Source organism: Lygodium microphyllum, chromosome 5 (genome assembly GCF_053477565.2).
Source record: "Lygodium microphyllum isolate KBCC chromosome 5, Lygodium_microphyllum_v1.1.10, whole genome shotgun sequence".
NCBI classification, from domain to species: domain Eukaryota; kingdom Viridiplantae; phylum Streptophyta; class Polypodiopsida; order Schizaeales; family Lygodiaceae; genus Lygodium; species Lygodium microphyllum.
The window spans coordinates 173,055,694-173,199,872 of NC_141139.1; positions in this window are offsets into that span (position 1 = coordinate 173,055,694).

The window sequence follows — 144,179 nt, forward strand, 5'->3', positions numbered from 1 at the left end:
TCTACTTTATGTCAGCACAGAGGATCAGGTAGCCAACATATTCACGAAGGCATTGGGCGCGCAGAGAAGCTGCACAAGTTCAAAGACCTGCTTGGTGTGCATAAATTGGGATTGAGCTCGAGGGGGAGTGTTGAGATATCGAGCTCCACTCGTGATATGCCAGGGTGACCATTGTGCATTTATGTCACCGACTTGTCAGTTGCAGATGCGGTTGGTACACCGCCCATGAATAATAGCTAGATGACAGCTATCCTTATCTACTCTAGTTCGTGGCTCAGTTAGTATGCCACCTTAGTTAGTTGAGTTTGGTTTGAGACCCATATATAGGGTTCTTCTATTTCTTTGTATGAGAGTTCTTTTGGCTTACACAACTAAGAAGAGAAAAACTGTTTTCAGCCTCCACCTCTGTGTGTATTCCCCCATTGTGCAAGCAAGAAATCTACAAGTGAGACTCCTTCCTTCTCTCCCACAATCTTGAAAACCTAGTCATCTTGAAGCCTATGGATCTCACACTACAGGCCACTATTCATCATGACGTCCTCTAGGAAAATCTTCCTTAACTTCAGGTGCATCTCTATGGCACATCATGCTGCAACATTGGCCATCATATGCTTCAGCATTGAAAGCACCACCACTCAATTCCTATAAAGCATTGTACTTGCACTCTTTTTCTAATGCAATGATAGTATTCTTTTCTTTCCAGTAAAGTCTCCACGTCACTGTCCACACACAAGATTGTGTTTATGAGTCCAAGTCTCAATTTTGGAACCTAATTCAGTTTCTTCTTCCTCTTTCAACCTCCATAGCTTTCGCATTTGCCATGCTCTAGATCTCCCATATTTTAACATAGACAACCACCTTATAGAAAAGGGGAGCTCCATTAGCTCTTCTAGCACCCAATGATTCAAGGCCAGCTATCCCTAGGATGGACATCAACCCCACACGGATACCTAGACCACCTCGACCCTTGATGACCCATCCACTGAGTGACGCTCTAGCGCATTATGTCAACAATCCAAGTGAGGAAGAGGCATACATAAACTCTTATGTCTCCTATGACAAAGAGGTTAATCCCATTCCAATGGATTTTAGAACAATACTAGTGATGGTGTCAGATCGGGGAAGCGGTAGAGGCCTAGGAGATCAAAACCAAGAACCTATCGCATACTAGATGTGCAATTGTGTGGACCATTTTTGTAACATGCCCGTCTTTGGCTACCTAAGCACTCTTTCGCAGTCCATTGAGAAACGAATATAAGCGTCGTTGGTTGGCACTCCCATGGAATGTTCCAGGGTTTTTTTCTTAGGGTCTTTTGAGTCTGCCTCGCAACGAAACGTTTGTGGTCGAACCCACTAGGATCGACTTGAAATCTGGGTTCCTTGGTGTTAAGGTCTCCTGACTACATTCTATCGTTGGGTCCTAGATATCCTACTTTACACAGGGATACCCAAGATGAAACAGATCCATACTGCACTTGGTTCAAAGAGAATGGGAAATGAGAGGGATACACCACTCAACCTCTTTGCCCATAAGACATACTCCCATTCCAATCCCCTAAAACGGCATGAATTGGGTTCTAATCTAATATTACCTAAAGGTTTTTTGTGAGAAGCCTCCTAGCTCTCTGGGACCACCCTTCCGTAGGATGGACCCGTTAGGGGTTCTGACCACCCGCTTCCCTCAAAGGGCGTTCTTTAGTTACCTAATTAGGTCCTATCACATTTATGTGGGACATTTAAAAATAGCTTCCTTAATTAAGCATTTTGAGAAATAGGGTTCATTTGCGTAACTTATGGCACTGACACAAAAATAGTTCAGACAAGTTCTTTGGAAGTAAACTTTATATTATCATCTTAACTGAAATACAAGTCCTGTCCAAAAGGGATGGGTTCTGTGATCTGTGAGGATGCGTCTTATCTCCTCCAAGTATTCACCCTTGCACTAGTAACACGGCCTCAAGATTCTATCCTAAGTCATGTAGATTATTTGAGTAGGACTTGGAGGCAAGGAATTTATAGCTAGATTCCCTTGGCATCCAAGCATCCTCCTACATTCAAACTAATCTATGGAGAGACTTCTTGTGGCAGGTTCGGTCCATGTTCCCGTCCACGGTTATTTGGAACCCCCTTAGCTAGGGTTGAAGGCTAGCTGGGGGTAGCTTGGCCCACCCTCCTTAAATTCAATTTGATTCATTATTCAATTTCCCATTGTGAGCTTGGGTCATTCATTCCTTTCACAGACATTGAACCTAGATTTACAAGCACAAACAAATAGTGAAGGTGGGTGCTCTCAAGACATCTGTTAAGATGGAGTCCTCATCTTTGATGCTAACATCACCTTTCTTGATCATTCCTGCCTTGATGCCATTTTCCATTATTTCCCGGGGGATGGGGAATACCCTTGCTTGACCTCACTACTATGTGTTAGGGTAGGGAAATTTCACTATAGTTTTAAATGAGGGCTTCTTGTGTTACTATCCTTTGATCCCCGCTATCTTAAGATCTTAGTCTAGGGTTTTGTTGGGTCAATTGGTAATCATCTTTTCCTACCTTAGAACTCTATCGGGTTCTAGGTTCACCCTAGGGTCTCCTCGTCTTCAAGATAATGGATACTTATATTTACTCTTTTTTTCAAGACAACGTAAACCAAGTCTACTTACCATTCCGAGATAGCTACGAGCATCAAATGTAGCTAGGCGAGCAGCCATTCTCCTTGTGGGTACTACATTCAAGCTTCCTTGTGTTAGTTTCAGGATGTTTCATATTCTAGAAATGATGTACCTAAGCGTGTTTTGGGCTCATCGTGGTTGGCTATTGAGGTAGAGACCAATGAGCGTGTTGGCTTCAAGTCAAAATATGGTCATAAGGACAAGCCAATTTACCTTGCAACTAAGGTCCTAGGTGGGTCCGAGCTAAACCTTGGCTTCACTTCTTGGCCAAGACCTTATTTACTAAACTATTCCTTTCAAACAAGCTCAACAATTCACGTGCACATCCTAATCTACCTTTTTAGATGCATACCCCATTATGTGGTGCAATTGAATCTATTCATGATGCCATGTAAGTCCCAATGCAAGTCTCCCCTAAGTTGTAAATGCAATGTGAGGTCCCTATTCATAGAAATCCCTTCTAGTACATTTATGCAACTCAAAAGGCATGACTTAATTACTCAAATGCAAGTGTACATACATCCATTGAAAATGCAAGTTAATTCTCTACGATGGTCTATGGAGTATAATTGACCTAGATGGAATATTTATGTACCCTGACCATCTATGATCTCCATGATTATTAAACCCATTTTCGGCTACCTTTCAAAATATGAAAACTACCCAATGCAAGGCATGACTTTATTTCTAATAATGCCTATGCTTAAATATTCAATTTCAATTTGTAACATGGTAGCAGTACCACCTGGTTTTGGAGAGTTGAGTTAGCATTTCTGCCTGATAAACCATTCGTGTTGATAGTGGCATCTTTTCCCGATCCTTCCTCCGTAGTCGCGGCTTTTTCAGTCTCATGGGAGAGCTTATGCTTTGGGGCCATTGTGGAGTTGGAGGCGGCCTTCGCTTCCTTCAAATGACTCCTTGGTGCCGGAGTTACCTACGCCTTGTCTTGCCTTTCATGGACTCCTTGTCAATATGAGAAAATTGATGGAGAGGTTATGAGGCTCGCGATGGGGGAAAGACGGTACTCGAGCCTTTGCCCAAGGAAGAGGTTTGTTCTTGAGCCTCTTCTCCCTCTCTCTCTTACTCTCCTTCACTACCTCTCCCTCTTTTCTCTTTCTCACAAGATGGCCGCAAGAAAGGGGACGAGTAGTGTATCCATGTGGTAGGGAAGGGGAAGATTTACAAGGAAGGAAGGGCAATAGGTAGGGAGGAAAGAAAGAGGGGAAAATTATCCACCCTCTCAGGGAGGGGGGGTTTTATAAGGGTGAGGTGGGTAAAGATGGGGGGAGGGGGGGGGGGGTTCTTGTTAATATTGTTGGCCTCCTTTACTGCCGTGTCACCCCAATTGTGATCTCCTCCTCTACCCCCTGTCGAATGCAAGTCACCTCTACTTTCACCTTCGTTATTTCTGAGTTCATCTACTCCATTCCGTTATTATCAATATGGCCTCCTCAACCTCAGATTGACTCCCCTTTTCCTCTTGTAGTTCAACTCCCCCTCCCACCACCCACTGACGGTGGTGACGGGGGGGAGAAAGGTTAGTAAATTTTTTTGTTCATTTTTATTTAGTGAATAAATGGGGGAGGAAATGATGGCGATGACAACAGAATCCAAAAGGGGAGGGCGATTGTCATTTTGGAGGCGGAACGGCGGCGTGTTACATCCTTCCCCCTTTAAGGATTCGAGATGTCCTCATCTTGAAAGGAATTGGGGGTGTTCTTGGTTGAGAATACTCTCGTCAATCCATGTGGCATCTTCTTTTGGATAGTCCTTCCACTGGATGAGGTACTCTTTGAGGGTTCTACTCCTCAATCTCTTTTCTCGGGTGTCTAGGATTCTATTTGACCAGAGCTCAAGGACTCCTTGGCTTGGCATTACAACTTGTTGATCATTGAGTACATGGCTAGGATTGGATACATATTTCTTTAGTAGGCTAACATGAAATACATTATGAAACCTTTACGTTCTCAGGGAGTTGGAGTTTGTAGGCATTGGGCCCTAGACACTTGAGGATCCTGTAGGGTCCGCAATACCTTGGACTTAGTTTCTTAAATTCTCCCAGTGATAAGGATCTCTTCTTGGGGCGTACCTGAATAAAGACCATATCACCTTCTTTGAAGAGTCGCTCCTATCGATCTGCATAGGCTTTCTGCCTATCCTTGGCAACTCTAATGTCTTGTTTGATAGCCTTGACCTACTCCTCCATCTCCTCAAGCATTTTTTTGGAAGCTTCTACCCTCAAGGTAGGATGTGAAAAGTTTATGGAGTACAGCAACCATGCCCATTCAATGCTTGAAAAGGTGTCATTTGAATGATTTGATGGTAAGAAGCATTATAGGCGAACTCTACCAATGGTAGATATTGGATCCATTTCTTGGGTTCGCGATAGCAATATGCCCTAACGATATCTTCAATGACTTGGTTGACCCTCTTTGTTTGGCCATCAGTTTGAGGGTGATAGGCTATACTGAAATAGAGTTGAGTCCCAATGGACTCGAATATCCCTCTCGAAAAGTGAGATGTGAAGAGAGAATCGCGGACATTAATGATCCTTCTAGGTAACCCATGGAGTCTAAATATTTCCTTGATGAATAACCTAGCAATGTCTACTAAAGCTTTATAGTTTGTCTTGGCTGGAATGAGTTATGCAACCTTAGTGAGCATGTCTACTATAACCATAATTGAGTTGTATCTTCCTTGGACTGAAGGTAATCCAACAACAAAGTTCATGCTAATAAATTCCCACTTCATCTGGGGAATGTCAAGAGGTTTCAACTTCCCAGCATCTTGACATGCTTTGTTTTAATGCATTGGTAAGACAAACATTCTATGACACATTTGAGCACATCTCCCTTAAGCCTTTCCCAATGGTAGCTCTTCTTGACTGTGTTAAGGGTCTTGACATATCCGGGATGGCCTGAAAAGGGGGAATCATGTGCTTCCCAAAGTATTCCCTGTTTGATTTTTCTATTTGAGGGTATGCATAATCTTGTCCTAAAGTAGACAAGCCCCTCATTGACAGAAAATTCTTGATATTTGGCCTTAAGTTTGGGGTTTTGGTCCTTTCCCAAGATCTCCTTCATCATCTTTAGATATTTTGGGTCATGGCTAGCTTCCTCCTTTGCTAGTTAAATGATAGGGTTGCTAGGCATTGATAGCATAGTTGCCAATGATTTTGCCATCGAGGGTTCCTCCATAATAAGAGAGTTGAGGAATGCTTTGTGACTTAAGGCATCAGCAACTACATGCTCCTTGCCAGGTTGATATATGATCTCATAATCATATTCCTGCAGAACTTCAATCCAACGTCATTGCCTCATATTGAGGTTGGTCTGGGTGAATATCCATTTAAGGCTCTTATGGTATGTGACCAAAGAGAACTTGTTGCTAAGAAAATAGTGTCGCCAAAGCTTGAGAGCATGAATTACTGCTAATAGCTCTAGGTCATGGGTAGAATAATTCCTTTCATGGGTTTTTAGCTACGCTTCTTTGAAGAATATGCTATAGGGTGATCTCCTTGCATTAGTACATAGCCTAGTGCAAGTGAATTGGCATTTGTGACAACTTCAAATTCCTTGCTCAAGTCAAGGAGCTTTAGAATCGGTGGTGTCATCACCAAGCTATATTTGAGTTGATCAAAATTTGATTGTTCAGTGGGCATCCATGCTACGGCAACCTACTTCTTTAGCAAATTTGTAAGGGGGGTTGCAATTAAGGCGTAGTCCTGAAGATCATGTACCAACCTATTAATCCAAGAAAGATGCACACTTCTTTAATAGTAGTTGGAGGCCACTCTTGGACATCCTTGACCTTTGTAGGATCTATAGAGATTTCTGTCAAGATTGTGGGAGAGAAGGAAGGAGTCTTACTTGTAGCTTTCTTGCTTGCACAATGGGGGAATACACACAAAGGTGGAGGCTGAAAACAGTTTTCCTCTTCTTAGTTGTGTAAGCCAAAAGAACTCTAATACAAGGAAATAGAAGAACCCTATATATGGGTCTCAAAACAAACTCAACTAACTAAGCTGGCATACTAACTGAGCCACAAACTAGAGTAGATAAGGATAGCTATCATGTAGCTATTATTCATGGGCGGTGTACCAACCGCATCTACAACTGACAAGTCGGTGACATAAATGCACAACGGTCACCCTGGCATATCACGAGTGGAGCTCGATATCTCAACACTCCCCCTCGAGCTCAATCCCAATTCCTGCACACCAAGTAGGTCTCTGAACTTGCGCAGCTTCTCTATGCCCAATGCCTTCATAAATATGTCAGCTAGCTGATCCTCTGTGCTGACATAAACTAGATCAATAAGACCTAGTAAAACCCTCTCCCGCAGATAGTGATAATCCACCTCAATGTGCTTTGTTCTAGCATGATAGACTGGGTTATTTGCCAAGTGTATACTACTCATGTTGTCACAATAAATGACAACTGGCCCATCTCTAGGCTGATGCATATCATAAAGTAGCTTATGCAACCAAGCTACCTCACATGCAGCCATTGCTGCACCCCTGTACTTAGTTTCTGTGCTGGACAAGGCAATTGTAGGCTGTTTCTTGCTGCTCCAAGTGACTGTAGCACTCCCAAAAGAGAACACATATCCACTGGTAGATCGTCTATCAAAAATACAACCAGCCCAATCAGCATCAGTGTATCCATGCAGCTGTATCTGAACCCCAGTCTCATAAAATAGTCCATACTGCAATGTGGACTTCACATACCTGAGTATGCGTCTAGCCGCATCCAAATGCGGTTTCCTTGGAGCCTCCATAAACTGACTTACCAATCCAATAGCATAGCTCAAATCTGGCCTGGTAATAGTCATATAAATCAAACTTCCTACTATGCGTCTATACATAGTAGGGTCTTCCAGAAGCTCACCTGCATCTGCGCTCAGCTTCACATTCTGCTCCAAAGGAACTGAAATAGGCTTACAACCTATCATCCCATATTTGGACAGCATGTCCAATCCATACTGCCTCTGCAAGAGCTGTATCCCACTTGGTGATCTAATCACCTCAATGCCCAAGAAATAATGTAGCTCTCCCAAATCCTTCATCTTAAACTTTTGCTTCAATAGCATTTTCACATGAAGGATATCTTCATCACTGTCACCTGTCATAATCAAATCATCAACATAAATGACAAGTAGCATAATACCTTTCTCTGTTTTTCTCACATAAAGTGAGAAATCTGCCTTGGAAATCTGAAAGCCAATAGTGACAAGATACTGTCCTATCTTGTCAGACCATGCTCTAGGTACTTGCTTCAAGCCATACAAGGCTTTCTTCAACCTGCAAATAAACTCAAGATGAACAGCATGCACATAACCTGGTGGCTGCTCCATATAGACCTCTTCTTGCAAATCACCATGCAAGAAGGCATTCTTTACATCCATCTGATGTAAAGACCATCCCTTTGATGCAGCCATAGCAATGACTGCTCTTACGGTTGCCATCTTTGCAACCGGACTGAATGTTTCTTCATAGTCAATGCCATATGTTTGTGCATACCCCTTGACTACTAATCTTGCCTTGTATCTGTTCACAGAACCATCTGCATTGTGCTTCACCTTATAAACCCACTTACAGCCAATTGCATTCTTACCTTTAGGCAAAGGTACCAATTCCCATGTAGCATTTGCTTCCAAGGCATCCATTTCTTCATCCATGGCTTTCTCCCATTTTTCTTTTCCCATGGCTTGCTCAAAAGAAGTGGGTTCTGGTTCCTGTATCACTTTGACCATATATGCATAGTAAATGGCTGTAAATCCATCATATTTCAGTCTATCCACAGGATACCTAGCTCTCGTAGACCTGCGCAAAATAGGTTCACTCCCAGGTGCTCTCAAAACATCCCTGGTCTTCCTTACTCCAGGTGTAACAATAGAAGGAATACCCAACTCACCATCAATGCTCTGTTCTGAGCCACTGGATTCACCATCCACATAAGAGTGACCTGCATTCACATCAAACATGGGCTGATCAACCTTCTCTTTTCCTTTTTGTGATACTTGCATACCACTATCTGCATTGCTTTGAGAAGATTCTCCTGATCTCAATCTGCCTATCCATGGTGAAGAATGTGAACCACTGCTAGAGGACGCTCCAGGTCCACTAATATTTTGTGACTGCTGCTGTGAATTCTGTGCAGCATTACCATTTTGTGCATCTACATCATCTATTACATTTACTGGTTTATACCAACTACTCATCTCATCAAAAACAACATCTCTGCTCACTGTAAACTTACGAGTAGAAGGGTTATAGCATCTATACCCTTTTTGCTCTGCAGAGAGTAAGCAATAAAGATGCACTTCTCAGCTTTTGGATCCAACTTGGATCTCAACTCATCTAGCAAATGTACATAGGCAATGCAACCAAAAATTTTCAAATGAGAAATATCTGGTTTCCTACCAGTATACCTCTCCTCTGGAGTCATCCCATGTATTGCTGCAGTGGGAAACCTGTTCATTATATAGACTGCTGTAGCAACTGTTTCAGTCCTGGCAGGTCTTTTTCATTGAGCATGGCACGAGATACCTCTCCAATATGCATGTTTTTCCTTTCTGCAACTCCATTTTGTTGTGGGGTATGACTGCATGAATATTGCTGCTTTATGCCATGCTCCTGCAGGAACCTTGCAAACTCATTTGAGAGGTACTCTCCCCCTCCATCTGACCTTAGGCATTTTATTTGTAGGCCTGTTTCTTTTTCAACCATAGCTTTAAGAGTTTTGAAATGCCCAAAAACTTCACTTTTCTTTTTCATAAAATACACCCAAACTTTTCTACTATAGTCGTCAATAAAACTGACAAAATAATGACAGCCTCCAAGAGATGCAGCTTTAGTAGTCCACACATCAAAGTGGATTAATTCCAATGGCTTCTTACTCTCTTGAACATGTCTAGGAAATGGTTTCCTTGCCTGTTTTCCAAACTGACAGGCTTCACATACCTTATGCGTTTCTGCAACCTTGAATTTAGGCAATCCTGCAACAATATTTTGGGCCTGCATTGATTTAAGTCGCTGTACATTAACATGACCAATGCGTTTATGCCAGATAGCAATATCTGCAACTACATCGGTCCCATGTGCAAACATTGCTGCACTCAATTCAGACATGTCTGCATCCAATGTAAACATTCTGCCGTTCTTCTTTCCTTTTGCTATCAAGCGACCTTTATTTTTCATATCCTCAACAAAGCATCCATGAGGATTAAATCTGACCTGCAAGCCCTGCTCAACCATTTGACCAACAGAAACCAAATTCTTGGTGATATTCGGGACATGAAATACATCGGACAGGTATTTCTTTTTCTCATCCTGCATAGACAAATGAATTTTTCCAATCTGCACAATAGGATGTGCAGTATCATCACCAGTCTCCACAAATCCTGGTTTTTCCATTTTCCTTGCATCCTCCATCCATTCTGCATGACCTGTCATGTGGTTTGATGCACCTGAGTCAACATACCACACATCGTTGCTTTCTTCTGCACTTGTCACAGAATTGTTCATGTGCTGCACCATAAACAAATGCTCATTTCTGTCATCACCCTGTCTACTAGAAGATGCATAATTCCCTTGTTGCAATTTTCCATTCATGATGTCATTCTGCTTTTTATAGCAGTCTTTAGCCATATGACCCATTTTACCACAGTAGTAGCATTCAACGTTGCTGTTTACATTTTGGCCTCTTTGCCATCCACCACGACCTCTTTGGCTCCCCCTGCCTCTAGAGTTACCACGTCCTCCTCCATAGGACTGGTTTTCTTGAGTTTGCTGCATATTCTGATTTCTATCACGGCCTCCAAATCGGCCTCCTCTACCTCTGCCTCTACCTCTTCCAGCATTTGAGTAGAAGACAGCTTCTTTTGAAGTTCCTCCTGAAGAAGATGCACCACCATTTCTCCGCTCCTCAGAAATTAGAAGAGCAATCAACTCCTCAAAATTAGGAAATCTTTCACGGACGGAAATGGATGTTCGGAACTGTGCATAATCCTTTCCTAGACCATTCAAGGTCACAGAAACTAAATCATCATCTTCCACTAGCGACCCAATGGAAGCAAGTGCATCTGCAATCTTCTTCACCTTCATGTGGTAGTCATTGATGCTCATATTTTCTCTTTGCACATTATGTAACTCTTGCTTGAGCTGCATTTTCCTGGCTTGAGTATTTGTGCTATACATTTTTGACAAAGTATCCCATGCTTCCTTTGGCGTACTTGCATCCTAAATATGCACAATCATAGAGTCTGAAATGCTGATAGACAGCCAATACATAACTTTCCTGGCTCTCTCATGCCATGCTTTAAATGCCTGCATTTGCTGTTGATTGGGAACATCAGGAAGAACTGGTTCTTCATTTCCTGCAACAAATTTCCAATATCCTTTTCCCATAAGGAAATTCGTCATTCTAAACTTCCATGCTTGGAAGTTGTTCTTGTCAAGCTTTTCAGTGACAATCTGTGAAAGAGAATCAGATGCCATTATAGAACACTGCAAAAATTCTGTCACTGCAAAGAACACAACTTCAGTCTCACAAGGGCTAATCTGCAAAACTGACGAAAGTGGTATTTGACTACACAGTCACTTCCTAGTGACGATTTTGCATCAACAGGCAACGGGGATAATTCTGTAACTTCCAATGTCTCTGCGCACAGGTATACGATGCAATTTCTACAGTAACTTTTCACCGACCTGTAGAACAGTGGCTGCACAGCATAAAACTGGGCCTTTTCCTGAGTGCATGCAAAAAACTTCCGCCTCCAAAACAGGCCCCGAAATGGCCTCAAATCAAAAAAACAGAGTCGCCAAGGGCTAAAGCCCTTGCCCGCAGCATATACTGCCCTCTTGCTTCACCGCGAAGGGCGTCTCAACCTGAGACAATGCCCTCTTGCAATTTCCGGCTGTGCTACCTGCAGAGATCTTCTCCCAAAACAGAAAATGAAAGCAACACTGCTCCTCTTACCAGAACACTGCGAGCTTGGCTTGCTTTCTTGAGCTCCTTACCACAAACAAGGCTCTGATACCATGTCAAGATTGTGGGAGAGAAGGAAGTAGTCTCACTTGTAGCTTTCTTGCTTGCACAATGGGGGAATACACACAAAGGTGGAGGCTGAAAACAGTTTTCCTCTTCTTAGTTGTGTAAGCCAAAAGAACTCTAATACAAGGAAATAGAAGAACCCTATATATGGGTCTCAAACCAATCTCAACTAACTAAGGTGGCATACTAACTGAGCCACGAACTAGAGTAGATAAGGATAGCTATCATGTAGCTATTATTCATGGGCGGTGTACCAACCGCATCTGCAAACTGACAAGTCAGTGACATAAATGCACAACGGTCACCCTGGCATATCACGAGTGGAGCTCGATATCTCAACAATTTCCTCATTTGACATAATAAATCCAAGGTATTCAATCTGCCTCTTGAGGAAGGCACAATTTTTCTTCTTAGCATAAAGCTTATGAGTTCTCATGGTTTCAAGGACAATGCAAACTTGGGATTCATGATCCCCCTCTTCCTTGGAATAAACCAAGGTATCATCAAAGAAGACAAGCACAAAATCATCAAGATATGGTCTAAAAATGTCATGCATTAGCCTGTTAAAGGTGGCAGGGGCATTAGTCAATCCAAAAGGCATTACTGTGAATTCGAAATGACCATATCTTGTGTTGAATGTTGTCTTAGGAATATCTTCTTCTTTGATGCAAATCTGGTAGTATCATGAACTTAAGTCAATCTTGGAGAAGAGTTTTGCTCCCTGTAATCAATCATGTAGCTCATCTATCCTTGGGATAGGATATTTATTTTTTATGGTTACTTGGTTCAGACCTCTATGATCAATGCAAAGGCAAAGTGTACCATCCTTCTTCTTTTGGAATAGGATTGGAGCTCTCCAAGGAGAGCTACTAGGCCGTATGTACCCTTGGTCCAATAGCTATTTGAGTTGTTCCTTTAATTCAATAACTTCAAGAATGGACATCTTGTAGGGCCTTTTTGCAACTAGTGCAGCTCCTGGTGTTAGCTTAATTTCATGATCCACCTCCCTTGGTGGTGGTAATTTAGTCAATTCTTCTGAAAACACATCCACATACTCTTTTAGCCAAGATGGTTCTTCATTGGTGTCCTCTACATGTTTTGGTTTGTTTAGCTTGATCAGGTAGATGGGTAATCCTTTCCTTATCCCCTGAACTATTTGCATTGCCTTAGCTAGCTGGATCTTTGGTTTACCTGATTCTCCATGTGTTGTCACCTGCTCACCTTTAGGATTACAAAAGGAGACTTGTCCCTTTCCACAATGAATGTGAGCATAATTGGGGATTAGCCAATCCATCCCGAGTAGGCACTCATGAACTCCTAGACTCGTTACCCTGAGTTTAACATATATGGGCTTGTTTCTGAGTAGGATTTCCACCTTATTAGTTTGTTTAGTGCAAGTGATTTCTTTCCCATTTTCTAATTCAACAATCAGGATAGGTGGAACTACAGTGTCTATTCCTAACCTTCTTGCACAAGCTGGTGAAATGAAGGAATGGGTGCTGCCACAGTCAATCAAGGTTTTGAATTTCTTACCTTGGTAATCTGATGGTGTTTGGATTATTGAGAACTGATGGTTTGGCCCCCTTTTTGTGGAGAGCGGGATGAACGGATGCCCTCTCAATATCATCTTCCATGGATGGGTCTTCTTCTTCGTTGATTCCCTTGGTGGAGATATTGGAAGTTTTTGCCCTTCCCATTGCTGCACGACCACGGCCACGGGTAGCTCCAGTTTGGCCACTGAATCTTCCTTGGTGATGCTCTCCACCAAGTTTGGGGCATTCCCTTTTGAAGTGTCCAGGTTCATTAAAGTGGAAACATCGCATGCTTTGATTACTTCTTTGAGTGGGGACAAAGTCACTAATTGCATTTGCCCTTGACTTCTTCCATTGGCCTTGACTTTGTCCTTGAGCCCTCTTGAATTGAGCTTTCAACATTCCTGGATTCTGGTCCTTGTAAGACCATGGTTAATTATTCCTGGGCTTTGATTGGACTTCTTGGGCAATAGGTCCCTCTCTTATCAATGCGTCTTGCAAAACTGAAGGACACATTGATTCCAACTGAGTGTTCAATGGTGGGTTCACAACCCATCACAAAACTTTGAAACTTGTTGGGGAATGCTCATGGTGGGAGCGTATTTCAGCAAGGAGACAAATATCGAGTAGTACGCCTCTAGTGAGAGGCCCAATTGTTTCAATTTGAAGAACTCATTCATCTTATGAGTTCTGTATGTAGGTGGCATGTATCTTCCCTGCACAGCTTCCTTTAGCTTGTCCTAGGTTATTGTGCTTTCGGAGACTACTTGGTCCTTACACCATTGCTTCCACCAGAGCCTAGCTTCTCTGGTAAGTTTGAGCTTGGCAATCATGGCTTGGTTCATAGGTGTTGTTCCTACTGCACTGAAGTAATCTTTCATGGATTCAACCCATACTTTAGCATTAGCTTCAATAGTCTTCCCCTTTCTGTCAAATTTTGGTGGTTTAATCTGTTTGAGGAGAAACTTCTTCTCTATGCATTAAAACCTTCATGTTAAGATGACATTTACATTTCTCTACACATCCTGAATCAATGAGCAAAACTATTTTTCATTGATACTATACAACAATTCCAAATGAACATAAAATTCTTATTTGTCCATAAAGAAGCATAATACTCGAGTAAAATTATTCAGGAATAGATTCACATTGGCTGGGATGATTTTTTTCAATAGATACATCATCGCCAAGTTAATAATTCCCTATTGAATTCAACTATAGAGACAACATAGAAATATGGATTGGGAGAATGGACTCTCAAGAAGCGATAAGTCGTGGGAACTTTGGGAAGTCCCCGTTTTTTATAGCCATGATGTTCGTTTCACCCCATTACTTTAATTCTGTCAGCTGGCAAGACTTTGACCACCTCATCATAGATGTAGCGATTTTGTTCTACTTGTTGGGATTTGATGTGTAGGATGGAATTTACACGAGCCTCATGGAAGATGAAAAACTTGATGACCTTCAATTCCTCCAATCATTTTAGTCTCTTTAGGTTGTTTTGAAGATAGGCAAGTCAATTGGCATCTATATAGCAATATCCCATGCTCCAAGTCCAATGCCTTTCCACATACAATGGTGAAGGGTTGTAAAGTCAATCCAGGATCCTCATCATGTCGGATCGTTGGCCATAACTTGAAGAGTTCATAGCTATCTTGAACATGATGTGAAATACGAGGAACCTTCTCCATGCCTTCTAAGTTTGGAAGCGGCAACTGTCCACAAGTGAGTGAAAAGAAAAAAAGAAAAGAATTATTTCTTAGTGAAAACATTGCTTCACTCTCCTTGGTAATCCTGTCTGGATTGTTCTATTCATTGGTTGGCTCTGATACCAACTGTAATGTACGCCTCTTTGGTTACCTAAGCACACTTTGGTGGTCCGTCAAGAAACAAATATAAGCATCGTCAATCGGCACTCCCATGGAATGTTACGGGGTTTTTCGCTTAAGGTCTCTTGATTCTGCCTTGCAATGGAACGTTTGTAGGAAACCCACTAGGATTGACCTGAAATCTGGGTTCCTAGGGGTTAAGGTCTCCTGACTGCATTCTATCATCGGGTCCTAGACATCCTACTTTACGCAGGGATACCCAAGCTGAAACAGATCCATACCGCACTTGGTTCAAAGAGAATGGGAAATGAGAGGGATGCACCACTCAACCTCTCTGCCCATAAGGCATAGTCCCATTCCAGTCCCCTAAAATGGCATGAATCGGATTCTAATCTAATATTACCTAAAGATCATTCCTCTATAGAAGCTTGTGAGAAGCCTCCTAGCTCTCTGAGACCACTCCTCTGTAGGATGGACCCATCAGGGGTTCCACCCACCCACTTCCCTCAATGGGCGTTCTTTAGTTACCTAATTAGGTCCTATCACATTTATGTGGGACATTTAAAAAAAACTTTCTTAATTAATCCTTTTAAGAAATAGGGTTCGTTTGCATCACTTATGGCACTGACACAAAAACAATTTAGAGAAGTTCTTTGGAAGTAAACTTTATATTATCATCTTAACTAAAATACAAGTCTTGTCCAAAAGGGATGGATTCCATGATCCATGAGAATGCATCTCATTTCCTCCAAGTATCCATCCTTGCGCTAGTAATAGGGCCTTGAGATTCTATCCCGAGTCACGTAGATTGTTTGAGTAGGACTCGGAGGCAAGGAATTTACAGCCAGAGTCCCCCCTGGCATCCAAGCATCCTCCTACATTCAAACTAACCTATGGAGAGACCTCTCATGGCGGTTTCGGTCCACGTTCCCATCACGGTTATTTGGAACCCCCTTGGCTAGGATTGCGGCTAGCTGGGGGTAGCTTGGCCCACCCTCCTTGAATTCAACTTGATTCATTATTCAATTTCCTGTTGTGAGCTTGGGTCATTCATTCCTTTCACAGACATTGAACCTAGATTTACAAGCACAAACAAATAGTGAAGGAGAGTGCTCTCAAGACATCTACTAAGGTGGAGTCCTCATCTTTGATGCTAACATCGCCTTTCTTGATCATTTTTTCTTTTTATATTTACTCTCTCTCTCTCTCTCTCTCTCATTCTCTCTTTCTTTTCCTTTCTTCTTCTTCATTTCTCATTTCCTCACTTTCTCCCTCAATACATCTCATTCTCAAGAAAAAAAAACAAAAGAAAAGAAGAAAGCATAAGAACAAACTAAGAGAAGGCAATGTACCTACTGCATAGGCTCAAGGATAGATTCTTCGTCTCCTCTTGATGGCATCTCCTCTTTCTCTTTCGTGCACTTCTCCCTCTTCTTTGCATACGGTGGTGGCATTGAGAAGCTCTCCTTCTCTCTCTTTCTCTCTTTCTCTCTTTCAAAGCTAGGATCCCTTTTGCTCTCTCTCACACTCTTTGCGAAAAAATATTGTGCTCGGGTTTTCACCACTTTTTTTTCTTAGAGTGGCGTCGCTATTGGCATTGCTATTTGTGTTGCTATTTGCATCATATTTTACTGCAAATAGCGATGCTACTATTTTGCATCGAAAACAAATGTTGCTATAACCCCATTCCCTTGAAGTGCATTGTAACAAGCAGGATATATACAACCTAAGGGTTAGGTACCTAGTCACACTAACCAGTATATAAGGTTTAAGAGTCCTAGATTAGAAAAATAAGTTATTATCAAGAGCATACTCTTCACCTTTATCTTCAAATTTCATGGCTTCCTTCTCCCTTCTCCTCTCTTTTGTGCCTTCCTCTCTCCTCTTCTAGTCTTCTTTCCTCTTCTTCATGCTCTCTTTCTCTCTCTTCAACTCCTCTCCTCTCTCCTCTTAGCTTCATTCATTACAAGTGGTATCAATGCTTCAAGCTTTAGTTTTTTTCTTATTTTCCCTTTCTTTCTTTTCAAATCCCAAAAATCTTAGTTACTCAACTTACAGGTACAAGTACAACATGAAGGACTACAGTTAACCTCAGCTTTTTGGAGTAAGTAGGAGCTATGGTTGGAGACTCAGACATATCTAGAGGTAAAATTGTTAAAAATAGCAAGTCGTCACTTCTTTTCATGCAAATTTTAGGGGTTCTAGGCCAGGTTTAGAGCTCCAAGAGTTGGAAGAGGGCAAAACCCTAGTTACTTTTTGCTTCAGACCTCCTTTTCTCTCTCCTCTCAATTGGAAGACAAGCTGCCATAGCCACACAATAGAGAAGAAACCTTCTTTTTCCCTGGACTACCATCCATGGCAGTGCCCATCTGAAGCCCTAAGAGCCTTCCACACTTGCCCCTAACCAAGGGCAATACCCTTATGGAGGGTCACATCCATGAAGAGATCCTAGGGAATTACCTGCAAATTGCACTGCATTTTGCGTTATTGTTTCCTACTCTGCTACCCTCCCCTGACTCAAATCTCACACCTCCTGTGCCTTTCCCATGGCATTGATAGCTCCCCCTTGCTCCGCTTGACCATGTTTGGGACTTCTTGCTTAGTATTTTAATCCCCCCCTCTATCAAGGCTCAGTTTGATGATGTACCCTGCCATGAACATCCATTGAAGCTCCATCCTAGCCCTTAGTTTAGCCCACAACATTTGGAAGCTGAGATTTCATAAGATCCTTCAACCCCTTTTGCTTTCCCTACCCAGATTGAAGACGTGAAGCTCAGCATGCAGAGATTTCTTGTAGATAGCCATGAAAGTTTTATTTGAAGTTTTCCACCTTTGAAGTCCAAGCTCAGGAACAAGCACATGAGCCTCCTCATCAGTGGAAGCATTCAAATGCTGGATTCTTCTTCCATGAGAATGCTCCAACCAACTGGGCTTGATCGATAGAGAAAACAAGCATCATGATGAGCTATGCTTCAATAGTCTCCCCAAGCACTGAAGAGGCATGTCAATCTGATCTTAATATCTCAAGTTTATCCACTTGCTAATCTTAATTCCCTTGTTGGAGAGATTAAATATTGCATAGGCTTAGTAGTTCAATCCCTCTTATATGCATGCATCATTGTTAAAGATGCGAGATCTAGAGCATGACAAAGGCAGTAGCTATGGAGGATGGAAGATAAAGACACAACTCATGTTGACATGACAATGTGGACAAGTGTTACACAAGTGAATTAGGTGTCAAGATTGAGACTTGAACTCAAGTACATCATTATATAGAGTTCCTTGGTAGCACTTAACATCCACTATGCATATGGGATTTTGTCTCTCTTCCTAGAATGGACTGCATCTTCCTAGACTAGCTGTCCTATACAAAGGGACTAGAGTAGGTGTGATTGCAAGTATCTCAACACCCCTCCTCAATCACAACCAAAAGTACAAAGTGTGTAGAGGCTTTAGTAAAAGCAACACTTGAAAAGTGTGCACACTTGCAAAGTTTGGGCACACCATAAACATAGAAAAACACCATAGGCTGTCGTAGAAAAGGCTAAGTGTAGGTACCACAAACATGATGGACATCTAGAGGCTGTAGCACGGGCCTTACAAAGTGTACAAAGGTTGTAGTACGAGAATAACTGAGGAGTTTTACAAGTTTATGTTTGAGACATTAGGACTAGGAAACAAAAAACTAAAAAAGTCTATCTGAATAGAAGGACTGATGAGGTTTGTCCTTCTCCTGGTGGTCTTCTTCCTCTTCTTCCTTTGCTCCATTTCTTCTTCTTCTTTGACTGCAACTAGATATGCCTTTTGGGACCTCTTTCTTGCGTGGAAGAACTTCTTGGTGTGTCCGATCCTTCTGGAGAAGTCATTGAAGAGCTGATCCTTCTTGCCTTTGTACATGTTGCCAACATATAATGCATGCTCATCTCTAGAGGTACTTGGTTCTGCCTTAGTTTTTAGCTTATTTTCCTCTTCTAATAGTGATGCCTGGATATCAACAAGTTCAAGATTTGGCATGTTGATTAAAGTTGTTGATACATTATTATATTCAGGATGCAAACTCTTAAGTAGAACACCAATGCAAACATCTTCTTCCATTTTAATGTTGATTCCTGCAAGTTGGGTTAGAAGTCCTTCCATGTAATTTAGATGTGTGGCAAGTGATGTGATGGACTTCATTTCAAGTGTGAAAAACTCAATCAGGAGACTATACTTTGATGATTTACTGTGCACCGAACAAGGTGTCAAGTCTCTTCCATGTATCCTATGAGGTCTCACAATTATCCACATGGTGGATATAGCTATTGTCTAGCTCCATTTTGATAATGGCCTGGGCTTTGTCATCATTCTTTTACCAAGTAGCTACAAGGTAGGCATCCCAAGGTTTCTTCTCTTTGCCATTTGTGATGGCCCCAGAGACCCTTCTTCATCAAGATAAGCTTGATGTGGGTTTGCTAGGTGTGAAACCCAACTCCCTTGAACCGAGCTGTCGGTGAGTCTTTTCCCATGCTCGAGAGCTAGAGCAGCAGCAAATTAGTTCCAAGATTCTCAGATTTTACAAGTGAAAGAGCAGATTACAATGTGTCAAGCGACACAAGTAATGGTAGTGTGAAAACACACTATGTCTGACTTGATGTTGAGCTTGAATCTTCTTGTTCGGGTCTTTGATCCTTTATTGATCTTTCCAAGTCCTTCTCCTCCTTGATTTGATGCTGGCGAAGTAGATTAGAGTGGCAGTGGGTTGCTCTAGGTGGTAGAAGAGAGAAAATGATGAGATTTTTTAGCTTTGATGAAAATGGCTATGGCTGACAGTTTTCCGATTTGCGCATCAGTGGTATCAGATCAAAGCTGAGATCAAGAGCTTTCAATTGCATGCCATCTCGTGTGCAGGCAAAGCTCCTAGAACAAACGGGCTCTATGTTGTCTTGCAATGAACTAACAACACAGGCATGTTCCTGGCAATGAAGAACCCCCTCCCACACAAAGTCATGAGTTTACAGAGAGAAGCAGAAAAGAAGTTATAAAGTTTGAGTTTTATATAAGCTTGATAAGATTAAAAGAGGTACAAAGCTCATAAAAATTTATGATTCCTAGGCGGGAATGTGTCTTTAGTGACGACCTCAACGGCGATATACTCTGACAATAGGTGGATCAAATGGACTACTTAAGATTTAAAGCTTAAGTCAATTAAGCCATCCAACAAGGCTTAATCATCCAAATCACAAATCTACTTTCTCAAGTGGCTGTTCACATTATCTTTTACATCGAATTGGTTTTGAAGCTTCTTCAAATTCTGTTCATACTCCTAGTGTTGTTGAACTAGATTCGGCAAGAGCACTATCATGCGCAGGCCTAAGAAGATCACATTTGTGCTTGAACAAGGCCATCCCAATTGTCAGAATCGCAAAAGAAAATTCATGACAGTAGCATAACGTAAGCCACCTATGAAATTTTGAAGTGCCTACTCATATGCTAATTCCTCCTTTTTTTAAAAAAAATACATTTAAAAATCCATAAAAAGCAGGCCTTGTAAACCCAAATTTGAGCTAATTACATCCTTCTAACGAGATTTTGAGTGTGTGAGGTTCTTTGAGATTTTTGTAGGATGTTGGATCATAACATGGATGATTTTATGGGCGAAGGCGATTTGCTAGACCCAACTATGGAATAGAAATTGGATCTAATCATGATGCAGCTTCAAGAAGAGCAAAGGGAATGTCAAAACTTGCAAGCACAATTGGCTGCACTTCAACAATCTACTTTTGAGCAAGATGGAGCACAACTTGAGAATGTCATTCGACGTACTGTTGATGTGACGTTTGATGCACAGGCCCTTATGAAAGAGACCAAGATAAGTAAAATAAATTCTAAATTCATCCTTCTAACAACATTTTGAGTGTGTGAGGTTTTTTGAGATTTTTGTAGGATGTCGGATCATAACATGGATGATTTTATAGGCGAAGGCGATTTGCCAGAGCCAACTATGGAATAGAAATTGGATCCATTCATGATGAAGCTTCAAGAAGAGCAAAGGGAATTTCAAAACTTGCAAGCACAATTGGCTGCAGTTCAATAATCTAATTTTGAGCAAGACGGAGCACAACTTGAGAATGTCATTCAACGTACTGTTGATGCAACACTCTATGCATAGGCTCTTACGAAATAGGCCAAGATAATTAAAATAAATTCTAAATTCTGCACTTTTAATGGGTAACATGATGGCAAAATTGTTCTTGCTTTCATTAGTCAGTTTGACAACTATTTTCATGAAGAGCAATATTCTGAAAAAGATAAAATTAAATGCTTAAACTTAACTGCGTCACTAACCATTTAGCAGATAGAGCATCATTATGGTGGACTGTTGTCTGCAAGAGTGTTGATTGTCCCTCTACTTGGGACACCTTTCAAAAGAGACACTAGACAAAGTATTCTTTTATTGTGATAAAACAAAGTGGAATGATGATGATCTCAAAGACTTAAAAAACCAATTGAACCTTTTTAAAAAGGCAATGACAGAAGCTTGGGGTAATCACCACTTCACTCACTATATGGTAAGAAGTTTGCATATGTATGTCTCTTTATTGTCTAACTCATATAGGGTTTTCTAATTGAATTTATTACTTGTTAATAACATGGCCCTTACAGGCAAACACGGGCACTTCTCTTTATCCTAACAACCTCCCCCCCAAAGGCAATGTGCCCAAAGGTAGAGGAAAAGAATAAGCTAAGTCTAAGTATGTACAAATGATGCTAGGAGGCATATTCCACGGTGGATTTTGTGAGGTTTTTTGGTGGATTCCGTATTCCGAGCTCATCCATTATCAGTATGATCCTTAATTGCATTATGTAGCCACTTCCATTGATTGTATCTAATAGTTGAGCCACCATTCCTAGAGTTTATCTTACAAAGTCTCCCATGAAATCAGAAACATTCTAGCCTTCACTCCACCAATAGATGGATTTTTGGGGACACAATTGGCATCCTTAGACTTTTGAAGATTTGGTTCAATAACAACATTACCACCATGCAAACCAATTGAAGATTAAACCTTTTCAATATTTGTTATAGCATGTGTTCTAGTTGATAATGGCTTCAGTTTCCATGCAAATCCTATATAAAGATGAACAAGATTTTCAATTATCCTATAAAGTGCATGAAGTGTAAAGATATGGGCATTCACTAAAGGAATATCTAGGACTGGCTTAAACTGTGGATCCTTGTTCTGCCTAGAGAGTGCTCTATTCCAATTTCTAGAGTCCAATTCTATGGTTGGGGACATGCAATATAGGCAAGGAGATCTAGAATTGGCTCCCTTTGATACATTGTATATACATTTAAATGTCTTTAAGTCACCAGCTATATGCCACTCAATCTTATAGTTCCTAAATCCTTCAACAAATAGCTCTTATCCTGCTTGTTGTCTCTTAATAACATCAGGTATTGGTGTTTGATAAAAACCCAATACAATATATCAAAATCCATTGTATCTACTTTAAATACTCCTAGTGACTGGCTCTCACCCAGCACACAAGAAAGCATAAAACCAGGGTACCGAGCAGCAAAGTATATGCTTGGAGCTTTGCTCCTCACCATGAAACCTGCAAACACGCCTCTCTTGCCATGAATACACACACACAAAAGACTCAAGACACACCCTCACCAATCAAGAAACAAGATCAGGAGGCTCCTCCTCTTCCTCTACACACTCAAGATCCATAGTTGCAGCAACAAAGGAAGAGCAAGAAGAAGGATGAACAAAGAGAGTTTGGAAAAGAGGGAAGAGAGAAGTTAAAGAGGCACCACAATCTGCCGTGCTCCAACCTCCTCAACCACTTTTTCCCAAGAACCCCAATTGCACCCTTTTGAACCTTTATTAAATCAAATATTTTGACCATACAAAAACAAAGGTTGAAGCCGTTATGTGTTGCATGCATTCTAGGCAAGATTCCTAAGGTTTTTAAAATAAAGGAACATATGCAATGGCTTTTATAGCTCCAAGCCAAGCATTTACAATGGTAAAAATATATATCAATGAAGTACAACTTAGATACAATATCACAAACATTTTTGATAAAGTGAATAACTTGTCGATGTAGAGCCCAAATCTTTTAGCCTTTTTGATGACAAAATTGGAGGCTATCATTCCTCCCACACTTAAATTGGTGAGCTCCCGCGAACCAAAGAACCATAATAAACTTCCATTGTAAGCTTCAAGAAAAACTTCATATCCTTCTTCTCATTTCTTCACACTTCCATGGATCATTTGTCCACTTCTTGAACAACCACTATCTCTTCACATCAATATTTTTTCTTAATTCCAAACACCCATCACTAACTAATACACTGATAAGGATGAATACCACAACACTTTGATTTTGGTAGACACACTATCTCCATGAAGAAGAAACATTGAAAATCCACCAATTTGACACCAAAAAGGTGAAAACTCGCAAAAGATCTTCAATAAGTACTGCCACTTCATCAGATTAATCTTTAATGTTCTCCCACCCGTGTGACTCAACGCTTGGCTTATTCAAAGAAAAGACAGAAATAGAACATTGGGTGCTTGATTTTCTTTAATGTATTGCATATGAACTCCTGCCTGCCATAGAGTGGTTAACCTTAGGGTTTTAAGGTTTTGATAAAAGCAAAAAAAATTATCTGATCTTCTTTTTGGTTACCGTCTCGTGCAGACGCCGCCTGTGGATGAGGTCGTGAGGAAAAATAAGAGTCACTACAAATTTGGGCCGTTGTTTCTCTGCTTTGGCGAAAGACTATCGTTGCTGCTTCCTCTCCTTCTTCATTCACTTCTTCATTCATTACACAAGCCATGACATCTAGTGCCATATCTCTCCTCCAAGTTGGCTCAGCTGGCCTCGAAGATCACAAATCTCTTCTGGCGGCACTGGTCAAGCATGCTTGACCTTATTCTTCAGCAACTCCAGTCAAGATGAGGGGATTCGATTGTACATGGCTTCAGCGCTATCCATCTTCATATCAGAGATGCTGATGTAGAAGATTTCTGACATTGGTTGTTTCCTCAGAGTGAATGAATATGTCCCCAAACTCCCCCATGGCCTCCAAGAATTATGCTATTTCCTCCTCCTGCTCTTCTTCTGCTTCTTACATTAATAATCCAGGACTGACTTCGTCCTCTTGCAGCTCCTCCGCTCTCTTCTTTGACTCTGTCACTCTAATCCATTGACCCAGCATCAAATCAAGGAGGGGAAGGACTTGAGAAGATTGAAGAACGACCGAACGATCCCGAACAAGAAGAATCAAGCTCAACATCAACACTGACATAGTGTGTTTTCACACTGTCACTAACTGTGTCTCTTGACACACTGCATTCTGCTCTTCTACTGATAAAATCTCAGAATTCTGGTGTTGATTTGCTGCTAATCGTGCAACCTCAACATGGGAAAAGACTCTCCAAATGCTCGATTCAAAGGAGTTGGGTTTCACACCTAGCAAACCCACATCAAGCTCATCTTGATGAAAAAGGGTCTCTGGGCCATCACAAATAGCAAAGAGAAGAAACCTCAGGACGCGGACCTTGCAATTACTTGGCAAAATAATGATGATAGAGCCCAGGCCATTATCAAACTGGAGCTAGACGACAGTTATATCCATCATGTGGATAACTGTGAGACCTCACAGGATACATGGAAAAGACTTGACACCCTGTTCAGTGCACAATCTAAATCATCAAAGTATGGTCTCCTGATTGAGTTCTTCAGGCTTGAAATGAAGTCTAGCACATCACTTGCCACACATCTCAATTACATGGAAGGACTCCTAACCCAACTTGCAGGAATCAACATTAAAATGGATGAAGATGTTTGCATCGGTGTTCTACTTAAGAGTTTGCCTCCTGAATATAATAATGTATCAACAACGTTAATCAACATGCCAAATCCTGAACTTGTTGATATCCAGGCATCACTGTTAGAAGAAGAAAAGAAACTTAAAAGCAAAGAAGAGCCCAGCACTTCAAAGGATGAACAAATGTTATATGTAAACAATAGATACAAAGGTAAAAAAGGATGAACAAATGTTATATGTAAACAACAGATACAAAGGTAAAAAGGAACCGCTCTTTTGTGACTTCTGCAAAAGGACCGGACACACTGAGAAGTTCTGTCATGCTAGAAAGAGGTCCCAAAAGGCCTATCTTGCAGCTGTGAAAGAAGAAGAAGATCGTGGACCAAAAGATGAAGATGAAGATGAAGATGAAGACCTCCAGGATTGGAAGGACAAGACTCATCAGTCCTTCTACTCTCATAACTCTGATAGACTATTTTAAAAGCCTTGTATTTACTTGCCCTAATGCTTCCTGCCATAAGCTTTGTAAACTCCTTATGTAACTTGGCATTACAGTCCCTGTACACTTTGTGAGGCCCCTGTTACAGCCTCTGGATGTCCATCATGTTTTGGTGCCCACACTTAGCCTTTTCTGCAATAGCCTCTGGTGTCTACCATGTTTATGGTGTGCCCACACTTTGCAGGTGGTTCTCATTACAGCCTCTGCACACTTTGTGCCTTTCTAGTTGTGATTGAGGAGGGGTGTTGAGATTCAGCAATCACACTCACTAAACAGCCTCTTTATATGGAGCTTGAGGGCCAAGGACATGCAGGTTTACCTATCCCATATGCACAGTGGTGCCTACTGCAGTTTCCTACTTTCCTATAAAGCATTGTACTTGCTTCCTTTTCTTAATGCAATGAGAGTACTCTTTTCTTTTGAGTGAAGTGTCAATGTCATTGTCCACATACACAAGATTGTGTTTATGAGTCCAAGTCTCAATCTTGGAACCTAATTCACTTGTGTAACAAACAGTGTCTTTTCCATCATGAGTCCACACTTCTCCTTCCATCCTCCATAGCTTCTGCCTTTGCCATGCTCTAGATCCCGCATTGCTCACAGGCGCTAGCTACCCCTCGCGAACCACCAAACCCTAACCAAGGGGGTTATGAATCGGCGTCAGGAATGTGGATCGAACCTGCCACGAGAGATCTCTCCATTGAAATTACTTGGTGTAGGAGGATGCTTGGGTGCTAGTGGGGGGCTCTGGCCATAAATCCCAATGCCTCCGGGCCCTACACAAGTGTTCTACATGACTCCAGATGGGATCTTGAGGCCTTTATACTAGTTACAAAGCAGAATCTTGGGAGGATAAACCTTCAGGTTTTTATTCCTAGAAGACGGAAGGATTTTTCTGCGGAGGCAGAAAGGAACACTTGATTCTCCTGTATGGGTGGGAGACAAACATTAATATGAAGATAAGTTAAGGAAGTGTTTGATCTTGTTTTATCTTGCTTTCATGTCAGTGCCCTAAATTACATAAAGGAACTTGTGATTAACGGGTTAATTAAGGAAGCTACTTTTATATGTCAACATAATGTGGTAGGTAATTAGATAACTAAAACAACCCCCAAGGGAAGCGTGGTGGATGTGACCAAGGGGTCTATCCTACAAAAGGGTGGTCTCAGTTAGCCGAGAGCTTTCCTCAAAGGAAATGTTAACGAGAAATGTTAGGAAAAATTTGGTCTATGACCTTAGACAATGTTGGCTAGGAATCTCGACTTTAGGTCAATCCTAGTGGGAATGGCCGGATAAGTTTAGTTGCGGGGCAGACTCAAGAGACCCTAGTTGGCAAACCCCGTGTCATTCCTTGGGAGTGTCGGGCAGTGTCTTTTAGATATATCTCTCAAGGGAGTGCTAAGACGTGTCCCGTGATTTGATGAGCGGGCACATGACATATTCCAAGTACTTGTGATTGATGGTAAATTCATGACAAGGGTCTGTGATGACAAGTTGCCATGGGAATAAAGGAATGTTCTTATATTAGGCTGATTGCCTTGTTTGTGCTTGTTTCTTAATTGGATTAATTAAGGAAGGACATTTTCACGGGTAGACCATCTCTAAGGTCACACCACATTTCAACCTGAGAGGGCACTACTCGATTCACGGGCTGAAGGTCGAGTGGTGAAAAGGCCAACCACGGATGTTGTGTCTCACTCCTAGGATGCCTAGGGTCAGTGGAGCTCTGGACACCCCTGTTAGAAATCATGCTCACCGTCAGTGTGTCTTCATCTATGACCGACATCCATGACAGCTAGTGTATACAGCTGTCTACATGTGACTACATTAAATAAGTCGGGTTAGTAGTCAGTTAGTGACCTGACTAGAGTTAGTCCGTCTAGTCTACATTTACACTAGGTCACTTTATCTTGTAGAGAGTGTGTGTTTTTCAGTTTTTAGTGTGTGGAAATGAAGGAATGAGCTTGAGAGCCTGAAGGCTCATGGATATGGTGTTTTCCCTATCTCTCTCTCCTCTTTGAACATGGTATCAGAGCATTGCCAAGTTGAGCTCTCTGGAGCAAGAGGAAGTCAAGAAGACTTGAAGAAGCTGAAGAACAAGGTCTTTTGAAAAGAGGAACAGGCTGCCATTACTCTGTCAAGGTGTGCATTTGCTCATCTTGGACTCCATGCTTTATCATTGTGGTTGAGGTCTTCCTGGGAGCCTTGGTGGGCATCCTTGAGCATCTGCAAGTGGTCATTGAGCCTCATGATGAGGAGGACCAGCTGGAAACAAGGCCAGGAATTCTGCGTGATCTGCGCCTGCTGATCTGAGTGGACAGCAACATGTCAATCTTCAGTGGGGCACCTGGACAAGGTTGAAATGTGGACAAGGCACTTGGACAAGGCTGGAGTGACAGACACAGACCTGTAATCATTTCTGAACTGCTGTAAACATGAATGGACAACATGCATTTAGTCATTACTGACACACAGGAGCCTTATACTACACTCAAAAGGCATCTTTGGAGCACAAGAATGTGTCAAAGCATGTATACATTGGATCAAATGTCTTGGAGATGAGATCTTTTTCTCAGAATACTCAGATCTGAAAATCATTGACAGGCTGAAAACTGTCATACACAGTCAATGACAAGTATTGTGCATTACTGAAGCAATACAGGTCATCTTGGGGGTTCCATCATCTATATGAACTGGCCTATACATGCTGAATGCATGGAGAATTGAACCAAGCAATGAGCATCATTGAAAACTGAATTTTGAAGCTCAAGTAAATGCAGTTACACTGTCGTGGTTAATTACAAATAGCTCATTAGGTTTATGCCATTGGTCAATGAAGACAGGTTGTCTATGCCTACTTAGATGCTCATGTATTGAACTTGCCACTACAAAGTAAATGTATGACATGGTCAAGAGACATTTTGGAGTTGCTTGCAGCTTGGTATGCTGAATTTTGGTTGACTGCAACCTGCAACTGAATTTGGAACATGTATGACATGATTAGCACTCAGTTTTGGACTTGAAATCGCTGCTGGTTACTCACAGTTTATAGTTTTCAGACTGCATGTATGTACCTTGGGAGTGAGGTTACAGAAGCTTAAGCTGAAGCAAACACATAGCTTATGTATTGACAGTTATATCTACAGTTGAGACCACTTGTTTGTGGGTTGTCTTGGGGTGTCAGTGGGCTGAAATACCCTGGTTTTTTTCTGCAATTTAGTGCAGAAAACTGTCATAAACTGTTACGGATTGAACTTAGTCAGTCATACTTATTGGACTGCAGGGAGTCAGGCACTTGATAGACAGTCTATTGCATCATGGCTAATGCACATGGGACTGACAATACCACTCAGATAGTTGGAGAGAAGTTGGATAATAAGAACTTTACATTATGGAAATTCAGAATGAAAAACTTTCTGGTTGGCAGAGGTTATTGGGATTTATGTACAGGAGATGAAGTTGCTCCTGAGTTGCCTACACACAATCCAACAAATGAACAGAAAAGAGCCTACAGGCTATGGAATGAAAGAGCATGCAAGGTGCTGCATTGGTTTTCCTTATGTATATCTGATGCTATGGTAATTCAAATCACTGGATGTGAGACTCCGAAGGATGCTTGGGACATACTGATGAAAAATTATGGAACCATGACACATGCAAGAAAGATCCAGTTGAAACAGCAGCTCAACAACATGTCTAGGAATGGCAAGAGCATCCAGATGTATACCACGAAGATTAAGACCATAGCTGATCAACTTGCTACTATTGGCTCAAGTGTATCAAAAGATGATATGATTGCTGTTGCTTTGAATGGCTTAGGCAAAGAGTAAATGAGGAAGTCAAACTTGGTTTGAATACAGGTTCTAGTGCATCTCAGAGTAGAGACATTGTGTTGTACTCTAGCCAGCGTGGCAGAGGATCTAGAGGTCGTGGTTCATTTCGAGGTCGTGGTGACACTCGTAATACTTATGGACAGCAGCAGTAGCAAAGTAATTGGCATGGTGCAAATACACAAGGCCAGCGTGGATCTGGTGGGTTTAGAGGCAGGGGGAGATCACCCCGAGGTAGAGGTGGTGGTTCTAGTTCATGGCACTCGTCTGATCAGTCCAACAGGGACAAGGACTGCCATTATTGTGGCCGGTATGGGCATATTGCAAAGGATTGTTACAAGAAGCAAGGAGATATGAAGGCAAAGGGCAGACAGCATGGGCACTATGCATCTTCCAGTGGTTCTCATGATGAGTCAGTTTTGATAGACTCTTTGCCATGCAGCATGTATCTAAAAATGTATCGAGACATGATAGAGATGACAGATGGTACATTGACTCTGGAGCGTCAAACCACATGACCCCGCATGGAGAGTGGTTTGATGAGATGGTTGCAGGTACACATGGTCATGTATGTACTGGGGATGACACCCAACATGACATACAGCATAAAGGGATTGTTCCTCTTATGATGCCTGATGGCAAGAAGAAAGGCCTGCATGATGTATTACATGTACCAACCATAACAAAGAATTTGTTATCTGTGGGTCAAATGGCAGAATAGAATTTGCAATTTAGGTTCAACAAAGATGGGTGTTTCATTGAGGAGTATGGAAATGGCTGCAAGTTAATTACCAAGGGCAGAAGGGATGGCAGGATGTTTACATTAGATGCGACCATTCCGGGACTCAAGGCAGCCATGTTTGCACATGATGAGAGTGCCATTCGGGATGTAGAGATTTGGCACAAGCGGATTTGACATGTTAATGTACAAAAGCTGAAATCTATGCAGCAGAAAGAAGTAGTACTTGGATTACCTAAATTCAAGTATAATGATTTTGGTCATGTATGCCCTGCATGTCAGTTTGGGAAGCAGGCACGGTTTCCTTTCATGAGACATGTAAAAAACAGCACTAGACCTTTACAGTTGGTACACTTTGATGTCTGGGGTCCCTCACATAATGCTTCTTTTGGCGGTGCACGATATTATGTCTCATTTATTGATGATTTCAGCAGGTACACTTGGCTTTATATCTTGAAACATAAGGATGATGTGTTTGATGCATTCAAAGACTACAAGAAACATGCTGAAAATGAATTGGGCTGTTACATATCATGTTTGAGATCAGATGGAGGAGGTGAATATGTCTCAAACTACTTTGACAGATATTTTGCCAAACATGGGATCAGAAGATAGCTCACATGCAGTTATACACCGTAGCAAAACGGTGTTGTAGAGAGGAAAAACAGGGTTTTGATGGAGTCAGCTACAACTATGCTGAATGAAAAATGTCTGCCAAATGGTTATTGGACTGAAGCAGTGGTGACTGTTGTATATGTGCTGAATCGAACCCCTACAGCAGGGATTCATGATGTCACTCCGTATGAACGGCTATATGGTCCTAAACCTGATATTTCACACTTGAAGGTATTTGGCAGCATTGCATATGTGCATATACCGGATGAGAAGAGGAAGAAATTGGATCCTAAGGCAGTGAAAAGTGTGTTTATTGGATATGCACAGGAACGAAAAGCATATAAGTGTTATGCACCTTCTACGCATGAGACACTCATAAGCAGAGATGCAGTATTTGATGAGTTAGCATCTTGGTATGGGAATCCTGTTGCAGTGCCTACTGATGGCTCACCCAGTATGAGTCATGCTGAAAATGCTCTTGCAGAGAGTACTTCCATGACTGGTCAGACAGGTGATGTATCATCTACAGTGAGTCCTTAGACAGGACGATTACGGAGTCGCACTACTGCATCCACTGACACGGATATGTCAGTGAGGGGGAGAATAGATAAGGGAAAAGAAAAGGTTTTTGAAGATGTAACAGGTCCACTCACTGCAAGTTATGATTCATCTAGCAGTGATAGCTTAGATAGTGAATTGGGGATTCCGTCTGTTATGACGCCAGGTGCTAGACAGAGCCGTTATGTGTCGCCTCATGAGAGGCAAGCTCACAGTGAGCTACAGCTCAGGAGATCAGAGAGGGTCAGACGACCTATTGACAGGTATACTTACATTGGATATTCAGCCTGTCATTATGCTTATATGACGAAAGTAATAGGTTTTAGAGAACCAAGTAAGTTTGATGAGGCAGTTGTAGATGAGAATTGGCGTACTGCTATGGATGAGGAATATTCAGCTTTGGCTGAAAATGGTACATGGGATTTGGTACAGTTGCCTAAGGGCAAAACACCTATTGGATGCAAGTGGGTGTATAAGGTAAAATGTAAATCAAATGGATCATTGGAAATATATAAGGCCAAGATGGTTGCAAAAGGGTATGCGCAGCAGTATGGTCTTGATTATGAGGAGACTTTCAGCCCTGTAGCAAAGATGGCTACAGTTGGAACTGTGATTGCTTTGGCAGCAGCTAGAGGCTGGAAACTATGGCAGATGGATGTAAAGAATGTATTTCTCAATGGAGAATTATAGGAAGAGGTTTACATGGAACAGCTTGAAGGCTATGTACATCCAGAATTTCCAGCACATGTATGTCGGCTGAAAAAGGCATTATATGGGTTGAAACAGGCACCCAGAGCATGGAATGCTTGCATCAGCAGTTATTTATAGCAACATGGTTTCCGATTGGGAGATGCTGATCATAGTCTGTTTGCGAAGAAGACAGATAGTGGCTATGTTTTTCTAGTTTTCTATGTTGATGACTTAATCATTACAGGAGATTAGAAAATGGGATTGCAGAAATAAAGACATGTTTACAGGCTGAGTTTAAGGTCAAGGATCTTGGAGAGCTGAAATATTTTTTGGGAATTGAGGTTGTCCCTACACCTCGAGGCATATCGCTGCTATAGAAGCAGTATGCTCATGACATGTTACAGAAATATGGTATGTGTAACGTGTCCAACTGAATCATCTAGGACACGTCTTGGCAGTCCATCGGAAAGGAAGTCTAGAAAACTCCACCCGGCACTCCCTTGGAATGTTACGGGTTTTTGCAATCTAGGTCTTCCCGCGTCTGCCACGTAGCGGAAGTATCCTGGCCGTTCCCCACTTAGGATCGACCGGAATTAGGATTTCCCTGTTTGGTCATTAGCTAACAGCAACTAGTGTCAGACCTGAGCGAACTACTTTACGCAGAAGCGCCAGGTCCGAAGCGGATTCACGCTGCACTTGGTTCAAGGAGAAAGGGAAACGAGAGGGATGCAAGGCTCAACCTCTCTGCCATAAAGCATAGTCCCATTCCGTTCCCCTAAAACAGCGTAAGTCGGGTAGGATGTAACTCTAGGTCATCGTTCCCATTATTAGCTTTGATGATGATGATCATCCCGCTATTCGTCGAGTGATTTTGAGAAAAGTTCCCGGCTAACCGGGACCACCCATCCATAGGACGGACCCATGGTCCATCCTCCGCACTTTCCTCGGTTTGTTTTTGTTATGTAATTACCTAACACATTAATTTGACATATAACAAACAGCTTCGTTGATTAGCCCTATTAAGCACTAGTTCCTTCACGTAATCTTATCACGTGACATAGAAAAACAATATCAAACAACTTCTTTATTATCATATCATCATTTTATCTTTGAAATACAGAGGGTTCCGCCCGTAGGCTTGTTCATAATCCGCCCAAAGGCTATCCAGTAATCCGCTAGGGATCACTATTCCAAGCTTCTGCCCATAGACTAGTATGCGGGCCTCGAGATCCAATCCCGAGTCACCTTAGCCTCTTGTGCAGGACCCGAAAGGCGAGGGATTTACGGCCAGAGCCCCCCCTGGCACCCAAGCGTCCTCCTGATCCAAGTAGATCTCAACGGAAAGACCTCACGCGGCGGGTTCGGTCCACGTTCCCGGCGCGGTCAACAACCCCCTTGGTTAGGGTCAGGCAGGCAGTCGGGGGTAACTGAGCTGCCACTCCCTTCAGGCCTTCAACCTGAAGCATTTATATATCTTTCATACTTTAGTTCCTTGAACAAACAATGCAAACAGTGCTTTCTAAACTGTTACAAGCACAATCAATTCCAGTGGTCGTTTAGTTGGCAAACTGTTAAGGAGTGAATCCCTCTCTCCGAATGCATCCAGCATTCGATCCGGAATCAATTGCAACTTGGCAAGATTCCTATTGTCCTTGGGTTAGGATCATACCCTGTTAACCCAACTTAACCAATGCCTTAGGTTTTATTAATAGTAAATCCCGGCGGCCATGTCGCTTAATTTATTGATTAATCATTTGCGTCCAAGCAAATACCTAACTTCCCTTAACTTGGCAAATTTTTCCTAATGAGGGCGATGTAACAGGATGACTAACCATCCCCTTGCAAGTTAAACTTGCGCAAGAACCTGCCAACCTCATTCCAAGGAATGGCAAAACTTTCTTGCGATCAAACCACAAGGCTATGCGACGTTGCAACTTGTTGCACAAGTGTCGCCTCCATTCCAAGAGATCATTTCACCTATTGAATAGCGTTTTCTGGTCACGGAATTATCTTCAGACGAGAAGCAGGGTTTAGGGTGTCTTTTTACCCAACCCATCCCTAATTTCACTAGATCGACAACGTTTAGTCCTAGGGTTCCAACTCAATTCGAGTTTCATCATTTTGAACGATTGGTCCTTAGGGTGGGAACACTAGATTATTGTTTGCATGAGCACCCAATTGACTCAACATTTCGGGAATGTGGTTAGGGCCATTGGGCATGAAGGTTTTGACTTAGCGACAATTGGAAAACTTGGCCGAATCCTTAACGTGCTAATACCTAGTTAGTGTTTGGGGTATCTATCGTATTGACTGAACCATGCCCATACGAATCCCTTGCGGCTAGGTGATTTGGGTGATTCACTATGCTTGTCTCGCGACAAGGATGAATCCTTCCCTAGAGATAATAAACTAGATCTAAAGAAGAAAAAAATAGTTTCGACTACCACAATACATGTAAACATGCGACTCATTCTATCTTTCATTGGTAAAGTAAAAATAGATGATAAGCTGGATACCAACTTTCTTAGGACCTACTAGGACTTACTTCAAATAATCATGTCTACTACCTTGTTATCTACACTTTAGAATCTCATGCCTTGTTTAAATCCTGCAACCTTTCCCAAATGCAACATTTGATGAATGAATTTTATGCACGATGAAAGTGCAACATGCAACCCTTTCATAACTACAACGTAGTTAAATGAGATTATTGTAGAGTTAGTGTTGGTATATTCTTTCTTGCAAGCACATGCCACATGCCAATCCATAGATTCATTATTGATACACCACCATTACTTTTCGGATAACCTCCTACGGGTGTTAACAACTTTTCCCCCCATGAACCATTACAATAAAGATTTTTCCTAAATTGCAACTTAAGCTTATTCTTTTCATGTCTAGTCAAAAATACACTTAATAACTTCAGCCTTATAATGATAGGCGGTAGGTGTTCTAGGCTCGTCCTATGAAATGCATGATAAGGCAACATAATACTAAGGTCGTAAGATGGATAGACAACTCACGTTCATCATATTGAAAATATTAATAACTCCATTTCATGTCATGAGATAATTCTAGTAATCGATCAAATAGACAAATTTTCCTCAATTTCCTTTTAATTCGGCTTGGTAAATTGGAACATGCATAGGTGCTTTCTATTACGTGAGAGTTATTATACCTAATGCATTACTTTTGCGTAGAATCAAAAGTCATAAAAACCTGGGTCTGTGGGCTCGGGGAGATGTCCACTTGAATGCTAGGGGATGAACCTCCCGCAGGCGTGCCTTGCAACTTCTTGGGAGCCATTGTAGACGTGATTACGGACCCCGCAGATTCCCTCTAACCTTTACTATTGCTCTTCGAGACGGTCAGGAGTCGATACCTTCTCCTCGCGTAAGAATAGGAGCTTAATGCACCCGGTTTTAAATCGGCGGTTTTTAAATCGGGGAAGGGCACATAGGGACAAGGCCTATGGACCTTGTCCCTTTAGAATCTTCTTAAAGAAGCTTCTAATAGGCTTTTGACTTTTTGGAAACCACGTGGAAGAGAGGGCGACCAATGATGGAAGGAGGGAATGTCGAAGGAAGGGGAGGTGATTAGGATGATGGCAGGGAAGTATGGCGGCAGCACTTGGCGGCGTTTCTGGTGGCGGCAGCACTTGGCGGCGTTTCTGGTGGCGGCAGCAGTCGGTGGATTTGGGAGTGGCGGTGGTCACGGCAGCCTCCTCCCTCCTTCGATTCTCCAACACGCAGCCTTCCCTCTGCACGACTAGCATCCCCCCCTGCCTTTGCACAACTAGCGGTTGTTTATATATGCTAGGGGGGGAAGAAGGCCTTCACCACGTGGCCCCTTGCATGGGTTCCCCCCCCTCCCATGCAGGCCACGACTCTACCATATCCCATCCCCCCCACACTCCCTTTTCTCCAGTCGTGCATCGGCTGGGGAAAAAGGGATAAAAATAAAAAAATTTGCTTTGAATATTCAAATTGCCCCTCCCAAGAGGGTGTTTATGTGAGACTTGCGGTTTCGAACTTTCGGTTTTGATTTACCAATGCGGAGGACCCCATTTCACGCATGCAGGTCACACATTGCACCGCCGATAACTTCAATACGAGAGATAACCTCTACACAAGGTTTACGTCGTGTGCGGGAAGTCAATATTCACGGGTGGGAATATTACATTCTCTCCCCCTTAGAAGAATCGAGATGTCCTCATCTCGAGATAAATTGGGGATATTGAAGGTTGAGAGAGCTTTCATCCATCCAGGTAGCATCCTCTTCGGGATAATCCTTCCACTGGACGAGGCATTCTTTCAAGGTTCTAGATCTTAACTGTCTCTCTCTAACATCGAAAATCTTATCCGGTCTTAGTTCAAGGACTCCTTGACTAGGCATTACAATTTGTTGGTCATCAAGTACATGATTAGGGTTGGGTACATATTTTTTTAAGAGACTAATATGGAATACATTGTGAACTTTTAGGTTATCAGGAAGTTGCAATTTATAAGCATTGGGTCCCAGGCATTTGAGGATTCTATACGGCCCACAATACCTTGGACTTAGCTTCTTGCATTGTCCTAGAGATAGAGAACTCCTTTTTGGGCGTACACGAATGAAGACCATGTCTCCTTCTCCGAAGATCCTCTCTTGGCGCTTCAAATCCACATATGCCTTTTGTCTATCTTTGGCTGCTTGTATGTCTTGTCTTATTGACCTTATTTGGTCATCCATGTCTTCCAACATTTGTCTTGAAGCCTCAACTCTTAGGGTTGGATCAGAAAAGTTTAGGGGACTTCGACAATCATGACCATAGAATGCCTGGAAAGGGGTCATTTGAATGCTCTGCGGGTAAGAAGCATTGTAGGCAAATTCCACTAACGGCAAGTACTGAATCCACCTCTTCGGCTCTCGACAGCAGTAAGCCCTAAGCATATCCTCAATGATTTGATTTACTCGCTCTGTTTGTCCATCCGTTTGGGGATGGTAAGCAGTGCTAAAACAGAGTTGAGTTCCAATAGCTTCAAAGATGGCTCTCCAGAAGTGTGAAGTGAAGAGAGAGTCTCGATCGCTAATGATCCTTCTAGGTAACCCATGTAGCTTAAATATCTCCTTGATAAACACTCTTGCAATGTCGGAGGCTTTATAGTTTGTCTTTACTGGAATCAGGTGTGCAACCTTAGTAAGCATGTCAACTACAACCATAATGGAGTTGTATCCTCCTTGGACTTGGGGTAAACCCACCACAAAATCCATACTGATGAATTCCCATTTCATTTGGGGAATGTCAAGTGGTTGCAATTTTCCTGGCATCATGACATGTTCAGCCTTGATACGTTGGCAAGACAAACATTCAGTGACATATTTGAGAACGTCACCTTTGAGCCTCTCCCAATGGTAGCTCTTCCTAACTGGATTAAGAGTTTTTGCATAGCGCAGGATGTCCTGCGAAGGGGGAATCATGGGCTTCCCATAATATCTTCTGCTTAAGTGACTGGCTTGTTGGTATACATAGCCTTTTTTTGTAGTAGACAAGTCCATTTTCAATGGAAAATTCCCGATACTTAGCTTGTGACTTCAGATTCTGCTCCTTGGTAGATATTTCTTTTATCATGGTTTGGTAGGCCAAATCATGGCATGCTTCCTCTCTAGCTAGTTCGAGTATAGGGTTGCTTGGCATAGATACCTTTGTAGCCAGAGATCTGGCCGTTGATGGATTCTGCAAGATTAGGGAATTTAGGAATGCCTTGCGACTGAGTGCATTGGCAACTACATTCTCTTTCCCTGGTCGATACTTGATTTCAAAATCATACTCCTTCAATGCTTCAATCCATCGACGTTGCCTCATGTTGAGCTCGTTCTGGGTAAAAATCCATTTGAGACTCTTATGATCGGTTACTAGAGTAAACTTGTTACCCAACAGGTAGTGTCTCCAAAGCTTTAGAGCATGGATGACAGCTAATAACTCCAGATCATGCGTGGCATAATTCTTTTCATGACTCTTCAATTTCCTTGAAGAATATGCTACTGGATGACCTTCCTGCATAAGTACACACCCCAAGGCAAGAATACTGGCATCAGTTATTACCTCGAACTCCTTATTGAGGTCAGGAAGTTTTAGAATAGGTGCTGATACCAAACATTGCTTCAATTGGTCGAAGCTATTTTGTTCGGGAGTTGACCATGTAATAGAAGTCTGCTTCTTTAGTAAGTCGGTAAGAGGTGCTGCAATCAAAGCATAGTTTTTGATAAAGACCCTATGCCATCCTGTCAAGCCAAGAAAACTGCGTATTTCTTTGACGGATACTGGTATTGGCCATTCAAGCACATCTCTGACTTTGGCTGGGTCTACTGATATCCCTTCTGATGATACTATGAATCCTAGATATTCAATCTGACGTTTGAAGAATGCACACTTCTTCATTTTTGCATATAGCTTATGAGACCTCATTGTCTCAAGGACAATCCGAAGTTGAGGTTCATGATCTTCTTCCTGTTTAGAATAGACTAAAGTGTCATCGAAGAAGACAAGCACGAAATCATCAAGATATGGTCTAAAAATATCCTGCATTAATCTATTGAAGGTGGCAGGTGCATTTGTAAGCCCGAATGACATAACCAAGAACTCAAAGTGCCCATATCTTGTATTGAAGGCCGTTTTTGGAATATCTTCATCCTTGATTCTGATTTGATAGTAACCTGACCTGAGATCAATTTTGGAGAAGATCTTTGCACCTTGAAGGCGGTCGAGAAGCTCATCTATTCTAGGAATAGGATACTTGTTCTTGACTGTTGATTGATTCAACCCACGGTAATCAATACATAGTCGAAGTGTCCCATCTTTCTTTTTCTGGAATAGTACTGGAGCTCCCCATGGTGAGTTGCTAGGCCTGATGTAACCCTGATCTAACAGTTGCTTGAGTTGTTTCTTCAACTCAATAGCTTCTGGTATGGACATTCTATAAGGTCTCTTTGCAATTGGCGCAGCTCCAGGCATTAACCTTATTTCATGATCAACTTCTCTTGGAGGGGGAAGTTCAGTTAATTCCTCAGGGAATACGTCAGCGTATTCCTTTAGCCAAGAGGGTCCCTCATGAAACTCTTGCCTTTGATCTAATTTGTTGAGTTTGATCAGGTACACAGGTAATCCTTTCCTAGCCCCTTTTATGATCCGCGATACTTTGGCTAACTGGATTCTTGGCACTCCCGCTTCACCTTGAGTTGTAACAACCTCTTTTTCAGAGTTCCGAAAGGAAACTTGACCCTTCCCACAGTGGATGTGAGCGTCATTAGGCTTAAGCCAATCCATCCCGAGTAGACACTCATGGATACCTAAATTCATGACTCTGAATTTGACTAAGGTTTTCTTTCCTCCCAGATAGAACTCCTCCTTAGCAGTTTGCCTGGTACAAGTTACCTCACGACCGTTTGCCAATTCCACAAGTAGGGTGGGAGCTTCTACTGTGGCTATTCCGAATCTTTTAGCACACGCTGGTGAGATAAAGGAATGTTTACTACCACAATCAATCAAGGTTTTGAAACCTTTACCTTGATAGCCCGACGGTGTTTGAATCACCGAGAACTGGCGATTCGGCCCCTTCTTGTGTAAAGCGGCATGGACTGTCGCTCTTTCGAATTCCGCTTCCATAGTCGGATCTTCCTCTTCTTCTGCTTCACATCTTTGCCTATTGGTAATGCAGGCAGTTCTTCCTCTTCCACGGGAGGCAGCTCCCTGACCGCGGCCTGCACCTTGACGGTGTCCCTCGCTGAGCTTGGGACATTGCCTTTTGAAGTGACCGAGTTCATTGCAGTGGAAACATCGGAGGTTTCGGCCATTACTGTGAGTAGGAACAAAGTTATTGACGTTATTTGTCCTTGCTTTCTTCCTTTGTCCCTGATTGTGGCCTTGAACTCTCTTAACTTGGGGTCTGAATGCCCCTCTGTTCGGGTCGCTATAAGACCAATTTTTGTTACCCCTCGGTCTAGCTTGCACTTCCTGAATTATAGGTGCCGCTCGAATGAGTGCATCCTGAAGATCTGATGGTCGCATAGATTCGAGACGGGTATTTACAGGTGGATTCAAGCCCGCGCAAAATTTGGGCACCTGCTGCGTCGTGTCCATTTGTGGCGCATACTTTAAGAGTGAGACAAATTTAGAGTAGTAAGCGTCAAGGGTGAGTCCTAATTGTTTTAGCTCATAGAACTCATTCATTTTCTGTGTACGATATGCAGGTGGCAAATATCTCCCCTGCACGGCTTGCTTTAACTTCTCCCAGGTAACGGACCCCTCTGAAGTCCCTTGATCCCTGCACCATTGTTTCCACCATAATCTAGCTTCACCGGTGAGTTTTAATTTGGCGAGCATGGCCTGATTGGTGGGAGCAGTACCAGCTGCTTCGAAGTAATCCTCCATAGATTCAATCCAAATTTTAGCATCAGACTGGACGAACCTGCCTTTCCCGTCAAACTCGGGTGGCTTTATCTGCTTGAGGAGGAACTTCTTCTCCTGGATCACATCAGTACTTGATGTAGGGGGCGAATTTGGAACCTGTACCTGGGGTTGTGCCTGGATAAAAGTTTTCTTAACATTATTGTATGATAATTGACATTAGCTTATCTTTAGTTCAGCTATCTCGTAAGTCATGAAGTTACTTAACTTTTCGTAACAACCCTGATGCACAATCGGATATTGATAAAAGAAGTCCTTATTTATATTTACATGGGCGTAGCCTTATACAACATCTCGTGTGATGATAATCCAATCCTTATATTTAGTTTGGGGAGAACAACATTGTATTGGATTTGTCTACAGGAACTGTGTAATAGTAGGGTTTTGGGTCATGGATCTTTAGGAATCGATAATTCATCGGAAGTTCAGGATATCCTTTCCGCTGGAATCCATACTTCCCATGGCGGCCCAACACCTTAATCCTGTCGGCTGGGATTACACGGGTTACTTCCTCATATACATATGAGTTCAATTCAACCCTCCGACCTTGAATATGCAAAGTCGAATTTACGTGAGCTTCCACAAAAATGAACAGCTTCACGACTTTCAAATCTTCCAACCACTTGATCCTCTTTAGGTTGGTTTGTAGATAAGCGAACCGGTGGGCAGCTATGTAGTAGATTCCTGAAGACCCGGTCCATCTTCGTTCTATATATAAAGGTGATGGATTATAAATCTGCTCCAGGATGTTCATCATTTCAATTCTCTGCCTATAATGCGGAGAATGCATTGCAGTCATAAACATGATCCGGAACACCAAAAACTTGTTCCACGCTTCATAGTTCTGCAAGACAGTATTGTAGATGAGGAAATGTTTGGACAGTAACAATTTCTTTACTTCATTTTTATTGAGATCTCACGAAAACAATTCCGTTGTTGGTCGGCTCTGATACCAACTGTAACGTGTCCAACTGAATCATCTAGGACACGTCTTGGCAGTCCATCGGAAAGGAAGTCTAGAAAACTCCACCCAGCACTCCCTTGGAATGTTACGGGTTTTTGCAATCTAGGTCTTCCCGCGTCTGCCACGTAGCGGAAGTATCCTGGCCGTTCCCCACTTAGGATCGACTGGAATTAGGGTTTCCCTGTTTGGTCATTAGCTAACAGCAACTAGCGTCAGACCCGAGCGAACTACTTTACGCAGAAGCGCCAGGTCCGAAGCGGATTCACGCTGCACTTGGTTCAAGGAGAAAGGGAAACGAGAGGGATGCAAGGCTCAACCTCTCTGCCATAAAGCATAGTCCCATTCCGTTCCCCTAAAACAGCGTAAGTCGGGTAGGATGTAACTCTAGGTCATCCTTCTCATTATTAGCTTTGATGATGATGATCATCCCGCTATTCGTCGAGTGATTTTGAGAAAAGTTCCCGGCTAACCGGGACCACCCATCCATAGGACGGACCCATGGTCCATCCTCCGCACTTTCCTCGGTTTGTTTTTGTTATGTAATTACCTAACACATTAATTTGACATATAACAAACAGCTTCGTTGATTAGCCCTGTTAAGCACTGGTTCCTTCACGTAATCTTATCACGTGACATAGAAAAACAATATCAAACAACTTCTTTATTATCATATCATCATTTTATCTTTGAAATACAGAGGGTTCCGCCCGTAGGCTTGTTCATAATCCGCCCGAAGGCTATCCAGTAATCCGCTAGGGATCACTATTCCAAGCTTCTGCCCGTAGACTAGTATGCGGGCCTCGAGATCCAATCCCGAGTCACCTTAGCCTCTTGTGCAGGACCCGGAAGGCGAGGGATTTACGGCCAGAGCCCCCCCTGGCACCCAAGCGTCCTCCTGCTCCAAGTAGATCTCAACGGAAAGACCTCACGCGGCGGGTTCGGTCCACGTTCCCGGCGCGGTCAACAACCCCCTTGGTTAGGGTCAGGCAGGCAGTCGGGGGTAACTGAGCTGCCACTCCCTTCAGGCCTTCAACCTGAAGCATTTATATATCTTTCATACTTTAGTTCCTTGAACAAACAATGCAAACAGTGCTTTCTAAACTGTTACAAGCACAATCAATTCCAGTGGTCGTTTAGTTGGCAAACTGTTAAGGAGTGAATCCCTCTCTCCGAATGCATCCAGCATTCGATCCGGAATCAATTGCAACTTGGCAAGATTCCTATTGTCCTTGGGTTAGGATCATACCCTGTTAACCCAACTTAACCAATGCCTTAGGTTTTATTAATAGTAAATCCCGGCGGCCATGTCGCTTAATTTATTGATTAATCATTTGCGTCCAAGCAAATACCTAACTTCCCTTAACTTGGCAAATTTTTCCTAATGAGGGCGATGTAACAGGATGACTAACCATCCCCTTGCAAGTTAAACTTGCGCAAGAACCTGCCAACCTCATTCCAAGGAATGGCAAAACTTTCTTGCGATCAAACCACAAGGCTATGCGACGTTGCAACTTGTTGCACAAGTGTCGCCTCCATTCCAAGAGATCATTTCACCTATTGAATAGCGTTTTCTGGTCACGGAATTATCTTCAGACGAGAAGCAGGGTTTAGGGTGTCTTTTTACCCAACCCATCCCTAATTTCACTAGATCGACAACGTTTAGTCCTAGGGTTCCAACTCAATTCGAGTTTCATCATTTTGAACGATTGGTCCTTAGGGTGGGAACACTAGATTATTGTTTGCATGAGCATCCAATTGACTCAACATTTCGGGAATGTGGTTAGGGCCATTGGGCATGAAGGTTTCGACTTAGCGACAATTGGAAAACTTGGCCGAATCCTTAACGTGCTAATACCTAGTTAGTGTTTGGGGTATCTATCGTATTGACTGAACCATGCCCATACGAATCCCTTGCGGCTAGGTGATTTGGGTGATTCACTATGCTTGTCTCGCGACAAGGATGAATCCTTCCCTAGAGATAATAAACTAGATCTAAAGAAGAAAAAAATAGTTTCGACTACCACAATACATGTAAACATGCGACTCATTCTATCTTTCATTGGTAAAGTAAAAATAGATGATAAGCTGGATACCAACTTTCTTAGGACCTACTAGGACTTACTTCAAATAATCATGTCTACTACCTTGTTATCTACACTTTAGAATCTCATGCCTTGTTTAAATCCTGCAACCTTTCCCAAATGCAACATTTGATGAATGAATTTTATGCACGATGAAAGTGCAACATGCAACCCTTTCATAACTACAACGTAGTTAAATGAGATTATTGTAGAGTTAGTGTTGGTATATTCTTTCTTGCAAGCACATGCCACATGCCAATCCATAGATTCATTATTGATACACCACCATTACTTTTCGGATAACCTCCTACGGGTGTTAACAACTTTTCCCCCCATGAACCATTACAATAAAGATTTTTCCTAAATTGCAACTTAAGCTTATTCTTTTCATGTCTAGTCAAAAATACACTTAATAACTTCAGCCTTATAATGATAGGTGGTAGGTGTTCTAGGCTCGTCCTATGAAATGCATGATAAGGCAACATAATACTAAGGTCGTAAGATGGATAGACAACTCACGTTCATCATATTGAAAATATTAATAACTCCATTTCATGTCATGAGATAATTCTAGTAATCGATCAAATAGACAAATTTTCCTCAATTTCCTTTTAATTCGGCTTGGTAAATTGGAACATGCATAGGTGCTTTCTATTACGTGAGAGTTATTATACCTAATGCATTACTTTTGCGTAGAATCAAAAGTCATAAAAACCTGGGTCTGTGGGCTCGGGGAGATGTCCACTTGAATGCTAGGGGATGAACCTCCCGCAGGCGTGCCTTGCAACTTCTTGGGAGCCATTGTAGACGTGATTACGGACCCCGCAGATTCCCTCTAACCTTTACTCTTGCTCTTCGAGACGGTCAGGAGTCGATACCTTCTCCTCGTGTAAGAATAGGAGCTTAATGCACCCGGTTTTAAATCGGCGGTTTTTAAATCGGGGAAGGGCACATAGGGACAAGGCCTATGGACCTTGTCCCTTTAGAATCTTCTTAAAGAAGCTTCTAATAGGCTTTTGACTTTCTGGAAACCACGTGGAAGAGAGGGCGACCAATGATGGAAGGAGGGAATGTCGAAGGAAGGGGAGGTGATTAGGATGATGGCAGGGAAGTATGGCGGCAGCACTTGGCGGCGTTTCTGGTGGCGGCAGCACTTGGCGGCGTTTCTGGTGGCGGCAGCAGTCGGTGGATTTGGGAGTGGCGGTGGTCACGGCAGCCTCCTCCCTCCTTCGATTCTCCAACACGCAGCCTTCCCTCTGCACGACTAGCATCCCCCCCTGCCTCTGCACGACTAGCGGTTGTTTATATATGCTAGGGGGGGAAGAAGGCCTTCACCACGTGGCCCCTTGCATGGGTTCCCCCCCCTCCCATGCAGGCCACGACTCTACCATAGCTTGAGGGGGAGTGTTAGAAATCAAGCTCACCGTCAGTGTGTCTTCATCTATGACCGACATCTATTACAGCTAGTGTGTACAGCTGTCTACATGTGAATACATTAAATAAGTCGGGTTAGTAGTCAGTTAGTGACCTGACTAGAGTTAGTCCGTCTAGTCTACATTTACACTAGGTCACTTTATCTTGTAGAGAGTGTGTGCTTTTTAGTTTTTAGTGTGTGGAAATGAAGGAATGAGCTTGAGAGTCTGAAGACTCATGGATATGGTGTTTTTCCTATCTCTCTCTCCTCTTTGAACAACCCCTTGCCGAGTCTGGAATGGAGCTCTAGACTACCGTGACCCCAATGTCTAGGGAATTGGAAGATCCTATTCTAATTAAAGGATGGAAATTATGGTGCCATGGGATTTGGACCATGTACTTTTGTTGGAGAAAAGGGATACATAATTCTCCTATATGGGCAAGAGACAAAGATTAACTTGAAGATAAGTTAAGAAATTTGTTTTTCAAAAGGACTGCTTGTTTTGTTTTCATGTCAGTGCTGTAAATTGCTCAAATGAATTGTGTTCCCTAAAAGGATGAATTAAGGAAGCTGATTGTGAATGTCATACATAAATGTTATGGTTAGGTTAGAACCTAATTCATGATGTTTTAGGGGACTGGAATGGGACTATGCCCTATGTGCAAAGAGGTTGAGTGGTTCATGCCTATCATTTCCCATTCTCTTTGAACCAAGTGTGGCATGGATTTACTTTGGCCTAGGCATCTCTGCATAAAGTAGAATGTCCAAAATCCAACGCTAGGATGCTATCTAAAGAGACCTTGTCTACTAGGAACCCAAATTTCAGGTTGATCCTACTGGGTTCCGGTCACAAACATCCCGTTGCGAGGGCGAACTTGAAAAAACCTAGGCAACAAACCCCGTGACATTCCATCGGAGTGTTGGGCGGCATCGCTTAGACTTGTCTCTATTCATAATGTCGGATCTAAGCTAGTTGGCTATGGTGGACGCAAATCATAGAACCGATACATGATAGAGAGAAGAGATTGTAACTCAAGTGAATTAGGTTCCAAGATAGATTAGCTTGGACTCATAAACACAATCTTGAGTGACTCAAACTAAAAGTTCCATTCTCTTTGAAAAAAGTGTCAACCAAGTACATGCCTTTATAGCTTTTTGGATAGTACCACTGTACGTCACTGTGCATATGGGATTTTGGACATCTCTTTCTAGAGCTTCTAGAGCATACATCTTTGTCATATCTCCCATACAAAGCCACTTTGTCAAGATTGTGGGAGAGAAGGAAGGATACTCGCTTGAAGCTTTCTTGCTTGCACAATGGGGGAAGACACACAAGGGTGGAGGCTGAAAACAGTTTTCCTCTTCTTAGTTGTGTAAGCCAAAAGAACTCAAGTACAAAGAAATAGAAGAACCCTATATATGGGTCTCAAACCAAACTCAACTAACTAAGGTGGCATACTAACTGAGCCACGAACTAGAGTAGATAAGGATAGCTATCATGTAGCTATTATTCATGGGCGGTGTACCAACCGCGTCTGCAACTGACAAGTCGGTGACATAAATATACAACGGTCACCCTGGCGTATCACGAGTGGAGCTCGATATCTCAACACTCCCCCTCGAGCTCAATCCCAATTGCTGCACACCAAGCAGGTCTCTGAACTTGCGCAGCTTCTCTGCGCCCAATGCCTTTGTGAATATGTCAGCTACCTGATCCTCTGTGCTGACATAAACTAGATCAATAAGACCTAGTAAAACCCTCTCTCGCACATAGTGATAATGCACCTCAATGTGCTTTGTTCTAGCATGATAGACTGGGTTATTTGCCAAGTGTATACTACTCATGTTGTCACAATAAATGACAACTGGCCCATCTGTAGACTGATCCATATCATAAAGTAGCTTATGCAACCAAGCTACCTCACATGCAGCCATTGCTGCACCCCTGTACTCAGCCTCTGTGCTCGACAAGGCAACTGTAGGCTGTTTCTTGCTGCTCCAAGTGACTGCAGCACTCCCAAAAGAGAATACATATCCACTGGTAGATCGTCTATCAGAAATACTACCAGCCCAATCAGCATCAGTGTATCCATGCAACTGTATCTGAACCCCAGTCTCATAAAATAGTCCATACTGCAATGTGGACTTCACATACCTAAGTATGCGTCTAGCCGCATCCAAATGTGGTTTCCTTGGAGCCTGCATAAACTGACTTACCAATCCAACAGCATAGCTCAAATCTGGCCTGGTAATAGTCATATAAATCAAACTTCCTACTATGCGTCTGTACATAGTAGGGTCTTCTAGAAGCTCACCTGCATCTGTGCTCAGCTTCACATTTTGCTCCAAAGGAACTGAAATAGGCTTACAGCCTGTCATCCCATATTTGGACAGCATGTCCAATCCATACTGCCTCAGCAAGGGCTGTATCCCACTTGGTGATCTAATCACCTCAATGCCCAAGAAATAACGCAGCTCTCCCAAATCCTTCATCTCAAACTTCTGCTTCAATAGCATTTTCACATGAAGGATATCTTCATCACTGTCACCTGTCATAATCAAATCATCAACATAAATGACAAGTAGCATAATACCTTTCTCTGTTTTTCTCACATAAAGTGAGAAATCTGCCTTGGAAATTTGAAAGCCAATAGTGACAAGATACTGTCCTATCTTGTCAGACCATGCTCTAGGTGCTTGCTTCAAGCCATACAAGGCTTTCTTCAACCTGCAAACAAACTCAGGATGAACAGCATGCACATAACCTGGTGGCTGCTCCATATAGACCTCTTCTTGCAAATCACCATGCAAGAAGGCATTCTTTACATCCATCTGATGTAAAGACCATCCCTTTGATGCAGCCATAGCAATGACTGCTCTTACAGTTGCCATCCTTGCAACTGGACTGAATGTTTCTTCATAGTCAATGCCATATGTTTGTGCATACCCCTTGACTACTAATCTTGCCTTGTATCTGTTCACAGAACCATCTGCATTGTGCTTCACCTTATAAACCCACTTACAGCCAATTGCATTCTTACCTTTAGGCAAAGGTACTAACTCCCATGTAGCATTTGCTTCCAAGGCATCCATTTCTTCATCCATGGCTTTCTCCCATTTTTCTTTTCCCATGGCTTGCTCAAAAGATGTGGGTTCTGGTTCCTGTATCACTTTGACCATATATGCATAGTGAATGGCTGTAAATCCATCATATTTCAGCCTATCCACAGGATACCTAACTCTGGTAGACCTGCGCAAAGTGGGTTCACTCCCAAGTGCTCTCAAAACATCCCTGGTCTTCCTTACTCCAGGTGTAACAATAGAAGGAATACCCAACTCATCATCAATGCTCTGTTTTGAGCCACTGGATTCACCATCCACATAAGAGTGACCTGCATTCACATCAAACATGGGCTGATCAACCTTCTCTTTTCCTTTTCGTGATACCTGCATACCACTATCTGCATTACTTTGAGAAGATTCTCCTGATCTCAATCTGCCTGTCCATGGCGAAGAATGTGAACCACTGCTAGAGGACGCTCCAGGTCCACTAATATTTTGTGACTGCTGCTGTGAATTCTGTGCAGCATTACCATTTTGTGCATCTACATCATCAATCACATTTACTGGTTTATACCAGCTACTCATCTCATCAAAAACAACATCTCTGCTCACTGTAAACTTACGAGTAGAAGGGTTATAGCATCTATACCCTTTTTGCTGTAGAGAGTAACCAATAAAGATGCACTTCTCAGCTTTTGGATCCAACTTGGATCTCAGCTCATCTGGCACATGTACATAGGCAATGCAACCAAAAATTTTCAAATGAGAAATATCTGGTTTCCTACCAGTATACCTCTCCTCTGGAGTCATTCCATGTATTGCTGCAGTGGGAGTCCTGTTCATTATGTAGACTGCTGTAGCAACTGCTTCAGCCCAATAAAAATTTGGCAAGTCTTTTTCATTGAGCATGGCACGAGATACCTCTCCAATATGCCTGTTTTTCCTTTCTGCAATTCCATTTTGTTGTGGGGTATAACTGCATGAATATTGCTGCTTTATGCCATGCTCCTGCAAGAACTTTGCAAACTCATTTGAGAGGTACTCTCCCCCTCCATCTGACCTCAGGCATTTTATTTGCAGACCTGTTTCTTTTTCAGCCATAGCTTTAAGGGTTTTGAAATGCCCAAAAACTTCACTTTTCTTTTTCATAAAATACACCCAAACTTTTCTGCTATAGTCATCAATAAAAGTGACAAAATAATGACAGCCTCCAAGAGATGCAGCTTTAGTAGTCCACACATCAGAGTGGATTAATTCCAATGGCTTCTCACTCTCTTGAACATGTCTAGGAAATGGTTTCCTTGCCTGTTTTCCAAACTGACAGGCTTCACATACCTTATGCATTTCTGCAACCTTGAATTTTGGCAATCCTGCAACAATATTTTGGGCCTGCATTGATTTAAGTCGCTGTACATTAACATGACCAATGCGTTTATGCCAGATATCAATATCTGCAACTACACCGGTCCCATGTGCAAACATTGCTGCACTCAATTCAGACATGTCTGCATCCAATGTAAACATTCTGCCCTTCTTCTTTCCTTTTGCTATCAAGCGACCTTTATTTTTCATATCCTCAACAAAGCATCCATGAGGATTAAATCTGACCTGCAAGCCCTGTTCAACCATTTGACCAACTGAAACCAGATTCTTGGTGATATTCGGGACATGAAATACATCGGACAGGTATTTCTTTTTCCCACCCTGCATAGACAAGGGAATTTTTCCAATCTGCACAATAGGATGTGCAGTATCATCACCAGTCTCCACAAATCCTGGTTTTTCCATTTTCCTTGCATCCTCCATCCATTCTGCATGACCTGTCATGTGGTTTGATGCACCTGAGTCAACATACCATACATCATTGCTTTCTTCTGCACTTGTCATAGAATTGTTCATGTGCTGCACCATGAACAAATGCTCATTTCTGTCATCACCCTGTCTACTAGAAGATGCATAATTCCCTTGTTGCAGTTTTCCATTCATGATGTCATTCTGCTTTTTATAGCAGTCTTTAGCCATATGACCCATTTTACCACAGTAGTAGCATTCAACATTACTGTTTGCATTTTGGCCTCTTTGCCATCCACCACGACCTCTTTGGTTCCCCCTGCCTCTAGAGTTACCACGTCCTCCTCCATAGGACTGGTTTTCTTGAGTTTGCTGCATATTCTGATTTCTGCCACGGCCTCCAAATCGGCCTCCTCTACCTCTGCCTCTACCTCTTCCAGCATTTGAGTAGAAGACAGCTTCTTTTGAAGTTCCTCCTGAAGAAGATGCACCACCATTTCTCTGTTCCTCAGAAATTAGAAGAGCAATCAACTCCTCAAAATCAGGAAATCTTTCACGAACTGAAATGGATGTCCGAAACGGTGCATAATCCTTTCCTAGACCATTCAAGGTCACGGAAACTAAATCATCATCTTCCACTGGCGACCCAATGGAAGCAAGTGCATCTGCAATCTTCTTCACCTTCATGTGGTAGTTGTTGATGCTCATACTTTCTCTTTGCACATTATGCAACTCTTGCTTGAGCTGCATTTTCCTGGCTTGCGTATTTGTGCTATACATTTTTGACAAAGTATCCCATGCCTCCTTTGGTGTACTTGCATCCTGAATATGCACAATCATAGAGTCTGAAATACTGATAGACAGCCAATACATAACTTTCATGGCTCTCTCATGCCATGTTTTAAATGCCTGCATTTGTTGTTGATTGGGAACATCAGGAAGAACTGGTTCTTCTTCATTTCCTGCAACAAATTCCCAATATCCTTTTCCCATAAGGAAATTCGTCATTCTAAACTTCCATGCCTGGAAGTTGTTCTTGTCAAGCTTTTCAGTGACAATCTGTGAAAGAGAATCAGACGCCATTACAGAATACTGCAAGAAATTCTGTCACTGCAAAAAACACAGCTTCACCCTCACAAGGGCAAATCTGCAAAACTGGCGAAAGTGGTATTTGACCACACAGTCACTTCCTAGTGACGATTTTGCATAAACAGGAACCAAGGATGATTCTGAAACTCCCAATGTCTCTGCGCACAAGCATACGATGCAATTTCTACAGTAACTTTTCACCGACCTGTAGAACAGTGGTCGCACAGCATAAAACTGAGCCTTTTCTTGAGTGCGTGCAGAAAACTTCCGTCTGCAAAACAGGCCCCGAAATGGCCTCAAATCAAAAAAACAAGGTCGCCATGGGCTAAAGCCCTCTCCCGCAGCATATACTGCCCTCTTGCTTCACCGCGAAGGGCGTCTCAACCTGAGACAATGCACTCCTGCAATTTCCGGCTGTGCTACCTGCAGAGATCTGCTCCCAAAACAGGAAATGAAAGCAACACTGCTCCTCTTACCAGACCACCGCGAGCTTGGCTTGCTTTCTTGAGCTCCTTACCACGAACAAGGCTCTGATACCATGTCAAGATTGTGGGAGAGAAGGAAGGAGTCTCGCTTGAAGCTTTCTTGCTTGCACAATGGGGGAAGACACACAAGGGTGGAGGCTGAAAACAGTTTTCCTCTTCTTAGTTGTGTAAGCCAAAAGAACTCAAGTACAAAGAAATAGAAGAACCCTATATATGGGTCTCAAACCAAACTCAACTAACTAAGGTGGCATACTAACTGAGCCACGAACTAGAGTAGATAAGGATAGCTATCATGTAGCTATTATTCATGGGCGGTGTACCAACCGCGTCTGCAACTGACAAGTCGGTGACATAAATATACAACGGTCACCCTGGCGTATCACGAGTGGAGCTCGATATCTCAACACACTTATGGGCAAGCCTATTTTGGGCACATATTTGGCATCTATGGGCATACATACCAAGCATCATTTGCTAATCTCAACACCCCCCCTCAAATGATGAGTTTCTACACTTGTTGGCTTTTGCCCCCCCTTCACTAGCTCATAGGCAGCCTAGTCAAGTTAAAGCTTGAAACTTTACATCTTTGGCAAGGGTTTTGTTTTACAAAGAAAATCCACTAAGGGAAACAAAAAAAATCCACTACGGGAAATAAGGATCCACTATGGGAAGGTTTTGTTATTGGCAGCAGAGAATATTTTCTTCATCTTCTTTGGCATCCTTTGGTCCTTTGGTCCTTTGCTCGATCTTCTTAGTCTTCTTTGTCTTCTTGCTCTTTTCTTATATTGTGCTCTTTATCCCTTTTGTTGATGTGTGGTACATGATACTTCTCTTTTTTCTTCAGTCTTCTTGGCACATTTTTTTTGCTTAATGAACTTGAGATGGATACACATGAATACATTGTTTCGGCTTAGCAGATTCTCTTTGACATACATGGCTTGATGATTCATTACATTGGTCTTGGGATACATAGGATTGTTTTTTTGGCTTATTGGCTATATATCTTGTCATTACATTAACATTGGATCTTCTTTCAAAACCACACATCTTCTTAAGGTGATTACATAAATCATTTCAAGGCAAAGTATGGAGTGAATAGGGTTGCTTGGACCACTTTTGAGAGCAATAGTGTGAACAAACATTAAAAGAATTAGCTTGAGTGTGAAAGGAGAGATTGAGTTAGGTCCTTTTTTTTTCAACTTAAAGCCTTAGACTTCACGAAATAATAGAAAAAAAAAACGGAATGGAGAGAATATCGAGCTACAGGCGGTGAGCTGCTTCAGGAGGCTTTTTTTTTTTGTCTACTCCTCTTGGTCTGATCTGCAAGCATCTACGATGGTAGCGCCAGCCTCTCTCCTCTATGGACTCGCGTTGCAAGGATTGCTACATGCATACTGTCACTTTGCCACATGTAAGGGGGCGCTTCAATCAGGCAAATGAGCTTAGCCAAACTCATCTACCAGACCTCCTCTTGCAGTACCAGAATCAGAAGTTGCCGCTTCCGACTCATAGAGCCCTTGTCTTCTTCCACGCTCACCTATCTCAAATGCTCCAGGTCGCACTTGTTACCAACGAGCATAGTTACGATGCTCATGTTTGAGTGGAGCCGGAGTTATTCCAGCCATCTCTGAATGCTCTCGAAGGTGATCTTTCTGATTATGTCGTAGATGAGGAGAGCTCAGATGGCTCCCTTGTAGTACACCGAGGTCACGGCCCAGAAAAGCTCCTGGCCCACTGTGTCCCAGATTTCAGCCTTAATCTTCTTGCCGTCGATGATGAGGCTTTGCGAAACTCAACACTTCTCTATCTATTACACCCACTTCTTCTTTCTCTTCTCTCTAATGTGAACTCCAAACCGAGCTTCTTGAGGAGCATCGGAGCACCTTCTTTCCCTTCACGTTCTTTCCTCCTGATGCCTGATAGAGACTCCTTTTTCTTGAGCTAATCGCTCAGCCACGGTCAGCTTCCTGGCCTTTGCAGGGGTTCCTTTCTTACCTTGTTGTTGAAAGGTCTTTTGAATGAGCTTCGGTCCGTTTTTGCCCTTTGGAGCAAGTCTGAAATCCTCCTTGGACTCCCTTGATGACAAAGACGAAATGTTGTAGATTTTTTCCTGGGTTATTGGGTAGATTCTTCGAGTGGACAATGGAAAACTAAAACCAAAATCTGTTCATTCATCAAGCCCAATAAAGAGAAGGATTTCTAAGCCTCTTTCTTGGCCGTAGGTGGCCTAAGATATGGATATGGCAGAGGGCCTTAAAGTAGGTTCAATTCCTGCTATCCATTTACATTAGAATGTGGCTAACTAATGATGCTAGAACTAGCTCGCCATGCTAGCTTGCCACGGCTCTGATACCATGTTAAAAATGTCGGGTCTAAGCTAGTTGGCTATGGTGGACGCAAATCATAGAACCGATACATGATAGAGAGAAGAGATTGTAACTCAAGTGAATTAGGTTCCAAGATAGATTAGCTTGGACTCATAAACACAATCTTGAGTGACTCAAACTGAAAGTTCCATTCTCCTTGAAAAAAATGTCAACCAAGTACATGCCTTTATAGCTTTTTGGATAGTACCACTGTACATCACTATGCATATGGGATTTTGGACATCTCTTTCTAGAGCTTCTAGAGCATACATCTTTGTCATATCTCCCATACAAAGCCACTTATGGGAAAGCCTCTTTTGGGCACATGTTTGGCCTCTATGGGCATACATACCAAGCATCATTTGCTAATCTCAACAGTCTCTCAATGGACCACTAAAAGTGTGCCTTGATAGCCGATAGGCGGACACATTACAGTTGGTATCAGAGCAAAACTTCGTAATGATATGCGATGGATTTATGTATGGTTTGTAGACATATCCTAAACACAATAACCTAAGTGGTATGGCTTGATTATCAGGCACCTTTTGCACCCACAAATGCTAACATGCAAGAGAAGAAATCCCTTCTCAAGCAAATTAAGGAACCCGAGGTTGATCGAGAAGTGAGAGATGTCCCAATAGAGGCGGAGATATGGATTGAATCGATGGATGATTATTTCCCTGCTTCATAAACCGCTTTCTCCAATCAAGCAATGATAGCCAAACTTAAGTTAGTTGGCCAAGTTCAAATATGGTGGAAGAAATGGTGTAAAGATCAAGGTATTTCCAAAGCTGTTGATACTTGGGCTCAGCTAAAAGATGATGTACGTCGACGATACCTTCCGCCAACCTACCAGACTCTGAGGATGAATGAATTCTTCAAGCTCAAGTAGTTGGAGTTAACCCTCGAAGCTTACTGCTTGAAATTTTAAACCCCACTAAAATACGCAACACCTATGGATATTGCACAGCAAGCACCCAAGTTTTGCCATGACCTAAACACTCCTCTGAACCACCATCTTGAAGCAATGCGTCCAATGGACTTGCAAGATGCATTACTCCGAGCGAATCAAATCGTTTGAGAATTTAAATCGGGAAATTGTAGCAAACATGACTCTCAAGATTAGGGTAAGAGATGTCATACGTGTAGAGAGATAGGGCACATCCATTGGAGATGTCCCTACCATCAATGCTTCCATTGTAATGAGCTAGAACACATCCAAGTAGACTACCCTGATCTAAGTCTAGAATACATTGAACCTCCAAGAAAATGAAGCTACACAGGTGCAATGTATGGATATATAGAGGAATCAAATGAAGATGAAGACCTAGAATCTACAACACCCCTTTAGGATGATTAGAAATCTTAGAAATTTTGTCGAGATGAAATACAACTTGTATTGGAATAAACTTTACTCTTGTAACTACAGTTAACCTCAATAATATTAGTTGCATCTATTTTGAGCCTAGAACTTGCAAATGATTAGAGATACTCTAGTAAGAAATGGCAACTATAACTTGCAATGAATTTTTCTCAAGTGTTCTTCTCGACTAATATAGATTGGGTCTTACCAAAATGACAAAGTTTGGGTGTATTCTTTAATACTACAAGCAAAGACGATTGACCATGGACCTCAATCCATGTCTTAAAAGAGGACAATTCAAAAACAAAGTTTCAGCAATAAAGGACCACTTCAATCTACTGAAAGGATCCTATGACAATTTGGCCTAAAGAAGAAAATCCTGCCAAGGATGACTCGAAATCTTGTGACTTCAAGTGATAAAGCTTCACGTTGTTTCTAGTGCTAGAAGGTAGGTCATTTCAAAAGGGAATGTCCAAAGCACCATACACACCAACGCTTTGAGTGCCACAACATTATTGGACATAACCACTCCAATTGTCTCAATAGGACTCGAAGAGAACTTGAACTTACAAGGAATGAAATTATACAACATCCAGTGATCCAAAATATACCAGGTGCTTAGGAAAAACCTAGAAAATATCCATGAGATGTAATTGCAATAAAATTTTCTCTTGTAATCCAGACTTGGGTAGATCTAATGCAATAAGTGTTGAGATTTAGCAGTCACACTCGCTAACAGCCTCCTTGTATGGAGCTTCAGGGCCAAGGACATGCAGGCTTACCTATCCCATATGCACAGTGGTGCCTACTGTAGTTTCCTACTTTCCTATAAGGCATTGTACTTGCTTCCTTTTCTTAATGCAATGATAGCACTCTTTTTTTTCCAATAAAGTGTCAGTGTCATTGTCAACACACAAGATTGTGTTTATGATTTCAAGTCTCAATCTTGAAACCTAATTCACTTGTGTGACAGTCAGTGTCCGAGTCTATGTCTACATGAGTTCTCTTCCCGTCTTTGAACCACCATAGCCATGCTCTAGATCGGTGTTTCACAACATGGTATCAGAGCCCAGTGGAGCATGGCTCACCTTGGCTTAGCTCTCCTCTGCTCTCTCTCAGCTCATATTAATATCTGGTCAGCTCAGTTTCATCCCATGACTTCATCTCCCAACTCTATCTTCACTTGAGCTTCCATGGCAGCCATAGCCATCAGCACCCTGTCAGATTGAGTTGCTTATATCTCACTCTATAGGTCAAATATCTTGGAGCTACCTTCTGGAAAAGTGTTCTCCAACTCAAAAACCTTCCTTGTAGCACATCAATCCATGACATTTGGCTATTTGAAGCTCAGCATTGTGAAAATTCTCAGACTACCATAGTCTTTAACTATGACCTGCAGGACATACCCTCCATGGAGCCTTCATATCTCTCTTTGTAGAGCATATCTTCATAAGCTCTCTTCTAGACATACATTCCTTGGCTCAAGGCGCTACCTCCTGTCACTTAAAACACCAACATTGGTCTGTCTATGCTCTAGCATTGTTGAAATTCATGGCTGCTGACGAAATCTGCGCCTGATCTATTCGTTCGCTCTGTGCGTGCCATACACGCTGCGATCTTGACGAGGAGGATAGGGCTTTTGAAGAGCTTGAAGTAAGCTTCATTTCCATAAAAAAAAGTTTTCAAAATGATCAACTACAGCTCCTGCAATCTACAAGAAACCAGGCCCCTTTTTGAAACCCTAAACTGTCAGCCATAGCCAGTTTCATCAAAGCTCAAAAATCTCATCATTTTCTCTCTCCTGCCACTTGGAGCAACCCACTGCCACTGTGATCTACTGTCCCAGCACCAAATCAAGGAGGGGAAGGACCTGAGAAGATTGAGGAAGGATCAACGACCCCGAGTGTGGAAGATTCAAGCTCAACATCAAGTCTCTACATAGTGTGTTTTCACACTACCATTACTTGTGTCTCTTGACACATGGTAATCTGCTCCTTCACTTATAACATCTGAGAATCTTGGAGATGATTTTCTACTACTCCAGCCATCCAACATGGGAAAAGTCTCTCCAAATGCTTGGTTCAAGGGAGTCGGGTTTCACACCTGGCAAACCCGCATCAAGATCATCCTAATGAAGAAGGGTCTCTGGTCCATCACAAATGGCAAAGAAAAGAAACCTCAAGATGCGGACCTTGCAGTTACTTGGCAGAAGAATGATGACAAGGCACAATCCATCATTAAGCTAGAATTGGATGACAGCTACATCCATCATGTGGATACCTGTGACACGTCCCATGACACTTGGGACAAATTGGATACCTTATTTGGTGCACAGTCAAAGTCGTCTAAGTATGGTCTATTGATTGAATTTTTCCGACTTGATATGAAGCCTCATACATCCCTGGCATCCCATCTGAACTACATGGAAAGCCTGCTTACTCAACTTGCAGGGATAAAGCTAAAAATGGATGAAGATGTTTGTATTGGTGTCTTGTTAAAAAGTTTGCCTCCTGCCTATGATAATGCATCAACCACTCTAACCAATATGCCTGATCCTCAACTTGTTGATATTAAAGCCTCTCTGCTAGAGGAAGAAAAGAAACTTAAAAGCAAAGAAGAGCCCAGCACTTCAAAGGATGAACAAATGTTATATGTAAACAATAGATACAAAGGTAAAAAGGAACCGCTCTTCTGTGACTTCTGCAAAAGGACCGAACACACTGAGAAGTTCTGTCATGCTAGGAACAGGTCCCAAAAGGCCTATCTTGCAGCTGTGAAAGAAGAAGAAGACCATGGACCAAAAGATGAAGATGAAGATAAAGATGAAGATCACCAGGATTGGAAGGATAAGCCTCATCAGTCCTTCTACTCTCATTACTCTGATAGACTGTTTTAAAAGCCTTGTATTTCCTAGCCCTAATGCTTCTTGCCATAAGCTTCGTAAACTCCTCATGTAACTTGGCACTACAGTCCCTGTACACTTTGTGAGGCCCCTATTATAGCCTCTGGATGTCCGTCATGTTTTGGTGCCCACACTTAGCCTTTTTCTGTGTGATAGCCTCTGGTGTCAACCATGTTTGTGGTGTGCCCACACTTTGCAGGTGGTTCTCATTACAACCTCTACACACTTTGTGCCTTTCTAGTTGTGATTGAGGAGGGGTGTTGAGATTCAGCAATCACAGTCACTAACAACCTCTTTGTATGGAGCTTCAGGGCCAAGGACATGCAGGCTTACCTATCCCATATGCACAGTGGTTCCTACTATAGTTTCCTACTTTCCTATAAAGCATCGCACTTGCTTCCTTTTCTTAATGCAATGATAGTACTCTTTTATTTCCAGTAAAGTGTCAGTGTCATTGTCAACACACAAGATTGTGTTTATGAGTTCAAGTCTCAATCTTGAAACCTAATTCACTTGTGTGACAATAGTATCTGAGTCTATGTCTACATGAGTTCTCTTCCCATCTTTGAACCACCATAGCCATGCTCTAGATCCGTGTTTCACAACAATAAGATGTTGTTTCAAAAGACCACATGCTTATAGGTGATTAGAGTAGTATATCGGACACATGGTGGATCCTAACGCTCAAGCTTTAAGCCCCATCAATGCTTGTCTTCCCCAATTCTTTCGAGATGAGGACATCTTCAGTTCTCTAAGGAGAAGAGGATGTAATGTCTTGCCCGTATGAGAATGACCTCCCTGCCCTTAACAATTAACCTTAGTTCAAAATTTTTAAATCTTCCCCTCCCATGTCGTTGGACGATAGGTGGCGAGGGGGGGGAGAGAAAGGGAAAGGAAATCATCATGAAGGGGGAAGGAAGCCATTGATTGGAGCAAGCAAAGCTGACAGAGAAAATGAAGAAGAAGGTGAAGTCAATGATGGTATCGACGAGGGGGAGGCTGCGGACCTACCACCCCTCCCTAGGCCCTTCACCAACCACCTGTTCAAAATGCCATGTAGTGAGCATCACCACTCCACCTCCGCTTTGCGTTCCTCCCCCCCCCCCCCCCACTTGTTTTTTCCCCAACATTACCCTCCTCTCCCCTATACAAACCCCCTTCCTTAAGCGATACGCATTAACTCCTTCTTCCTGTTAGAATATCAAGCTCTTTCATGTGTGTTTGACCAACATGAGTTGGACACAACTAGTCTGGCTAGATCAGTTAGGTACATTAAATAAGTCAGTTCTACTTCTGGTGTGAATAGTCTTTATGATCTTAGGTTGTATATACACTAAAGTGTGTGTTGAATGGATATGAGAAGAATGGAGAGAGGAAGCATGTTGCTTCACTCTGAGTTGCTCTCTTTTCTGCATCCATGAAAATGAACATGGTATCAGAGCCATGAATGGGCTCACTAGTGGAATGCACTGAAGAAGAAGACTTGAAGACTGACTTGAAGGGTTGGAAAAGGAAGAGGACTGACTATCATTTTCCATCAATGGTCACACAGAGGTATGTATTGTTGAGCATTGGATTCCTATTGCTTGAAGGAGGAGTTGTGGCTTGCTGAGGAGCCTTCCAAGGCTTGATTGAGTATTAGTGTGGGCCCTATCATGATCATTATCATCGAATGGTGTTGCTGTACACTCCTGACAGACCTACGTGTTTGCGCCTGATGAAGGCATGACTCCTGCTGAAGCCAAATTGACATGAGTGCTATATAAGAAGTGATCAAATGCTTGTGAGCATACATTGGAAGGTAGTTCAAGGTTACAAGAAGCCATTGCTTGTGTTGGAGCTCTGTTATGAGCTAAAATCAGAGTACACAGACCTGGGACAGAAGGTTGAACTGCTGTATACAGAGTATACATAGCATATGCAACACTTTGGAAGAGCCTTGAAGCTCTCTGACATGCTTTATGGACCTCATTGGAGCCTAGGAGCACAGTGGAAGACATATGTATCAGTTCTCATGCCTTTGAGCTGAAATTCCTTGAAGAAAAGACTCAGATCTGGAAGTGTAAATAGGCTGGAAACCTATCTCAAAACAGTGGGCAGCAAGCATTAGCTTCCATTGAAGCATTACATAACACTTGGCTGGCATTTGTCATATGTATGACATGGGATATGTCTGCTGGAGGTTTTATGGATTGAGTTGAGCATTAAGTGATCATGGAAGTTGAAGTCTAAGGCTGATAATTACTGCAGTGACATTGTCTTAGTGGTTGCAAGCAGTAAATGCAATCTATGACTTGGATTCATGAAGACAAGATGGCTATAGTTACCTGAATGCTCATGTATTGAACCTAACACTTCAAAGTGAATGTCTGACATGATTTGAGGCTATTTTGGAGGTGGATAGACTTTGGTTTACTGAGAAGTTGCTGATTGCAATCTATAAGCAGAAGGTTTGACACTTACACCTGCTATCTATGCACTGACTTGTGCCCCGTTGGTTATGCTTGGACTGCTACATGTACTAGCAGATGTCTATGAAGGTTTGGGACATGTATGACATGTATATCACTCAGTTTTGGGCTTGAAATCACTACTGGTTATTCACAGAATTACAATTTTCAGACTGCATGTATGTATCTTGGCAGTGAGGTTGGAAGAGTTTCAACTGAAGTAAATACATTGCATCTGTATTGATTGTTTTTCCTATAGGTTAGGCCACTTGGTTGTGGGCTGTTTTGGATTGTCAGTGGGCTGTTTTTCCTACAGGTTAGGCATTCAGATCTCCCCTTGCCTCAAAAATTTCCTACAGCGTCAGTCAGACAATCCAAATAAGGATAAGGATTGTCATTACTACAAAAAGTATGGGCATATTGCAAAGGACTGCTAGAAGAAGTAGGGAAACCAGAAAGGTAAACAGCATGGACATTATGCTACGTCCAGTCAGGTAGATGACTTTGGTGATAGACTGTTTGCCATGCAATATGTCAAAGATAAGGCTGATGAAAAATCATCTGATGATGTAGTGTGGTACATTGATTCAGGGACATCAAACCACATGACCCCTCATGATGACTGGTTCACTAATATGGTGGCTGAAAATCATGGCTATGTATGCACAGGTGATGACACGCAGCATAGCATTGAGCATAAAGGCAAAGTGCCTCTTGTGGTTCATGATGGTAGGAAGAAAAATTTGCATGATGTCTTACATGTCCCTTCAATTACGAAGAACTTATTGTCTGTCGGTCAGATGACGGAGCAGAACTTGCAGGTTAGATTCAATAAGCATGGCTGCTTTATTGAAGAGTTTGGCAATGGCTGCAAGTTGATAGCTCGTGGTCATAGGAATGGCAGAATGTTTACTCTTGATGCTTCTTTGCCAGAGCTGAATTCAACTATATTTGCCCATGGTTCTAGCACTGTTAGGGATTTGGAAATATGGCACAAGAGAGTGGGGCATGTCAATTTGCAAAGGCTGCAAATTATGCAAAAGAAACAGCTGGTTACAGGTTTACCGAAGTTTCAATATTCAGATATTGGTCATGTATGCGAGGCTTGCCAGTTCGGTAAGCATTCACGATTGTCGTTTGTCAGGCATGTAAGATAGAGTACACATCCATTGCAGTTAGTGCACTCTGATGTTTGAGGGCCAGCTCATAATGTATCTATGGGAGGCTCCAGATATTATGTATCTTTCATTGACGATTACAGTCGCTATACCTGGCTTTACATATATTGAAAACAAAAGATGAGGTCTTTGCTATTTTTCAGCAATTTAAAGCACAGCTTAAGAAGGAGTTTGAATGCTACATATCTTGCTTGAGATCTGATAGTGGTGGGGAGTATGTATCAAATGAATTTGATGATTTCTTAGCTGAAAATGGCATTCATAGGCAGCTCACCTGCAACTACACTCCGCAGCAAAATGGAGTAGCTGAAAGGAAGAATAGGGTTCTGATGGAAGCTACTAGGGCCATGATGAATGAAAAGCATATGCCGCTTTACTATTGGGCAAAGGCTGTTACGATAGCCGTATACATTCTGAACAGGACTCCCACTGCAGGTATTCATGAGATGACGTCGTTTGAGAGGCTGTATGGCTATAAGCCGGATGTAAGTCACATGAAAGTCTTTGGCTATCTTTCTTATGTACATATCCCATATGAGAAAAGGAAGAAGTTAGATCCAAAAGCGCATAAGTGTGTTTTCATTGGGTATTCGTAGGAGAAGAAGGCATACAAATGCTATGATCCCTCTACCAGGGAGACTTTGGTGACCTAGCAGAGGATGTCTATATGGTTCAGTCGGAAGGGTATGTTCACCCTGATTTTCAGCATTATGTATGCAGGCTGAAAAAGGCATTGTACGGGTTGAAGCAGGCTCCGAGAGCTTGGCATGCTAGGATCAGTAACTACTTTGCAGAGATTGGGTTTTGCTGTTGGCAGGGCTGATTACAGCCTATTTACAAAGAAGACTGACAGTGGCTTGGTAGTGCTGGTCATATACGTTGATGATTTGATAATCACTGGTGATGATGACTTGGGCATATAGTATGTTATGAAGATGCTGAAATCTGAATTTGACATGAAAGACCTAGGAGAACTGAAGTATTTCTTGGGCATTGAGGTAGTTCCAGCTAAAAATGGTTTATGGCTGATTCAGAAGCACTATGCCATGGAGATGCTGAAGAAGTATGGAATGGCTGAATGCAAACCGTTGGATACACCTCTTGATCAGAATGTCAAGCTGGACATGAACACTGGGGCTGAAGTAGAGGATGTGACTATGTACAAGCAAATGGTTGGCAACTTGATTTACTTGACCATCACTAGGCCTGACTTGAGCTATGCTGTAGGGCTCATAAGCCAGTTTATGCAGAAGCCTAGAAAGACGCACTTGGATGCAGTTAGATGCATTATGAGATATGTTAAGTCCACTGTAGAGTATGGGTTGTTCTATGTTAGAGATAAGCCCTTGATATTGACTGGATACATGGATGCAGATTGGGCAGGTTGCTTATATGACCATAGATCTATGAGTGGATATGTAGTTGGATTTGGTAGCGGCATGATTAGCTGGAGCAGCAAGAAGCAGCCTACGGTTGCTTTGTCGAGTACTGAGGCAAAGTACAGGGTGCTGCATTGGTAGCATGCGAGATTTCATGGTTGCTCAAACTTATGGCTGATTTGGACATACAGGTAGATGCTCCAGTGAAGTTACTATGTGATAATCTGAGTAGTGTACTCTTGGCTATGAGTCCAGTCTATCATGCCAAGACGAAACACATAGAGGTACACTACCATTTCATCAGGGAGATGGTTCTTGTAGGACAAGTTGATCTTATGCATGTAAAGACAGATGACCAGGTTGCGGATATCTTTACCAAGTCCTTGGGTAAAGATAAGTTCTGTGGTTTTAGACAGCTGCTTGGAGTACAGATGTTGACTTGAGCTTGAGGGGGAGTGTTAGAATATCAAGCTCTTTCATGTGTGTTTGACCTGAGCTGGGACACAGCTAGTCTGGCTAGATCAGTTAGGTACATTAAATAAGTCGGTTCTACTTCTGGTGTGAATAGTCTTTATGATCTTAGGTTGTATATGCACTAAAGTGTGTGTTGAATGAATATGAGAAGAATGGAGAGAGGAAGCATGTTGCTTCACTCTGAGTTGCTCTCTTTTCTACATCCATGAAAATGAACACTTCCCCCCTTGTGTAGAGAAAAAGAGTAAGGAGAAGGAAGAGAGAGGGAGCAAAAGAAGAGGAGGAGAAGAAGTAGAGAGAAGAGAAGAAGAGGAGGAGAAGAAGAAGAGAAGAAGAAGAAGACAGGAGAGAAGAAGAGAAGGAGGAGAAGAAGAAGAGAAGAAGAGTAAGGAGAAGGGAGAGAGAGAGAAGAGAAGAAGAGGAGGAGAAGAATAAAAGAGGAGAGAAGGAGAGAAGGAAAAGAAGAAGAATAAGAAGAGGAGAAAGAGAGAGAGGAGAAGAAGAAGAGAGAGAGAAAGAAAGAAAGAAAGTTATATTAACGTCTTCTAAAGACCAAAACTGGACTATGAGACAAACTGTGATACAACTGATGAGGTCCAGCTATCCAAAATAAAAGTGCTGAATGAAAAGCTAAAAACTGGAAACTGAAAATACGGTGCTGTGAGTGTGATAAGTGTCATGTATGTGTATGTGCATATGTAGCTCTGGTACTCCAGATAATGGCTACAAAAGGGGAACAAATGTCGGCTGTGATAGGGGAACAACTGTCGGCTGTGATAAAGTGGTGCGATGTGTATATGTAACAGATGCAGGGAGATATACTATCCTGGGATGTAGTAGCAGTCGTCGAAGTTGCTAATAGCAGGTGATCCTTCCTGGATGCAGGATGTGGTACATTGACGATGGAGAAAGAGCAAACTGGAGATCTGAGATCCAATGTGTTGAGTGTCGTCGGATCTCAATCTGCTGTCGATATAGATCAAGAATCCTCTGAATCTCTTGTCAGTGTGGCTGTGGGGTCCGAAACCCACGGATCCTCGTGCGGCGTCGGGTACGTTGGTCCTTAGCCTGTTGTAGTGTGAGCTCGGAGGTCTGGCTGGAGGCTGGTACAGTAGCTCTCACTCTGTCTGTCTGAAAGAACTGTGTAATAGTCGTCTGGGTGGGCCCCTCTCTGACTGGGACCCGCTGTGTGCTCTGCTCTCTGATGTGCCATGCCTCTCCTAGAAAACGGCCAAATGATCTCTGATCCATATCAGTCATACATCCCTGAAGTGAGCTGCTCAATGTGTATCTAGATCTCAACTCTGAGTATGCCGGGCATCTGAGAACAAAATGCTCCTCACTCTCCACCTCTGATCTGCAAAGGGGGCATATTCTCTCCTCCCGTGGGATGCCACTGGCTCTGCTATTCTCAATCATAAGCTGATGTGATGATACCCTGAGCTGTCCAATAAGAACTCTCAATCGATGTGGCATATAGATCTGCATATATCTTGGAATCTCTATGAATCCCTGCTCTGATATGCTCAAGAACTGTGTATAATAATGTGCCATCTTCGATGGCAGTGGCTGTGTAGGGCTGACCCATGTCCTCTGTATATAAATATGCCATATCTCCTATCTGATGACTCTGTTCCTCTCAGAGAGAGAGAGGGTGTAAGTGGGAGCCTAAGTATCATATAGAAGAGATGGGAGTCTATCAATGTCCAGCCCATGTCTGTCAAACCAAGCTCTAGTCTGTGCATACCATGATGTGGTATCCCCCACTCGATCCATCTCCTGAGATGCCATATATGCTCTGTATGCAATGCGATCTTTGTCCATATCCTGAAATCTGTGTAGGAAGCAGACTGTCTGAAATAATGCCTCGACTAGCATGGGCGGTGTGGCAAGCTCTGCTCGCACAATGTCATGTGGGACTGAGGCCTTGCTACGAATCAATCTAGATATCATGATCACCTGAGGTCTCTCCATCAATGTCCATACATAATTGGCCAGGTCTGGCCCCCATATAGCTGCTCCATACATCAGTGCTGGAGTGACTAGAGTACCAAAGAGCCACCCCTTGGTGCGGGGCTCCTGGAAATGTGCCTGATGGCACTGGCGCTCCATAAGAGCCAATGCTGAGTATCCTCTAGTGAGGCGGTCACAAGATGCCTGTGTCATTGAGAAAATCCCTGAAGCTACTGTAAAGGTGACTCCCAAATATACATATGATCCAGTGACCTCAATACTCCCTCCTGCTGCCATGAAAATACTCTGTCTGCGTATCTGAGCTGATGTATGGAATATAAGAACCTTGGTTTTACCAAGGTTCACTGTCATGCCTCTCTGTATGCAAAAATCATCCAATGCTAATAAATGCTATTGCAATCCCTGAGCTGAATCTGAGACCAACACAATGTCATCTGCATATAGTAAGATATGAACTATGGCTCCACTGAGATCTATACCTCCACTGGCTCGCTGTTGAATAAACTCTGCTATCTCATCAATGTATAGCCCAAATAGAGTCGGTGAGAGTGGGCATCCTTGTTTCACAACAATGGTGCTCACAAGGGGATCTGATATACCTCCCGGACATCTAACTCTGCCAGTAACCCGCTCATATAGTGCATAAATACCCCACATCATGTCATCATCCACCCCTAGACCAAGTAGGCGTTTGAAAAGCCTCTCTCTCGGAACCGTGTCAAAGGCTTTGCGGAAATCCACAAAGCAACAATACAATCTCTATTTCTTCACTCGTGTCTGGTTGATCAGACAACGGAGAGTGAAGATGTGGTCTATGGTAGAAAATGCCCGTCTGAACCCTGCCTGTCTAGGTGCGCGCATGCACTCTCTCTCTGCCAGCATGCTGAGCTCCTCCTCCATCACCGTGCCATAAAGTTTGGCCAAAACTGGCCCAATCATGATGGTCCTATACGTGTTAGGATCCATAGGATCCCCTGACTTGTGAATAGGTACAATGGTGTGCTCTGTCCACGAGTCAGGGAACCCCTCAGACAATGCATGGTTGAAGAGGTGAGCAATGAGTGGAGCCAATGTGTCTCTACCATATATAATATGCTCTGCCTGAAGATCAAACTGGTCTCGAGCGCGGCCATGCTGTAACCATGAGATAGCATGTTTCACCATACTAGTGGTGAAAAAGGATGAAATACCCAGTCTCGGTGTACATGGTGTGGGTATCAGTGGCTATGCGGGTACATGATATAAACTCTGTGCATATCCATGCCATACTGCAGGGTAATGTATCGGTGTGGGTGAGCGTGGTTCTCTAATCTGCCTCCATGCCTCTGCACAATCTCTGCTCATAAGAAGGTGGTATATATCCCAATATCTCTCCTCCTCCCATTCCTGCTTTTTACGGTGGGTCAAGCAGTGCATGCGTCTCTGCGACAGTCTATGTGTGATCTCTCCTCTGGCCTCCAAATCGCATAGCTCTCGACGTAGATCTCTGCACTCATCATCATACCACATGTTCTGTGAGAGAAAGCAAAAGAAGAGAGGAAGAAGAAGAGGAAGAGATAGGGAGAGGAAGAGAGAGGGAGAGAGAGAAGAAGAGAAGGAAAAGAAGAAGAAGAACAGGGAGCCCTTCCCCTCTTTAGAGGGTGACCACACACTTCGTCTTTTCCCTGCGATTTATCCCTTTTCCCCACGAGTTTAATCTTTGTCTCCCTATCTGATCCTTTCGAGGAGATCCACCCTGGCACACCATCTCTCTGACTAGAGAAAAAATTGATTTATAGGTCAAAAATATGGCCCCAAAATGGAGAGAGACACGCATTAGCAGTAATCCCGCATCCAACAATGGAGCCACTGGCCGAGGCATTTTTGCAAATATGAATACAAGGTCGGGTATGGATAATTCATATCTGAATATCCATGTACAATTTGCCATCTCTGCTATTCATTGAGGCATAGGTATGCGCATGAATTCAATTCAACAAGTAGCTTGAAATTAACTTTTTCGATAATTAACAAAGTCATAGGGAATCATAGGTTAATTCCTTCCACAACCATAAATGGCCTCGCAAAGATTTATGCATATGGCACATTGAGGTTCCCACAAGCGTGTTGTGTACTCAAACAATTCGCATCCCAGTGCTACATGACGAAGTCATACGTGGCATAAAGAACATATAAGGTTACTTAAGAGTTATGCACATAGATGGTGCATACATGGGAAGGACACTATGAAACATGCTTCGATGGTAAAAAAATTGATCTTGCATCAAAGTCTTGCTAATATCTCAAACTATTAGTTCCTTGGGATCTTGAAGTCATGCGTAGCTAGTACAAACAACAATCATTGGGATTAAGACTACGATGCCTTGAGATTCACCGATAGTGACTATGTTTATCAATCCTATTCGGGGTTGGGCTAGATGCAACCACAACTCTAGGGCAAGCGAAGAGCTCAAGGATTAGGAAAACCTAAGTCAAAGGAAAGATCGATGCTTTTGTACTTGTTAGGAAGAAGGTTTGGTTATCATTTAAAGTAAGGGATTATTGGAACTTATGTCTTGAGCAATGTTGAGACTTTGACGTATGTCCTAGCGGAATGGAGGAAGTGTTAAGTAAATTTTACATGGAATCACCTAAATCCCAAGGGGGAGAGAAAAATGTGATGGAAGGTTATCACGACTATTCCTACAATGTTTGGAAAAGGATAGCATTGTTTTTGTTGACTAATTGAATAACATCCTAAATGATTTTGTGTTAAACTAATTGTGGGATGTGATTTGGATGATTATTCCAAGTGCTTTTGATTTATGATAAATGCATGATAGGGATCTGTGATGACAAGTTGCCATGGGAATAAAGGAATGTTCTCTTGGAAGATGATATTAGGCTGATTGCATTGTTTGTGCTTGTTTCTTAATTAGATTAATTAAGGAATGATATTTTCGTGGTAGACCATCTCCAAGGTCATGCCATGTTTCAATTCGAGAGGGCACTCCTTGATTCACGGGCCGAAGGTCGAGTGGTGAAAAGGCCAACCATGGATGTTGTGTCTCACTCTTAGGACGCTTGGCATGAGTGGAGCTTTGGATACCCGTTGCCGAGTCTGAAACGACGGAGCTGTAGACTGCCATGAGCCCAATGTCTAGGGCATTGGAAGATCCTATTCTAGATAAAGGATGGAAATTATGGTGCCATGGGATTTGGACCAGGTACCTTTGTTGGACAGAAAGGATATATAATTCTCCTGTATGGGCAAGAGACAAAGATTATCTTGAAGATAAGTTAAGGAACTTGTTTGTCAAAAGAACTGCTTGTTTTTTTTTTGTGTCAATGTTGTAAACTACACAAACAAATCATGTTCCCTAAAGGCCTAATTAAGGAAGTTGATTGTGAATGCCATATATAAATGTGATAGGACCTAATTAGAAAACTAAAGCTATCAAGGGAAGCAAGTGGGCAAAACCTTGACAGTCTGTCCTATGGCAGGGTGGTCCTAGAGAACTGGGAGACTTCTCACAACGTTTTACCATCGTTTGACCTTTAGGTATGGTTAGGTTAGAACTCGATTCATGTCCTTTTAGGGGACCGAAACGGGACTATGGCCTATGGGTAGAGAGGTTGAGCAAGCATCCCTCTCATTTCCCTTTCTCTTTCAACCAAGTGCGGCATGGATCTTCTTTGGCTTGGGGATCTTTGTGTCAAGTAGAATGTTTAGAATCCGACGCTAGGATGCTATCATGAGACCTTGTCTACTAGAAACCAAAATTTCAGGTCGATCCTAGTGGGTTCCGGCTGCAGATGTCCCGTTGCAAGGCTGACTCAAGAAACCCTAGGCAACAAACCCTGTGACATTCCATGGGAGTGCCAAGTGGCGTTGCTTAGACTCGTCTCGTGATGGACCACTAAAAGCATGCATGGATAGCGAATAGGCAGGCACGTTACAATTGGTATCAGAGCAAAACTTCATAATGATATGCGATGGATTTATGTATGGTTTGTAGACATATCCTAAACAGAATAACCTAAGTGTATGGCTTGATTGTCAAGAACCTTTTGCACCCACGAATGCTAACATGCAAGAGAGGAAATTCATTCTCAAGAAAATTAAGACACCCAAGATTGATGGAGAAGGGATAGGCATCGCAACAGAGGCAGAGATATGGATTGTGTTGATGGATGATTATTTCTCTGCTTCATAAACTGCTTTCTCCAATCAAGCAATGATAGCCAAACTTAAGTTAGTTGGACAAGCTCGAATATGCTAGAAGCAATGGTGCAAAGATCAAGGTGTTTTTGAAACCCCTGTTACATGGGCTCACTGAAAGATGCTGTACGTGGACGATACCTTCCGCCAACCTAACAAACTTTGAGGATGAATGAATTCTTCAAGCTCAAGCAGCTAGAATTAACCCTCCAAGCTTACTACTCTAAGTTTATAACCCTACCAAAATACACAACACCTATGGATATTGCATAGCAATCACCCAAGTTTTTCCATGGCCTAAACACTCCTCTGAACCACTGTCTTGAAGCAATGTATCCAACAGACTTGCAAGAAACATTACTCCTAGCAAATCCAATCATCCAAGAACTTAAATTGGGTAATTGTAGCAAAGATGACTCCCGAGATCAGGGTAAGAGATGCCATATGTGTGGAGAGATAGGGCACATCCATAGGAGATGTCCCTACCATCAATGCTTCTATTGTAATGAGCTAGGACACATCCAAGCAGATTGCCCTGATCAATGTCGAGAATACATTGAGCCTCCAAGAAAACAAAGCTATACAGATGCAGTCTATGGATATATAGAGGAATCAAATGAAGACGAAGACCTAGAACCTACAATACCTCTTCAGGATGATTTGAAATCCTAGAAATTTTATCGATTTGAAATACAACTTATATTGGAATAAACTTTAATCTTGTAACTACAATTAACTTGGGTAATATGAGTTGCATCTATTTTGAGCCTTGAACTTACAAATGATTAGAGATACTCTAACCAAGAATGGAAACTATAACTTGCAATGAATTTTTCTCAAGTATTCTTCTTGAATAATATAGATTGGGTCTTTCCAGAATGACAAAGTTTGAGAGTATTATTTACTTCTACAAGCAAAGATGATTGACCATGGATTGCAGTCTAGGTCTAAAAAGAGGACAATTCGGAAACAAAGTTTCTGCAATAAAGGACCACTTTAGTCTATTGAAAGGATCCTAGGATAATTTGGCCTAAAGAAGAAAATCCTGCCAAGGATGACCAAAAATCTTGTGACTCCAAGTGATAAATCTTTACGCTATTTCTATTGCAAGGAGTTAGGTCATTTCAAAAGGGAATGTCCAAAGCACCTTAAACACACTGACACTCCGAGTGCCACAACATTGGACATAGCCATGTCAATTTTTCCAACAAGACTCGAAGAAAACTTGAACTTACAAGGAATGAAATTATACAACATCTAGTGATCCAGAATATACCAGGTGCTTAGGAAAAACCTAGAAGATATCCATGATATATAACTGCAATAAACTTTTCTCTTGTAATCAAGACTCAGGTAGATCTAATGCAATAAGATGTTGTTTCAAAAGACCACATGCTTATGAGTGATTAGAGTAGCATAGTGGACGCATGGTGGGTCCTAACAATCAATCCTTAAGCCCCATCAATGCTTTTCTTCCCCAGTTCTTCCAAGATGAGGGATCTCGAGTTCTCTATGGAAGAGAGGATGTACTGTCCCGCTTGTATGAGAATGACCTCCCCCCCTTAACAATTAACCTTAGTTCAGTATTTTTTAATCTTCCCCTCCCCTATCATTGGACAACAAGTGGGGGGGGGGGGGAGAAAGGGAAAGGAAATCATCGTGAAGGGGGAAGGAAGCTGTCGACATGGAGCAAGCGACACTAATAGAGAAAATGAAGAAGAAGGTGAAGTCAATGATGATATCGATAAGGGGGAGGTTGTGGACTTACCACCCCTCCCTAGGCCCTCAACTAGCCACTTGTCCGGCATGGCATGTGATGAACACCTCTGCTCTGCATCCCCCCCCCCCACTACCCATTTTTTCCCCAACATTGCCCTCCTCTCCCTTGTTATATAAACCACCCCCCTCTTTAAGTGATACGCATTAACTCCTTCTTCCCCCCTTGTGTAGAGAAGAAGATTAAGGAGAAGGGAAAGAGAGGGAGGAGAAGAAGAGGAGGAGAACAAGTAGAGAGGAGAGAAGAAGAGAAGGAAGAGGAGAAGAAGAGAAGATGAGTAAGGAGAAGGGAGAGAGCGAGAGAGGAGAAGAAGAGGAGGAGAAGAAGAAGAGAAGGAGGAGAAGAAGAAGAGAAGAAGAAGAGAAGAAGAAGAAGAAGAAGAAGAAGAAGAAGAAGAAGAAGAAGAAGAAGAAGGAGAGAGAGAGAGAGAGGGAGAGAGAGGGGGGGAGAGGAGGAGAAGAAGAGAGAGAGAGAAAGGAGAAGAAGTGAGGAAGAAGAAGAGGAAGAAGAGGGAGAGATAGGGAGAGGAAGAGAGAGGGAGAGAGAGACGAAGAGACGGAGAAGAAGAAAAAGAGGGAGCCCTTCCCCTCTTTAGAGGGTGACCACGCACTTATTCTTTTCCCCACAATTTATTCATTTTTCCCATGATTTTAATCTTTGTCTCCCCATCTAATCCTTTCAAGAAGATCCACCCTGGCACACATCTCTTTGACGAGAGAAAAGAGTGATTTATAGGCTGGAAGTATGGCCCCAAAATGGAGAGAGACACACATTAATAGTAATCCTGCATCCAACAATGGAGCCACTGGCCAAGGCAATTCTTTGAATACAAATACAACATCGGGTATGGATAATTCATATCCAAATATCCATGTACAATTTTCCATCTCCGCTATTCATTCAGGCACATGTATGCACATGAATTAAATTCAACAAGTAGCTTGAAATTATCTTTTTCAATAATTAACTAACTCCTAGGGGATCATAGGTTAGTTCCGTCCACAACCATAGATGGCCTCACAAATATTTATCAATATGGCATATTGAGGTTCACATATTCCCGTGTACTCAAATACTTTGCATCCCAGTGCTATGCGACGAAGTCATACCTGGCTTAAAGAACATATAAGGTTACTTAAGAGTTATGCACATAGACAGTGCATGCATGGGAAGGACACTATGAAACATGCTTCGATGGTACAAAAATTGATCTTGCATCAAAGTCTTACTTATATCTCAAACTATTAGTTCCTTGAGATCTTGAATTCATGCGTAGCTAGTTCAAACAATGATCATTGGGATTAAGACTACGATGCCTTGAGATTCACCAATAGTGACTATGTTTATGAATCCTATTTGGGGTTGGGCTAGATGCAACCACAACTCTAGGGCAAGGAAATAGCTCAATGATTAGGAAATCCTAAGTCAAAGGAAAGACCGATGCTTTTGTACTCATTAGGAAGAAGGTTTGATTATCAATTAAAGTAAGGGATTATTAGAACTTATGTCTTGAGCAATGTTGAAACTTGGACGTATGTCCTAGCCGAATGGAGGAAGTGTTAAGTAAATTTTATATGGAATCACTTAGATCCCAAGGGGGAGAGCAAACACGTGATGGAAGGTTATCGTGACTATTCCTACAATGTTTGGAAAAGGATAGCATTAATTTTGTTGACTAATTGAATAACATCCTAAATGCTTTTGCGTCAAATTGATTGTGGGATGTGATTTGGATGATTATTTCAAGTGCTTTTGATTGATGGTAAATGCATGACAAGGGTATGTGATGACAAATTGCCATGGGAATAAAGGAATGTTCTCTTGGAAGATAATATAAGGTTGATTTCCTTATTTGTACTTGTTTCTTAATTGGATTATTTGAGGAAGGATATTTTGCACGGGTAGACCATCTCCAAGGTCACACCGTGTTTCAACCTGAGAGAGCATTGCTTGATTCATGGGCCAAAGGTCGAGTGGTGAAAAGGTCATCCAAAGATGTTGTGTCTCACTCTTGGGATGCTCGCGGTCAATGGAGCTTTGGACACCCCTTGCCAAGTCTGAAAGAGAGCTATAGACTGCCGTGAGCCCAACATCTAGGGCGTTGGAAGATTGTATTCTAGATAAAGGATGGAAATTATGGTGCCATGTTATTTGGACCGGGTACTTTTATTGGAGAGAAGGGATACATAATTCTCCTATATGGGCAGGAGACAAAGATTAACTTGAATATAAGTTAAGGAACTTGTTTGTCAAAAGGACTGCTTGTTTTGTTTTTCTGTCGGTGCTGTAAATTATGCAAATGAATTGTGTTCCCTAAAAGGCCTTATTAAGAAAGCTAATTGTGAATGTCATACGTAAATGTGACAGGATCTAATTAGAAAACTAAAGCTATCACGGGAAGCAGGTGGACAGAATCTTGACAATCTGTCCTATGGCACGGTGGTCTCAAAGAACTGGGAGGCTTCTCATAATGTTTTACCATCGTTTGACCTTTAGGTATGGTTAGGTTAGAACTCGATTCATGTCGTTTTAGGGGACCGGAATGGGACTATGCCCTACGGGAGAGGTTGAGCCGCGCATCCCTCTCGTTTCCCATTCTCTTTCAACCAAGTGCAGCATGGATCCGCTTTGGCTTTGGCATCTCTGTGTAAAGTAGAATGTCCAGAATCTGACGTTAGGATGCTGTCACGAGACCTTGTCTACAAGGAACCCAAATTTTAGGTCGATCCTAGTGGGTTTGGGCTGCGGATGTCCCGTTGCAAGGTGGACTCAAGAAACCCTAGGCAACAAACCCTTGACATTCCATGCTAGTACCAGCCAGTGTCACTTACACTCGTCTCTCAATGGACCGCTAAAAGCGTGCTTGGATAGCCAATAGGCGAGCACGTCACAGTTGGTATCATAGTGCATCTTTGTAATGATATGCGATGGATTTATGTATGGTTTGTAGACATATCCTAAACATAATAACCTAAGTGGTATGGCTTGATTTTCAGGCACCTTTTGCACCCACGAATGCTGACATGCAAGAGAATAAATTCCTTCTCAAGCAAATTAAGGCACCCAAGATCGATGGAGAAGGGATAGACATCATAGCAGAGGTGGAGATATGGATTGTGTCGATGGATGATTATTTCTTTGCTTCATAAACCGCTTTCTCCAATCAAGAAATGATAGCCAAACTTAAGTTAGTTGGCCGAGCTCGGATGACATGGTGGAAGCAATGGTACAAAGATCAAGGTGTTTGCGAAGTCACTGTTACATGGGCTCAACTGAAAGATGCTATACATGGAAAATACCTTCTGACAACGTACCAAACTCTAAGGATGAATGAATTATTCAAGCTCAAGCAGCTAGAATTAACCCTCCAAGCTTACTACTCAAAGTTTGTAACCCTACCAAAATACACAACACCTATGGATATTGCACAGCAAGCACCCAAGTTTTGCCATGGCCTAAACACTCCTCTGAACCACTGTCTTGAAGCAATGCGTCCAATGGACTTCCAAGAAACAATACTCCTAGCAAATACAATCTTCTAAGAACTTAAATCGGGTAATTGTAGCAAAGATGGCTCATGAGATTAGGGTAAGAGATGCCATACGTGAGAAGAGATATGGCACATCCGTAGGAGATGTCCCTAGCATCAATGCTTCCATTGTAATGAGCTAGGACACATCCAAGAAGACTGCCTTGATCTAAGTCTAGAATACATTGAGCCTCTAAGAAAACAAAGCTACAGAGATGTAGTCTATGGATATATAGAGGAATCAGATGAAGCCAAAGACCTAAAACCTACAACACCTCTTCAGGATGATTAGAAATCCTAGAATGTTTATCGACATGAAATATAACTTATATTGAAATAAACTTTACTCTTGTAACTACAATTAACTTGAGTAATATGAGTTGCATCTATTTCGAGCCTAGAATTTGCAAATGATTAGAGATATTCTAGCAAGGAATGGCAACTATAACTCGCAATGAATTTTCCTCAAGTGTTCTCCTCGACTAATATAGATTGGGTCTTGCAAGAATGATGAAGTTTGGGAGTATTCTTTAATACTACAAGCAAAGACAATTGATCATGGACCTCAGTCTAGGTCTAAAAAGAGGACAATTCGAAAACAAAATTTCTGCAAAACAAAGGACCACTTCAGTCTACTGAAAGGATCCTAGGACAATTTGGCCTAAAGAAGAAAATCCTACCAAGGACGACCAAAAATCTTGTGACTCCAAGTGATAAAGCTTCACGCTATTTCTATTGCAAGGAGTTAGGTCATTTCAAAAGGGAATGTCCAAAGCACCCTAAACATCGACGCTCCGAGTGCCACAACATTGGGCATAACCACGTCAATTTTCCCAACAAGACTTAAAGAGAACTTGAACTAACAAGGAAAGAAACTATACAAGCTCCAGTGATCCAGAATATACTAGGTGCTTAGGAAAAACCTAGAAGATATCCATGAGATGTAACTGCAATAAACTTTTCTCTTGTAATCTACACTCAGGTAGATCTAATGCAATAAGATGTTGTTTCAAAAGACCACATGCTTATGAGTGATTAGAGTAGCATAGTGGACGCATGGTGAGACCTTACCTTCAAACCTTAAGCCCCATCAATGCTTGTCTTGCCCAGTTCTTCCGAGATGAGTACCTCTCGAGTTCTCTAAGGGGGAGAGGATGTAATGTCCGGCCTGCATGAGAATGACCTGCCCCCCCTTAACAATTAGCCTTAGTTCAATTTTTTTTAATCTTCCCCTCCCCTCTCATTGGATGATAGGTGGCGGGGGGGAAGAAAGGGAAAGGGAATCATTGTGAAGGGGGGAGGAAGCCGTCGACGTGGAGTAGGCAACCCTGACAAAGAAGATGAAGAAGAAGGTGAAGTTGACAATGATATTGACAAGGGGGAGGCCCTGGACCTACCACACCTACCTAGGCCCTCAACCAGCCACCTATTTGCCATGCCATGTGGTGAACGCCACAACTCCACCTCCTCTCTGCATTCCCCCCCTCACCTTATTTTCCTTCAACATTATCCTCCTCTCCCCTATATAAACCCCCCCTCCCTCCTTAAGCGATACACATTAACTCCTTCTTCCACCCTTGCGTGGAGAAGAAGAGTAAGCAGAAGAAAGAGAGAGGGAGGAGAAGAAGAGGAGAAGAAGAAGAAGAGAGGAGAGAAGAAGAGAAGGAGGAGAAGAAGAAGAAGAGAAGAAGAATAAGAAGAAGAAGAAGAAGAGAATAAGAGTAAGGAGAAGGGAGAGAGAGGGAGGAGAAGAAGAAGAGAGGAGAGAACAAGAGAAGGAGGAGAAGAAGAAGAGAAGAAGAGTAAGGAGAAGGGAGAGAGAGAGAGGAGAAGAAGAGGAGGAGACTAAGAATAAGAAGAAGAGAAAAAGAGAGAGGAGAAGAAGAAGAAAGAGAGAGAGAAAGGAGAAGAAGAGAGGAAGAAGAAGAGGAAGAATAGGGAGAGATAGGGAGAGAAAGAGAGAGGGAGAGAGTGAAGAAGAGGAGAAGAAGTAGAAGAAGAGGGAGCCCTTCCCCTCTCAAGAGGGTGACCACACACTTTGTCTTTTCCCCGCAATTTATTCATTTTCCCCATGAGTTTAATCTTCATCTCCCCATCTAATCCTTTCGAGAAGATCCACCCTAGCACACCATCTCTTTGACAAGAGAAAAGACTGATTTATAGGCTAGAAATATGGCCCCAAAATGGAGAGAGACATGCATCAGCAATAATCCTGTATCCAACAATGGAGCCATTGGCCAAGGCATTTTTGCAAATATGAATAAAATGTCAGGTATGGATGATTCATATCCAAATATCCATGTACAATTTTCCATCTCCGCTATTCATTGAGGCATAGGTTATCAAGATTGTGGGAGAGAAGGAAGGAGTCTCACTTGTAGCTTTCTTGCTTGCACAATGGGGGAATACACACAAGGGTGGAGGCTGAAAATAGTTTTCCTCTTCTTAGTTGTGTAAGCAAAAAAGGAACTCTCATACAAAGAAATAGAAGAACCCTATATATGGATCTCAAACCAAACTGATCTAACTAAGGTGGCATACTAACTGAACCACGAACTAGAGTAGATAAGGATAGATATCATCTAGCTATTATTCATGGGCGGTGTACCAACCGCATCTGCAACTAACAAGTCGGTGACATAACTGCACAACGCTCACCCTGGCGTATCACGAGTGGAGCTCGATATCGCAACACTCCCCCTCGAGCTCAATCCCAATTCCTGCACACCAAGCAGGTCTCTGAACTTGCGCAGCTTCTCTATGCCCAATGCCTTCGTGAATATGTCAGCTACCTGATCCTCTGTGCTGACATAAACTAGATCAATAAGACCTAGTAAAACTCTCTCTCACACATAGTGATAATGCACCTCAATGTGCTTTGTTCTAGCATGATAGACTGGGTTATTTGCCAAGTGTATACTACTCATGTTATCACAATAAATGACAACTGGTCCATCTGTAGACTGATGCATATCATAAAGTAGCTTATGCAACCAAGCTACCTCACATGCAGCCATTACTGCACCCCTGTACTCAGCCTTTGTGCTCGACAAGGCAACTATAGGTTGTTTCTTGCTGCTCCAAGTGACTGCAGCACTCCCAAAAGAGAACACATATCCACTGGTAGATCGTCTATCAGAAATACTACCAGCCCAATCAGCATCAGTATATCCATGCAACTGTATTTGAACCCCAGTCTCATAAAGTAGTCCATACTGCAATGTGGACTTCACATATCTGAGTATGCATCTAGCCACATCCAAATGTGGTTTCCTTGGAGCCTGCATAAACTAACTTACCAATCCAACAACATACCTCAAATCTGGCCTGGTAATAGTCATATAAATCACTATGCGTCTGTACATAGTAGGGTCTTCCAGAAGCTCACCTGCATCTGCGCTCAGCTTCACATTCTCCTCCAAAGGAACTGAAATAGGCTTACAGCCTGTCATCCCATATTTGGACAGCATGTCCAATCCATACTGCCTCTGCAAGAGCCGTATCCCACTTGGTGATCTAATCACCTCAATGCCCAAGAAATAACGCAGCTCTCCCAAATCCTTCATCTCAAACTTCTGCTTCAATAGCATTTTCACATGGAGGGTATCTTCATCACTGTCACCTGTCATAATCAAATCATCAACATAAATGACAAGTAGCATAATACCTTTCTCTGTTTTTCTCACATAAAGTGAGAAATTTTCCTTGGAAATCTGAAAGCCAATAGTGACAAGATACTATCCTATCTTGTCAGACCATGCTCTAGGTGCTTGCTTCAAGCCATACAAGGCTTTCTTCAACCTGCAAATAAACTCATGATGAACAACATGCACATAACCTGGTGGCTTCTCCATATAGACCTCTTCTTGCAAATCACCATGCAAGAAGGCATTCTTTACATCCATCTGATGTAAAGACCATCCCTTTGATGCAGCCATAGCAATGGCTGCTCTTACGATTGCCATCCTTGCAACCGGATTGAATGTTTCTTCATAATCAATGCCATATGTTTGTGCATATCCCTTGACTACTAATCTTGCCTTGTATCTATTCACAGAACCATCTGCATTGTGTTTCACCTTATAAACCCACTTACAACCAATTGCATTCTTATCTTTAGGCAAATGTACCAATTCCCATGTAGCATTTGCTTCCAAGGCATCCATTTCTTCATCCATGGCTTTCTCCCATTTTTCTTTTCCCATGGCTTGCTCAAAAGAAGTCAATTCTGGTTCTTGTATCACTTTGACTATATATGCATAGTGAATGGTTGTAAATCCATCATATTTCAGCCTATCCACAAGGTACCTAGCTCTGGTAGACCTGCGCAAAGTAGGTTCACTCCCAGGTGCTCTCAAAACATCCCTGGTCTTTCTTACTCCAGGTGTAACAATAGAAGGAATACCGAACTCATCATTAATGCTCTGTTCTGAGCCACTGGATTCACCATCCACATAAGAGTGACCTACATTCACATCAAACATGGGTTGATCTACCTTTTCTTTTCCCTTTCGTGATACCTGCATACCACTATCTGCATTGCTTTGAGAAGATTCTCCTGATCTCAATCTGCCTGTCCATGGCGAAGAATGTGAACCACTGCTAGAGGACACTCCAGGTCCACTAATATCTTGTGACTGCTGCTGTGAATTCTGTGCAGCATTACCATTTTGTGCATCTACATTATCAATCACATTTACTGGTATATACCAGCTACTGATCTCATCAAAAACAACATCTCTGCTCACTGTAAACTTACGAGTAGAAGGGTTATAGCATCTATACCCTTTCTGTTGCAAAGAGTAACCAATAAAGATGCACTTCTCAGCTTTTGGATCCAACTTGGATCTCAACTCATCTGGCACATGAACATAGGCAATGCAACCAAAAATTTTCAAATGAGAAATATCTGGTTTCCTACCAGTGTACCTCTCCTCTGGAGTCATCCCATGTATTGCTGCAGTGGGAGTCCTGTTCATTATATAGACTGTTGTAGCAACTACTTCAGCCCAATAAAAATCTGGCAAGTCTTTTTCGTTGAGCATGGTACGAGATACCTCTCCAATATGCATGTTTTTCCTTTCTGCAATTCCATTTTGTTGTGGGGTATGACTGCATGAATATTGTTGCTTTATGCCATGCTCCTGTAGGAACCTTGCAAACTCGTTTGAGAGGTACTCTCCCCCTCCATCTGACCTTAGGCATTTTATTTGCAGGCCTGTTTCTTTTTCAACCATAGCTTTAAGAGTTTTGAAATGCCCAAAAACTTCACTTTTCTTTTTCATAAAATACACCCAAACTTTTCTGCTATAGTCATCAATAAAAGCGACAAAATAATGATAGCCTCCAAGAGATGCAACTTTAGTAGTCCACACATCAAAGTGGATTAATTCCAATGGCTTCTTACTCTCTTGAACATGTCTAGGAAATGGTTTCCTTGCCTGTTTTCCAAACTGACAGGCTTCACATACCTTATGCATTTCTGCAACCTTGAATTTAGACAATTCTGCAATAATATTTTGGGCTTGCATTGATTTAATGTTGAGATATCAAGCTCCACTCGTGATATGCCAGGGTGACCATTGTGCATTTATGTCACCGACTTGTTAGTTGCAGATGCAGTTGGTACACCACCCATGAATAATAGCTACATGATAGCTATCCTTATCTACTCTAGTTCCTAGCTCAGTTAGTATGCCACCTTAGTTAGTTGAGTTTGGTTTGAGACCCATATACAGGGTTCTTCTATTTCTATGTACGAGAGTTCTTTTGGCTTACACAACTAAGAAGAGGAAAACTGTTTTCAACCTCCACCTTTGTGTGTATTCCCCCATTGTGCAAGCAAGAAAGCTACAAGTGAGACTCCTTCCTTCTCTCCCACAATCTTGACATGGTATCAGAGCCTTGTTCATGGTAAGGAGTGTTCAAAGAGTAGAGAGAGAGAAAGGGAAAGACTCCATATCCATGAGCCTTCAGGCTCTCAAGCTCATTCCTTCATTTCCACACACTAAACTGAAAAACACACACTCACTACAAGATAAAGTGACCTAGTGTAAATGTAGACTAGACTGATTAACTCTAGTCAGGTCACTGACTGACTACTAACCCGACTTATTTAATGTAGTCACATGTAGACAGATGTACACACTAGCTGTCATAGATGTCGGTCATAGATGAAGACACACTGACGGTGAGCTTGATTTCTAACACTCCCCCTCAAGCTCAAAAACAAAACTCAAATCATCTGCGTCACTCCAAGTAGCTGTCTAAAGTGAATGAACTTATCTTTACCAAGTGATTTGGTAAAGATGTCTGCTACTTGGTCTTCTGTCTTCACATGCTCCAAGTCAATCAGATCTGCTAAAACCATTTCCCTGATGAAATGGTAGTGAACCTCAATGTGTTTTGATCTTCCATGATAAACAGGATTGCTTGCTAACATAACACTGCTCAAATTGTCACAGTACAGCTTGACTTTGCTGTCCAAGTGTACTCCCAAGTCATTCAGTAACTTCTGTAACCACTTAGCTTCACAGGTCGCTAAGGCCGCATCACGATACTCTGCTTCCGTACTGGACAATGCAACTGTAGGCTATTTCTTACTCTGCCAACTGATCATGCTACTACCCAATCCAAATGCAGAGCCACTGGTTGACCTCCTGTCATATGTGCAACCAGCCCAGTCAGCATCAGTGTACCCCATCAAGTCAAAGGTTTTCCCATATGCATAAAACAGCCCATGATCTGTGGTACCCTTTACATATCTCAGAATTCTTCTAACTGCATCCAAGTGTGGTTTGCGAGGCTTCTGCATGAACTGACTGATCAGCCCCATAGCATAACTCAAGTCAGGTTTAGTGATCGTGAGATAGATCAAGTTGCCTACCATCTGTCTGTACATAGTAACATTCTCAATCTCTGTCCCAACATCAATCTACAGCTTGACATTCTGCTCCAAAGGCATATCCATAGGCTTGCAATCAGCCATACCATATTTCTGTAACATGTCATGAGCATACTGCTTCTGTAGCAGCCATATGCCTCGAGGTGTAGAGACAACCTCAATCCCCAAAAAATATTTCAGCTCTCCAAGATCCTTGACCTTAAACTCAGCCTGTAAACATGTCTTTATTTTTGCAATCCCATTTTCATCATCTCCTGTAATGATTAAGTCATCAACATACACAATTAGAAAAACATAGCCACTATCTGTCTTCTTCGCAAACAGACTATGATCAGCATCTCCCAATCGGAAACCATGTTGCTGTAAATAACTGCTGATGCGAGCATTCCATGCTCTGGGTGCCTGTTTCAACCCATATAATGCATTTTTCAGCCGACATACATGCGCTGGAAATTCTGGATGTACATAGTCTTCAAGCTGTTCCATGTAAACCTCTTCCTGTAATTCTCCATTGAGAAATGCATTCTTTACATCCATCTGCCATAGTTTCTAGCCTCTAGCTGCTGCCAAAGCAATCACAGTTCTAACTGTAGCCATCTTTGCTACAGGGCTGAAAGTCTCCTCATAATCAAGACCATACTATTGCGCATACCCTTTTGCAACCAGCCTGGCCTTATATCTTTCCAATGATCCATCTGATTTACATTTTACCTTATACACCCACTTGCATCCAATAGGTGTTTTTCCCTCAGGCAACTGTACCAGATCCCATGTACAATTTTCAGCCAAAGATGAATATTCCTCATCCATAGCAGCACGCCAATTCTCATCTGAAACTGTCTCATCAAACTTACTTGGTTCTCTAAAACCTGTTACTTTCGTCATATAAGCATAATGACGGGCTGAATATCTAGTGTAAGTATACCTGTCAACAGGTCGTCTGACCCTCTCTGATCTCCTGAGCTATGGCTCACTGTGAGCTTGCCTCTCATGAGGCGGCACATAACAGCTCTGTCTAGCACCTGGCGTCATAACAGACGGAATCCCCAATTCACTATCTAAGGTGTCACTGCTAGATGAATCATAACCTGCAGTGAGTGGACCTATTACATCTTCAAAAACCTTTTCTTTTCCCTTATCTGTTCTCCCCCTCACTGACATATCTGTGTCAGTGGATGCAGTAGTACGACTCCGTAATCGTCCTGTCCAAGGACTCACTGTAGATGATACATCACCTGTCTGACCAGTCATGGAAGTACTCTCTGCAGGAGTATTTTCAACATGACTCATACTGGGTGAGCCATCAGTAGGCACTGCAACAGGATTCCCATACCAAGATGCTAACTCATCAAATACCACATCTCTGCTTATGAATGTCTCATGCGTAGAAGGTACATAACACTTATAAGCTTTCCATTGCTGTGCATATCCAATAAACACACTTTTCACTGCCTTAGGATCCAATTTCTTCCTCTTCTCATCCGGTATATGCACATATGCAGTGCTGCCAAATACCTTCAAGTGTGAAATATCAGGTTTATGACCATACAGCTGTTCATACGGAGTGACATCATGAATCCCTGCTGTAGGGGTTTGATTCAGCACATATACAGCAGTCACCACTGCTTCAGCCCAATAACCATTTGGCAGACATTTTTCATTCAGCATAGCTCTAGCTGACTCCATCAAAACCCTGTTTTTCCTCTCTACAACACCGTTTTGCTGCGGTGTATAACTACATGTGAGCTGTCTTCTGATCCCATGTTTAGCAAGATACCTGTCAAAGTAGTTTGAGACATATTCACCTCCTCCATCTGATCTCAAACATGATATGTAACAGCCCAATTCATTTTCAGCATGTTTCTTGAAGTCTTTGAATGCATCAAACACATCATCCTTATGTTTCAAGATATAAAGCCAAGTGTACCTGCTGAAATCATCAATAAATAAGACATAATATCGTGCACTGCCAAAGGAAGCATTATGTGAAGGACCCCAGACATCAGAGTGTACCAACTGTAAAGGCCTAGTGCTGTTTTTTACATGTCTCATGAAAGGAAACCGTGCCTGCTTCCCAAACTGACATGCAGGGTATACATGACCAAAATCATTATACTTGAATTTAGGTAATCCAAGTACTACTTCTTTCTGCTGCATAGATTTCAGCTTTTGTACATTGACATGTCCGATTCTCTTGTGCCAGATCTCTACAACTCTGATGGCACTCTCATCATGAGCAAACATAGCTGCTTTAAGTTCAGGAATGGTCGCTTCCAAAGTAAACATCTTGCCATCCCTTCTGCCCTTGGCAATTAGCTTGCAGCCATTTCCATACTCCTCAATGAAACATCCATCCACACACAACAAATTCTTTGTTATGGTCGGTACATGTAAGACATCATGCAGGCCTTTCTTCTTGCCATCAGGCATCATCAATGGAACAATCCCTTTATGCTTTATGTCATGTTGGGTATCATCCCCAGTACATACATGACCATGTGTACCTGCAACCATCTCATCAAACCGCTCTCCATGCAGGGTCATGTGGTTTGACGCTCCAGAGTCAATGTACCATCTGTCATCTCTATCATGTCTCGATGCATTTTTAGATACATGTTGCATGGCAAAGAGTCTATCAACTGACTCATCATGAGCATCACTGGAAGATGCATAGTGCCCATGTTGTCTGCCATTTGCCTTCATATCTCCTTGCTTCTTGTAACAATCCTTTGCAATATGCCCATACTGGCCACAATAATGGCAGTCCTTGTCCCTGTTGGACTAATCAGACGACTGCCATGAACCAGAACCACCACCTCTACCTCGAGGTGATCTCCCTACCTCTAAACCCACCAGATCCACACTGGCCTTGTGTATTTGCACCATGCTAATTACTCTGCTGCTGCTGCTGTCCATAAGTATTATGAGTGTCACCTCGACCTCGAAATGAACCACGACCTCTAGATCCTCTGCCACGCTGGCTAGAGTACAACACAGTGTCTCTACTCTGAGATGCACTAGAACCTATATTCAAACCAAGTTTGACTTCCTCATGTAGCAACAAAGCAACTAGCTCTTCCCAGCTAGGAGGCTCTTCTCTGACAGAAATGGAAGTGTCAAAAGCTTTGTACTCTTTGCCTAAGCCATTCAAAGCAACAGTAATCATATCATCTTCTGATACACTTGAGCCAATAGTAGCAAGTTGATCAGCTATGGTCTTAATCTCCATGGTATACGTCTGGATGCTCTTGCTATTCCTAGACATGTTGTTGAACTGCTGTTTCAACTGGATCTTTCTTGCTTGTGTCATGGTTCCATAATTTTTCATCAGTATGTCCCAAGCATCCTTTTGGAGTCTCACATCCAGTGATTTGAATTACCATAGCATCAGATATACATAAGGAAAACCAATGCAGCACCTTGCATGCTCTTTCATTCCATAGCCTATAGGCTCTTTTCTGTTCATTTGTTGGATTGTGTGCAGGCAACTCAGGAGCAACTTCATCTCCTGTACATAAATCCCAATAACCTCTGCCAACCAGAAAGTTTTTCATTTTGAATTTCCATAATGTAAAGTTCTTATTATCTAACTTCTCTCCAACTATCTGAGTGATATTGTCAGTCCCATATGCATTAGCCATGATGCAATAGACTGTCTATCAAGTGCCTGACTCCCTGCAGTCCAATAAGTATGACTGAATAAGTTTAGTCCGTAATAGTTTATGACAGTTTTTTGCACTAAATTGCAGAAAAAAACCAGGGTATTTCAGCCCACTGACACCCCCAAAACAACCCTCAAACAAGTGGTCTCGACTGTAGATATAACTGTCAATACATAAGCTATGTGTTTGCTTCAGCTTAAGCTTATGTAACCTCACTGCCAGGGTACATACATGCAGTCTGAAAACTGTAAACTGTGAGTAACCAGCAGCAATTTCAAGTCCAAAACTGAGTGTGTCAACAAATTCAGTTTCAGGTTGCAGTCAACCAGAATTCAGCATACCAAGCTCCAAGCAGCTCCAAAATGTCTTTTGACCATGTCATACATTTACTTTGTAGTGGCAAGTTCAATACATGAGCATCTGAGTAGGCATAGACAACCTGTCTTCATTGACCAATGGCATAAACCTCATGAGCTGTTTGTAATTAACCAGGACAGTGTAACTGCATTTATTTCAGCTTCAAAATTCAGTTTTCAATGATGCTCATTGCTTGCTTCAATTCTCCATGCATTCAGCATGTATAGGCTAGTTCACATAGATGATGGAACCCCCAAGATGACTTGTATTTCTTCAGTAATGCATAGTACTTGTCATTGACTGTGTATGACAGTTTTCAGCCTGTCATTGATTTTTAGATCTGAGTATTCTGTCATTGACTGTGTATGACAGTTTTCAGCCTGTCATTGATTTTTCAGATCTGAGTATTCTGAGCAAGAGATCTCAGCTCCAAGACATTTGATCCAATGTATACATGCTTTGACACATTCTTGTGCTGCAAAGATGCTTTCTGAGTGTAGTACAAGGCTCCTGTGTGTCAGTAATGACTGAATGCATGCTGTCCATTCATGTTTACAGCAGTTCAGAAATGATTACAGGTCTGTGTCTATCACTCCAGCTCATAATAGAGCTCCCACATAAGCATTTACTCCTTGCACACTTCAAATACCTTCAATAGTGAGCATACATACTCTATGAACCTTGTCCAGGTGCCCCACTGAAGATTGACAGGTTGCTGTCCACTCAGATCAGCAGGCGCAGATTTTCAAATACAGGTTGCTGTCCATTCAGATCAGCAGGCACAGATTTCAGATACAGGTTGCTGATTTTCAGGAGGCAGTCCACGCTGATTTTCAGGAGGCATTCCACGCTGATTCCTTCCTTTGACTATGGCTTCATTTGCAAGTGTCCAGCTTCTTCCTCATTCCTTACTTCCATCTCCTTTGCACTGCAGGTTGTCATGCCCATTCTCCCACAGCCTCATGGATGAAGCTTTGATACCATGTTCAAAGAGTAGAGAGAGAGAAAGGGAAAGACTCCATATCCATGAGCCTTCAGGCTCTCAAGCTCATTCCTTCATTTCCACACACTAAACTGAAAAGGACACACTCGCTACAAGATAAAGTGACCTAGTGTAAATGTAGACTAGACTGACTAACTGTAGTCAGGACTACTAACCCGACTTATTTAATGTAGTCACATGTAGACAGCTGTACACACTAGTTGTCATAGATGTTGGTCATAGATGAAGACACACTGACGGTGAGCTTGATTTCTAACAAGGGGCTCAAGAAAGCAAGCCAAGCTCGCGGTGTTCTGGTAAGAGGAGCAGTGTTGCTTTCATTTTTTCTATTTTGGGAGCAGATCTCTGTAGGTAGCACAGTCGAAAATTGCAAGAGTGCATTGTCTCAAGCTGAGACGCCCTTCGCGGTGAAGCAAGAGGGCAGTATATGCTACAGGAAAGGGCTTTAGCCCTTGGTGACCCTGTTTTTTTATTTGAGGCCATTTCGGGGCCTGTTTTGGAGGCGGAAGTTTTCTGCACGCACTCAGGAAAAGGCCCTGTTTTATGCTATGCGACCACTATTCTACAGGTCGGTGAAAAGTCACCACAGAAATTGCATCGTATGCTTGTGTGCAAAGACATTGGGAGTTACAGAATCATCCTTGGTTCCTGTTTATGCAAAATCGCCACTAGGAAGTAACTGTGTGGTCAAATACCACTTTCGCCAGTTTTGCAGATTTGCCCTTGTGAGGCTGAAGCGGTGTTTTTTGCAGTGACAGATTTTTTTGCAGTATTCTGTAATGGCGTCTGATTCTCTTTCACAGATTGTAACTGAAAAGCTTGACAAGAACAACTTCCAAGCATGGAAGTTTAGAATGACGAATTTCCTTATGGGAAAAGGATATTGGGAATTTGTTGCAGGAAATGAAGAAGAACCAGTTCTTCCTGATGTTCCCAATCAACAGCAAATGCAGGAATTCAAAGCATGGCATGAGAGAGCCAGGAAAGTTATGTACTGGCTGTCTATCAGTATTTCAGACTCTATGATTGTGCATATTCAGGATGCAAGTATGCCAAAGGAGGCATGGAATACTTTGTCAAAAATGTATAGCACAAATACGCAAGCCAGGAAAATGCAGCTCAAGCAAGAGTTGCATAATGTGCAAAGAGAAAGTATGAGCATCAATGACTACCACATGAAGGTGAAGAAGATTGCAATGCACTTGCTTCCATTGGGTCGCCAGTGGAAGATGATGATTTAGTTTCTGTGACCTTGAATGGTCTAGGAAAGGATTATGCACAGTTCCGAACATCCATTTTCGTTCGTGAAAGATTTCCTGATTTTGAGGAGTTGATTGCTCTTCTAATTTCTGAGGAGCAGAGAAATGGTGGTGCATCTTCTTCAGGAGGAACTTCAAAAGAAGCTGTCTTCTACTCAAATGCTAGAAGAGGTAGAGGAGGTCGATTTGGAGGCCGTGGTAGAAATCAGAATATGCAGCAAACTCAAGAAAACCAGTCCTATGGAGGAGGACGTGGTAACTCTAGAGGCAGGGGGAGCCAAAGAGGTCATGGTGGATGGCAAAGAGGCCAAAATGCAAACAGTAATGTTGAATGCTACTACTCTGGTAAAATGGGTCATATGGCTAAAGATTGCTATAAAAAGTAGAATGACATCATGAATGAAAAATTGCAACAAGGGAATTATGCATCTTCTAGTAGATAGGGTGATGACAGAAATGAGCATTTGTTTATGGTGCAGCACATGAACAATTCTATGACAAGTGCAGAAGAAAGCAACGATGTATGGTATGTTGACTCAGGTGCATCAAACCACATGACAGGTCATGCAGAATGGATGGAGGATGCAAGGAAAATGGAAAAACCAGGATTTGTGGAGACTGGTGATGATATTACACATCCTATTGTGCAGATTGGAAAAATTCCTTTGTCTATGCAGGATGGGAAAAAGAAATACCTGTCCGATGTATTTCATGTCCCAAATATCACCAAGAATCTGGTTTTTGTTGGTCAAATGGTTGAGCAGGGCTTGCAGGTCAGATTTAATCCTCATGGATGCTTTGTTGAGGATATGAAAAATAAAGGTCGCTTGATAGCAAAAGGAAAGAAGAAGGGCAGAATGTTTACATTGGATGCAGACATGCCTGAATTGAGTGCAGCAATGTTTGCACACGGGACCAGTGTAGTTGCAGATATTGATATCTGGCATAAACACATTGGTCATGTTAATGTACAGCGACTTAAATCAATGCAGGACCAAAATATTGTTGCAGGATTGCCTAAATTCAAGGTTGCAGAAATGCACAAGGTATGTGAAGCCTGTTAGTTTGGAAAACAGGCAAGGAAACCATTTCCTAGACATGTTCAAGAGAGTAAGAAGCCATTGGAATTAATCCACTCTGATGTGTGGACTAATAAAGCTGCATCTCTTGGAGGCTGTCATTATTTTGTCACTTTTATTGATGACTATAGAAGAAAAGTTTGGGTGTATTTTATGAAAAAGAAAAGTGAAGTTTTTGGGCATTTCAAAACTCTTAAAGCTATGGTTGAAAAAGAAACAGGCCTACAAATAAAATGCCTAAGGTCAGATGGAGGGGGAGAGTACCTCTCAAACGAGTTTGCAAGGTTCCTGCAGGAGCATGGCATAAAGCAACAATATTCATGCAGTCATACCCCACAACAAAATGGAATTGCAGAAAGGAAAAACATGCATATTGGAGAGGTATCTCGTACCATGCTCAACGAAAAAGACTTGCCAAATTTTTATTGGGCTGAAGTAGTTGCTACAGCAGTCTATATAATGAACAGGACTCCCACTGCAGCAATACATGGGATGACTCCAGAGGAGAGGTATACTGGTAGGAAACCAGATATTTCTAATTTGAAAATTTTTTGTTGCATTGCCTATGTACATGTGCCAGATGAGTTGAGATCCAAGTTGGATCCAAAAGCTGAGAAGTGCATCTTTATTGGTTACTCTCTGCAGTAAAAAGGGTATAGATACTATAACCCTTCTACTCGTAAGTTTACAGTGAGCAGAGATGTTGTTTTTGATGAGATGAGTAGCTGGTATAAACCAGTAAATGTGATTGATGATGTAGATGCACAAAATGGTAATGTTGCACATAATTCACAGCAGCAGTCACAAAATATTAGTGGACCTGGAGCGTCCTTTAGCAGTGGTTCACATTCTTCGCCATGGACAGGCAGATTGAGATCAGGAGAATCTTCTCAAAGCGATGCAAATAGTGGTATTCAGGTATCACGAAAAGGAAAAGAGAAGGTAGATCAGCCCATGTTTGATGTGAATGCAGGTCACTCTTATGTAGATGGTGAATCCAGTGGCTCAGAACAGAGCATTGATGATGAGTTGGGTATTCCTTCTATTGTTATACCTGGAGTAAGGAAGACTAGGGATTTTTTGAGAGCACCTGGGAGTGAACCTACTTTGCACAGGTCTACCAGAGCTAGGTATCCTGTGGATAGGCTGAAATATGATGGATTTACAGCCATTCACTATGCATATATGGTCAAAGTGATACAGGAACCAGAACCCACTTCTTTTGAGCAAGCCATAGGAAAAGAAAAATGGGAGAAAGCCATGGATGAAGAAATGGATGCCTTGGAAGAAAATGCTACATGGGAATTGGTACCTTTGCCTAAAGGTAAGAATGCAATTGGCTGTAAGTGGGTTTATAAGGTGAAACACAATGCAGATGGTTCCGTGAATAGATACAAGGCAAGATTAGTAGTCAAGGGGTATGTACAAACATATGGCATTGATTATGAAGAAACATTCAGTCCGGTTGCAAGGATGGCAACCGTAAGAGCAATCATTGCTATGGCTGCATCAAAGGGATGGCCTTTACATCAGATGGATGTCAAGAATGCCTTCTTGCATGGTGATTTGCAAGAAGAGGTCTATATGGAGTAGCCACCAGGTTATGTGCATGCTGTTCATCCTGAGTTTGTTTGCAGGTTGAAGAAAGCCTTGTATGGCTTGAAGCAAGCACCTAGAGCATGGTCTGACAAGATAGGACAGTATCTTGTCACTATTGGCTTTTAGATTTCCAAGGCACATTTCTCACTTTATGTGAGAAAAACAGAGAAAGGTATTATGCTACTTATCGTTTATGTTGATGATTTGATTATGACAGGTGACAGTGATGAAGATATCCTTCATGTGAAAATGCTATTGAAGTAGAAGTTTGAGATGAAGGATTTGGGAGAGCTGCGTTATTTCTTGGGCGTTGATGTGATTAGATCACCAAGTGGGATACAGCTCTTGCTGAGGCAGTATGGATTGGACATGTTGTCCAAATATGGGATGACAGGCTGTAAGCCTATTTCAGTTCCTTTGGAGCAGAATGTGAAGCTGAGCGTAGATGCAGGTGAGCTTTTGGAAGACCCTACTATGCACAGACGCATAGTAGGAAGTTTGATTTATATGACTATTACCAGGCCAGATTTGAGCTATGCTGTTGGATTGGTAAGTCAGTTTATGCAGGCTCCAAGGAAACCGCATTTGGATGCGGCTAGACGCATACTGAGGTATGTGAAGTCCACATTGCAGCATGGACTATTTTATGAGACTGGGGTTCAGATACAGTTGCATGGATACACTGATGCTAATTGGGCTGGTAGTATTTCTGATAGACGATCTACCAGTGGATATGTGTTCTCATTTGGGAGTGCAACAGTCACTTGGAGCAGCAAGAAACAGCCTACAGTTGCCTTGTCGAGCACAGAGGCTGAGTACAGGGGTGCAGCAATGGCTGCATGTGAGGTAGCTTGGTTGCATAAGCTACTTTATGATATGCATCAGCCTACAGATGGGCCAGTTGTCATTTATTGTGACAACATGAGCAGTATACACTTGACAAATAACCCAGTCTATCATGCTAGAACAAAGCACATTGAGGTGCATTATCACTATGTGCGGGAGAGGGTTTTACTAGGTCTTATTGATCTAGTTTATGTCAGCATAGAGGATCAGGTAGCTGACATATTTACGAAGGCATTGGGCGCAGAGAAGCTGCGCAAGTTCAGAGACCTGCTTGGTGTGCAGGAATTGGGGAGCTCGAGGGGGAGTGTTGAGATATCGAGCTCCACTCGTGATATGCCAGGGTGACCATTGTGCATTTATGTCACCGACTTGTTAGTTGCAGATGCGGTTGGTACACCGCCCATGAATAATAGCTACATGACAGCTATCCTTATCTACTCTAGTTCGTGGCTCAGTTAGTATGCCACCTTAGTTAGTTGAGTTTGGTTTGAGACCCATATATAAGGTTCTTCTATTTCTATATACGAGAGTTCTTTTGGCTTACACAACTAAGAAGAGGGAAACTGTTTTCAGCCTCCATCTTTGTGTGTATTCCCCCCTTGTGCAAGCAAGAAAGCTACAAGTGGGACTCCTTCCTTCTCTCCCACAATCTTGACATTTAAGTCACTGTACATTAACATGACCAATACGTTTATGCCAGATATCAATATCTGCAACTACACCGGTCCCATGTGCAAACATTGCTGCACTCAATTCAAGCATGTCTGCATCCAACATAAACATTCTGCCCTTCTTCTTTCCTTTTGCTATCAAGCAACCTTTATTTTTCATATCCTCAACGAAGCATCAATGAGAATTAAATCTGACCTGCAAGCCCTGCTCAACCATTTGACCAACAGAAACTAGGTTCTTGGTGATATTCGGAACATGAAATACATCCGACAGGTATTTCTTTTTTCCATCCTGCATAGACAAATGAATTTTTCCAATCTGCACAATAGGATGTGCAGTATCATCACCAGTCTCCAAAAATCCTGGTTTTTCCATTTTCCTTGCATCCTACATCCATTCTGCATGACCTGTCATGTGGTTTGATGCACCTGAGTCAACATACCACACATCGTTACTTTCTTCAGCACTTGTCATAGAATTGGTCATGTGCTGCACCATAAACAAATGCTCATTTCTGTCATCACCCTGTCTACTAGAAGATCATAATTTCCTTGTTGCATTTTTCCATTCATGATGTCATTCTGCTTTTTATAGCATTCTTTAGCCATATGATCCGTTTTACCACAGTAGTAGCATTCAACATTGTTGTTTGCATTTTGGCCTCTTTGCCATCCACCACGACCTCTTTGGCTCCCCCTGCCTCTAGAGTTACCACGTCCTCCTCCATAGGACTAGTTTTCTTGAGTTTGCTGCATATTCTGATTTCTACAACGGCCTCCAAATCGGCCTCCTCTACCTCTGCCTCTATCTCTTCCAGCATTTGAGTAGAAGACATCTTCTTTTGAAGTTCCTCCTGAAGAAGTTGCACCACCATTTCTCTGCTCCTCAGAAATTAGAAGAGCAATCAACTCCTCAAAATCAAGAAATCTTTCACGGACGGAAATGGATGTTCGAAACTGTGCATAATCCTTTCCTAGACCATTCAAGGTCACAGAAACTAAATCATCATCTTCCACTGGCGACCCAATGGAAGCAAGTGCATCTGCAATCTTCTTCACCTTCATGTGGTAGTCATTGATGCTCATACTTTCTCTTTGCACATTGTGCAACTCTTGCTTGAGCTACATTTTCCTGGCTTGCGTATTTGTGCTATACATTTTTGACAAAGTATCCCATGCCTCCTTTGGTGTACTTGCATCTTGAATATACACAATCATAGAGTCTGAAATGCTAATAGACAGCCAGTACATAACTTTCCTGGCTCTCTCATGCCATGCTTTAAATGCCTGCATTTGCTACTGCTGATTGGGAACATCAAGAAGAACTGGTTCTTCTTCATTTCCTGCAATGAATTCCCAATATCCTTTTCCCATAAGGAAATTCGTCATTCTGAACTTTCATGCTTGGAAGTTGTTATTGTCAAGCTTTTCAGTCACAATCTGTGACTGAAATGAAAGAGAATCAAACACCATTATGGAACACTGCAAAAAATTCTGTCACTGCAAAGAACACAGCTTTAGCCTCACAAGGCAAATCTGCAAAACTGACGAAAGTGGTATTTGACCACACAGTCACTTCCTAGTGACGATTTTGCATCAACAGGCAACAAGGATGATTCTGTAACTCCCAATTGACAACACCTAGAAACAATGCCTAGCATTGCAAAACTTTTTAGCAATATTCTATACAATTGACACATTGTTACCAAATTTTCACATTAATTTAATGCAGATGCGATCGTAATTTCGTCTTTGGAGGACGTGTCTCTGTAGTCCGACAAGTGGAAAATCCTAGTTCAAAGGATTTTTGTGCTAGAGGGTGGACTTAGGAAAATACCAAATAGAATTCGATAGTTTTATCTAATCAGAAGGGATTATTTTTTATTAGTGGAACCATGAGTATTTGAGTTAATATGAGCAAGGAGGGGAAACATTTTGATAATGGCAACCTCATAGGCAAAAATGCAAGAGAGGTTAGTCGTATAATGAAAGTGGAAAAGTAACTAACATTTTAGCCTAACAAAAATAAAAATAAAAATGTAAGAGAGGACGCTAGTTGAAAGAGAAGGGGGGGTGTTCTTTTATGTGTTATGGTTCTAAAGGTTAGGAAATGAGTAACTAAAAGAAAAAATGTTGCATGTGGATTTGAAGAGGTTATGACCAAGGAGAGGGCGCCCTCATCCTAGGGGGCACATCATAGTGGGAGATGAAGAGAGGGAGAATGGGAAAAGACTAACTGGAAGAGGAAGAGGAAAGGGAGAGGAAGTCCAAAAGCCAATTGGAGAAGAGGAAGGGGAGGAGTTAGTGGAAGTTGAAGAGTCATGAGAAAGAGAGGAGGGGGTACCAGCCTATAAAGAGGGAGAGAGAGCAAACTAAAGAGAGAAGGGCGCCATCATCAAGAAGGGGACACTATCATCCTGAAGGAACTGCCATCAGTTCAAGCCATCCAAGCAAGAGGATTTGAAGAAACAATTGAAGTTGGAGAGAGCAAGAAGAGAGAATTGAAGCCCATGCCTATTCCATAGCCATTACCATGTCTTCTTCTTCTACCTCCATTTTGGAGCCTTTCTCTTCTCTTCTCTCTTAGTCATCAATATAAAACCATGGAAGCTAAGATCGTATGTTTGGACTTAATCAATATTAAGTCTTAAAAGAGTTACAAGTGGCTTTTCCATGGCAACAATGCAATTGACCAATTGATCTCTTGGGAGAGGGAAAATGATGAGCCCACCATTGGGAACGATTGGATAGACTCCCCTTTGCTGGATACAAAGGACATGGCTCCCAAAGACGCAATTACGAATCTCGTACTTGTTTAATATTTAAAAAAATAATTTTACATAAATATTTCTTTAGTTTGGAATTTTTATAAAATACCTTTAAATCTCAATTTCAACTCTGGATAGTTTTTAGAATTTATATAGGTCTTATTTTATTTTAAAAATAAAAAACTTTTAAAAATATTTTAAATGGCTTAAAAATGATATAAATAAATTTTTATGAAATATTTGATTAAACAATTATGAGATGTGATATTTTTTGATAGATTATGTATTTTTGGAAGTATTTTTACTTTTTTTTAGAATTTTTGGAAACTGATTACTATATCTTAAAAATCAAAAATAGTTATTTTGGACGAACATTACATTATTTTTTGATGAAAATCATGTTTTTAATTCAACCAAAAATTAGGATCTTCTATAGAAAACCTAAGAATATAATTTTGGCTGTTTTATGAAAAGTTCTTAGGGTTAGAGAAAAATAAAATTAATTTGATGTTATCTGTTTGTTTGAACATTATTAATATAAAAGATAATGTGTCTAACTTTATGCAAATTAAAAGTGTTGACGAGGTATTAAGTTATATCAACATTAGAAAAAGAATTTTTTAAATAAAATTAGAGTTTATGGAATTGAGGGATGTTAGTTGATTTGATAATAAAAGGAATGAGAAAGAACTATAGGATTTATGCTTTGAAGTTAATTCGCGAAGGGATTAAAATCCTAGGGTTAGTATTTAAGCGTCCAGTATAGAAATAGAGATGAAGAGCAAGATTAAGCTATTAGTTGGACTACTACAAACGAGTGTCGTAACTATTGAGGAAGGCTAGTACAAATCATAGAAATTAGTTATCAATATCACCTATTCAGTGCAACAACTCCTAGGAGTTGGCTTGACATCCGGGTTAAAAGTGGCTTGGTCTTTGGCCAATCATTTTTTGGTGCGTCTGCCGGGAGCCAAGTGCGCTCGAACGGGTGATCAATTTTCCTAGGGTATTTAAATCCTAGGTGTTATTTATGAGTGAATACACAGTCTCTTTTCTAAGGGACTATTTTTCTAATTTGCCCCATGAGTGCCAAAGAAGAGTGCTATATTGGGCGAGAGATACAGAGTTAGTAGAGGGAGGTGAATATTTTGGCCCTAAATTAACTGTGGACGTAGAGCAATTATCCTCTTGGAGTTGGGATTACAATGATTGTGCACAAACCATAGTTCTACTAGCAACACATTTTAGGCTAATAGACGCAGTAGAGATAAATACAATTAGTGTATCGTACCACTTCGATTGGTATTATCGCAGCTCTTACCGAACCTTTAGAAGAGTGGTCTGGGATGATGTGCTGCCCTGGATACGTGTGTCTAGAGGTTTAAAAATTACTTTTGATACAAAAGACGTTAGAGAGGTTGCTGAAATCTTAGGCTTAATCCCCAAGCAAGAAGAAAAGTTGCCTTATGGGGAAATAGACCCAGAGTTGCCGACTATATTGAATCTTCTAAGCGCGCATACAAGCGAAAACCTAATTTTATAGCTTCAAATAAACCGTGCGTAATTTTGGATTATGACAGTAAGAGTTAGTTTAGTAATCGTGGATGAATTCAGAAGAGAGACGGAGGCAGCAAAACGAAGCTAGAGATCAGCGAGCTAGAGAACGAGCGGCGCGACAGGAGGCTTGGTTATTAGAAAGGCTTGAGAGAGTCAATGCATTACTGAACTTAGGGATAGACGCTGTGTCTAATTCAAACATAGAATCCTTAGATCCTAACATATCATTTGATTCTTTATTGAGCTAACGTATTAATGGTTTAGTGGTTAGTGGTTGCGTTCTGTGCAGTTTTAATGATTTTTGCAAATTTTTGAACCACTACGTGTTTATTCTCGCATTATTTTGGAGCCGCCACATCAACATTCATAACAGGTTGTTTCATATCTAATCTATCTATTTACATTCGTTTGAAATAAAGGACAGTAACAATCTCTATAACTTGATTGAAATAATTTAGAGATTTCACAACCTAAGTAATTACAGAAGGAACATAAAACATTTAAAACATAAATGCACTGAAAGATACATAAGCAATTTAGTCTATATGAGAGTCCACTCACATGGGATGGGACTTAGTACCAGGGAGTGCTTAAAAGGGGGTGATATGTGTGCATGACATAGTGAATTCCATTGTATGGATGTCTAATTAGGAATCCAATCGAGTTTTCGCTGGACTTTTTGTCGCTTTTTAGCGATGTGGGGTAGCTGAATAACAAGGTTCTCTCCACGAAATTTTGACTAGGAGTAGAGTGGAAGAGAGATGCTGAGCTGGTGAGTATATTTGCTTGTCATTTGCCTAGGCAAGGTGACTGATATTATGTGCTAGATTAGATTTCTCGCGCGACACTATTGAGCTAAAATGTTTGAAAGTTCAATTTGGTAATGTATTCCTAGCCTTCTAGTCATTCCTATAAGTCACGAGATTCAAAACTAAAGTAATAATAATAAATTAAGTTCGGGAGAGTCGATCTATTTATTTTTCTAAAAAGACAAAGATTAAAAAGAAAAAGAAAGAAAGGAAAAAAAAACGCCCTGAGACTGCAGGGTTGAAAAAAAAAAAACAAAAGAAGATAACCATCGCCTCTGAGGTCCTGGTAGGCTGTAGGGATTTCCTTGACGGATGCCCTACGTCTGATGCCTTGCATCTCTTTGGGGTGGGACCTTTTGGAAAGGAGAATAAATATATATACTCTTTTGACTTTTTTTAATTAAAAAATCCAAAAACAAAACAAAGAAAAGTTATTCTTAAAAAAAATCAGGAAAGTTTGGAGTTAGGGACCATTTACTGGTTGTTCTAGTAGAACATGGAGGGTTAGCAGTTAAACCATAGGAGTCCTATTTGGTATTGTAGTATTGGATTGCCTTGTTTGGGTTCTTTGATAGGCATGGACCTTATCAGTGACGCTATTTCAGAAGCAATATTTCTAGTAGGATAGTAGTGTGGCAATTTATTGCCTAGAGGGATTATTGTTGTTTAGCGGCTCTAGACAGCTTCCTAGTTGGTATATTCTATGCAATGGATGACGCTCTGTTATGCACTTTAGTGTGCAGAGTGAGTAAGGGGAATGTTAGTTTGCACTAGTTTTTACATAATTTCCTTGACATGTTTGTATTGTTTGCATTTTACTATGACACCAATCAGTATTTTTCTACCTTTGCAGTGTCTACTAGTTGTCCATGTTTGGTTTTGCAGATTTTGTAGCTGTGCTCGCGAGGACGCTTCGCAATTAAGTGCGGGAGAGTATATTTTTTCTTGAAGTTGCGTAGCAGTGTTCGTGATGCTGAATGTTCGTGATGAAGATGTGCTCGTCAGGACACTTCGCAATTAAGTGGGGGAGTAATGACAACACCTAGAAACAATGCCTAGCATTGTAAAACTTTTTAGTAATATTCTATACAATTGACACATTGTTACCAAATTTTCACATTAATTTAATGCAGATGCGATCGTAATTTCGTCTTTGGAGGACGTGTCTCTGTAGTCCAACAAGTGGAAAATCCTAGTTCAAAGGATTTTTATGCTAGAGGGTGGACTTAGGAAAATACCAAATAGAATTCGATAGTTTTATCTAATCAGAAGGGATTATTTTTTATTAGTGGAACCATGAGTATTTGAGTTAATATGAGCAAGGAGGGGAAACATTTTGATAATGGCAACCTCATAGGCAAAAATGCAAGAGAGGTTAGTCGTATAATGAAAGTGGAAAAGTAGCTAACATTTTAGCCTAACAAAAAAAAAAAAAATGTAAGAGAGGATGCTAGTTGAAAGAGAAGGGGGGGTGTTCTTTTATGTGTTATGGTTCTAAAGGTTAGGAAATGAGTAACTAAAAGAAAAAATGTTGCATGTGGATTTGAAGAGGTTATGACCAAGGAGAGGGCGCCCTCATCCTAGGGGGCACATCATAGTGGGAGATGAAGAGAGGGAGAATGGGAAAAGACTAATTGGAAGAGGAAGAGGAAAGGGAGAGGAAGTCCAAAAGCCAATTGGAGAAGAGGAAGGGGAGGAGTTAGTGGAAGTTGAAGAGTCATGAGAAAGAGAGGAGGGGGTACCAGCCTATAAAGAGGGAGAGAGAGCAAACTAAAGAGAGAAGGGTGCCATCATCAAGAAGGGGACACTATCATCCTGAAGGAAGTGCCATCAGTTCAAGCCATCCAAGCAAGAGGATTTGAAGAAACAATTGAAGTTGGAGAGAGCAAGAAGAGATAATTGAAGCCTATGCCTATTCCATAGCCATTACCATGTCTTCTCCTTCTACCTCCATTTTGGAGCCTTTCTCTTCTCTTCTCTCTTAGTCATCAATATAAAACCATGGAAGCTAAGCTCGTATGTTTGGACTTAATCAAGATTAAGTCTTAAAAGAGTTACAAGTGGCTTTTCCATGGCAACAATGCAATTGACCAATTGATCTCTTGGGAGAGGGAAAATGATGAGCCCACCATTGGGAACGATTGGATAGACTCCCCTTTGCTGGACTACAAAGGACACGGCTCCCAAAGACGCAATTACGAATCTCGTACTTTACGTAAGTGCCTTAACTTGTTTAATATTTAAAAAAATAATTTTACATAAATATTTCTTTAGTTTGAATTTTTATAAAATACCTTTAAATCTCAATTTCAACTCTGGATAGTTTTTAGAATTTATGTAGGTCTTATTTTATTTTAAAAATCAAAAACTTTTAAAAATATTTTAAATGGCTTAAAAGTTAATACAAGCAAAGGTCGAACAACGAGAACCAGTGAGTGAGGCCATGCCTGAAACAAGAAGGTCAACAGACAACGGTCCATCATCAATGTCCGCATGTGTTGAACTTCTCATCTCAACAAAGGGAAGTGGATCATGAGATTAAGCTAATACCAGGAGCTAAACCAATCGCAAAAGTCCCTACAAGATGTCCATTCTTGAAGCTATTGAGTTAAAGGAACAACTCAAACAACTATTGGACCAAGGGTACAATGTTGGCATTTGTGATGACTTTGATATCTTTAGCTTGTCAAGATCTCTTGCTCCTTAGGAGTCCAAACTATTTTGATTTGCTTCTTCAAAAGTTCAATCAAGGAGGAGGTGATGAGAGCATGATCTTTGATGAAGATGCGATACCATCTTGTAAGTTCTAAAAATCCCTTGATTTCTCAGACACTTTGTGGTGGTGGCCCATCTTGAACATCTTTTACTTCGACTGGATCAACTAAGATACCTTCAATTGAGACAATGAAGCCTAGGTACTAAGTTTTCTATTTGAAGAAGGTGCATTTACTTTGTTTTGTATACAACTTGTTCATTCTCAAGGTCTCAAGGATGATTCAAAGGTGGCTAGATTGTCTTCTTCTTCTTTAGAATAAGCTAGGGTATTATCAAAGAACACAATAATGCATTTTTCAGGGTAAGGCTTGAAAATGCCTTGTACTAATTTGTTGAAAATAACTAGAGTGTTAGTTAAATCAAAGGACATAACTATGAACTCAAAATAGCTATACCTAATATCAAAGGTAATCTTTGGGATATCATTGTATTTTATATGAATTTGCTAATATCCTAATCTTAAAATCAAAGTTTGAGAATATTTTTGCTCATTGAAGTAACCTGTGCACCCACTTTCGGTCAATACAATCGAAGTCACAGTGTACCCTGAAACTGATGTCCGCAACCTTGCGGCTCTAAAACGGGGCCTGAAACGGCCTCAAATGTCCAAAATAACTGCAATCTCACTAAAATCTGAGATTTTTGCTCGACCCTGCTTCCGGTGCCTCCACAGGCACTTTTAGAATTTTTGAAAACTGATTACTATATCTTAAAAATCAAAAATAGTTATTTTGGATGAACATTACATTATTTTTTGATAAAAATCATGTTTTTAATTCAACCAAAAATTAGGATCTTCTATAGAAAACCTAAGAATATAGTTTTGGCTGTTTTATGAAAAGTTCTTAGGGTTAGAGAAAAATAAAATTAATTTGATGTTATCTGTTTGTTTGAACATTATTAAGATAAAAGATAATGTGTCTAACTTTATGCAAATTAAAAGTATTGACGAGGTATTAAGTTATATCAACATTAGAAAAAGAATTTTTTAAATAAAATTAGAGTTTATGGGATTGAGGGATGTTAGTTGATTTGATAATAAAAGGAATGAGAAAGAACTATAGGGTTTATGCTTTGAAGTTAATTCGCGAAGGGATTAAAATCCTAGGGTTAATATTTAAGCGTCCAGTATAGAAATAGAGATGAAGAGCAAGATTAAGCTATTAGTTGGACTACTACAAACGAGTGTCGTAACTATTGAGGAAGGCTAGTACAAATCATAGAAATTAGTTATCAATATCACCTATTCAGTGCAACAACTCCTAGGAGTTGGCTTGACATCCGGGTTAAAAGTGGCTTGGTCTTTGGCCAGTCATTTTATATTTTTTCTTGAAGTTGCGTAGCAATGTTCGTGATGCTGAATGTTCGTGATGAAGATGTGCTCGTGAGGACACTTCGCAATTAAGTGGGGGAGAAATGACAACACCTAGAAACAATGCCTAGCATTGCAAAACTTTTTAGCAATATTCTATACAATTGACACATTGTTACCAAATTTTCACATTAATTTAATGCAGATGCGATCGTAATTTCGTCTTTGGAGGACGTGTCTCTGTAGTCCGACAAGTGGAAAATTCTAGTTCAAAGGATTTTTGTGCTAGAGGGTGGACTTAGGAAAATACCAAATAGAATTCAATAGTTTTATCTAATCAGAAGGGATTATTTTTTATCAATGGAACCATGAGTATTTGAGTTAATATGAGCAAGGAGGGGAAACATTTTGATAATGGCAACCTCATAAGCAAAAATGCAAGAGAGGTTAGTCGTATAATGAAAGTGGAAAAGTAGCTAACATTTTAGCCTAACAAAAAAATATATATATTATGTAAGAGAGGATGCTAGTTGAAAGAGAAGGGGGGTGTTCTTTTATGTGTTATGGTTCTAAAGGTTAGGAAATGAGTAACTAAAAGAAAAAATGTTGCATGTGGATTTGAAGAGGTTATGACCAAGGAGAGGGCGCCCTCATCCTAGGGGGCACATCATAGTGGGAGATGAAGAGAGGGAGAATGGGAAAAGACTAACTGGAAGAGGAAGAGGAAAGGGAGAGGAAGTCCAAAAGCCAATTGGAGAAGAGGAAGGGGAGGAGTTAGTGGAAGTTGAAGAGTCATGAGAAAGAGAGGAGGGGGTACCAGCCTATAAAGAGGGAGAGAGAGCAAACTAAAGAGAGAAGGGCGCCATCATCAAGAAGGGGACACTATCATCCTGAAGGAAGTGCCATCAGTTCAAGCCATCCAAGCAAGAGGATTTGAAGAAACAATTGAAGTTGGAGAGAGCAAGAAGAGAGAATTGAAGCCCATGCCTATTCCATAGCCATTACCATGTCTTCTCCTTCTACCTCCATTTTGGAGCCTTTCTCTTCTCTTCTCTCTTGGTCATCAACATAGAACCATGGAAGCTAAGCTCGTATGTTTGGACTTAATCAAGATTAAGTCTTAAAAGAGTTACAAGTGGCTTTTCCATGGCAACAATGCAATTGACCAATTGATCTCTTGGGAGAGGGAAAATGATGAGCCCACCATTGGGAACGATTGGATAGACTCCCCTTTGCTGGACTACAAAGGACACGGCTCCCAAAGACGCAATTACAAATCTCGTACTTTACGTAAGTGCCTTAACTTGTTTAATATTAAAAATAATAATTTTACATAAATATTTCTTTAGTTTGGAATTTTTATAAAATACCTTTAAATCTCAATTTCAACTCTGGATAGTTTTTAGAATTTATGTAGGTCTTATTTTATTTTAAAAATCAAAAACTTTTAAAAATATTTTAAATGGCTTAAAAATGATATATATAAATTTTTAATTTTTTCTAGAATTTTTGGAAACTGATTACTATATCTTAAAAATCAAAAATAGTTATTTTTTATGAACATTACATTATTTTTTAATAAAAATCATGTTTTTAATTCAACCAAAAATTAGAATCTTCTATAGAAAACCCAAGAATATAGTTTTGGGTGTTTTATGAAAAGTTCTTAGGGTTAGAGAAAAATAAAATTAATTTGATGTTATCTGCTTGTTTGAACATTATTAATATAAAAGATAATGTGTCTAACTTTACGCAAATGAAAAGTGTTGACGAGGTATTAAGTTATATCAACATTAGAAAAAGAATTTTTTAAATAAAATTAGAGTTTATGGGATTGAGGGATGTTAGTTGATTTGATAATAAAAGGAATGAGAAAGAACTATAGGGTTTATGCTTTGAAGTTAATTCGCGAAGGGATTAAAATCCTAGGGTTAGTATTTAACCGTCCAGTATAGAAATAGAGATGAAGAGCAAGATTAAGCAAAATTTTTGAGTTTTCGATATTAAATTAGTTGGCACATGAACATATACAACACATCCAAATACCTTCAAGTGCAATACATCGAGCTTCTTGCGAGTAAAGCATTCCTCAGGAGTCATCCCATGAATTGCAACTGTGGGAGTTCTATTCATAATGTAGATAGCTGTATGGAAAGCCTTAGACCAAAAATATTTGGGCATATTCTTTTCAGCCAGTAATGCCAGTCCAACTTGTGCAATATGCCTGTTTTTTCTTTCTACAACACCATTTTGCTGTGGGGTATACCTGCAAGTAAATTGCCTTTTTATCCCATGAGTCCTCAAGAAGCCACTAAACTCATTAGAGAGGTACTCTCCCCCTCCATCTGATCTCAAGCACTTCACTTTTAAGCCTCTTTTTGTTTCAACAACTACCTTAAAAGATTCAAAGTGCTCAAACGCATCACTCTTTTCCTTCATGAAGTATACCATAGCTTCCTTGAACAGTCAACAATAAATGTGACAAAGTATTTGCTGCCGCCAAGAGATACATTCTTTGTAGGCCCCCAAACATATGTATGTACTACATCAAGTATATTTCTGCTCACTCGTCTATCATGTGAGAAGGGTTGTCTCACATGCTTACCAAACTGGCATGCTTCACAGACTTTATGCAATTCTGTAACTCTAAGAGAAGGCAACCCTGTAACCAATCCTCTGGACTGCATTAATTTCAACCTATGCACATTTGCATGTCCAATACGTTTATGCCATATTTCAATATCTGCAACTACTTTTTCTTTAGCATACATAGCAGCATCCATTGCAAGAATTTCAGCATCTAAAGTGAACTTTTGACCAACTCTACTTTCTTTTGCAACCAATTTATACTTATCATTAAATTCTTCTACAAAAATACCTTTTGCATTGAATTAGACCTGCAACCCCTGCTTTACCATTTGGCCAACAGACACTAGATTATTTGTAATTGATGGCACATGTAATACATCTGTTAGACTCTTTGTCTGGCCATCATACAAGGACAAGGGAACCTTTCCAATGTGTGAAATTGGGTGGCATGAATCATCACCCATCTGCACATAATCTGGATTTTGTAAGTCATGCATCTCTCCAAACCATTCAACACGGCTGGTCATATGATTAGATGCACCTAAATTGACATACCATACATCATCATGTGTCCCCTTTCCTGTAACTGCATTCATCATAAGCTACATAACAAACAGACACTCTCATTTTTGTCTTCATTTTGTTGTGAAGACAATGGATACCTTCCTTGATGCAATTTACCACTGCGAATATCATCCTTCTTTGAATAGCAATGGGATGCCATATGGCCTATTTTTCCACAATAATGGCAAACAATAGCAGAATTTCCAGAACCTCTATTTTGCCATCCACCTCTTTCTCTAGAGCTCCCCTTGCCTCTAAAGTTTCCTCTGACTCCAGAAACCTGCATTTCACCAAACTGTTGATTGAACCTGTTTTGCTAGTTATCGCCAGCACATCTCATACCACGGCCTCTCGAAAAGAATCTACCACGTCCCCTTCTTGAACTCGAGTAATTTGCTTGGACCTGCTCACAATTTCTTTCAGATGAATCACCCTGCATATTGATCTCTTCAGTTTTCATGAGAGATTAGCTCATCAAAACCTGGAAATGACTTCCGTATATATACTAAAGTAACAAATGATTTCCATGCCTTCTCATTGTTAAGGCCACTCAAAGTGGATGAAACCAAATCATCATCATCCGGCATTGCATCAATCGTTCGCTGCTAAAGCATCTGCAATGCTCCTCACCTTCAACACATACTCATTGACAGAAATTTTCCCTTTCTTCAAGGCATTCAACTCTTGCTTGAGTTAAATCTTTCGTGCCTTTGTATTTACTGAAAACATGCTCTCAAAAATTGTCCAAGCTGCATGTGAAGTTTTTGCATTCCTGATATGTCCCAACATAGTATTATCAATGATTGTAGATAGCCAATACATCACCTTTTTGTCTTTCGCATTCCACTCTTTCCATGCTTTTAACTCATCTGCAATCAGAGGGATACCCAGTTCCGGCTCCTTTTCTTCACCTGAAACAAACTCATAAATTCCCTTTCCAATGAGGAAGTTTGTCACAAGAAACTTCCATGAAGGGTAGTTGTTCTTGTCGAGTTTCTCAATAATGGGATTTCCACTCTTCTCTGCCATTATCACAAACAAGGATACAACACAACAAGCTAGTATTTTGCAATCTTTCACAACATGTGCATAGCAATACACTAAGCAATCTTTTTCATTGATTGCTCAATAGTACATATAATCTGCAACCTATTTGTAGATAAACCTTATGTTTTCTTCCTGCAAACACCTCAAAAATTACAGATTCGCAATCTGTAACTGATGGGACCTAAAATGGGCTAGCACTGGCTAAGGTACTAGTTGGACCTCATGTCCTCAACAAACAACCCCACCTCACGGCCTAGTGGGCCAAGAGTGTCTATCGAGATACACTATCTTAAACACTAATCACGACACATTTATAGTCTGTAATCCAATGGATATTTCCTTTCCTGTCTCCTCAGAGGGAGATTATACATATGACGGCAATAAATGCCACATGTCACAGACACAAGGGCACACTACTGGACTGATTGTCGTGGCCCTACTCCAGCTCTCCTACATCTTGGGGATTGGCCCCTTGATGCGCTGCTTCCACACATAGACACATTCAAAACAAACTCCCCTCTTAGTGCCAATGTATTTAACGTTCTAGGAATGCACTTATCCTCACTTATCCATCCCCTTTAACCCACCGTCTAGACCTACAGACGAGTTGCTCCCTCTCTCTACATGGGTCAAGTCCTAGAGAAACCAAGCGTCATGCATCTAGGAGCTTGTAATTGATACCATTTAACGATGCTTTAACGATGCTTGATGCACATGTGTATATGATTAAGTGCTCAAACAATTGAAAAATAGCCTTGTGCATTGTGCAAATCCATTCTTTTCATGTTTCCATATACTAATGCGTAAGTGCTGTAATGAGAGAAGACACTGAGCCTTACACTCATGTTGTACTTCCCTTTATTTAACTTAACATCATCCTATATGAATAATGCAGCAAATACATCGTATTTTATAACATATTTCAATGCTCAAACTCCCCTCTCTCCCTACCATTTAGAGTTTTACTTGCGGTGATAGGTAAAAGGGTAATTACGCGTAATTGCTGTAATGAGAGAAGACACTGAGCCTTACACTCATGTTGTACTTCCCTTTATTTAACTTAACGTCATCCTATATGAATAATGCAACAAATACATCAGATTTTATAACATATTTCAACGCTCAAACTCCTCTACCATTTAGAGTTTTGCTTGCGGTGATAGGTATAAGGGTAAGCACGAAATAAATAATAAATACTCACAAAAATATATAAATGGGGATAAGCTGAGGCAAAACCTCATGATTTATCCTCAATGTATACTCACAGACACATCCATAATTTTCCTCGTCCATTCTCTATTTTTCCCCCTTTTAAAGAGCATTTTTCCCTATTTTTCCTTATATATTATCAATAAAATTTGAAGAAAACTGGCATTATTTCAGATCTGGGGCTCTTGAGTCTTTAAATAGCAACCATGTAGATTTTAATGGTGTTTTGTTTCATGCTTTTTCCATTTTAAGCCCAAAAATCCCATTTTTACTCTAAAAACCATGCTTTTCGGGTTTTTTCCATTTATTTCCCACTCTTTAAGTGTATATTTTCTGAGTTTTTTATTATGAATAGTAAAACCAACAGCAAAAAACATGTCCATCAATTTTCAGCCCGTATGAACATTGCTAACCTCATCAAATGCGAAAAAAGAGCCATTTTCTTTGTAAAAATATCATTACTGTGTATTTTTCATTATTTCAGGTTTTGAAACTTGTTGCGGGTCTAAAAATTAGGGCCTGTTTGATTCTCAGCCTGCCTCCACATTGCCATCTTCAGCCCACCTTCATTTTGGAAGCAATCAAGTACCACGTCGGACGAGCATTCATCAACCGGGCTTCATTCTTCTTCACATGCAAGAACTGCCCCTTGCAGGAGAGAGGAGGAGAGAGAAATACTAAAATTTGATCTCCACAACTGGACAGCCATTCGAGGAGTTTATTGGAGCGATGGAGATCGAAGATCAAGAGTAGAGCAGGCATGCAATCGATTGGGGGAGTAAATTATAGCCCCCACATCCCATCATCATCAATCATTGAGAAAATGGTGCCATCTCCCTGCTTCACACCCGAAAAAAATGATGTCTCCCCTCCCCTCAATTTTTTTTTAAAAAAAGGAGCCCCCAAGGGTCATGCCCTTTTGCATCCTCTAAGTCCTTTCACACTGACTTTAGTCTTGGCCTCCGGGGCATCCTCTCTCCCGCGTCTGATGTCCAAATTTTAGTCCGTAAAATCTTAGGTATCCGTCTTGAAGTCCTCCACTGTCGGGCATCTCCCAGGGCCCCATCTAACATGCCAAAAATTTGTCAAAATTCACCAAATATTGTCAAGTGGGTCTTTTAAGCCTTTTTCGGGCATTGCCGCTCAAAATCGTAATGATTTCCACTGCTGCCTTCAACGAAGTCTATTTTTCCCCTGAAATTCAAAATTTTTGGCTATTTTTAAGCACTTCTCGGTATCAAAAATCATCTGTCATTGGCGGCCACGGGATAGGGCGACTTAGCCTGTCGAATCCCATGAACAAATCTGCACATAAACACAACCACAAAGAGCATCAAGCTGATACAAAAAATACACAACAAAAATAACTCATAGCTCTCACCCCACCCCCTTGTGAAAACCAAGGCATGAAATCCATGAGGAGTAGGCCTAGCATAATCTATGGAAAGTCGGAAGCTAGTTACCAACCGACTACTCAAACACAGTCAAGCTAACAAGAACCATCAAAGAGGTCATCCTCAATGGTGGTTTGAACTACCTACCTAACTAAGGACAACTCAACTAGGAGCTCCTACTAGGTGATTACTCCTATAGCCTGATCAAGAAATATTGTCATTTAGCAAATTGGGTCTTTAGCCTTTTATTTTCACTCCAACCTTCTTTTATTCTTATTTTTTCAGCTAGAAGCCACCCCTAGGAAGACAAGGCATCGGCCCGGGGTCTTGTCTCGTCCCCAGGAACCTATCAGGCCTTCACAAGGCGATGAACAACAGTGCAAGGATTTTTCTTTCTTTCCATTTCTATTTTTATAGGGGTTAGAACCCCTTTTTACATACCTCCATATATTCATATATTGTATTTTGGATATTTAAGGTTTTGTCTCTTTCCATCATTATTTTAGTAGGCTTCTCTAACTACCTCACAACTAACACGAACTCCTAGAACAGCCGCCTAGCAGGTTAGCAAAATAGGGTCACTAGAATGCCCATCTAAAATAGGTCTTTCAATGCCTGACAATGCCTTTGCAGGAGGTAATGACTACTCAGGCCTTCCCCTAGACACACAGAGCCTAATCCTGGGACTTCATGCCTTGAGTGCCGGTCCCCACCAAACAAAAGAAAGTAACCTTTACACACACATATATCATTAATTGTTGAAGGGAAAAGACTCAAGAAAGGGGATGAAACCACCTGCAATGGCCACAAGAAGCCCCTTTCCAATAAAGGATCCCTTCAACGACTTCGTTAACCTATATGATGCAATCACTACAACAAAAAACCATTAACTATACCTACACCAAACAAACAAATGGCCCTCTTGGCCTAAAGAAATAGCACATTGCACTGTAAACTAGCTGGCCCTCTTGGCCTAAAGAAATAGCTCATTAAAACCTGAAAACAACTGGCCCTCTTAGCCTAAAGAAATCAAGAAAACTTGCTCATATAGATCCCTCCTTGAAAGAAGACAGATATACAAACACACGCTCCACTCCAAGAGAAAAGACAGGGTGCACAGCCCTAAACTAAATGCATCAAGTTATGATTCATACCTCCTGCATATATAGCAAGAGGCATATGCATAACATGTCGTTGAATCAACCTATGGGTCCAAGATAATAGTGGTAGATGGGTCTCAGCTACTCTTCTCATACCCATATCAACCATCGTTTGCCATATAATGCGTGGTGTGATAACATTTTCCACAAGCGACCGGGTCCCGTCTCATTATCAATAACAACATCCATCAAGTAGGGTTATATCAGTTCAATGATACATACGAAGGAGAGGATTCTAGAATGTATACATCCTATTAAGTTGATTTAAGAACAGCTGGGAATTCCCTTTTACTAACAACCACCTAATGCCACCTTTCTTGGCAATATTCAATCCCATAATCATGGCTTTATACTCCACCATGTTGTTAGTGAATCCCACCCCGAGATGAGCAGCTAATTTCTTGTAACTCTACGTTGGGGATCTCGAATAACTACTCCAACACTCCCTTTTCTATGAGGCCCCCTGGACGCTCCATCAAAATATAACGTGTATGTCCACAATGGGTTTACATAGCCAGCCATCAGGAACTCCCCTATTCATAATTATGATAATCAAAATTCAACATATTTAGAGGATGAACTGACGGCTCCATCCCACCTTCTTCATTAAACTCAACAGGGATGCTTGTCAAGATTTGTAAACAATGATGGCAGAAAACTTTAATCTCCCACACAAAGGTACTGTCTTCTTGCTCAACCACTTTGTATCCCTTGCTCCACCAGTTAAGCCTCCCCTTATGATATCTTTGCTCTAGATATGGGTGCTCCAAATAAGGGATTAACCGCCCCATCGACTAGTTTAAGCGCTTCTACAGGTCTCAAATCAACCCCAACATGGAGCTACAATGCATTTAGTGCATTAGCATATTTAGAAATAATAAGATTTAATCTTATTAAGATTAACCTTATTCTTAAATTCCACATCTTGTAGATCAGCTAATAAAACCGTGGACTTATTTTTACCTATCCGAACTATCTTGTAAGGGCCATCCCATCTAGGTTCCAACTTTCCTGGAAATAGCTCCCTACATGCATCGTAATATAGAACTAATTGCCCTTTTTTAAATATATAGTTCTTCGCCTTTAGATCATGCAATTGCTTCATCCGACATTTAGCTACCTCCTGGTGCAACAAAATCTATAATTTGAGCTCATCCAAGAGGGCTATAGTCGTAAACCGCTCAAATAAGGCATCTTCATCACCCAAAGAATGATTGATTGCGAATCTTATGGTTGGCAACTCAATTTCTAAGGGCAAGTCACACTCCTCCCCGTAAACTAATTTGAATGGGGTGTGGCCAGTGGCTCATTTAAATGCCATATTATATGTCCAAACTGCCACATATAATTTTGTATCCCAGTCCCGTTTCTTTTCAGATACTCTCTTGGATAGGATACCCACAAGCTGCTTATTGGTACTTTCAACCTGTCCATTGGCTTGCGGATTATAGGGGGTCATCTTGTTATGCTTAATGCTCCATGCTTCAGTCAGGCTTTGAATTACCTTGTTCAAAAAATGAGTTCCACGGTCCGATACTACTTCCTTTGGGGGACCAAAACGGCAGATGATCTGCTCAAGTAGGAAACTAGCAGTCTCTTTTGCATTGTCCTGCCTCGTCACCCATGCTTCTGGCCACTTTGTAAAGTAATCAGTTGCTACTATAATGTATCTTTTCTGAGTAGTATACGACGGGGTAATAGGTGCCACAAAATTGATGCCCCACTTCTCAAATGGAAGGATAGCCATAATAGGCATAAGTGGACGCTTCCTATTCTCTCGACTATCATGTCTTTGACATGTATCACATCTCTTAACATAGTCAAATGAATCATGAAAGATGGGCAGCCACCAATAACTAGCTCATAAAGCCTTCTATGCCATCAATCGCCCAGCAAAGTGCCCTCCATAAGTGGAGTCATGGCACTCTTCCAAAATAAAGGGAACCTCGTTAGGCATCACACATTGGCAATATATATCATCAACATCTTGCCGATATAATGTCCCTGCGATCAAGGAAAATTTCAATGCTTGCTATTTAATCTTCCTCTTCTCGGGTTTTGATAGAGTGGATCCAGTCTCTCCCGTAGAAAGATAGTGCGTTATAGCAGCATACCAGGAGGGATGCTGTATCGATCTTAAACAATGTGTCCATGTCACTTCCTTCAACCATGACCTCTTTTGTCTCTCTAAAATCCACAAGACACTCGACAATGCCTTGAAGCTTTGGCGGCTTGCTCTTAATCTCGTAATCAAACTTCCGCAAAGTGATTAACCACTTTGCTAAACGATCAGGCGACTGTAACTTATTCAACAACAATCAAAGCCCTTCCACCTTCGTATAAAAACCACCCTCTCATAAAGAATGTAGTGCCTGAACTTCTTGATCTCACAAATACCATTGCAAGGCACAACTTCTCCATATAGGTGTAGCTAATTTCCAATATGCCCAACTTTCGACTAGCAAAAGCTATCGGATGGTACCACTTTTCCTCCAAAGTTTGGAGCAAGCAGCAATAACTGATACTATACATAGTTGCTGCTGAAAATATATAGAACATTTCACCCCTTTTAAGTGCTTTTAAAATAGGTGCTTTGGCAAGCTCTTGCTTTACATCATCAAAAGATACTTTGCAGGCATCACTCCATGAAAACTGAGAATTAAAGTACAATAGGTCAATCTCAGTGGCAATGTTCTTTCTGTCAAGGCATTGATAAACCTGTGATAATACCCTATCGATGACAAAAAGCTATGTACTTCCTTTGGAGTACGCGGTGGACTTATGGTAACTATGACCTTGATATTTTCAGGATCAGTCACAATCCCTACAGAACTGACCACATGGCCTAAGAAGAGCCCATAAGAAACTCCAAAGAACCACTTCTGTGGGTTAAGAGCTTGCAGAATTGTCTACAACGCTCAAAACACTTCCGTAAGATAATTAACTGTCTATCCCTTACGGTGGCTGCCCCCAGATCGTCAATGAATACTTTCAATTCCTCAGTGGAAATGTCACCAACGGTTTTGTTGGCTATTCTCTACCACAAACCTTGTGCATTACATAATCCAAATGCCATCATATGGTACTCAAAGGTACCAAAGACAGTAATAAACGTTGTTTTTAGCTTGTATTACTCAGCAATCGCCATTGTTCAAAGAGTAGAGAGAGAGAAAGGGAAAGACTCCATATCCATGAGCCTTCAGGATCTCAAGCTCATTCCTTCATTTCCACACAGTCAACTGAAAAGCACACACCCACTACAAGATAAAGTGACCTAGTGTAAATGTAGACTAGACTGACTAACTCTAGTCAGGTCACTAACTGACTACTAACCCGACTTATTTAATGTAGTCACATGTAGACAACTGTACACACTAGCTGTCATAGATGTCGATCATAGAAGAAGACACACTGACGGTGAGCTTGATTTCTAACACTCCCCCTCAAGCTCAAAAAAAAACTCAAATCATCTGCATCACTCCAAGTAGCTGTCTAAAGTGAATGAACTTATCTTTACCAAGTGATTTGGTAAAGATGTCTGCTACCTCGTCTTCAGTCTTCACATGCTCCAAGTCAATCTGATCTACTAAAACCATTTCCCTGATGAAATGGTAGTGAACCTCAATGTGTTTTGATCTTGCATGATAAACAGGATTGCTTGCTAACATAACACTGCTCAAATTGTCATAGTACAGCTTGACTTTGTTGTCCAAGTGTACTCCCAAGTCATTCAGTAACTTCTGTAACCACTTAGCTTCACAGGCCGCTAAGGCCGCACCACGATACTCTGCTTCCATACTAGACAATGCAACTGTAGGCTGTTTCTTACTCTGCCAACTGATCATGCTACTACACAATCCAAATGCATAGCCACTGGTTGACCTCCTGTCATATGTGCAACCAGCCCAGTCAGCATCAGTGTACCCCATCAAGTCAAGGGTTTTCCCATATGCATAAAACAGCCCATGATCTGTGGTACCCTTTACATATCTCAGAATTCTTCTGACTGCATCCAAGTGTGGTTTGCGAGGCTTCTGCATGAACTGACTGATCAGCCCCACAGCATAACTCAAGTCAGGTCTAGTGATCGTGAGATAGATCAAGATGCCTACCATCTGTCTGTACATAGTAACATTCTCAATCTCTGTCCCAACATCAATCTGCAGCTTGACATTCTGCTCCAAAGGCATATCCATAGGCTTGCAATCAGCCATACCATATTTCTGTAACATGTTATGAGCATACTGCTTCTGTAGCAGTCATATGCCTCGAGGTATAGAGACAACCTCAATCCCCAAAAAATATTTCAGCTCTCCAAGATCCTTGACCTTAAACTCAGCCTATAAACATGTCTTTATTTCTGCAATCCCATTTTCATCATCTCCTGTAATGATTAAGTCATCAACATAGACAACTAGAAAAACATAGCCACTATCTGTCTTCTTCGCAAACAGACTATGATCAGCATCTCCCAATCAGAAACCATGGTGCTGTAAATAACTGCTGATGTGAGCATTCCATGCTCTGGGTGCCTGTTTCAACCCATATAATGCCTTTTTCAGCCAACATACATGTGCTGGAAATTCTGGATGTACATAGCCTTCAGACTGTTCCATGTAAACCTCTTCCTATAATTCTCCATTTAGAAATGCATTCTTTACATCCATCTGCCATAGTTTCTAGCCTCTAGTTGCTGCCAAAACAATCACAGTTCTAACTGTAGCCATCTTTGCTACAGGGCTGAAAGTCTCCTCATAATCAAGACCATACTGCTGCGCATACCCTTTTGCAACCAGCTTGGCCTTATATCTTTCCAATGATCCATCTGATTTACATTTTACCTTATACACCCACTTGCATCCAATAGGTGTTTTGCCCTCAGGCAACTGTACCAAATCCCATATACAATTTTTAGCCAAAGATGAATATTCCTCATCCATAGCAATACACCAATTCTCATTTGAAACTGCCTCATCAAACTTACTTGGTTCTCTAAAACCTGTTACTTTCGTCATATAAGCATAATGACGGGCTGAATATCCAGTGTAAGTATACTGACCCTCTCTGATCTCCTGAGTTGTGGCTCACTGTGAGCTTGCCTCTCATGAGGCGGCACATAACGGCTCTGTCTAGCACCTGGCGTCATAACAGATGGAATCCCCAATTCACTATCTAAGCTGTCACTGCTAGATGAATCATAACCTGTAGTGAGTGGACCTGTTACATCTTCAAAAACCTTTTCTTTTCCCTTATCTGTTCTCCCCCTCACTGACATATCCGTGTCAGTGGATGCAGTAGTGCGACTCCGTAATCGACCTGTCCAAGGACTCACTATAGATGATACATCACCTGTCTGACTAGTCATGGAAGTACTCTCTGTAGGAGTATTTTTAGCATGACTCATACTGGGTGAGCCATCAGTAGGCACTGCAACAGGATTCCCATACCAAGATGCTAACTCATCAAATACCACATCTCTGCTTATGAGTGTCTCATGCGTAGAAGGTACATAACACTTATAAGCTTTCCATTGCTGTGCATATCCAATAAACACACTTTTCACTGCCTTAGGATCCAATTTCTTCCTCTTCTCATCCGGTATATGCACATATGCAGTGCTGCCAAATACCTTCAAGTGTGAAATATCAGGTTTATGACCATACAGCCGTTCATACGGAGTGACATCATGAATCCCTGCTGTAGGGGTTTGATTCAGCACATATACAGCAGTCACCACTGCTTCAGCCCAATAACCATTTGGCAGACATTTTTCATTCAGCATAGCTCTAGCTGACTCCATCAAAACCCTGTTTTTCCTCTCTACAACACCGTTTTGCTGCGGTGTATAACTACATGTGAGCTGTCTTCTGATCCCATGTTTAGCAAGATACCTGTCAAAGTAGTTTGAGACATATTCACCTCCTCCATCTGATCTCAAACATGATATGTAACAGCCCAATTCATTTTCAGCATGTTTCTTGAAGTCTTTGAACGCATCAAACACATCATCCTTATGTTTCAAGATATAAAGCCAAGTGTACCTGCTGAAATCATCAATAAATGAGACATAATATCGTGCACTGCCAAAGGAAGCATTATGTGAAGGACCCCAGACATTAGAGTGTACCAACTGTAAAGGCCTAGTGCTGTTTTTTACATGTCTCATGAAAGGAAACCGTGCCTGCTTCCCAAACTGACATGCAGGGCATACATGACCAAAATCATTATACTTGAATTTAGGTAATCCAAGTACTACTTCTTTCTGCTGCATAGATTTCAGCTTTTGTACATTGACATGTCCGATTCTCTTTTGCCAGATCTCTACATCTCTGATGGCACTCTCATCATGAGCAAACATAGCTGCTTTAAGTTCAGGAATGGTCGCTTCCAAAGTAAACATCCTGCCATCCCTTCTGCCCTTGGCAATTAGCTTGCAGCCATTTTCATACTCCTCAATGAAACATCCATCCTTGTTAAACCTCACTTGCAGATTCTGTTCTGCCATTTGACCCACAGACAACAAATTCTTTGTTATGGTCGGTACATGTAAGACATCATGCAGGCCTTTCTTCTTGCCATCAGGCATCATCAATGGAACAATCCCTTTATGCTTTATGTCATGTTGGGTATCATCCCCAGTACATACATGACCATGTGTACCTGCAACCATCTCATCAAACCACTCTCCATGCGGGGTCATGTGGTTTGACGCTCCAGAGTCAATGTACCATCTGTCATCTCTATCATGTCTCGATGCATTTTTAGATACATGCTGCATGGCAAAGAGTCTATCAACTGACTCATCATGAGCACCACTGGAAGATGCATAGTGCCCATGCTGTCTGCCCTTTGCCTTCATATCTCCTTGCTTCTTGTAACAATCCTTTGCAATATGCCCATACCGGCCACAATAATGGTAGTCCTTGTCCCTGTTGGACTGATCAGACGACTGCCATGAACCAGAACCACCACCTCTACCTCGGGGCGATCTCCCCCTGCCTCTAAACCCACCAGATCCATGCTGGCCTTGTGTATTTGCACCATGCCAATTACTCTGCTGCTGCTGCTGTCCATAAGTATTACGAGTGTCACCACGACCTCAAAATGAACCACGACCTCTAGATCCTCTGCCACGCTGGCTAGAGTACAACACAGTGTCTCTACTCTAAGATGCACTAGAACCTATATTCAAACCAAGTTTGACTTTCTCATGCAGCAACAAAGTAACTAGCTCTTCCCAGCTAGGGGGCTCTTCTCTGACAGAAATGGAAGTGTCAAAAGCTTTGTACTCTTTGCCTAAGCCATTCAAAGCAACAACAATAATATCATCTTCTGATACACTCGAGCCAATAGTAGCAAGTTGATCAGCTATGGTCTTAATCTCTGTGGTATACGTCTGGATGCTCTTGCCATTCCTAGACATGTTGTTGAACTGATGTTTCAACTGGATCTTTCTTGCATGTGTCATGGTTCCATAATTTTTCATCAGTATGTCCCAAGCATCCTTCGGAGTCTCACATCCAGTGATTTGAATTACCATAGCATCAGATATACATAAGGAAAACCAATGCAGCACCTTGCATGCTCTTTCATTCCATAGCCTGTAGGCTCTTTTCTGTTCATTTGTTGGATTGTGTGCAGGCAACTCAGGAGCAACTTCATCTCCTGTACATAAATCCCAATAACCTCTGCCAACCAAAAAGTTTTTCATTGTGAATTTCCATAATGTAAAGTTCTTATTATCCAACTTCTCTCCAACTATCTGAGTGATATTGTCAGTCCCATGTGCATTAGCCATGATGCAATAGACTGTCTATCAAGTGCCTGACTCCCTGCAGTCCAATAAGTATGACTGACTAAGTTCAGTCCGTAACAGTTTATGATAGTTTTCTGCACTAAATTGCAGAAAAAAACCAGGGCATTTCAGCCCACTGACACCCCAAAACAACCCGCAAACAAGTGGTCTCAACTGTAGATATAATTGTCAATACATAAGCTATGTGTTTGCTTCAGCTTAAGCTTATGTAACCTCACTGCCAGGGTACATACGTGCAGTCGAAAAACTGTAAACTGTGAGTAACCAGCAGCAATTTCAAGTCCAAAACTGAGTGTGTCAACAAATTCAGTTTCAGGTTGCAGTCAACCAGAATTCAGCATACCAAGCTCCAAGCAGCTCCAAAATGTCTTTTGACCATGTCATACATTTACTTTGTAGTGGCAAGTTCAATACATGAGTATCTGAGTAGGCATAGACAACCTGTCTTCATTGACCAATGGCATAAACCTCATGAGCTGTTTATAATTAACCAGGACAGTGTAACTGCATTTACTTCAGCTTCAAAATTCAGTTTTCAATTATGCTCATTGCTTGCTTCAATTCTCCATGCATTCAGCATGTATAGGCCAGTTCATATAGATGATGGAACCCCCAAGATGACCTGTATTGCTTCAGTAATGCACAGTACTTGTCATTGACTGTGTATGACAGTTTTCAGCCTGTCATTGATTTTCAGATCTGAGTATTCTATCATTGACTGTGTATGACAGTTTTCAGCCTGTCATTGATTTTGAGATCTGAGTATTCTGTCATTGACTGTGTATGACAGTTTTCAGCCTGTCATTGATTTTTAGATCTGAGTATTCTGTCATTGACTATGTATGACAGTTTTCAGCCTGTCATTGATTTTCAGATCTGAGTATTCTGAGCAAGAGATCTCAGCTCCAAGACATTTGATCCAATGTATACATGCTTTGACACATTCTTGTGCTCCAAAGATGCCTTCTGAGTGTAGTACAAGGCTCCTGTGTGTCAGTAATGACTAAATGCATGCTGTCCATTCATGTTTACAGTAGTTCAGAAATGATTACAGGTCTGTGTCTATCACTCTAGCTCATAACAGAGCTCCCACACAAGCATTTACTCCTTGCACACTTCAAATACCTTCAATAGTGAGCATACATGCTCTATGAACCTTGTCCAGGTGCCCCACTGAAGATTGACAGGTTGCTGTCCACTCAGATCAGCAGGCGCAGATTTTCAGATACAGGTTGCTGTCCATTCAGATCAGCAGGCGCAGATTTTCAGATACAGGTTGCTGTTTTTCAAGAGGCAGTCCACGATTTTCAGAAGGCAGTCCACGATGATTCCTTCCTTTGACTATGGCTTCGTTTACAAGTGTCCAGCTTCTTCCTCATTTCTTACTTCCATCTCCTTTGCACTGCAAGTTGTCATGCCCATTCTCCCACAGCCTCATGGATGAAGCTCTGATACCATGTTCAAAGAGTAGAGAGAGAGAAAGGGAAAGACTCCATATCCATGAGCCTTCAGGCTCTCAAGCTCATTCCTTCATTTCCACACACTCAACTGAAAAGCACACACCCACTATAAGATAAAGTGACCTAGTGTAAATGTAGACTAGACTGACTATAGTCAGGTCACTGACTGACTACTAATCCGACTTATTTAATGTAGTCACATGTAGACAGCTGTACACACTAGCTATCATAGATGTTGGTCATAGATGAAGACACACTGATGGTGAGCTTGATTTCTAATAGCCATTTGGTTATACCTTGCAACGCAGTCCATAAACGAATAGACTTCCCTACCCACTAGTTGATCCAAAATTTGGTCAATAAATGGCAACGAGTAGTAATCTTTAACAGTTTGCTTATTCAACTCTCTAAAATCTACACAAAGCCGGATCTGATTATTATTCTTCTTCCTGATCACAACTGGTGAGCCTCATTCAGTATGCTGAACAGGGAAGATCAAATCCGCTTTCCGCAACTTCTATAGTTCCTCGAACAACCCGTCCCTTAATTCAAAAGGTATACACCTTGCTTTCTAACATACATGGCGGGTGCATTCCTTTACAGGAATAGTATGCATAGTTAGATTGGGAGGAATACCCCTAAGTTCTTCATAGCTCCAAGCAAAGATGTTGCGGAAATCCTAAATTAGGGACACATAGTCCTCTCTCTCTTCCAAACTAAGCATGGAACCCAATTTGATAGGTCATGCATCATTAGGCGTACCAAGGTCCACACCTTAATAATATCTGCGTCTCTTATTCGATCATGAGGCTCTATTGGCTCATTCAAGGTTATCTGATAAATATCCTCTGTAGTGGACCCTTCCTTAGATCCATCGCTCGATGGCATCTCACTATTAGATGGATCATCTAATGTTTCTAGTTCAGTGGAGGATAAAGGAGCTCTCTCACTGTGAGGAGACTCAAGGTAAGCATCTACTATTATATGATGGGCACCTCGACCTAAAATCACTCGACTAGCGAGTATATCGACTTAACAGTCTGTTCGTAAAATCCAAGGCCTTCCTAGAAAAACTCGATAGCTAGGATGTCCTGCAAACCTTATCACACTAAAGTCCAGATAGCATTCCACGCTTGCAACAATAACGTGTAATTTGGTGATACAACCTTTCGGTTGTCTTAGACCATCATCCCCCATCCTAAGAAGTGTGGAGCCATCTTTTTGAATTTCGAGACCTAGCCGCTCCATCAAGTCTCAACTTATGATATTGACAGAGGATCCCGTGTCCACGATAGTGTGCTCCAATAATATTCCATCCATATATGCTGGAACCCTAGGCCAATGCTTTTTAGCATGATCGAACCAATCTTCGCCCACTCTAGCTATGCCCAAAGGTTCTACTATATACCCAATACGCAGGATTTTCTTGAATTCCTTGCGTACTCCTGGAGAAAGTTTAATCAATTGCAGGAGATTCACATCTGGTTTGACTTCACAAAGAGAACTTGCTAGGTCAAAGTCATGGTAGTTAGCCAAAGTTCTCTTCTCGTGCCAAACCATTCTTTCCTTTGGTCATTGGACCGCCAGCTTTAGTGCTTCTTTTTTGACTTTTGTCTTCTTTCTTGGCACCTCTCTATCCTTGTTGGGATCCACTTTACCGTCAACAGGCCTTAGAGGTCCACCTTCCATATCGAGATTTAGGACTCGCTTTTCCCTAGCATCCTGCTTAGGGTTTCCCTCGACAGGTTTTACAGTTTCTTTATTACCCTCTTTAATATTTTTCCCTCTTGTTATGGCTCGTAGATTAAAAGTTTCAGCATCATTAACATGTACAACCTCAATAAGGCTGACTCCACTGCCATGAGGCAACTCCTCCACCCTTTCCTCATTGCAGTATTTGCATTGGTCCCTCATCTTGCTGGAGATTATTCCCTTGTGCGCGATGGTTAACCGGACCAGGTTGATTACTTCCTTGTTGGAGAGAACTATCTTACTCCAACAAGTAGTAGCTAAGTGGCCAGACTTTCCACAAATATCACATTTGACATTTGGGCAATTTCTAGGGAAATGTTGGCCACCACACCACTTATAGCTAAATCTTGAGGGGCCACCCTATTCAGGGCGTCGACTCCCTAACAAATTCTGTTCCTTCTTAAGGAAATCGACATCCATAGCTATTTGTTGATACTGTTCAAAGATCATATCGGTGTATTTCTTCATCATATCCTTAACTTCACCGAGGACATTAGAGGCACTTGACTCATAGCCGCGATCGTCAGTTTGTCATCCCATGGGCCTAACCACTTGATTAGGGATTGGCCCTTGACCTACTAGGATAACATTAGGATTCATTGTTTGGCCCCCACTATTTAGTGAGGCCGTAGGACTAGTCATGGGCATAGTCATGCTAGGAGGAGCTAGTAACATAGGCAAATTCGGCATGATACCCCCTCTTCCATTCGCGTTTGACATGGGATCCCCTTGACTCCCATTGGTTAAGGCCAAGTTATTATCATTCCAATTTATCCTTGATGCATAAGCCGCTTGCAAGTGCGACTCTACTCCTTCTGCTTGGGTAATAGTAGTGTCAATGTCAGCCACAGAGCAACACTACTCAGCTGCACCTGGATATTAAAATCTAATCCATGTAGAAAATATTGTAATTGGATAGCAGTTGGAATGGGGATATAAGTATTTAGTTTACGAAGAACTTGCTTTAATTTCTTGGCATAGACCTGGACATTCTCATTTGGCTCTTGGTGTGTTACATTCAAGACATACAACCAGCATTGTCCACCCTTCTCAGGGGAAAACTCTCTATGGAAAGCTGTAAAGAATTGGGCACTACTAGTTATGGTTCCAAATTCGAGACCGTGGTACCATACTACCGCTCTTCCTTTTAATATCATGTTAAATAACATCATTAGGTGTCCTTTGTCTTGGATTCAATAATTGAGCATGAGTGTTTGAAACTCCTTAATGTGGAGTTCTCCATCTTCTTTTGCTAACCCATGAAAAATGGGAAACGATGCTCCTAATGCCGGAAAATTTGGTGTCCCTACTGGAATTGCGATAGGTTATGCCATGGCTACAACCAGATTGACAATAGGAGTTTGTGTAGGTAAAACTACACCCCCACTTGTTATGGGTTGATTAACTAGAAGTAGGAAAGTACTAGGACTTCCACTTGCACTTGAAGAGCTACTCATAACACTTAGGTTACTAGAACCACTATCTCTTATGCGCAACGGGCTACTCCTTTAAAGAGAATAATGACTTACGATCTCCAACTGCCGTCTATCCCTCTCAGCATGTTTTGCTTTTCGTATTTTGGCTTGATGGTCCTTGTCAGAGGATATAAATCAACTATTTGGTCCCTAGAAACCCTAGATTCGAGAACCACCACTTGTCGGTAGCTCCCGGTAGACACACCACTGATCGGACCTAAAATGGGAGGACTGGCTAAGGCACTAGCCAGACCTCATGCCCTCAATAGACAACCCCACGTCACGGCCTCGCAGGCCAAGAGCGTCTATCGAGGGATACACTATCCTAAACACTAATCACTGTGCGTTTATAGTCTGTAATCCAATGGATATTCCCTTTCTCGTCACCTCAGAGGGAGATTATACATATCATGGCAATAAATGCCACATGTCACAGACACAAGGGCACCCCACCACTAATTGACGTGGCCCTACTGCAGCTCTCCTACATCTTGGGGTTGGCCCCTCGATGCGTTGCTTCCACACATAGACACATTCAAAACAAACTCCCCTCTTAGTGCCAATATATTTAACATTCCAGGAATGCACTTATCCTCACTTATCCATCCCCTTTAACCCACCGTCTAGACCTACAGCTGGGTTGCTCACTCTCTCTATGTGGGTCAAGTCCTAGAGAAACCAAATGCCATGCATCTAGGAGCTTGTAATTGATATCATTTAACGATGCTTTAACGATGCTTGATGCACATGTGTATATGACTGAGTGCTCAAAAAATTGAAAAATAGCCTTGTGCATTGTGCAAATCCATTATTTTCATGTTTCCACATACTAACGCGTAATTGCTATAATGTGAGAAGACATCGGGTCTTATACTCATGCTGTACTTCCCTTTATTTAACTTAACGTTATCCTATATGAATAATTCTGTAAATACATCAGATTTTATAACATATTTCAATGCTCAAACTCCCCTCTCTACCTACCATGTAGAGTTTTGCTTGCGGTGATATGTAAAAGGGTAATTTCATGTGTATTTCGTACAAAATGAATAGTAAATACTCACAAAAATATATAAATGGGAATGAGCTGAAGCAAACCCTCATGCTTTATCCTCATTATACACTCACAGACACATCCATAATTTTCCATAATTTTTCTCATCCATTCCCTATTTTCCCCCTTTTAAAGAGCATTTTTCTCTAAATTTTCCTAATTTTTTCTTATTTATTATCAATAAAAATGGAAAAAATTTAGTATTTTTTTAGAGCTATGGCTCTTTATAACCATGTATATTTTATTGGTGTTTTGTTTCATGCTTTTCCCATTTTAAGCCCAAAAATCCCATTTTTACTCTAAAAACCATGCTTTTCGGGGATTTCCCATTTATTTCCCATACTTTAAGTGTACATTTTCTGAGTTTTTTATTATGAAAGATTAAAACCAATAGCAAAAACTATGTCCATCAATTTTCAGTCCATATGAACATTACTAACCTCATCAAATGCGAAAAAAGAGCCATTTTCTTTGTAAAAATGTCATTATTGTGTATTACAGAGGCTGAGTATGGAGGTGTTGCTATGGTAGCATGTGAGGTGGTATGGCTACAAAAGTTATTAGGTGATTTGGATGTGCAGGGAGATGGTCCATTTGTCATTCATTGTGACAACATGAGCAGTATACAGCTAGCTAGGAATCCAGTGTTCCATGCTAGGACAAAACACATTGAGGTGCACTACTACTTTGTGAGAGAGAAGGTACTTGCAGGAGAGATTGACTTGGTATATGTCAGCACACAGGATCATATAGCTGACATTTTCGCAAAGGCATTGGGTGTAGAGAAGCTTCGAAAGTTTCGAAGCTTACTTGGAGTGTGCGGACATTGATGCTGGGCCACCTGGCTAAATGGGTCCGCACGTCTACACTTAGCATGTTGGTGGTCATTATGATACTCACATGGCCACTGAATTATCACTTATTATATTTAGTTTGTTAAACCTACCTATAGTTGGCAAAGACATAGAGCCAGTCGATTAGTGTAGTCGGTTATGCACTGTTTGACTTAGTAGGCCATTTTCCTTTACATTGTATCTTATCTATACTTTGTGTACATTGTATAGTGTATGGAAGGAGAAGAAAAAACCAACAAGAAAACGTTTTGGCCTCCATCTCTCTTCTTATGTTCTTAACTAAGATTCCTCTTGTGTATACAGTGTGTGTTTGGTGCAGCAGCTCAAGCAAGTCTCCCCACCACGCAATTCTTGACAAAGTAGACTTCACATACCTCAATATACGTCTAAGTACATCCAAATAAGGCTTTCTAGGCATCTGCATAAACTAACTGACAAGGCCAACAACATAGCTCAAGTCTGTCCTTGTGATAGTCATGTAAATCAAACTCCCTACTATCCTCCTAAACATAGTAGGGTCTTCTATCTCAACGTCGACACTCAACTCCACATTTTGCTCCAATGGTACTAAAAGAGGCTTACATGCTATCATACCATATTTGGATAACATATCCAAGCCATACTGCCTTTGGGATAGCCATATACCATCATCACATCTGATCACCTCAATACCAAGAAAGTATCTCAGCTCACCCAAATCTTTCATCTCAAACTTCTTATTCAAGAAGTCCTTAACTTCAACAATCCCATTGTCACTATCACTTGTAATAATCAAGTCATCCACATAGATGACTATGATGACCAAACTTGCATCTCCCTTTCTCACATAATATGAGTGATCATTATCAGAAATACAAAATCCAATATTGAACCAATCTTGTCAGACCATGATCTAGGTTCTTGCTTTAGCCCCCATAGAGTGCCTTCTTTAACCTGCACACATATGTGGGATGCTCTAAATCCTCACAACCTACTAGCTTATCCATACACACTTCTTCTTGCAATTCACCATTCAAAAATGCATTCTTAACATCCATTTTCTGAAAACTCCAACCTTTGTCTGTTGCCAAGGCAATCACACACCTAACAATTGCCATCCTAGCAACTAGACTGAATGTCTCTTTATAATCTATGCCATATGTTTGAGCATAGCCTTTTGCAACCAGCCTAGCCTTATACCTACTAACTAAACCATCTATATTATTCTTGACTTTGTAAACCCACTTATAACCAATAGCTTTCTTACCCTTAGGTAAGGGTACCAAATCCCAAGTCTTATTGGCTTCTAATGCAGCCATCTCCTCATCCATTGCTGCATCCCAATGAGCATGACCAACAGCATCCTCAAAACAAGTGGACTCAACATCCTCAACTAGTTTCACCATATAAGAATAATGGTGAGCGCATAACTTCAAAACAAAATCTTTTAACAGGGTATCGAACCCTGCTAGATCTGCATACCAGTGGATCACTCAATGGAGCCTTTACATTACTATGAGCTCTCTATACACCTGGTGTCCTGACTGAAGGAATACCAAGCTCATCATCCAAACTCTCTGAACCACTAGAATCTCCATCAAATCCCAAATGACTAGTAGATGCATCATTACCATCCAACACTTTCTTCTTTCCTTTCTCCTTCCCTACAACACTTATAGATCCACCTGAAGATGTGGGGCTACTCCTTAGTCTCCTAGACCAAGGGTTCATTGTAGGTATAGTACCATATGATGTTTTTGGTCCACTAAGACTCCATGATTATAGTTTTTCTTTTTGAACATAGCTGCCCTGATCATTATCATCATCTAATACATCACCATCAGGTGCATACAACTGCCCATCCCATCAAAGATAACATCCATGCTCACTCTGAACTCACTTGTGACAGGGTTATAAGAGTGATACCCTTTCCAATCTAAAGAGTGTCCAATAAAAATACATTCTTCTTCCTTTGGATCAAGCTTATTTCATAGCTCATTTGGCACATTACATATGCAACACATCCAAATGCCTTCAAGTGCAATATATCGGGCTTCTTGCTAGTAAAGCATTCTTCAGGAGTCATCCCATGAACTGTAGCTATGGGAGTTTTGTTCATAATGTAGATAGTAGTATGGACAGCCTCAGACCAAATTAGGCATATTCTTTTTAGCCATTAATGCTCGCACGACTTCTGTAATATGCCTATTTTTTCTTTCTGCAACCCCATTTTGTTGTGGGGTATACCTACAAGTAAATTGTCTCTTTATCCCATGAGTCCTCAAGAAGCCAGTGAACTCATTAGAGAGGTACTCTCCCCCTCCATCTTATCTCAAGAACTTTCCTTTTAAGCATGTTTCTGTTTCAACAGTTGCCTTAAAGGATTTGAAGTGCTCAAACACATCACTCTTTCCCTTCATGAAGTATACCCATAACTTCCTTGAACAGTCATCAATAAATGTGACAAAGTATTTGCTGCCACCAAGAGATATATTCTGTGTAGGCCCCCAAACATCTGTATGCACTACATCAAGTATTTTTCTACTCACTTCTCTGTCATACGAGAAGGGTTGTCTTGCCTCCTTACCAAGTTAGCATGCTTCACAGACTTTATGTAATTTTGCAACTCTAAAAGAAGGCAACCCTGTAACCAATCCTCTAGACCGCATTAATTTTAGCCTTTGCACATTTGCATGTCCAACATGTTTATGCTATATTTTTATATCTACAACTACTCCTTTTCCTTTAACATACATAGCAGCATCCATTGTAAGAATTCCAACATCTGAAGTGAACATTCGGCCAACTCTACTTTCTTTTGCGACCAGCCTGCACTTATCATTAAGGTCTTTTAAAAAACAACATTTTGCATTGAATTGGACTTGCAACCCTTGCTCTACCATTTGGCCAACAAACACTAGATTCTTTGTGATTGATGGCACATGTAATACATCTTCCAAACTCTTTGTTTGGCCATCATACAAGGATAAGGGAACCTTTCCAATGTGTGAAATTGGGTGGCATGAATCATCACCCGTCTGCACATAAACTGGATTTTGTGAGTTGTGCATCTCTCCAAACCATTCAACATGACTGGTCATATATTAGATACACCTAAATCGACATACCATACATCATCATGTGTCCCCTTTCATGTAACTGCATTCATCATATGCTGCATAACAAACAAGTGCTCATTTTTGTCTTCATTCTATCGTGAAGACGATGCATAGTTTCCTTACTGCAATTTACCGCTGCGAATATCATCCTTCTTAGCATAACAATTGGTTGCAATATGTCATGTTTTGCCGCAATAATAGCAAACAATAGCAGAATTTCTAGGGCCTCTGTTCTACCATCCACCTCTTCTTCTAGAGCTCCCCCTACCTCTAAAGTTTCCTCTGCCTCCAGAAACCTACATTTCACCAAATTGTTGATTGAACCTGTTTTACTAGTTATCGCGAGCACGTCTCATACCACGGACTCTCAAAGAGGATCTACCATGTCCCCTTCCTGAACTCGAGTAATTTTCTTAGACATGTTTACCATTTATTTCAGATGAATCACCTTGCATATTGATCTCTTCAGTAATCATGAGAGAGATTAGCTCATCAAAATCTGGAAATGGCTTCTATACGTATATTGAAGTAACAAATGATTTTCATGCCTTCTCATTATTAAGGCCACTCAAAGTGGATGAAACCAAATCATCATCATCAGGCATTGCATCAATCGCTGTTAAAGCATCAGCAATCCTCCTTACCTTCAACACATACTCATTGATAGACATTTTCCCTTTCTTCAAGACATTCAACTCTTGCTTGAGTTGAATCTTTCATGCCTTTGTATTTACTGAAAATATGTTCTCAAAAATTTTCTAAGCTGCATGTGAAGTTTCTCCATTCTTGCTATGTCCCAACATCGTATTATCAATGACTTTTGCGTTCCATTCTTTCCATGCTTTTAATTCATCTGCAGTTGGAGGGATACCCAGCTCTGGCTCCTTTTCTTCACCTGAAACAAATGCATAAAGGCCCTTTCCAATGAGAAAATTCGTCACACGGAACTTCCATGAAGGGTAGTTGTTCTTATCGGACTTCTCATTAATGGAATTTCCACTATTATTTGCCATTATCACAAACAAGGATACAACGTAGCAAGCTAGTCTTCTGCAATCTTTCACAACACGTGCACAGCAATACACCAAGCAACCTTTTTCATTGATTGCTCAATAGTACATGTAATTTGCGACCTGTTTGCAGATAAACCTTATGTTTGCTTCTTCAAAACACCTCAAAAATTACAAATTTGCAATTTGTAACCTGTACACCCACTTTCAATCAATACAGTCAAAATCATAGTGTACCCTGAAACTATTGTCCCCAACCTTGCGGATCTAAAATGGTGCCTGAAAAAGCCTCAGACGCCCAAAATAATTACGGGAAAGCCCTGAAGGGCCTATTTTCAAAATATACACTTCTTTGTTTGCACACCAAATCTCAGAGCAATCTAAGATTTTTGCTCTAACCTGCTTCCGGTGCCTCCGCAGGCACTATCCAAGAGAGAGTGGAAGAATAGGAGAGCTTCTTACATGTTGCTTGTTTGCTCAAACCTTGCTTCTTCTCCTTCACTTCAGCCTTCAAAATCAGCCTCTCTTAGTGTTGCGGATTTGATACCATGTCAAGAATCACGTGATAGAGGGATTTTCTTGAGCTGTTGCACCAAACACACAGTGTATACACAAGACGAAGCTCACTCAAGAACACAACAAGAGAGATGGAGGACAAAACGTTTTCTTGCTGATTTTTTATTCTTCTTCCTCACACTATATAATATACACAAAGTATAGATAAGATACAACCTAAAGGAAAGTGGCCTTCTAAGTCAAATAGTGCATTTTTGACTACATTAATCGACTAGCATTATATATTTGCCAACTGTAGGTAGGTATAACAAACTAAATATAATAAGTGATAAGTCAGTGGCCATGTGAGTATCATAATGACTACCAACGTGCTAAGTATAGACATGCGGACCCATCTAGCCAAGCAATCCATCATCAATGTCCGCACATGTTGAGCTTGCCATCTCAATAGCCAAGGCAAAACCTATCTCAAGCAAGATGATAAGGGGATGCAAGTACTTAATCCCAATATGGAAGGTGGACCTCTCAAGGCCATAGATGGTAAAATCAACCCCAAGAAGGATAGGGAGTCACCAAAGAAGAAGACAAAAACCAAGAAAGAAGCACCAAAGTTGGTTCAAAGACTAAAGGAGAGAATGGTTTGGTGAGAAAAGAGAGCTCTTGCTAGCTATCATGAATTTGCCTTAGCAAGTTCTCTTTGTGAAGTTAAGCTAGATTTAAATCTTCTACATTTGATTAAGTTGTCTCCAAGAGTGCGCAAGGAATTTAAAAAGATTCTATGCATCGAGTATATTGTTGAGCCTTTGGGAATAGCGTGAGTAGGAGATGATTGGCTTAAGCATGCTGAAAAGCATTGTTCGAGGCTAGGATTAGAATGGATCTTCTGTCAATATTATGAGTTCAAAGACCAAAGGAGAGAATGATTTGGTAGTAGATGCTTATCTAGAATCTCCTCAGAGTAAGAGAAGTCAATTATCTTCATCAGAGTTTGATGTACTAGATGCTCCATCTACAAGTGAGATGCCATCGAGTGATGAATCCAATGAGGGGTCCACTACAAAGGATATCTACCAAGTGACTTTGAATGAGCTAATAGAGGTTCAGGAGAGGATGAGGGATGCAGATGTGATTGAGCTTGACCTTGGCACAATGAATGATTCACGGCCAATTAAATTAGGGTCCATAGTTGTTCACAAGAAAGGAATGACTATGTATCCTTGATTCAAGAATTCTGCAATATCTTTGCTTGTAGTTATGATAAGCTGAGAGGCATTTTTCCTAGCTTGGCTATTCATACAATTCCTTTGAAGCAAGGTAGATGCCCTGTGTGACAGAAAGTAAGGCGTATGTATTTTGAATTAAGGGATCGGCTATTCAAAGAATTAACAAAGCTACAAAAGGCTGGCTTGATATTTTCGATTCAACACACAGAATGGTATTCACTAGTTGTTAGCATGAAGAATAATAATAATTAGATTCAACTTTTTGTAGATTTTAGAGAGCTCAATAAGCAGACGGTTAAGGATTACTACCTGTTGCCTTTGGTCTGTGCAATGCGCTTTGATCTTGGCAACACACAGCTGATAAGACCTTTAGTGATATTTTCCTAGAGGAGTTAAAATTCTTTATTGATGATCTGGGGGTAGCCACCACAAGGAGCAAAATTGATCATTTTGAGGAAATGTTTTGAGTGTTGTAGACAGTTTTGCATTGCTCTTAACCCTAGAAAGTGTGTATTTGGAGTACCCTATGGGTTGCTACTCGTACATGTGGTTAATATAGTTGGTATTGCGATTGACCATGAAAAGATAAAGGTTATAGTCTCTACGAGGCCGTTGCGTACTCTAAAGGAGGTGCACAACTTTCTATCATCAGTGGGATATTATCGAAGATTTATCAATGCACTAGCAGAAAGAGTGTTGCCATTAACAAACCTTATATCTTACCTACTTGAGTGGAATGAAGCTTGTCAAGTATCCTTTGAGGATGTGAAGCAGGAATTAGTAAAAGCACCAATCTTAAAAGCACCCAGAAGAGGTGAAGTTTTCTATGTATTTTCAGTAGCCACAATGCATAGTATTAGTTGTTGTTTAGCTCAAATTTGGGAGGAGAAATGCTATAATCCAATTACCTTTGCTAGTAGGAAATTGGGGATATTTGAAGTTAATTATATGTTCATGGAGAAATTGTGCCTTGGAATGGTCTTTGCGATGAAAAAAATTAGGCATTATATTCTCTATGAGAAGGTAGTATTCTTTACAAAAGTGGAAGGGCTCAGAGAACAAGGTGCAGTCGCCTAATCCTTTAGCAAAATGGTTAATCACTTTGCAAGAGTTTGGTTATGAGATTAGGAGTAAGCCACTAAAGCTGTAGGGTATTGTAGAATGCCTTGTGGATTTTGGGGAGCCAAAGGAAATCTTGGCTGAAGGAAGTAATATTGAAGGCCTATTTAAAATCGATACAACTTCCATCCCTTCTTGGTATGTGGCTATAACACATTATTTATCTATAGGAGGATTTGGGACTACTTTATCAAAGTTTGAAAAGAGAAATATCAAGCAACAAACATTAATCTTTTCCATTATAGCGGGTATCTTGTCGAAGAGGAGTAAATGATATCTATCATCATTGTGTGGTAGTACTTGATGAGGTACCATTTATCCTTGAGTAGTTCCATGATTTAGCATGTGGGGGACATTTTGCTGATTGACTTATCGCCCAAAAAGCTCTTCATGCTGAATATTGGTAGCCATCAATTTTCTAAGATGCTTTCAATTATGTTAAGCATTGTGATGTCTATCAAAGACATGATTTGAGGGAAAATTGTAAATGACCTCTAAATCCCATTTTGATTATGTTACCCTTTGAAAAATGAGGTATTGATTTTGTGGGACCAATATACCCTTCATCAACTACACGAAAGCAGTATATTATTGTAGCAACATACTACTTTACAAAGTAGTCTAAAGCTCGAGCAACTGTGAAGGACAATGCTAAGGAGATAGCCAATTTCGTTATGGAGCAAATTGTTTGCTGTTTTGGTCCACCAAAGGAGATTGTGTCTAATCGAGAGACATACTTCTTGAACAAGGTTATAGTGGCTCTGACTGAAGCTTTGAAGATTAAGCACAATAAGACTAACCCGTATAATCCTCAAGCAAATGTTCGGGTTGAGAGTACCAATAACCAACCGGTGGGAATCTTATCTAATATAGTATTGGAAAGCAAACACAACTAGGATAAGAAATTATATGTGGCAGTGTGGGCTTACAACGCGACATTCAAGAGAGCAACAAGCTACACCCTATTCAAGTTAGTGTATGGGGAGGAGTGCATTTTGCCATTAGAAATAGAGCTCCACATTGTGTGTTTTGACCTCAATCATTTGTTGGGAGAGGAAGAAGTGTTACAGGAATGGCATATGTCTCTGGCACATCTTGATGAGATTCGATTGCAGGATTTATTACATCAAGAAGTAGACAAGAGGAGAATGAAATCCCTTCATGATCTCCAAGCTAAGAAGTACAAATTTGCAAAAGGTAGTTTACTATTGTATTATGATGCTTGTCAAGAGCTCTTTCCAGGAAAATTAGAACCCAAATGGGATGGACCATACAAGATTGTACGTTTAGGAAAGAATGGCTCTATGGCCCTTGCAGCATATTTTCAAGGCGTAGAGTTTTAGAATCAAGTTAATTTTAATAAGCTAAAGCCTTACTATATGTAAAGGTTGATGTTAGGCATGGTGCCTATGCAGGTCCTTCAGGATTCATCTTTAACATGTAGTAGGTACCAAGATGAGTAGATGTGACGCATCATTACCTATTTGGAGCATCTATACCTTGAGCAATGTTACCACCAAGGTCAAGCCTATTTGGTGGAGAAAAGGGTATTAGGTTATTGAGTGGCATGACAGATTCTTTACGTGGGAAATTAATGTCTACTACCACCATTGTCAACAATTTTTGACTAGCATTCCTATAGAGTTCAACGAGGAAGGAGGGATTGTACTTGTTATACATCCTCTCTCTCAGCTTAATTTTGATTATCATCAATATGAGTGAGCTGGTTATTATGGTGTGGCCTATCAATCCATAGGGCCTGCTAAACACATGAGCATTGGTGTGGTCATTAAAAATCCCCAACGTAGGGTTATCATGAAGATGGGAGCCTATTTAAGACCCTATTTTACTAATAATATGGCAGAATCAAAGGCCTTGTTCATGGGGCTAAATGTAGCCCGATGTGTGATAGTATCTAATGATTAAGTTGGTTAAAGGTGACTCATAGTTAGTAATCAATCAGCTAAATGGGACCTATAGTATGCAGGATCCCATCTTATGGATGTACCGTCGTGCAGCCTTGGATATGTTGCATATCTTTGAGACGATGACTTGTCAGTTAGTTCCTCGACAATGGAATCACTTTGTGGATTCCTTGGCTAACTATGCTTTCGTGGAAGATGTATTTTCTAATTGTGGCCTAGGGGAGCCCTTACAATTACCTCTTAACATTAGTCCTAGATTACTTTGGGGCCTTCTTGCTAACACGTCATATTTTTTCCATTGATGGTTAGTTTGGGTTATGAGTTAGGTAGCAAGTGAGAACCTTCCTACTCTGTCATGGACCCATAGGATTGTGTATCCTCATATTCATCATACACCCCTTGTTATTTATGCCAGGGTTGGCTAATAACTTGATACACTTAATGTAGGGTCTAAGAGGCCTTATCCTTGGTCAGTTTTGTGCTTTAGTAGAGTAATGTTAAGACCAAGGGATTGTTTCAACAGTACATTGGGTTGAATAGTAGTAAAATGTTTTATTCCATAAGGCCAAGAGGACCATCTCTGTTGAGTTCTAATGTTTAATTTCATATGGTCAAGAGGGTCATTTTGTTGGTTATGAAATGTTATATCTCTTTAGGCCAAGAGGGCCATCTGTGTGTTTGGTGTTGGTACATTTAATGGTTTTCTATTTTAGTGATTCCATCACATAGGTTGGGCAAAGTACATGGAGGGAGTCTTTGCTGCTATGGAGAAGCTTCCTGTGGCCATTCCAAGTGGTGTTGTTTCCTTTGCAATTTTTTTCCTTAAGCTAATAGTATTATATGTGTACGTAGGGGTTATTTTTCTCATTTGTGGGGACCATCAATCAAGGCATGAAGACCTAGGGTTTGGTTAGGTATATCTAGGGGAGATTTGAGTAGTTGTCTACCTCCTGTTACAACATTGTCAAATGCTAAAGACGTGTGATAAAGGGTACTCCCCTATCCTTCCTACTTGCTAGGAAGTTGTCCAAGGAATCCCTGCTAGTGTGAGGCAATTAGAGAAGCATGCCAAAATAGCAAATGCTAAATATATCTCAAGATAGAAATTATTGAGGTGTGTAAAAAGGGGTTTTAACCCCTCAATAAGAACATGAAAAGAAAAAGAAAAAGGAAGCAAATTCCTATAAGCTATTGATTAGAGCCTTATGGTAGGTTCCTACTAGAGACGAGTTAGAGACTCGAGGCAGACTCAGGGCCGATACCTTGTCTTCCTAGGGGTACCATATTGCCACAAAAGAGAAGAAAATGAAGGTCGGAGAGAAAAATAAAGTAAGCGAAAGAAAAGGATTAAGTGTCGCCTTGCGAGAGCTTGGTAGGTTCTTGGGTACCAAGTTAGGACCTGAGGCCAATTCCCTATTCTCCTTGGGTCACTATACACTCAACTCCCTCCTTTTTACATGCCTAAGTATGAAAACCTTGAAAGGAAAACGTGTTACAAGAAAAATATGATGACTAGGCTATAGGAGTCCTTGTCTAGTAGGAGGTCCTAGTCCATTTGTCCTATGTTAGGTAGGTAGTTCAAACCACCACTAGGATGACCTCTTTGATAGGCTTTTTAGCCAGTTCGTGTTAGAGAAATTGGTTAGTGACTAGCTCTAGATTTTTTTCAGATTATGCTAGGCCTATCCCTTGTTGATTTTCATGCCTTGATTCTATCAAGGGGGAGGGTGAGAGCTGTTCTTGTGCTTTGTTGAGTATATTTTTTATTGTAGCTTGATGCTTTCTTTGGTTTGTTGTTTATGTAGATCAATTTGTGGGATTTGAGGGGCTAAGTTGCCATATCCTGTGATTACCAATGAGAGTGATTTTGAAAGACCTATCAAGTGTAGAAAAGAAGCGGATATGTGCAAATTTGAGGTGGGAATTTAAAGCCGACAGATAAAAAACCTGAAGATTCGACAATTTTAGAGATCAAGGAAGACAAAAATACAAAACTTCAACCATTACAGTGGTTGTATATTTTTAGTAAATTTTTCAACTGTCGGATGGAAAAGAGATAACTTCCCAACCGTTTGGGATGTCAAGCCAATCAGGCAAGATTTTTCACAACTCAATTCGGGCATCGGACGTGCTAGACAAGAAGCCAAAAGGATTAAAGGACAAAATGGCCAAGTTTCAACATTGAATTGGGCATGCCTTGGGGGGGAGCCAACGGCCCCTTATTACAAAATGAATTTTGGGGGGAGGGGGGGGCGCCGTTTCAAAAAAATGCAGCATGATGCTGTTGCCCCCTTCATGAGATGAATCTTGGCTATGGAGGAAAAGAAGAGGCCATACAGTAGAGATCAGCAATGGATTCCCACATTTCTTCACTCTCTGTCGCTAGCTTCAGTCCTCCATGAAATGGCTTCTTGGTGATGAAGCCACAAATCTAGTCTTCCTCTCTCCTCTCTCCTCTTGGAGGCTGTTCACACATATGGATTTATGACCCATGTTGAGTTATGAGGTGTAATGTGTTTGCCTATCAACTTTCCCGGCACACTTTTAGCGGTCCATCAGGAGACGAGTCTAAGCGACGCCACTCGGCACTCCTATGGAATGTCACAAGGTTTGTTGCCTAGGGTTTCCCGAGTTTGCCTCGCAACGGAATGCCTGCAGCCGAACCCACTAGGATCGACTTGAAATATGGGTTCCTAGGGCCAAGGTCTCCTAATAGCATTCTAGCATCAAGTTTTGGATATCCTATTTTATGTAGAGATACCCAATCCGAAGCGGTCTAAGAGTGAGATGCCATTTCTAAGAGTGAGATGCCACCTAATCCACAAGCGGTCTAAGAGTGAGATGCCATTTTTGTGGTTGGCCTTTTCACCACTCGACCTTCAGCCCGTGAATCGAGCAGTGCCCTCTCGGGGTAATCTGCGGTGCGATCTTGGAGATGATCCACATGTGTAAAATATCCTTTCTTAATTAATCCATTTAGGAATCAAGCACAATTAAGGCAATCATCCTAATATCATCTTCTAGGAAAACATTCCTTTATTCCCATGGCAACTTGTCATTACAGACCCTTGCCATGTATTTGCCATCAACACAAGCCTTGGAATATTTATCCAAATTACAATGCAACAATCGGTTGATTAAAAGAAAAACATTTAGGGTGTTGTTCAATCAACCGATAAAACTAATTGTATTTTTTCCAAACAATACAAGAATAAATGCGATAATAATTTCATCGCATATTCTCTCTCTCCCTTGGGATCAAAGAGCGGTTCTATGCAAAATTTACTTAATACTTATATGCACAATTTCTAATGTTATTCTTTTTATGGCTATGCTATTCATAACCCCTGACTGATTGCTCTATCAACAAATAAGCCATGTGCAACTAAGTGCAATTAACTTCCCTTGATACATGCATTTTACAAACTCCATCTTTTGAATATTTGAGAAGAGGCTTATCCCTTCCCATGACATAATGTCATGTATCATAGCATGGGCCTAATGTATCTCATGTGAGAATCAAAGCAAGCATCTATCGATTTAGAAATGCATTACTTACGACCGGAACCGTAGTTGGATTGATAGTAATGCCTTCGCCCGAAACTTCATTGCTGGTTATAGGATTGCCATTCGCACGCGACATTATTCGCTTGGGAGGCATCGTTCGCAAGTAGTCTCAAGAGATTAAGAAGACGGAATAGATTCGACATGGGAGAGTGTAAGAGAAGATGGTTAAGTCGAGGATCAAGATAGAGAGAATTGTGCAGCCTCTCAAGGTAACTCTTCTCTCTCTCTCTCTATCTCTCTCTCTCTTTCTCTCTCTCAAGCTCTCTCTCACAATCTCTTGGAGAGGTATCCTTCTCTCTACCTCTCTCTTGCAGCCTTTCAGGGTCTCCTTATGCTCCCTTGTGCCTCCCCATGCCTCATATTTATAATGAATTAGAGAGGAGGGGATGAGAAGGGGCTCTTGGAAGAATCAGCGATGTGATGCTCAGATCATAAATCTGATGGTTGCGTTGGCTCTAAAAGGGGGTTAAAACCCTAAGACACTTGATTGGAAAACTCTCAGTTCACTCCTTCTTCTTTTCTCTATTCACAGTGTTGTTTATTGCTTGTAGACAATGATCGCAACGTGCACGATTTCGCCAATCACTTTTCTTTATGTTTTTCTTTTTATAAAATCTCCAAAACTAACTAAAACATCCGTGAAGGGTTCACATTGTAACTTTCGTGAAGGGTGGCTATGGTCCTTGTTAATCTGAGAAAAATATCAAATTTACGACTCTCATTTTTTAAATAAATATTTTTAATTAAATAAAAATTATTAGATATTAATGTTATTTAGTTTTTACCTTAGTTAGTCTTTAGTTAGTAATCTTACTAACTTATTAACTGACTAATTAACTTTGAACTAACCAACTAACTTTTATTACATGAAAATATGACATCCTCCCCCCCAAGAGAAATCGAGATGTCCTCATCTCGAGAGAAACCAGGGGTATCATTTTGGAACCTATGGGTTATGCGCCCACCACGCTTTTGCTGCGCTACTCTGATCACTCTCATAAACATGCGGCCTTTCGAAACAACAACTTATTGTATTTGATATATCCGAGTCTGGCCAACTAACTTAAGTTTGACTATCATTGCTTCATTGGTAGAGGAAGTTCTTGAAGCAGAGAAATAATCATCCATTGACTCAATCCATGTCTCCACCTCTGCCATGACGTCTAACCCTTCTCCATCAAACTCGGGTGCCTTAGTTTGCTTGAGAAGGAATCTCTTCTCTTGCATATCAGCATTCATGGGTGCAAAAGGTGCATGACAATCAAGCCATACCACTCAGGTTATTCTTGTTCAGGATATGTCTATGAACCATACATTAATCATTCATGTATCATTACAAAGTTTCGTTGTGATACAAACTATAACATGCCCTTGGCTGTCCCAGCACACTTTTAACGATCCATCGGGAGACGAGTCTAAGTGATGCCGCCCGGCGCTCCCATGGAATGTCATGGGGTTTGTTGCCTAGGGTTTCCCGAGTCCACCTCACAACGGAATGTCCGCAGCCAAACCCACTAGAATCGACTTGAAATCTAGGTTTCTAGGGCCAAAGTCTCCTAACAGCATTCTAGCGTCAGGTTTTGGACATCCTACTTTATGCAAAGATACCCAATCCAAATCAGATCCATACTACACTTGGTTCAAAGATAATGCGAAATGAGAGGGATGCGTGCTCAACCTCTCTGCCCGTAGGGCATAGTCCAATTCGAGTCCCCTAAAATGGCATGCATCGGGTTCTAGCTTAACAACACCTAAAGTCGAATGGTGATAAATCCTTGTGAGAAGCCTCCCTGTTCTCTGGGACCACCCTGCCATAGGACGAACCCATCGACGATTTCGCCCACCCGCTTCCCTTGATAGCTTTAGTTTTCTAATTAGGTCCTACCACATTTATGTGCGACATTTAAAATCAACTTCATTCGCATAATTTACAGCACAAACACGAAAACAAAACAAACAGCCCTTTTAACAAAAAATTTTCTTAACTTATCTTCAAGTTAATCTTTGTCTCCTACCCATACATGAGGATTATGTATCCCTTCTGTCCAATAGAAGTACCTCGTCCAAATCACATGGCATCATGATTTTCATTCTTTATCTAGAATAGGATCTTCTAATGCCAAGACGTTGGGCTCACAAGGATCTCCAACTCCATTTTGGATAGGCAAGGGGTCACAAGGATCTCCAACTCCATTCTGGACAGGCAAGGGGTCACAAGGATCTCCAACTCCATTTAGGACAGGCAAGGGGTGTGCAAAGATCCATCTGACCCACAAGCGGTCTAGGAGTGAGATGTCATTTTCGTGGTTGTCCTTTTTACCACTCGACCTTCGGCCTGTGAATCGAGCAGTGCCCTCTCGAGGTAATCCGTTGTGCAATCTTGTAGATGATCCACCCATGCAAAATATCCTTCCTTAATTAATCCATTTAGGAATCAAGCACAATCAAGGCAATCAGCCTAATATCATCTTCTAGGAAAACATTCCTTTATTCCCATGGCAACTTGTCATTATAGACCCCTGCCATGTATTTTCCATCAACACAAGCCTTGGAATATTTATCCAAATTACAATGCAACAATCGGTTGATTAAAAGAAAAACATTTAGGGTGTTATTCAATCAACCAACAAAACTAATTGTATTTTTCCCAAACAATACAAGAATGTTGAGATATCAAGCTCCATTCGTGATATGCCAGGGTGACCGTTGTGCATTTATGTCACTGACTTGTTAGCTGCAGATGCAGTTGGTACAACGCCCATGAATAATAGCTAGATGACAGCTATCCTTATCTACTCTAGTTCGTGGCTCAGTTAGTATGCCACCTTAGTTAGTTGAGTTTGGTTTGAGACCCATATATAGGGTTCTTCTATTTCTATGTACTTGAGTTCTTTTTGGCTTACACAACTAAGAAGAGGAAAACTGTTTTTCAGCCTCCACCTTTGTGTGTATTCTCCCATTGTGCAAGCAAGAAATCTACAAGTGAGACTCCTTTCTTCTCTCCCACAATCTTGACAAAGAATAGATGCGATAATAATTTCATCGCATATTCGCTCTCCCCCTTGGGATCAAATAGCGATTCTATGCATAATTTACTTAATACTTGTATGCACAATTTCTAATGCTATTCTTTTTACGGTTATGCTATTCATAACCCCTAACTAATTGCTTTATCAACGAATAAGCCATACGAAACTAAGTGTAATTAACTTCCCTTGATACATGCATTCTGCAAACTCCATCTTTCGAATATGTGAGAAGAGGCTTATCCCTTCCCATGACCTATTCTTGTACATCATAGCTGTTGAGATATCGAGCTCCACTCGTGATACGCCAGGGTGACCGTTGTGTATTTATGTCACCGACTTATCAGTTGCAGACGCGGTTGGTACACCGCCCATGAATAATAGCTACATGATAGCTATCCTTATCTACTCTAGTTCGTGGCTCAGTTAGTATGCCACCTTAGTTAGTTGAGTTTGGTTTGAGACCCATACATAGGGTTCTTCTATTTTCTTTGTACTTGAGTTCTTTTGGCTTACACAACTAAGAAGAGGAAAACAGTTTTCAGCCTCCACCTCTGTGTGTATTTCCCCATTGTGCAAGCAAGAAAGCTACAAGTGAGACTCCTTCCTTCTCTCCCACAATCTTGACTTGGTATCAGAGCCTTGTTCGTGGTAAGGAGCTCAAGAAAGCAAGCCAAGCTCTCGGTGTTCTGGTAAGAGGAGCAGTGTTGCTTTCATTTTCTGTTTTGGGAGCAGATCTCTGCAGGTAGCACAGCCGGAAATTGCAAGAGTGCATTGTCTCAGGTTGAGATGCCCTTCGCGGTGAAGCAAGAGGGCAGTATATGCTGCGGGAAAGAGCTTTAGCTCTAGGCGACCCTGTTTTTTTGATTTGAGGCCATTTCGGGGCCTGTTTTGAAGGTAGAAGTTTTCTGCACGCACTCAGGAAAAGGCCATGTTTTATGCTGTGCGACCACTGTTCTACAGGTCGGTGAAAAGTTACCATAGAGATTGCATCGTATGCTTGTGTGCAGAGACATTGGGAGTTACAGAATCATCCCTGTTGCCTGTTGATGCAAAATCGTCACTAGGAAGTGACTGTGTGGTCAAATACCACTTTCGTCAGTTTTGCAGATTAGCCCTTGTGAGGCTGAAGCTGTGTTCTTTGCAGTGACAGAACTTTTTGCAGTGTTCTGTAATGGCGTCTGATTCTCTCTCACAGATGGTCACTGAAAAGCTTGACAAGAACAACTTCCAAGCATGGAAGTTTAGAATGACGAATTTTCTTATGGGAAAAGGATATTGGGAATTTGTTGCAGGAAATGAAGAAGAATCAGTTCTTCCTGATGTTCCCAATCAACAGCAAATGCAGGCATTTAAAGCATGGCATGAGAGAGCCAGGAAAGTTATGTATTGGCTGTCTATCAGTATTTCAGACTCTATGATTGTGCATATTCAGGATGCAAGTACGCCAAAGGAGGCATGGGATACTTTGTCAAAAATGTATAGCACAAATACTCAAGCCAGGAAAATGCAGCTCAAGCAAGAGTTGCATAATGTGCAAAGAGAAAATATGAGCATCAATGACTACCACATGAAGGTGAAGAAGATTGCAGATGCACTTGCTTCCATTGGGTCGCCAGTGGAAGATGATGATTTAGTTTCTGTGACCTTGAATGGTCTAGGAAAGGATTATGCGCAGTTTCGGACATCCATTTCCGTCCGTGAAAGATTTCCTGATTTTGAGGAGTTGATTGCTCTTCTAATTTCTGAGGAGCAGAGAAATGGTGGTGCATCTTCTTCAGGAGGAACTTCAAAAGAAGCTGTCTTCTACTCAAATGCTGGAAGAGGTAGAGGCAGAGGTAGAGGAGGCCGATTTGGAGGCCGTGGTAGAAATTAGAATATGTAGCAAACTCAAGAAAACCAGTCCTATGGAGGAGGACGTGGTAACTCTAGAGGCAGGGGGAGCCAAAGAGGTCGTGGTGGATGGCAAAGAGGCCAAAATGCAAACAGTAATGTTGAATGCTACTATTGTGGTAAAATGGGTCATATGGCTAAAGACTGCTATAAAAAGCAGAATGACATCATGAATGGAAAACTGCAACAAGGAAATTATGCATCCTCTAGTAGACAGGGTGATGACAGAAATGAGCATCTGTTTATGGTGCAGCACATGAATAATTCTGTGACAAGTGCAGAAGAAAGCAATGATGTATGGTATGTTGACTCAGGTGCATCAAACCACATGACAGGTCATGCAGAATGGATGGAGGATGCAAGGAAAATGGAAAAACCAGGATTTGTGGAGACTGGTGATGATACTGCACATCCTATTGTGCAGATTGGAAAAATTCATTTGTCTATGCAGGATGGGAAAAAGAAATACCTGTCTGATGTATTTCATGTCCCGAATATCACCAAGAATCTGGTTTCTGTTGGTCAAATGGTTGAGCAGGGCTTGCAGGTCAGATTTAATCCTCATGGATGCTTTGTTGAGGATATGAAAAATAAAGGTCGCTTGATAGCAAAAGGAAAGAAGAAGGGCAGAATGTTTACATTGGATGCAGACATGTCTGAATTGAGTGCAGCAATGCTTGCAATGGGACCGGTGTAGTTGCAGATATTGATATCTGGCATAAACGCATTGGTCATGTTAATGTACAGCGACTTAAATCAATGCAGGCCCAAAATATTGTTGCAGGATTGCCCAAATTCAAGGTTGCAGAAATGCATAAGATATGTGAAGCCTGTCAATTTGGAAAACAGGCAAGGAAACCATTTCCTAGACATGTTCAAGAGAGTGAGAAGCCATTGGAATTAATCCACTCTGATGTGTGGACTACTAAAGCTGCATCTCTTGGAGGCTGTCATTATTTTATCACTTTTATTGATGACTATAGCAGAAAAGTTTGGGTGTATTTTATGAAAAAGAAAAGTGAAGTTTTTGGGCATTTCAAAACTCTTAAAGCTATGGTTGAAAAAGAAACAGGTTTGCAGATAAAATGCCTAAGGTCAGATGGAGGGGGAGAGTACATCTCAAATGAGTTTGCAAGGTTCCTGCAGGAGCATGGCATAAAGCAGCAATATTCATGCAGTCATACCCCACAACAAAATGGAATTGCAGAAAGGAAAAACAGGCATATTGGAGAGGTATCTCGTGCCATGCTCAATGAAAAAGACTTGCCAGATTTTTATTAGGCTGAAGCAGTTGCTACAGCAGTCTACATAATGAACAGGACTCCCACTGCAGCAATACATGGAATGACTCCAGAGGAGAGGTATACTGGTAGGAAAGCAGATATTTCTCATTTGAAAATTTTTGGTTGCATTGCCTATGTACATGTGCCAGATGAGTTGAGATCCAAGTTGGATCCAAAAGCTGAGAAGTGCATCTTTATTGGTTACTCTCTGCAGCAAAAAGGGTATAGATGCTATAACCCTTCTACTCGTAAGTTTACAGTGAGCAGAGATGTTGTTTTTGATGAGATGAGTAGCTGGTATAAACCAGTAAATGTGATTGATGATGTAGATGCACAAAATGGTAATGCTGCACAGAATTCACAGCAGCAGTCACAAAATATTAGTGGACCTGGAGCGTCCTCTAGCAGTGGTTCACATTCTTCGCCATGGACAGGCAGATTGAGATCAGGAGAATCTTCTCAAAGTAATGCAGATAGTGGTATGCAGGTATCACGAAAAGGAAAAGAGAAGGTTGATCAGCCCATGTTTGATGTGAATGCAGGTCACTCTTATGTGGATGGTGAATCCAGTGGCTCAGAACAGAGCATTGATGATGAGTTGGGTATTCCTTCTATTGTTACACCTGGAGTAAGGAAGACCAGGGATGTTTTGAGAGCACCTGGGAGTGAACCTACTTTGCGCAGGTCTACGAGAGCTAGGTACCCTGTGGATAGGTTGAAATATGATGGATTTACAGCCATTCACTATGCATATATGGTTAAAGTGATACAGGAACCAGAACCCACTTCTTTTGAGCAAGCCATGGGAAAAGAAAAATGGGAGAAAGCCATGGATGAAGAAATGGATGCCTTGGAAGCAAATGCTACATGGGAATTGGTACCTTTGCCTAAAGGTAAGAATGCAATTGGCTGTAAGTGGGTTTATAAGGTGAAGCACAATGCAGATGGTTCTGTGAACAGATACAAGGCAAGATTAGTAGTCAAGGGGTATGCACAAACATATGGCATTGACTATGAAGAAACATTCAGTCCGGTTGCAAGGATGGCAACCGTAAGAGTAGTCATTGCTATGGCTGCATCAAAGGGATGGTCTTTACATCAGATGGATGTAAAGAATGTCTTCTTGCATGGTGATTTGCAAGAAGAGGTCTATATGGAACAGCCACTAGGTTATGTGCATGCTGTTCATCCTGAGTTTGCTTGCAGGTTGAAGAAAGCCTTGTATGGCTTGAAGCAAGCACCTAGAGCATGGTCTGACAAGATAGGACAGTATCTTGTCACTATTGGCTTTCAGATTTCCAAGGCAGATTTCTCACTCTATGTGAGAAAAACAGAGAAAGGTATTATGCTACTTGTCATTTATGTTGATGATTTGATTATGACAGGTGACAGTGATGAAGATATCCTTCATGTGAAAATGCTATTGAAGCAGAAGTTTGAGATGAAGGATTTGGGAGAGCTGCGTTATTTCTTGGGCATTGAGGTGATTAGATCACCAAGTGGGATACAGCTCTTGCAGAGGCAGTATGGATTGGACATGTTGTCCAAATATGGGATGACAGGCTGTAAGCCTATTTCAGTTCCTTTGGAGCAGAATGTGAAGCTGAGCGCAGATGCAGGTGAGCTTTTGGAAGACCCTACTGTGTACAGACGCATAGTAGGAAGCTTGATTTATATGACTATTACCAGGCCAGATTTGAGCTATGCTGTTGGATTGGTAAGTCAGTTTATGCAGGCTCCAAGGAAACCGCATTTGGATGCGGCTAGACGCATACTCA